Below are 144,179 nucleotides of genomic sequence, written 5' to 3' on the forward strand. Positions count from 1 at the left end.
GGATTCCTGTGCTGATACCAGTGTTGAGGGAAAACTGAGTTAATGCAGTGTTCAACATAGGACAATGCAGCAGTGCAGTCACGAGATGTGTCTGGACCATCAGTAGTTAGAAGTCAGCACTAATCTAGGGTCTTCCCAGATGGATCAAGAAATGTGTAACATATACTTTGAAGTTTTCTGTACATGAGATTAATGTTGGTGGATTGTTGTGCTGAAAAAGAGATGTGGAGGGATAAATGCAAAATCCTATCAGGAAACAATTCCCTCCCCTTCCTTTGTGGAGGAGCATAGCCTCTCCTGGCATGAAATCACAAGCAGAAATGGCCATACTAGGAGTTTTGAAAAATGAAAGGACAACTTCCCAAAGTGGCACTCCATGGCACAATGCGTCAACGTGTTGCCAAATGCTCTGGCGGTTCAGGAGTTCTCCGACATGGAGTGTGTTTATACAACACTCTGATTTAAACATCAAGGGGCAGATATTCGGAATATGCACTGGTGGCAGCACATGCCAGAAAATTGCACGCGCGGTGCGGGTGGTTTTCCGATTATGTATTACTGGCAGTCAAGGTTCCTGGCACTGGGTATGTATTTAGAAAATAACCACCCCATGCGTTCAAAAGGTCAGTATCTGAATTTCCCCTTTTCCTCATTTACTTCAGATTGCTCAATATTCAAGGGCCAAAAAATCCACAGCCTTTCCAGCCTTACTTAGGGTTGCTGACTCTACTAGGACATGTTCCTGGAGATTTTGTCATACGACTATCCTGCCTCCAGCTATTTGCCTGCCTGCCAGGCTCCTGCCATTGTCGCCCAATATGTCCATCCTCACAGCATGGACATGGTGATCTTCCTACCCAGTTGGAAAATGAACTGATTCTCCTTTACCCAATTGGATGATTTTTGACTATCAGCCAATCAGCCTTTTAGCCGATCTCCAAAATTTTTATAACAAATCAATGAAAGTGTTCAAAGAAAGTGAAAATAAAACATTTTTTAATACCCTAATAATTTTTCTTCAAGATTGCTGGAAGCAATGTCCAGGAGATTAATCTTTAATTCCTGGAGATTCCAGGATAATCCTGGAGGGTTTGCATCCCTAGTGTTGTTGCCTGCACCAGTCATCACATCCATTATGGGGTGTACGCTGACACTTGGGTTTTCCCTCAAGTCATAGGAACTAAAGGAAATTCCTATGATATTCTTTTTCAAGGACAAGACAAGCAATAATGCCAGAAGGGAATGTTGACAGGTGACAGCACCACAAACCTTCAAGCCCTATGAGGCTCAGCAACCCCTCAGAAGGCAGGGCATACACAGTGTCAGAATCAGGGAAGTAGGAGGACATGTGTTTGCTGAAGATCTGTGTTGAGTATCTGCTTCTGTTCTTTCTCATTCCATTGTACCCTGTATTAGCTATCAGCAACCCATATCATGAAAATCTCATGTCACCTCTTCTAGTGTAAGGTACTTGAGAACTCTCTTCATGTAGTTGCCAAATGTCCCTCTTTATTCACGGGTGGTCTTTCAGCTCCTGCTCATGTAGCTTGCAAGGGAGTCTGGAAAACAGCTCACATGGGGCTGAATAAAACTCCCTAGTAATCAACCAAACCATCCCCACCCCCACCTTCACTTGCTTAAAACCTGATTCTTTTCTATTCTTTGCCAATTCTGATGAAAGGTCGCAAATTTGAAATGTTAATTCTGCTTCTCTTTCCACAGGTGCTGCCTGACCTGCTGAGTATTTCCAGTACTTTCTGTTTTTATCCCCAGTAATCCGCTGGGTTTTGCCTCTCCTATATGTGTCGAAAGATCACAATTTCACCCATCCCCAAATCTACTGTTTTACAGGCCAGCATGCAAATAGCACAAATGTGGTTGGATACGGTCAATGTGTTTGCAATTCCACTGGGAAAAGCAAGCATTAATTCCAAAGTTTAATGAAACAATTATTAGAAATTAATATGCTGGATTGCCAACTAGACAGTTCTGGGAAGCAAACATTTCCCCTTCGCAATATTTCAATAAGACTGTTGGTCTAAAGACTGTAAATATTGCTTCTGACTTTGCAAAGACTGAGGCAAAAGTCAACAAGTAGGCAAATGCTGGGAAGTCATTGCATTCTTGCAAAGTTGGACACCATTGGACTGTCAAAAAGCTGAACAGAATTTCAGCATGATATCACATGCTTACTGAATAGTGAAAGGCTGCTTCTGCTTCAACACAAGGATGAAGGAAACTGTGGGTAAGCAAACACTGCTGAAAAACAGCACATTGCATCTTAGTGTTTGGGTCTCCATTACTGTACCTTACACACAAGTAGTTCATTAGGAAAATCTTTCCAAACATATGTTAAGACACATGCCAGCTGACTGCCTTTTACACAGTCAACAGCATTTGGTCATGACATGCAGGTACAGCAAGCAATTAGGAAGGCAAATGGATTGGAGTATAAGAGTAAGTCTTACTACAATTATACAGGGCATTGGTGAGGCCACACCTGGCACAATGTGTGCAGTTTTGGGCTCCGTACCTAAGGAAGGATGCACTTGCCCTAGAGGGAGTGCAACAAAGGTTCACTAGACTGGGTTTCTGGGATGAGGGGATTGTCCTATGAGGGGAAATTGAGTTGACTAGGCCTATATTCCCTGGAGTTTAGAACATGATCTAATTGAAACCTATAAAATTCTTAAGGGGCTTGACGGGGTAGATGCTGAGAAAATGTTTCCCTTGGGTGGGGACTCTAGAACATGGGGTCACAGAATAAAGGGGTCAACCAATTAAGACTGAGACGAGCAGAAATTTCTTCACTTAAAGGGTTGTGAGTCTTTGGAATTCTCTACCCCAGAGAGCTGTGGATGCTCAGTCGTTGTGTATATTCAAGACAGAGATCAATAGATTTTTGGGCATGAAGAAAATTAAGGGATATGGGGATAGTGCAGGAAGGTGGAGTTGAGGTAGAAGATCAATCATGATCTTGTTGAATGGTGGACGAGGCTCAAAGCGTGAAATGGCCAACTCCTGCTCCTATTTCTTAATTTCTTATGGTTTTCCCTGTTCATAAAGTGCCCTGTTCAGCACAAGATCCAGGATCAGCAGACAATGCAGACCACCCATCCTCTGCTCCCTGTCATCCCCTCCCATTAGTGGATAACGTATCAGAAAAGCCTGCTTCTCCTTTTCTCGTCTTTCCAGTGCTACCAGAAGCAGCAACTCTTATAAAAATGGCAGTCTCTGCTACCTGTATACAGAGCAGTCAATCCAGTGTATCAGCACTGGGACACACAAAGAGGACAAAGGGCTCTATCCAGTGCATTAGCCACCAGACTTTGATGAGTGAAGACAAAATTAAGTCTTCAGGTAGTTAGACAGTGCAGGATAATTGGACCAGGACATGCAGCATAATTCAGTCCCTGTTTTAAAGGTGTACGTTCTGTCTGTCATGAAAACCTTACATGCCAAATGGGAAATATTAATTTAATCGGTTAGAACCTTACCTGAGACTTTTACTGGAAATTCTTACAAATAACTGTTTTAAAAAGTAAACTGGCCACTGCAATTTACATTTGAAGCACCAAAAGATTTGACTGGAGACAACACGACTGACTCAACCTAGCCAGAACAACGGGGTGCTCTCTGAGTAAATTACCTGAAATGGCTTTATCAACACAATCGTCAGGGGCCATTGACACCCATTGACTTTGAAAGAGCCAACCCCCACCAAGTGTGACTGGACAGCTTGAAGGGTAGAGCCTTGAATCTCAGAGAAGATTCCAGAGGCACCTCATTAACACCACAAAGAGGTTTGGTAATGTCATGTGACTGCTCGCGCAGCTCTGCAAAGACTGTAAGCTTTGTCAGACAGAAAGCAGAAAAGAGTAACTGAAAAAGCCATCAAATAGGCAGCTCTCTCTCTCTCTCTCTCCCCCGTCAGACCACCACAGCCAGCAACTAGGGATCAAGGATCGAACCCCTCTTCTGCCTTCAGAAGCCCTGAGAAAAGCAAGCCCATCACTGTGCATGTGGCCCAGCGAGGATTTCAGGACTACAATTTCAACTGAAGACTCTGGGACTGATAGACTGATAAATTCCATTTATTCTGGACTCTACACCAACCACCAAAGCTGTTTCCCTCTGTAGTCTATTTGTGTGTGTGTGTGACTCTCGTGTGAATATGTGCATGAATGTGTAGCGTATTTTAGTAATTTTAACCAGTTTAGAGTGTTAAGAATAATAAGCTCACATCTTTCTTGTTTAAACTCAAGAAAACCTGTCTGATTGGTTATTTGGCAATTATATTCGAGGAACAGGAGCAAGCGCTCACTAAGTTGATATGTTAAATCACTGTGTAAAAAGGATAAACCCTGTTGTGGTCAAACCAGAGAAGGGGCGAAAGGGGGAGCCTGAGACCCCTTCTTCACCTGGCCGTAACATGTCCTATAATATTTTGACAAAACTTACAGAAATCTGGGAAGCAGAAAAATAGAGCTGGAGGTAAGATTTTAAATATACTACATAAAACCATTCCAGAGTAAATTATTTTTTGTCATTCATTCTGAATTACAGGGCACTTTGAAAATCTGGAAATTGCAATAATAAATAGTAAAAAAATCAAAATTTCCAAGGGTGGGAGACATGCCCCCAGGCTCCCTAAGAAATAAAATTTGCACCATTGGAGCTCATGTCCAATACCTCCATGTTAGCCTTTCTATTCTCTTCATCTGCTTCCCCTCCACATTTTCAATAACCGTATTGATTTTGTTTAATATTATTAGTTCTATATTTGCTGCATTCTTCTTGTTGTATGTCATACGTGAGGCTATTGGGTTTCAGTTTTCACAAAAAAACAACTAAATTGTTGTGTATTTAATCCCAAAATATTAATAAAAAATTTTTGAAATCAAATGTAATAAAAAAGGAATGTAAATTGAACCAGTGGCTTCAGTCACAGGCCTTGCTGCAATTTTTCAGTTGAACGTTGCTTTCTGAATTGTCAGTTGTTTTGAAGCTGTTTGTCAGATTTTCCAAGTTTTGTAAGTGAATGTGCTCATGTAGAAACCATTGTAGCCTCTCTTCCTCTTCTCAATGTTGCTAAGAACGTACAGTTCCCAGTACATCCAGCCCTGTCAGCACTTCAGAGCACAAGCACCAGAGCAGTGAGAGTTGGACAGTCAGCAAGAGGAAAGTGTACTTGGCTGATATGCAGAGCACGATTGAGCAGTTGGGAGCTGCTGTGATATGAGGACAAAGACATGGCTTGCCAAAGGTCAGTTTTTGTAGCCCGTCAGCTAACGTGTCTGAGGCTATGTATTCCACGAGTCCTACTTTAAACAGAACAGTGCTTGCAAAGCATCGGGCATTGGGATTGTGCCAGACTAGGTGCTGCAGGTGGTGGCTCAGCTGGAGGAGTCCACAGGACATTGGAGTGCAGTCCACTGTGGAGATTGTGGCAGTATGATTACATTCATCAATCAGACAATTGGGAAATCCAGGGTAGTTAGCCTGGGAAATCCAAGGTAGTTAGCCTGAACATAGGGAAGATGGAAGACAGCTTGATAATCAGGGACAGCCAAGACATTAGGATAGATCTGGCCTTTGTACGATCGTGTAAAATGGGTGACGGTGAGTCGGCAGCCTGTTTGACATCTCCCTAGATTTTAATTTCTGTTGATTTCAATGGAAATATAAATCGGGAGTGATGTAAAATGGGCTGCTGGCATGCTATTCCCCAGTTCACCCTATCCTACAAAGGCCGGATATACCCGAGTGAGTCTGAACATCGGGAGAGTGCGGATCATAAAGCAGCACATTGGGGAGAGCAGAAATAGATCTTAAAACAGTTTCAATGTTAATATTAAAATGGGAGTTTTATATTAAATGTATTGAGAGAATGAGAAAAAAGGAACACAGTAATGAAGTAAATGAAAGGCACCTAACAAAAATAAAGATAACAGGAAAATAAAGTGACAACATTAAAATAAATTTAGTGTAAGATTCTTTTCCAAAGGACTTATAATTCATATTATCATTAATTGGTTAAAATCATCAATGCAGCTTATTGAATGACACTTTATTTTTGAATAACCTACAAAGTTGACAACATCATGCATTAAAATATATTTCTGCCAATGTTTAGTTCCATCTGAAGGTTCAATATGGTCAGGACAGAAAAAAGCATAAATGTAGCTCCTGGTATCAGTAAAAATAATTGTATTCAGGCCTTCAATTTAATCCAACACAAAACAATTCTGTTATCGTAGGTAACAGCAATAGAAGACTGTTAGAGATTATTGATGAATGTGCATAGATACAATGGGCTGGATTTTGTTCACCCTCAGGCATCGGGTTCCCTGGTGGGGGTGGGGGGGCCTGAAGATGGCTCCGGATGAGGCCCGTCATGAACCTCGATGCTGTGAGGGCCGGGCCTGATCCTCTTGGCGGCGGCTAGACTCCAGTGGCGGATCCCCCCCCCACCCCCCCCAAGCACACCGCCGCTGGGCGACGGGACCACAATTAAAATATTCAAATCAATAAAATGAATGAATTAACATACACTTACCTGCGATCTTGAGGGCCTGCCGCAATCTTTGATGTGATGGCTAGCACTTCCGCGCCTTCAAATCCCCATCCAGGGAAAGGCAGTGCCACACCGGTGGGAAGGGAGCAGGAGGTAAGATTTTCAGTGCAGGTGCGGGGATGGAGTCAAATAAACGTAATGGGTGTAGGGGATGGTGGGAAGGGATGAACTGTAAACTTTGTGCAGTTTAGGGGGGGGTAAAGGTCGGATGTTAAAGGTAAATATTTTGGAGGTGAAGGGCAAATAGTTAATGTAATTGTTATTGAGGGGTGGGAAAGGGGCGTTAGAAATTTATTTATTTAATTTTGGGGGGGGGGGGTCAGTCTTTAAAAATTTCAATTAGGTGGCAGGGCTGGCTGCCCTTTAAAAATGGCACCAACGCCTGCTCACAGGTAGCTGACTCCATTGACGGAGAACAACAGCCCACCCCGTCCATGAGGTTGAGGGGGCGGGCTGTCCCGGCTATTTAAATGAGCTGCCTTGCTTAAGATCATGGCGGCTCTTTGGCGTGCGGCCTGTGCGAGGAGGCCGCTATTTTTTGAGATCGCCGCCGAGATTGGCAGCAAGCTCTTAAAATCCAGCTCAATGGGCTCAATTTTGTAAGGCCATCAAAGTCAGGCTATGGTGGCGAGGGCTGGCCTGCTCTTCATTTGAATGGGCTCCTTCTGAATAGGAAACATATAGGAAATACAACCTTAAAGCTGGTTGGTGGCTAGTCGCAAAATTGGACCAGCCAGCAGCTCTCAAAGAGAAGTTACAAGCATCATGTGTGTACAATAAGGGCAGCACAAAAAGCTCCCTCCTGCAGTAATGAGTCATTGAAAGTATTGGTGCAGGAAAGGTAGCAAAGAGTGCAGGCAGTGGGGGAGGGGGCATGGGGAGGTGACATGTTTGGTGCTGAGATGTGCAAATTGTACAGCTAGGGGTAGCTGACCAACTAAAGCCAGTCTCTCAGTTCTGCCATACTTGGGACCAAATGGGTAGAACAGCACTTGGGCTTGCGTGGCACCCTGATGTCCACATGCATTCCATCTATAATGCCCTAGACTCCTGCGAAGCTTGGCAGGTGTTAAACGGTCTCTGTTTTCGTCAATAGATTTCTTACTTCTACTCATGATAAAGTTGTTTAACCCTGATAAAACTCACACCAATCACTTGCTGTCTACACATACAAACTGCAGCTTGACATATGTAGAAGTTGTCCCATGTGGTGGCCTGCAAGGATCCTGTTACATGGAAGCTTATTGCTGAAGTCACCTTGATAATTATAAGAAGAGCTGTCCCAGTCCTCGATGATGTCTAAAATTCAGCCCACATCAGGTGGCGTAGCTCGGTCACTATCTCCTGCAGGGCAACCGAGGCAAGTTAAATCAGAAGATCGGACAGAATATAACAAAACAGCAAAGATTGACTAAAAGATTGATAAGGAAGGTCAAATTAGAGTACAAGAGAAAGCTAGCTAGAAATATAAAGACAGATAGTAAGAGTTTCTATAGATATTTTTAAAAAGAAAAGAGTTAAGAAAGTGAGCATTGGTCCTATTGAAAGTGAGTCTGGGGAATTAATAATGTATAATATGGAGATGGCAAATGAATTGAACAGATATTTTGAAATGGTCTTCACTATGGATGATACAAGTAACATCCTAGAATTAGCTGTAAAAATCAGGAAATGGAAGGGAGGGAGGAACTCAAGAAAATTACTGAACAAATTGTTGGAGCTGTGGGCTGACAAGTCCCTGGGTCCTGATGGACTTCATCCTAGGGTTTTTAAAGAAGTGGCTAGTGAGATAGTTAATTTTCCAAAATTCTCTAGATTCAAGGAAGGTTCTGCTAGACTGGAAAATAGCGAATGTAACTCCTTTATTTAAAAAGGGAGACAGAAAGCAGGAAACTACAGGCCAGTGAGCTTAACATCTGTCTTAGGGAAATGTTAGAAGCTATTATTAAAAACGTTATAGTAAGGCACTTAGAAAAATTGAAGGTAATCAGGCAGAGTCAACATGACCTTGTTAAAGGGAAATCATGTTTAACCAATTTATTGGAGTTCTTTGAGAGAGTTACAAGTGCTGTGGATGAAGGGGAACCAGTGGATGTATTGTACTTAGATTTCCAGAAGCATTTGATAAGGCGCCACATCAAAGGTTATTGCAAAAAATAAAAGCTCATGGTGTAGGGGGTAACATATTGATATGCTTAGAAGATTGGCTAGCGAACAGGAAACAGAGTAGGCATAAATGGGCCATTTTCTGGTCGGTAAGATGTAACAAGTGGTGTGCCATCGGGATCTATGCTGGGGCCTCAACTTTTACTATTTATATAAATGACTTAGATGAAGGGACCGAAGGTATGGTTGCTAAATTTGCTGATGACACAAAGATAGGTAGGAAAGTAGGTTGTAAAGAGGACATAAGGGGGCTACAAAGGGATATATAGGTTAAGTGAGTGGGCAAAAATCTGGCAAATGGAATATAATGTGGGAAAATGCGAAGTTGTCCACTTTGGCTGTAAGAATAACAAAGAAGCATATCATCTAAATGGTGAGAGATTGCAGAGCTCTGAGATGCAGAGGGATCTGGGTGTCCTCGTGCATGAATCGCAAAAGGTTAGTATGCAAGTACAGCACGTAATTAGGAAAGCTAATAGAATGTTATTGTTTATCTCAAGGGGAATTGAATACAAAAGTAGAGCGCAGTGGTTAGCACCGCAGCCTCACAGCTCCAGCGACCCGGGTTCAATTCTGGGTACTGCCTGTGTGGAGTTTGCAAGTTCTCCCTGTGTCTGCGTGGGTTTCCTCCGGGTGCTCCGGTTTCCTCCCACATGCCAAAGACTTGCAGGTTGATAGGTAAATTGGCCATTATAAATTGCCCCTAGTATAGGTAGGTGGTAGGGAAATATAGGGACAGATGGGGATGTGGTAGGAATATGGAATTAGTGTAGGATTAGTATAAATGGGTGGTTGATGGTCGGCACAGACTCGGTGGGCCGAAGGGCCTGTTTCAGTGCTGTATTTCTAAACTAAACTAAACTAGAGAGGTCATGCTTCAGCTATACAGGGTATTGGTGAGACCACATCTGGAGTACTGTGAACAGTATTAATCTCCTTATTTAAGCAAGGATGTAAATGCATTGGAAGCAGTTCAAATAAGGTTTACTAGACTGATACCTGGAATGGGCAGGCTATCTTATGAGTAAAGATTGGACAGGCTAGGCTTGTACCCACTGGAATTTAGAAGAGTAAGAGGCGACTTGATTGGAACATATAAGATCCTGGGGGGTCTTGACAGGGTGGATGTGGAAAGGATGTTTCCTCCTGTGGGAGAATCTAGAACTAGGGATCACTGTTTAAAAATAAGGGGTTGCCCATTTAAGACAGAGACGAGAAGAAATTTTTTCTCTCAGAGGGTCGTGAGTCTTTGGAATTCTGTTCCTCAAAAGGCAGTGGAAGCAGAGTCTTTGAATTTGTTTAAGGCAGAGGTAGATATATTCTTGATAAGCAAGGGGTTGGAAGGTTATCGTGGGTAGCTGGTAATGTGGAGAAATCAGTTCAGCCATGAACTTAGTGAATGGCGGAGCAGGCTCGAGGGGTGGAAAGGCCTACTCCTGCTCCTAATCAATCTGTTCGTATGTAGATCACCTCTGTCACATCCAAATAGGTTCAGGGAAAATCACACCAAACATCTTGCTTCTTCATGAACAGATCCAGATCATGCAGCAGTATGGGAACAGTTGATGGGATTCTCATCCTCCTACCTCTGCAATGACAATGGCCAATATTGCAGGAAAATGCTGTTTAGCAACATGAAGACTTCAGCTAAAAGGTATAAATACACAGGAGTAAATAAATTCTCAAAGCCAAAAATAAAAGGACACTTCAACGCCAACTGAAACACCAGCAACCTTGCTTTAAATATTGGGTTGAAGCACTCCAGGCCTATTCAGATGTCATGCAATCATTTTACCTGGGCAAGATACATCCTGGGGTCAGAACTCTCACCTGAAATTATGAAATTCCACTTGTGATTTAAATTGTTAAAATATTTTAATGTAGGTTTTGCTTGCCAGTTGTCATAGCTTCATATCTGTCTTGAGAACACTGCTTACAGAACTGGTCACATCACGAATTGTGATTTGAGGTCGGGGGCCCAATTTTCTAATGTGCTGTCACCACCAACAAAGCTCCACACCACTGGGGAGAGCCTCATAATGCCAGCCCTAAAATAACAATATAATTCAAAAATGCTGGAAATGCTCAGCAGGTCAGGCAGCATCTGTAGAAAGAGAAACAGAGTTAACAGGCTGGATTTTCCCAGCCCTGTGGCGATGGGGTTCGAGGCGGTGGGGCCGGGAAAATAGGGAGGAGAAGGGTCAGGATAGCTCCCTAACACTTTCCCACCTCTAGGGGACTTTCCCGAGGCAGACTGAGAACCAGGTCAGCTACCTGCTGCATGCAGGTGGTCAGCCAATTAGTCCAATTAAGGCCCCAATTAGGGGCCATTTTGTGATAGTGCCAGTATTTTACCACCATTGGAGCAGCCCCCTACCATGTGTAGAGGCCACCAGCTCAATCAAGGCAGCCTCCAGGCAGCAGGCCAAGGAACCATCAGAGCCAGAGGCTCCATGCCCCAATGACAGGGCAGTGGGAATGACCGGCCATAGCCCCATCAGTGCTAGTCCTGCGGAGGGGTTTCCCCTCCATCCTGCTAGCCCTACCGGCTTCGGGCCTCTTTATTTGAGCATTTCTATGCCAGCAATGTAAGTGTCACTATATTGAGGTGCCTTTGTACTCGCCTGCCTTGGGAGCACCACCTCTCCTGGTCATCAATATGAATAGCCTGGGAAATCCATCCACGGGAGCCCGCCCTTATTAGAATGAGAGCATGGAGACAGATAATTAAGAAACCACCTCCTGGAAGGTTGCGCCAACACTGATGACATGGGTGGGCTCAGGACCCCTGCATGGGCCCGCTCAGGACCCCTGCATGGGCCCAATGTCAGGGTCCCGATGCCTGCCGTAAAATCAAGCCCAACTTTTTTGGTCAATGACCTTTTGTCAAAACTCCAGTATAATTCACACATTCTGGTAGATAAATTTATTTCAAAGGAAGTGATTTAGAAATTGCTGAGAAATTCTTCTGGTGGGACAAGAAAAGGCAAAAAGCATTAAGGAGTAAATAATGCTCAAGAAGAATTTTTAAAGTCTGTTTCCTGTTCAAAGCTCCCCAATTTCAGTGCTTTGCCTTGGATTTTTTTATACGTGGCCTGTGGAGCTTTATGATGCACAGCTAAGTGACCCACAAAAGCAAAATGTTTGGATACCTCTTGCTTTAAATTGTCAGTGGGGCATGATTATAGGGAAGAGATGTAATGTAGCTGCATGAGAAAGCAAATTATCACACAAGTGTGACATTATGGTTTTACTCGTAAGTACAACCCAGTCCTAAATGTAGTGCTGTAAGTCAGGAATACTCTGAAGGAGCTTATTTCTGTGTCCACATCAGCAATATCTGAACTGTTAGTTCTGACAAGGAGGAGAGGTTGAGGAGCAATTGGGCCAGACCTTTTTACCAGAGCTGTCAACAATGGCCAAATAAAACAAAACAAAAATACTGCAGATTCTGGAAATCTGAAACAAAATCAGAAAACACTGGAAATGCTCAGCGGGTCAGGCAGCATTCTGTGGAGGGAGAAAATAAGTTAATGCTTCCGATACAGTACTTTGTCAGTACTGTTATGATGAACGATTGTACCTGAAATGTTAACTGTTTCCTTTCTCCACAGGTGCTACTTGACCCTGCTGAGTGTTTTTTTCTGCTTTTGTTTAAACTTGGACAAATTCTAGGTGAAATTTTCAGCCACAGAGTGTATATCTGAGGTAACTCCACCAGCCAACTACATAGGCACAGTTAAAAGCATCAAGCTGGTCTCCTCTTTCCTTATCCTCTCATTTTCTTTATTTGTCCATCTCTTATGAGGGTCTTTAAGGAGTAGGGAGGTGGAGAGGCTGAGGTGGTTTAGGAAGGAAATTCTAGAGTTTTGAGCCTAGGCATCTGAAAGCACAGCCACCAATGGTAGGGTGGAGAGGGGGCATGCATAAAATGCCAGTCTGAAGAGTTTGGGGAGGGGGTTGCAACTGATTGAGATAACAGAGATAGGGAACAATGAGGTCATGGAGGGATTTAAACAAGAGAATAAGAATTTTAAATGTGAGGCATTGGGGTCCTGACAGCCAATGCAGGTCAGTAAGGACATGAGAAGTAGGGCTTTAAGCAGGCAGCATAGTTTTAGATGAGCTGAAATTTACAAAGGATGGAAGATGGAAGTCCGGCCATCAGTGCATTGGAATCATCAAGTCTGAAGATTAGAAAAAGCACCAATGAGGGTTTCAAAATCAAATGGACTGGGTAATGGTACAGGCGCAAGTAATGTTTGGTTTAGTTTAGAGATACAGCACTGAAACAGGCCCTTCGGCCCACCGAGTCTGTGCCGACCAACAACCCCCCATTTATACTAATCCTACACTAATCCCATATTCCTACCACATCCCCACCTGTCCCTATATTTCCCTACCACCTACCTATACTAGGGGCAATTGCTAATGGCCAATTTACCTATCAACCTGCATGGTACAGAAGGGGAAGTAGAGGTGCTTTGTGATGGACAGGATTCAGGATATTTGGTCAGAAGGTCAGCTTGAGGTTGAATAGGACACTAAGGTTGCAAACAATTTCATTCAGCCTGCAACAATTGCCGAAGATAATAGCCAGGGAGGGAGATGATGTCATTGGCAAGAGTACAGAGTTTGTGGAAGGATTTCAGTCTTCCCTATGTTTCATGGAAAGAGATAGCAGCTTGTACAAGACTGGATATTGGACATGTAATCTGGCAGTACAGAGGCAGTTGAGAGTGTCAAGAGAGATAGTGGAGTGGTACAACTGGGTGCAGTCAGTGTACATGTGAAAGCTGACCCCATGTCTGCAGTTGATGCCAAGCAGGCAGCATGTAAATAAGGAAAAAGAGGGAGCCAAGGGTAGATCTTATGAGGGACTCTGGACATAACAGTGTAAGTGCTGGAAGAGAAACCATTCCTGGAAATATTCTGGCTACTATTGGAAAGATAACAGTGGAGCCAAATTAAGGTAGTGCCACCAAGCTGGAAAATGGAGAAAAATCATTGGAGGAGAATGCTGTGTGTGACGTGTCAAAGACTGCAGAGAGTTGAAGAGGATGATTAGCGATAATTTATTATGGATATAGTGTATGTCATTTTTGACTTTGATAGGTACGATGACTAGCATTTATATCCTGAGTTATTGCTGCATATTTTGGAAAGACCTACTTGTTTTGCAGTAGTGATACTTGTAGTTTGTATGGCTAAACTAATGCCATGAAAAAGGCATGGTATCAAAAGAGGGAATGAATCTCCACTCCAGATTAGCAAGAACAAAACTTGTATCTATTTAACACCCTTAACACGGTAAAACCTCCCAAGGCCCTTCACAAGAGTGTTGTCAAACAAAATTTGACACCAAGCCACATAAGCAAATATTAGGTCTTGATGATGGCCCAGATATGAGGTTAGAAGCTTATTTTGCGGTCAAGTACAAAACCCCCAAAGTTGCAAACAGTCTGGCCAGCTTTCAGAAAGTTGCCAGGGAAAGGGATGGTATCGGTGGCTAGGGAGCGGGGTTTGGAGTGGGGACGGAGACAATGGCTTTGGTCTTCCCAATATTTAGTTAGAGGAAATTTATGCTCATCAGTACTGGATGTCAGACGAGCAATCTGACAACTTAGAGACAGTGTAGGGGTTGAGAGAGGTGGTGGTGAGGTAGAGCTGGGTGTTATCAGCATACATGTGGAAACTGACACTGTTTTTAGATGATGTGGTCTCGGGACAGCAGGTAGATCAGAAACAGGGGAGCCACGGATAGGTCCTTGGGGGACACCAGAGAAGCCATTGCAGGTGATCCTCTGCTTTGGAACCAGGTGAGTGCAGTCGCACCCAACAGAACGACGGCGGAGAGACTTTGGAGGAAGATGATGTGATCAGCTGTGTCAATAGCTGCAGACAGGTCGAGGAGGGATAGTTCACCTTTGTCACAGTCATGTGGGATGTCACTTATGTCTTTGATAAGAGGCGTTTTGGTACAGTGGCCGGAACCTTATTAGAGGGATTCAAACATGAAGTTCCGGGAAAGATGCTTGGCATTTGGAAGGCTCAACGTGTTCAAGAACTTTGGAGATTAGCATCTTTATATTTTCAGTTCAGCAATGGTCTGATACCAGCTAAGCTGGAATTGCAGCCTCTAAATGGCAAAACCATCAAGTGACCACGAAGCTGGACTCAAAAAGCACATTTTTTTCAAGCAGACCAGAGACTGTGAGGTAATTTGGACTTTGAGTGACAGCATAAAAACTCTCACAGCCTGTTATACAACTCTCCCATTGGGAGGTTGATGTGATATCACCCGTTTTACCCTGTCACTCAAAGACAAAATTACCCATTGTGTTTTATTCACTTGCAAATTTTAGAGTGTACAGGGAAGTTGACTTTGAAAATACTTCCCCATGTAAAACTATTTCCCCTTTAAATAAAAATAAATTGCTCAAAAACTATTTTGAAGCGGGAGTTTCCCCTTTAAACACATCAGAATCCAAACCTTGTCTTCGGTGACTGGAAAACATAGTTTTCTATTTCATGATTTACTGATTTGCAAAATGGTACAAACCCTTGTGCCTGTTCTTTCCAGCTCAGTCCTTCGACATACCTATAAGGCTGAAAGACTATAAGAAAAGCACTATCTCCACCATCAGGCCAAATAAGGAATTTCAGTTTGCATGTCACCTGAAGCAAACCAAACAGAATGATATAGCAGACATTCGGCCCACTATGCCAGCTCTTTGAAAGAACTATCCAATAGTTCCAGTCCCCATAACCCTACAAATATTTCCCCTTCAAATATTTATCTAATTCCTTTTTGAAAGTTTTTTTTTATTGTATCTGCTTCCAACCCTTTCAGCCAGCGTGTTCCAGATCATAACAAGTTGTTGAGTAAAAAAATGTCTCGTCTGCCCTCTGGTTCATCTGCCAATTACCTTAACTCTGTTACCAACCCTTCTGCCACTGGAAACAGCTTGTCTTTATTTACTCTATCTAAATCCTCCGTGATTTTGAACACTTCTAATAAATCTCCCCTTAACTTTCTCTGCTCCAAGGAGAATAACCCCAGATGTGTGCAACTTCCAAATGTCCATTGCATCCTCTAATTTGCTTGTAAGATAAAGTTGCTTTCAGTGACGTGGTGGAGCCTTGACATCTATTTAGGGTAGGCGGTGGCGTAGTGGTACTATCACCGGACTAGTAACCCAGAGACCCAGGGTATTTCTCTGGGGACATGGATTCGAATCCCACCACAGCAGAAGGTGGAATTTGAATTTAATTAATAAATCTGGAATTAAAAGCTAGTCTAATGATGGCCATGAAACCATTGTCGATTGTTGTAAAAACCCATCTGGTTCACTAATGTCCTTTAGGGAAGGAAATCTGCTGTCCTTGCCTGGTCTGGCCAACATGTGACTCCAGACCCACAGCAATGTGGTTAACTCTTACATGCCCTCTGAAATGGCCTAGCAAGCCACTCAGTTGTACCTAACCACTACAAAGTCAATAAAAAGGAATGAAACCAGACGGACCACCCGGCATCGACCTAGGCACCGGAAACGACAACGGCAAACCCAGCCCTGTCGACCCTGCAAAGTCCTCCTTACTAACATCTGGGGGCTTGTGCCAAAGTTGGGAGAGCTGTCCCACAGACTAGTCAACCAACAGCCTGACATAGTCATACTCACGGAATCATACCTTACAGCCAATGTCCCAGACACTGCCATCACCATCCCCGGGTATGTCCTGTCCCACCGGCAGGGCAGACCCACCAGAGGTGGTGACACAGTGGTATACAGTAGGGAGGGAGTTGCCCTGGGAGTCCTCAACATTGACTCCGGACCCCATGAAGTCTCATGACATCAGGTCAAACATGGGCAAGGTAACCTCTTACAGATTACCACCTACCGCCCTCCCTCAGCTGATGACTCAGTACTCCTCCGTGTTGAACACCACATCAGTGCGTAAGATAAGGCATTTGCAACAATCTTCAGCCAGAAGTGCCGAGTTGATGATCCATCTCGGCCTCCTCCTGAAGTCCCCAACATCACAGATGCCAGACTTCAGCCAATTCGATTCACTCTGCGTGATATCAAGAAACGACTGAAGGCACTGGATACTGCAAAAGCTGCGGGCCCTGACAATATTCCGGCAATAGTACTGAAGACCTGTGCTCCAGAACTTGCCGCGCCCCTAGCCAAGCTGTTCCAGTACAGCTACAACACTGGCATCTACCTTGCAATGTGGAAAATTGCCCAGGTATGGGCAAGACAAGTCCAACCCGGCCAATTACCGCCCCATCAGCCTACTCTCAATCATCAGTAAAGTGATGGAAGGTGTCATCAACAGTGCCATCAAGCAGCACTTGCTTAGCAATAACCTGCTGAGTGATGCTCAGTTTGGGTTCCGCCAGGGCCACTCAGCTCCTGATCTCATTACAGCCTTGGTTCAAACATGGATAAAAGAGCTGAACTCAAGAGGTGAGGTGAGAGTGACTGCCCTTGACATCAAGGCAGCATTTGACCGAGTATGGCATCAAGGAGCCCTAGCAAAACTGAAGTCAATGGCAATCAGGGGGAAACCCTCCGCTGGTTGGAGTCATACCTAGCACAAAGGAAGATGGTTGTGGTTGTTGGAATTGAACTCCATGAGGGTGGCACGCATGGTGCACTTCACAAGTCTACTACTCAGCTGAACTCAGATTTCCAGTATCTGCAATATTTTGCTTTTCTACTACTTGGTTGAGTTTCTTAACTCATGGACTGGGGAAAATGCACAAGAACACAAGCTCCAGTCTTCAGAGACAGGAGCAGAGCTGTGCAGGGAAAATTCGCTGGGGCGTTGCTAACATGAAAAGGGGAATTTTATGCACAAATTTAGCACTTTTTAAAAAATGGTTACAATTTTTCTCTGGCTTTGTTAAATCATTAATGCTATTTATATGGCCATACATACAAACGTAGAAAATTACTAAAAGCTAGCCACCAACTCCAAAACGGCAAGAATTCAAGAACTGGACTGACATGACAATACGGGGGTTTAATTAAGTAATAGGTATGCACATCATTCCCTCACTTATATTGAAGGGGACTAAAAGCATAAATACATGAAAGATTGAAGAGGAAATCCAAATGTTGAAGGCAAAAAATTGGTGGTGCATTTCTAAGTTGCTGAGTGATCCTCTCTCTGAAAGATCTAAACTTTTACATTAAAAATGATGCATTCAGGTTCATTTTGAAAGTACTTCAGAATTAAACGATTTCTAACCTAAAATAGGGAAACTAAATCAACATTTGGATTTTCAACAGATTAAACACATTATCACTTCTTAAGAAGTTATGTCAACAGTCACTCTCCCACATCAATCCCACAGTTCACAAAGGGACTCTAGTCCCTGTGGATCTAGAGACACTGTACCTTCCCATTTAGCTCACCAGCCTTTCCAGGGTTATTCTCCTCTATGAGCATTGTATGAGTGCAGTGTGGACAGAGTGCACCAGAAGTGTGCTCTGCCAAAAGGTTAAACTTTGCACCCCAATTACCGGTAGGGGCTCATTTTCGTGATATCAGTGTGCAGTGGGCACACATTATTGAGCACATATCCAAAAGGGGAGGAAATCCAGGTGCCTGTAGATCGTTAGAGATTGTGGTTCAATTAAAGAGGCAGGTACATTAGGATCCCCAGGACAGAACTGGAATCATTTGGAGATTATTTTCTTGGGAATTCTTTGTACTTGGGATCAGCTATAACATTATTTTAGCTGTGACCGCATATTAAAGGTTGCTTGATTCTGGTGCTAGCTGCATGAAGCTTGACTATTTGCTATTAGGTGTTCTGCCTTGGCTCAGTGGTAGCACTCTCGTCTCTGAGAAGGTTGTGGATTCAAGCACATCAGATACTTCAACATGTGGTACTATTTAAGGAACAGTAGGTGAGTTTCCTCAAGCAACATCATTCATGCAGATTGTGACCATTTATCTTGTTGCTGTTTGCAGGGCCTTGTTGTGTACATTATAACAGTGAGTATACTTCAGAAGTACTTTCTTGGCTGTGAAGCACTTTGAGACATCCTGTGGCCATGAAAGGCTCTATATAAATGCAAGTTCTTTGCTCTGCATGTTCTTGTTGTTCTTTTCTTCCCTTTAATATGTTTCTACAAGGTTGAGGTGGCAACAGAATTTCAAGGAAAAAGCAGGACACCTAGTGTTGATGTTGACAGAATCAATCTGCTCTAATAGGCAATAAAACAGGACAGCCATGCTGTTTCCTGCAAGCAAAGGACAGTGACTGAAGCAGTGTGACAGCAGGTCACCTAGAATGTTACTTCAAGAAGCACTGTGGGCTGGATCCCTGAAGTACTATACATGCTGTCCCTCACAATCTCTTTTCTTTTGTACATGTCTACCAATCCTCCAGACATCACCCTTCATTATCTTCCTTGCACAGCTTTCCTCCCCCAGGACAAGCATGTCCACTGGTACACGCTGCTGAAAAATCTCACCTACATAATCCACATCTCCCTCTTCACAGTCCCCTTCTCACACGGGCAGGTTCTCTCCGCTGCTTCATGACTTACAGGAGAGAGTAGCACGAGATCAGAAGAAACTGACTGTGGTGGGAGGTGGGGAAGCTCAATGAGGAGAAGGCCCTCAACACTCAAGTGTCCACTGTCACAGGTGGCTGGAGATGCCGAGGTATCTCAAGAATCCTTCTTACACAATGCATTCTAACTTGCTAAGAAATGGCTGCACTATGCCATGTGCTTGCCTATTCCAGCATAGGAGTAATATCAATTCAATTCTTTATTACAACATTTTCACTTTTATCTCGTTGCAAGAATTTTTAAAGTCTCAAGAGCCAATCCCTTAAGCAAGGCTTACCATCAAGCAGCACCTTGGAAAGAGGTAACAACATCCTGTCATTGCAACTAACCCAGCAACTCACCAAAACAGGAAAGACTGAGATATTCAGCAGGAGGGCAGCACAAAGGGGGAAGAGGAGCAGGAATCCACTTGCTGGTGTTGGAGGTTGTCTCTTTCCTTAGTTGGTGAGCACAGAGATGCCTTCTGAGCACAGAGATGCCTTCTGAGCACAAGAGGTTGTTGGAGATTAGTAGGGGGTCTGCCGAGAAGCATCTGCGACATAGAGGCAGGAGCAGAGCAGTCCACAAGGCATGTGTGTAAGATGCCGAGTGGCGCCATGCAAGACGTATAGTTGACATTGAAGGTGTGGTAGTTCCAGGGCAGTCTGCATTGCAGATTCTCACCATGGCAATGATAACAGATCAAGGCCTTGGGCGGCACTCTCACCAAATCGTTGTGCAGAATAACGATATAGATTGCCCAACTGAGGAATGAGATTGGGACAGGCTTCTGAGATGTCAATCCTGCCATAGCATCCACTTACCTGCAGAGGCCACTGAAGATCCTAGCAGGGTCCAACAAGAGGTGGCAATGGTAGATGCTGCTCTATCTCAGGATAGCAGCATTTCCATATTACTCTACCCATATCCCCACCACAACCCCCATGACTAACCAAGACCCGGAAAACTCTGTCTGTGCCAAAGCGTCCCTACAGCAACACAAGATTCACAGCCTGTAATGGGGCAATTAGGGGTTCATGTTTGAAGTTATAAAGTGCCAAGAATATATCCCAGAGACACAGATAAGCCCACTTGCTCAGTCACCTGCAAGTGTGAATTCACTTCAAAGGAAAAGTAGGAAAGGTAGTTATGCAACAAAAAGACCACTTAAGAGAGGAAAGGACAACCCTGTGGTAATAAACATTCGGTGTTTGTACAGACACATATTCCCACACACATACATAATTGGGCATGAATAAAGAACTCTTAGGAATCAGAAACAACAGCATTTCAAGAGTAGAGGAGCAGGGTGAGCACATGTTATTCAGAAGAATGATGCTGTGGGAAATTGTGTTTGTTATTGTGGGGAATGTTTGGCTTTTCCTTTTCATGAAGATGAGGTAGAGTACTTGTTTTTTCAATATTGGGCAAGAGTATTTGCAGTTCAGGAGAAAGTGCCTTGTATCAAAGCAAGAGGAAGGGGACTTGTTGCTCCTTATCTGTCACAGGATCTTTGAGATAATCTCTCAGCTCATCTACTGTAGGAATTTCCTGATGAGTCTTAAATTGCAAACCTCTGTCCACTGTTGGATTGTCTAGACAGCAGTACACCATGATGATATGAATTACATCAGATGGAGAATACAGCATGGCACTCCTTGATGATTTAGGCAATGGGATTGTTGCTTCAGTATCCCTGTTCCATGTTCTATGATAGTCTTGGTAGATAAATCAACCCCATTATAGTTACTGGAACTGTCCAACAGATATAATGTTGGACAAGTGTATACTATATGGGCACACTAAGTAATACACTACTCTGACTTGTAGATTCATCCAGTTCAAACTGGCACACTTTCCTCTTCCTGCCCCACCGCCCAAGTTTTTGCTGAGACTCACTCCCCCAACTTGAAACTGACACTCTCCTTCCCAACTCCCTCTTAGTTATTGCTGGCACTCTGCTTCCTCCCCCATCACGACTAAGCACTGCTCCCATTTATGCTCCTTTCTTCTATTCTTTGCTACCTTCCATTCTAATGCCATGCAATTTGCCTCTTTCACTGCCATTCATTCTCGTTTCATTGTCACCATCCTTTCCACTGCAATTTCCTCCTTTTCCAATAATTCTGTCCCATTCAATGCCATCCAATTCTCTTTCCTTGCCATTTGTTTGCTCAGCTGCGCTCCTACCCGAATCTGGCTAATTATGCACAAGGGGCCAGTCCCTCTCTCAACCTTACCACCAGTGTTCCTGGTAGGGATTCTGGCTGCTATACACTGTCCTGCAACCTCTCTCTGGAAAAGTTATTGAAAGCTGCCCACCTAGTCTCACTTCCATGTGCTTTTTCCATATCATTTAATTTTTTTTTACCACTTTTCTTTAAAAGCTATCATTGATTCTGCTTCTACCAACAGGGAATTCAATGTGCTAACCTTGTTTGCCTCTCACTTTGTTTTTGTAATGATGATATTGAATTTATACCGTTTAGTTACTAACTTCAGAGAGAATAATTTCTCCTGATTTATTTTTAGTCAAATCCCCACCCCCATTAGTTTGAACACCTCTATCAGACTTTTCCTTAACCTTTACGCTAATTATAGTAAAAGTACCTTTCCATGTTGTCATTTGCATGGTCATTACTATTTGGTGACCAGTTGAAGGCTACGCACACACTGACCGATGGAAGGCCCGTGATGACGTCACCTCGGCGCGCGGTAAGGCGGCAATGACGCAACTTTCCTGCGCCGTTGCCGGGGGTCGTGGGTGGGGCGGCGATGACGTCTTTCCCCCCCCCCCCGCGCCGCAGCGTTAGTTCCCCAGCTAGAGGGAAGCGCCGGGCGGGAGCGGCCTGACTAGGAGTCTGGGTCTTAGAGCAGCGGGGATTGGCTGAGAAGCGGTACTTGGAGCCGGCGGACAGCGACCGGAGGTCGGTCCGGTGTTGGAGGGAGTGTCCTCCGTCTGTCACCATGACATCCCGAAGGTGAGAAGTACGGTCGGGCAGGGGAACGATGGCGGAGGGGCCGGAGTCGAGGCCGCATAGCTACCTGAGAAGGAGATAGGAAAAGGCGAGAAGCTTCCCCCTCCCCCCCCCCCCCTCCCCATATCCCTTCCCCTCAACCTCTCTCTCTGAGAGGGAGCACTGACATTCAGTGATAATCTAGCCTAAGGTCAGGAAGCCTGAGGGAGAGGGAAATATCAATAATGGGCCCTTCCAGGCACTGAGCAGAGAAACAGCAATAGGAGTGCAGTACCTGGGCACAAATCTTGCTGCCAGTCTTTCACTGACCTCGGGTATATCTACCTGTAACTGCACATTATCTGCCAAAGAAATATGTGCTGAGCTGAAGACAGGCACCCTACACTATTGGTGAATGTGTAGCTAAGAATGCACCCAGGACAGTAAAACTGAAGGTGGGTGACCATGTCCAATCACCTGGAAATGCTGATTTGGAAGCTGTTTTTGTCTGTTTTGTGCTTTCAGGCAAATACAGTTGTGCCCAAGGATGGGAGAGAATTCAAAGTCGTTCTGATATCCAGAGACAAAAAGAGATGTGAATTAGAGGAAGTGTGCTTGTTTGAGAGATAGTGAGACATGGCTTGAAAGCGTACTGGGGTTCTTCTTGTTCCAGGGCTTGACATTCACTAAGTTATGTGGAAGAAGATACTTTAACTTCCTGATATCAGCCATGTGATCAGGCAAGATTCATCACATTGAGGGATCTGGAGTTATCTGGCAAATTGAATTTAATGGCGCTAATGTAAAATAGTGCTTGATACAGGGAAATATGTTAAAATTCATGTGTAAATTACAGGGCTAATATAAGAGGATGATGATTTTTAGATGTGAATTTTGGAATTCAGTGAATGCATCCAATCATTGTGTGGCAATTATTTGGTTATAAAGTTATAGTGTGTACTCAAGGGTATTTTGTCAAGGCTGTGTAGTTTGTTTTGTCAATTCTTATTCTGAAAGCTGAAATGCCACCTTTTATAGGGCATTGGTTAGATCATTGTGTTCAGTTTTTGACCAAGTACATTGATTAACTGGATTGTAAGGAAGGAGAGCAAAAATTATTCCAGGGCTTAACTGGTGAGTTGAGATGAATGTAGTTAAACTTATCAGCAGAGAAAGGAAGGTTGAGGTGAGACATGATAAAGTTCTTTATAATACTTAGAGGCAGTGGATAGAATGGAGTGTGATTTCTTCTAGGACTAGAAGGCAAAAACAGAAAGTTAACAGGACTAGTGAGACCAGCAGTTTGAAGGAGTTTCCTTTCCTCCTGTACCCCAGCAGGTCAGTAGATATATACTGTAGACGCCAGGTGAAAGTCATCAGTACCATGTCACCTGAATTCCTGCCAACCCAGGCTGGATGAAGATTTGAGTCTGAAGAGTTATTGGAATAAGTAGAGACTAGGATAATTGTGCACTCTACAAATAAACTAAACTTCAGTCTATGCAAGTGCAGCCTACTGAGTGAAATCATTTTCCATTCAATTTTTGGATATTTTGCTCCATTGCCTCAGGCATCAGGATGAAATTTCAGTTTTTACTTCTTGGAAACATTGCCTGTGGTTATCTTGAACTGCCACAGGAACTTCAATTAGGCAGACCCTTGACGGCACAATTCGTGTGTGAGCGGAAGTTGTGGCGTTGATTCAGCTTTTTGCATTTGTACATTTCTGTAAATGTGCAAAGCAGACCTGCCCACATTTACTGAGATCTGATGCCCAGACGTTGCTAGGCAGAGGAAAGGACAGCACTGAAAGGAGATGACACTGCATGTTGTATGGAAAGAGACATGACTGAGCAGATGCAACATTTCTGTACTGTAAAGGGACAGTATTCAGCAAATCCTCCAAGAAGAAGAGAACCCTGAAGGGATGATGTAGAGGGGAAAGAGACAGCACTGAGCAGAAATAATCACGTTACTGTATAAATAACAAATTGTAATTTTAAAAGCACCTTTAACATAGTAAAGTGTCCTAAGGTGCTTCTCTCAATTGTTATCAAGCAAAATTTGACACCACACCATATAAGGAGATATTCATGTAGATGATCAAAAGCATGGTCAGAGGTAGAAAAGAGGCGGAGAGATTTAGGGAGGGAATTATGAGCTTAGGGCCTTAGCAACTGAAAGTACGGCCACCAATGGTGGAGTGATTAAAGTCGGGGGATGGTGGGGTTGGTGCTCATGAGGCAGAAGTTGGAGTAGTGCACTTATCTTGGAGAGTTGTATGGCTGGAGAAGGTTAGAGAGGAGAAAAGGCAAGGCAATGGAGGGATTTGAAAACAAGGATGAGTCTTTTAACAGGGAGCCAATGTAGGTCAGCGAGCACAGCGGTGATGGGTCACTGGGACAGTGTGAGTTACGACACAGGCAGCAGAGTTTTGGATGACCTCAAGTTTATGGAGGGTTAAATGCGAGGGAAGCTCGCCTTGGATACATTGGAATTGTTACCTTTAGAGGTAATAAAGGAATGGATGAGGGTTTCAGCAGCAGATGAACTGAAGGAGGAGCAGAGTTGGGCAAAGTTATGAAGGTGGAAATAAGCGGTATTAGTGATGATATGTTGTCGGAAGCTCATCTCGGGCTCAAATGCAACACCAAGGTTGCAAACAGTCTAGTTCTACCTCAGAGTTGCCAGGGAGAGGGATGGAGTCAGTGGCGAGGACGTGGAGTTTGTGATGGGAATCAAAGGCAATTACTTCAGTCTTTCCAATATTTAATTGGAGAAAATTTCTACAGAATACCAGTGTTACCATTTAGAAATAGTGGACAGTTGAAAGAATAGTTGAAAGCATTGATGGTAAAGTAGAGCTGTGTATTGTCAATGTATATGTGGAAACTGGCATCTGTTTTCGGATGATGTCATCAAAGGGTAGCGTGTAAATGAGAAATAGGGGGCCAAGGGTAGATCTTTGGTACGCACCAGAGGTAGTGGTGCAGGAATGGGAACAGGAGCCATTGCAGATGATTCTCTGGCTATGACTGGAGAGATAAGAATGGAACCAGGCGAGTTGAATGGAACCAGGCAGACCCACCCAGCTGGATTATGGTGGGGAGGTGTTGGAGGAGTTTGGTCTGGTTAATCGTGTCAAAGGCTGCAGACTGGTTGAGGAGAATGATGAAGGATAGTTTACCTTTGTCACAGTCACTTAGAATGTTATTTATGACTTGGATAAAAGCCACCTCAGTATTGTGTCAGGACGGAAAACCGATCAGAGGGATTCAACTGTTAAGTTTAGGGAAAGATGGGCACAAATTTGGGAGACAACAACACATTAAAGGGCTTTGGGGAGGAAAGGATATTAGATGTAGAGCGGTAGTTTGCAAGGACAGAGGGGTTAGGAATTTTTTTTTTTAGGGCGGAGCAGTGGTTAGCACTGCAGCCTCTCAGCTCCAGCAACCCGGGTTCGCTTCTGGGTACTGCCTGTGCGGAGTTTGCAAGTTTTCCCTGTGACCCCGTGGGTTTCCGCCGGGTGCTTTGGTTTCCTCCCTTAGCTAAAGACTTGCAGGTTGATAGGTAAATTGGCCATTGTAAATTGCCCCTAGTGTAGGTAGGTGGTAGGAGAATTGAGGGAAGGTGGGGATGTGGGAGGGAATATGGGATTAATGTAGGATTAGTATAAATGGGTGGTTGATGGTCGGCACAGACTCGGTGGGCCGAAGGGCCTGTTTCATTGCTGTATCTGTCTGTGACTCTATAACTCTGAGAGGGGTGGTGATGGCTGATTTGAAGGAGAGAACAGTATCTGAGAAGAAAGAACTTTTGGCAATATCAGCTAATATGGGAGTCGGGAAGAGAATTTGGGTGGTCTGCAGTTTAGTGGGAATAAGGTTGAGAGAGCTGGAGGTGAGTCTCATGGACAAGGTGAGTTCTGAGAGGACTTGAGAGGAGATGAGCGAAATTTGAGAATGGTGTGAGTTCAGAGCTTGGGCAAAAGGGGAAGCTTGACTGAGTGGGCTAGGGGAGGGAAACAGAAGCTGATTGGATGGTTTCGATCTTGGTGACAAAGAAGTCCATGAGCTCCTTGCACTTATTGTTGGAGGTGAGGATGGAGGAGACGGGGAGCAGGGTTCAAGACAGTTTGTAATAGAGAAAAGAAGCCTGGTTATCTTTGCATTCCAAGATGATCCTGGAATTGCAAGCAGTTCTAGAAGGCGAAAGTAGGACCCAATGGTGCTTCATATGGTCTAGCCAGATCTGGCGGTGAATGGCTAAACCAGTGTCCGCCATATCTATTCAAGTCTGTGTCCCTTGGACTTAAGGGAGCAGAGATGAGGACCATACTGGGGGAACGGCCAGAGTAAGAGAGAGTAATGGTTTTAATGCACACTAAGACATAAAAGGAGAAGGTGAGGGTATGGTTGAGCAAATTTGTAGCTGCAGAAGTGGCACTGTGAATGAAGGGCCAAAGGTTAGACCATTGGGATAAAGAGACGAGCAGCACTACCGTTGGGCAAAAACAATACTCGCACATCAATACGAGAGAGCTCAAATAGATATGGCAGCTTAGGTTACTATATAGAGAGCACAAGGACGTACACTGAGTTAATGAAACTTTTGTATGTTCCTGTAGAGAGAGAGCAAATGAGCAAGTTGAGCAGTGATGATGCCCAAGTGGTCTTTTTTCACGTGCATACTTTGACAGTGAATGTTGGGAAGATATTTGAAAGTGGGGCAGCATTACTGTCAAATACATCCAGGGGAAGTCACTGATAACAATGGCATTTGAACTCTACCAGATTTCAGCTTCCTTACCCAGGGATATTAAGGCCAATTTCATCAACCACTAATGTAGCTAAGATTAGTTAACTCTTTACCAAAGGCCAATCAGGTCTGGGACCTATTTGTGTAGGCTCGTTTCCACTCTGGATAAATTCACTGAGCCGCTGGAGTTCCTTCTCCTTTGTTTTAAGTGTTGCACAATAAATTGATAGAATGGAACTGGTGCTTACTGTGGAAAACTGTTGGATGAGGCATGATGCGGGGTTTTAACAGACCAAAATGGTTAGGTTAATGTAGATGTAAGCAGTTTATTTAAACTAAACAGTGATTAGCACAATAGCGAGCATGACAATAAAACTCGCTCCTGGAGCAAGACTGAAGATCTTTTGTCTTGTGAAGTAGACTCATACCAAAATGAGTATATATTGAAAGTCAGAAATGGTTTCCAAATGTCCCTTTTCTTTTCCCAGGTGGTTTCATCCCAATATCACTGGAGTGGAGGCAGAGAACTTGCTGCTAACTAGAGGTGTTGATGGGAGTTTCTTGGCCCGACCAAGTAAGAGCAATCCTGGTGACTTCACACTTTCAGTGAGGTAAGAGGGAGGTTGTTGATGTACAAAGCAGATTCTCTCGGTGGTGGTGGGGTAGACCTGACAGTGCATAAACTTGACCTTGCTGTATCGAATTACTTTCCTTTTTTGATGCAAGTTTTTCAGAATGTTTTTAAATACTGATTGCAAGGAAAGAAGGTTCTCATGTCAACAGTTGGCATTTGAATCAAAACCAGGTACTCAGCCAGTATCCCATCATTTCTTGTAGCAGAATTAAAATGCAGAATGAAACCCTGAAACTTATGTTTCCTGGTTTGGATGGAGAGTACAGGTAGTTGTCTGCTATTTGGCGAAGGCCAGTGTCACTGAATGCGTTTGCAGATGTATAAGCTTTGGCTGAAGTGATTCAAGAAAGCCACAAGAATGGTGCCAAATGGTTTTGGTTATGGTTTTGGCTATCTAAGTGATTATTGGTATGGTAGTGTGGTTTTGGACCAGCAACCTAGAGGTTGAGAGCTTCAATCCCATTGTGAAATTGAATTCAATAAACCTACTTATGTGTAGCTAACGCTGTTAGAATCAGGTGAGATGGGGCCGAAGGGCTCCCCTCTTGTCCCCCTCCTTGTTTGACCGCAAGAAGTTTATTTCTTTTTTTTTATAAAGTGGACATACTTGCCAATTCAGTGAGTATTTAATTATTTACATAGTATGATCATAAAAAGAACTAATCAGACAGGTTTTCTTGAGTTTAACAAAGAAAAAGGTTAGCTTTTTGTATTTAAACTGATCTAAGTAAAATAATAAACTATGCTGCAACTTTCTCTCTCAAACTCCAGGTTCACACATGCCAATAGGTTACAGATTGGGGAAGGATAGATTAGTCGAATTAGAGTCCCGAGAAATAAAAAGGGGTATACAATCTGTGGAGGTTGGTGACTTGGCTGGCTTCAGGCTGAATTTGATGGTCCTGAGGCTTCTGTTTTGAAGATGTGGACAGCTGATTCAGTGGTTCTCCTGGAGACAGCGGTGCAGATGATTTCCTTCTGGGGTCTCTCTGCAGCAGTGATATGCCTAGGTGGTTACGGCCAACAGGCAGGGTTCAAAGCTTGCAAGTTGGATTAGAGAAGGAGGAGGCACCCCACTTGGGGCTTCTCTTGTCAGTCTCTAGCTGCTTCTCTGTTTGCTGCAGAGAAAACACCAGCTTAAGCGTACAGATGGGTCTGTCAAATGGCCATCACCCAGTGATTCAACATGGTGGTTATCAATGTGTATTCCCTCTTGCAACTTAATCAATCCATGTCTAGGAATTCCCTTCTCTCAACCAGGGTCCCATTGTTCAAGTGATTAGGTTTGAGTGGTTTGTCTCCACCAGTTTAATGTTCCAGGTGATGGCCTTAATGTCTTGCTAATGGGAACACGATAGGTAGTTCACTCACCTTCCCCAGGTTATTGTTCTTCCTGGGAATGAGCAGACAACTCGTCTCCACCTCAATGTGTTGGAATGTGGAGTACAGTGATGCAAATCGGAGTGGCCATCTGAGCTGCGAGTAATCACCTTTTATCTGTTTCTTTTCCTTTTAAATTTAATTCAGGTTTCTTGCTGGTGGATTTAAAAAATCATCATTCGACGTTGCATGCTTTTGTGACAAATCCCAAGAAAAATAACTGTGAAAGCTGGTTCACTATTGTGCTTCAGTGATACGGTTGGGTGGGGGTTAGCGGAGGAAAATGTACTACCCCTGCCTAGTCAGTCCTTTGCGTGATTTTAAACTACACGGTTCGTAAAACCTTCTGCAATGGCAAGCTAGAACCCTAAACGTTTAACCTACCTCCCCAGCCCAGAAGAGCAGCCATTTGTTTACTCTGAGATAAGAATTGCACAGCTTCTTACTCTTGGCTGATTATTTCCCAGATCCTCCAAACTGTGGAACACCTGCCCTCCCTATTTTCCTACAACTTTATAGGATTTTAAAACCCAAGCTTGGTATCACCTGACTGCTGCTCCTGCTTTGCCTCATTTCATTCTCGTTTCAACTTTGGTCTTTATACTTTGTGGCTTTACCATGTTTTCCAACTTAAAAAATTGGAACACCGCCACTACTGCTGCCTGGCTGAGATCTGCCAATTGCATATTGACCGGGAGCCAAACCTGGGATGCCTCAGTACAATACTGATGATTCTGTTTCTAAATCTACGATATCCTTTTATAGCTTGTGGATCTACATTGATTGCTTGTAATCTGTTGCAATTTTTAATCCTTTCCATCTCATTGAGACTGAAGTGTGTATCGTGGAAAAGGTATGGAAGCAATATATCTGTAGGATCATGTGGACATTTCTGGTGATTTTCCCTTTTTTGCAACTTAAGACTAGTTTTCCATGATGTAGCTTACACTACCTGAAAGAAAGGTGGATTTATCCATAGGAACAGGAGTAGATCATATAGTCACTCAAGCCTGTTCTGCCTTTCAGTAGGATTATGGTTGATCTGTGACACAACTCCATATACCTGCCTTTGTCCCATATCTCTTAATACTTTTGGGTAACAAAAAACTATCAATCTCCAGTTTAAAATTAACAGTTGATCTAGCTCCAATTGCTGTTGCAGATGAGTGTTCCAAATTCCACCCTTTGTGTGTAGATATATTTCCTAATTTCACTCCTGAAAGGTCTGGCTCAAATTTTTAGACTACACCCTCTAGTCCTAGACTTCTCAACCAGAGGAAATAATTTCTCTCTATCCACCCTATCTGATCCCCTTAATATCTTAACTTCAATCAAACCTTCTACATTCCAAAGAATTTCTTTTCTTTCTTTTGGGCCTCCTTATCTCGAGAGACAATGGATACGCGCCTGGAGGTGGTCAGTGGTTTGTGAAGCAGCGCCTGGAGTGGCTATAAAGGCCAATTCTGGAGTGACAGGCTCTTCCACAGGTGCTGCAGATAAATTTGTTTGTCGGGGCTGTTGCACAGTTGGCTCTCCCCTTGCGCCTCTGTCTTTTTTCCTGCCAACTACTAAGTCTCTTCGACTCGCAACAATTTAGCCCTGTCTTTATGGCTGCCCGCCAGCTCTGGCGAATGCTGGCAACTGACTCCCACGACTTGTGATAAATGTCACACGATTTCATGTCGCGTTTGCAGACGTCTTTATAGCGGAGACATGGACGGCCGGTGGGTCTGATACCAGTGGCGAGCTCGCTGTACAATGTGTCTTTGGGGATCCTGCCATCTTCCATGCGGCTCACATGGCCAAGCCATCTCAAGCGCCACTGACTCAGTAGTGTGTATAAGCTGGGGGTGTTGGCCGCTTCAAGGACTTCTGTGTTGGAGATATAGTCCTGCCAGCTGATGCCAAGTATTCTCCGAAGGCAGCGAAGATGGAATGAATTGAGACGTCGCTCTTGGCTGACATACGTTGTCCAGGCCTCGCTGCCGTAGAGCAAGGTACTGAGGACACAGGCCTGATACACTCGGACTTTTGTGTTCCGTGTCAGTGCGCCATTTTCCCACACTCTCTTGGCCAGTCTGGACATAGCAGTGGAAGCCTTACCCATGCGCTTGTTGATTTCTGCATCTAGAGACAGGTTACTGGTGATAGTTGAGCCTAGGTAGGTGAACTCTTGAACCACTTCCAGAGCGTGGTCGCCAATATTGATGGATGGAGCATTTCTGATGTCCTGCCCCATGATGTTCGTTTTCTTGAGGCTGATGGTTCGGCCAAATTCATTGCAGGCAGCCGCAATCCTGTCGATGAGACTCTGCAGGCACTCTTCAGTGTGAGATGTTAAAGCAGCATCGTCAGCAAAGAGGAGTTCTCTGATGAGGACTTTCCGTACTTTGGACTTCGCTCTTAGACGGGCAAGGTTGAACAACCTGCCACCTGATCTTGTGTGGAGGAAAATTCCTTCTTCAGAGGATTTGAACACATGTGAAAGCAGCAGGGAGAAGAAAATCCCAAAAAGTGTGGGTGTGAGAACACAGCCCTGTTTCACACCACTCAGGATAGGAAAGGGCTCTGATGAGGAGCCACCATGTTGGATTGTGCCTTTCATATTGTCGTGGAATGAGGTGATGATACTTAGTAGCTTTGGTGGGCATCCAATCTTTTCTAATAGTCTGAAGAGACCACGTCTGCTGACGAGGTCAAAGGCTTTGGTGAGATCAATGAAAGCAATGTAGAGGGGCATCTGTTGTTCACGGCATTTCTCCTGTATCTGACGAAGGGAGAACAGCATGTCAATGGTCGATCTCTCTGCACGAAAGCCACACTGTGCCTCAGATTATACAGCTTGTATAATCTTGCCATGTAATTTAACCCTTGAAGTCCAGGTATCATTCTGGTAAATCTACACTGCACTCCCTCTCAGGATAATAAATTGTTTCTAAGGTGTGGCGGCAGAACTGGTTGCTGTATGCTAGGTGTGGTCTAATCAGGGCTTTGTATAGCTGAAGCATGACTTCTACCCCCTCATATTCGAATCTGCTGGATATAAAGGCCAGCATTTCATTAGACGTTTTGATTTTTTTTGCACCTGTTCATGACATTTTAATGATCCCTATACCTGGGCTCCCAAGGCTCTTTGGACCTCTGTTTCTAGCTTTTCACCATTTAGAAAGTACCCTGTTCTGTACTTGTTAGGTCCAAATTGGATGACCTCATATTTGCCTTTATTGAATTCCATTTGCTACAGTTTTGCCCATTCATTTAATTTATTAATATCTCATGTAATTTTCTACTTCCATCTACACTACTTACATTGCCATCTATCTGTGTCATCTGTAAAATTGGATTAGTGACTTTCTATCCCATCACCTAAGCCATTAATAAATATGGCAAATAGCTGAGGCCCCAACATAGTTTGTGCAGGAGACCGCTAATCGCATCCAACCAATACCTGCCCATTATCCCTACTCTCGGCCTCGTATCGCTCAGCCAGTTTCCTATCCAGATCAATGATTTGCCTTCAATTCCATGGGCTTCAACTTTAGCTGACAGTTTCTTATCAGGGACCTTGTCAAATGCCTTCTGGCAGTCCATATAAATAACATCCATAGTCATTCCCCAGTCCACTACTTTAGTCAGTGCTTCAAATAATAAAAGCAGATCTCAGCATGGAAAACAGTATTTCGGAATGTGCCTGCTAGTCAGGGAGTTCTAAATAGGTGCCCCTGAGCAATGCTGCTTTTGCTGTCCTTGGTTAGTTTAGCTTAAATGCTTTATCTCCAGTATTAAGTTATTGCGGAGTTCTCTGGTATATTTTAAGTGGGTTGACTCACATTCAGATACTTGCGTTGCTGATTGAGTTATGCATTCAGGGGAAACAGCAAATGTTTTACTGGAGGTTCATCTTTCTCCAACTTCACGTGCTTCACTAAAAGCAACAGAAAGGGAGGACCAGGAGTTAAGGAATTTGAGTGTGACTTGCTCCCAAGCCTGTTAGCGAGACAGAGGAGCCGTGTGATCTGGGACAACTCTCCTGGAGTATTTCTCTTCTGGTATCCTTCCCTCTGAGACTTGTGTGGCTGCTGCCTGGTGCCACCTTGCAGTGGCGAAGCTGACATCGTCGCAGTGGTAGACCGTGGTGTCCAATCTGTGCCCGTGTAATCCACATTGATGCTCCAGTACTCTTGCTGTCGTATTTGCACAATAAGACATAAATGCTTATCATTACTTCTAGAAACAATAACTCAGAAGCAAATTAATAGTCACATGGAGTGGGTTAATTAAGGAAGCCAGCATGGATTTAAGAGAAAATCATATTCAACTAATTTGCTGGAGTTTTTTGAAGAGGTAACAGAGAGGGTTGATGAGGGCAATGCTCTTGATGTGGTCTACATGGACTTGTACAGGCTTGTAAGTAAAATTATAGCTCATGGAATAAAAGGGACAGTAGCAATGTGGATACAAAATTGGCTGAGTGACAGGAAACAGACTAGTGGTTAATGGATGTTCTTCGGGCTGGAGGAAGGTTTGTAGTGGAGTTCCCCAGGTGTCAGTGTCGTGACCCTTGCTCTTCCTGATGTATATTAATGACCTAGACCTTGGTGTACAGGGCACAATTTCAACATTTGCAAATGAAACGACGCTTGGAACAGTTGTGAACTGTGAAGAAGATAGTGTAGAACTTCAAAAGGACATAGGTTGGTGGAATGGGCAGACAAGTGGCAGATGAAGATCAATGCGGAGAAATGTGAAGTCATTCATTTTGGTAGGAAGAACATGGAGAGCACATATAAAGGTACAACTCTAAAGGGGGTGCAAGAGCAGAGGGACCTGGGGGTATCTGTGCATAAGTCATTGAAGGTGGCAGGACAGGTTGTGAGAGCGATTAACAAAGCATACAGTATCCTGGGCTTTATTAATAGGGGCGTGGAGTACAAGAGCAAGGAGGTTCTGTTAAACTTGTATTAGACACTAGTTCTAGGTGCCGCACTTTAGGAAAGATGTGAAGACATTGGAGAGAGTACAGAAAAGATTCACGAGAATGGTTCCGGGGATGAGGAACTTCAGATATTGGAGAGGTTGGGACTGTTTCCTTGGAGAAGAGAAGGCTGAGAGGAGATTTGATTGAGGTATTGAAAATTGTGAGGGGTCTGGACAGAGTAGATATGGAAAAACTTCCCACTTGTGGAAGGATCGAGAAGAGAGGGCACAGATTGGCAAAAGCGACATGAGGAAAAACATTTTCACGCAGCAAGTGGTTAGGATCTGGATTGTGCTGTCTGAGAGTGGTGGAGGCAGGTTCAATCGAGGCATTCAAAAGGAAGAATGTGCAGGGTTATGAGGAGAAGGCGGAGGAATAGCATTCGGTGAATTGCTCATTCGGAACGCAGGTGCAGACACGATGGGCTGAATGCCCCCTCTCCTATGCTGTTACAATTCTCTGATTCTGTAATTATAGTGACTGAATAGCAATGTTGGAACAGAGTTTGAACAGGTTCCTACCTCAACAGTAACTTGTATTTATATAGCACCCTAAAAAAAATCCTAAGGTGCTTTTCAGGAGTGTTATCAAACAAAATTTGATACCAAGTCACAGAAGGTGATATTAGGACAGATGGCCAAAAGCTTAGTCAAAGAGGCAGGTTTTAGAGAGTGTCTTAAGGGAGAAAAAGGAGGTAGAGCAGCTTAAAGAGGGAGTTCCAGAGCTCATGGTCCAGGCAGCTGAAGGCACAGCCACCAAGGGTGGAGTGATTAAAATTGCAAGAGGCCAGAATTGAAAGAGCACAGAGATTTTGGAGGGTCGTGGGGCTGGAGGAGGTTACAGAAATAGGGAAGGGTAATGCCATGGAGGGATTTGAAAACAAGGAAAACATTTCATGTGGGGGGGAGGGGAGAAGAAAATTTAGTTTTTATATAACTGTGATGTACAGTAACCCATTTGTTTTGATCTCTGGTAGGCGAAATGGGGCAGTCACACACATTAAGATACAGAATACGGGTGATTACTACGATTTGTATGGAGGGGAGAAGTTTGCTACACTGGCAGAGCTGGTGCAATACTACATGGAGCACCATGGGCAGCTCAAGGAGAAGAATGGTGACGTCATTGAACTGAAATACCCGCTGAACTGTGCCGATCCTACATCTGAGAGGTAAGCCGGGTCTGACGCTGAACCTTGTATGAAACCAATTTTGTTGACAATGAAGACTGTTGAGCTACATTGAAGTGCTTTTGAAGTTTGGAGTTAAATCTTGCTTTGGCACCAGATGTGTTTGTCTGGAGTGCTTACTTGGATCCTTCTGTTCTTCATTGTGAAATCAGCTATTTCCCTCTTTTTGTATTGTATTTCAGGTATAAGGGAGTGAATTATGCTCTGCCACTAACTGTTTTAAGCCAAAAATAGTGCCCACACAAAATGGATGGTTATATCTGAAGGGGTTTCCCCTCAGCCCCATCACAGTCATTGATGTAGGTGATTGAATTAAACATTATATAATGTTACAACAATGAGATGGTCTCTTTTCTCACCCATCCCTAATCCACTAGAACACTGATCATCTTCCATTCCTGTTCTGGCTGCCAACTACTGCCATTTTCTGGATGGACAGCCAGGAGTAGGATTCCTCCTTGTTTGTTTCTCTCTGATTCTTCCCCATTTTTTTGAATTATCTGCTATTTGATGTCAGCCCAGTGTGATCATCGATAAGGTAACTGAATCAATGGGAACTCATTCTGGAGGGATGGGGGATTGAAAATGTTTTGATTTAGCGTTATTATTTTTTAGGCCATTTTCTTTTCTGTTTATGACCTTCATTTAAACAAACTGGAATGATTCTAGGAAAATGAAATGAGGCTTGCATTCACTTCAGGGGATTATTATATTGTATCTAGATGTGGGGAGTATGGAAAATACCATTGTTGTTTCATCCTTTTAATGCCTATGTTGAGGACGTGGTGGTGTAGTGGTAATGCTCTTTGACTAACAATACAGAGAATCTCAGTTCAAATCCCACCAAAGCAATTTAAGAATGATTTTTTTGGGGAAATATTCTGGAATAAAAGGCGGTATCATTAAAAGTGGCTATGAAGTTATTTGGTTGTCATAAAAACCCAACTTGTTGGTTAATATTCTTTAGGGAAGGAAACCTGCTGTCTTTACCTCGTCTGGCCTAAAGGTGACTCTTAACTTCCCTCTGAAGTGGCCTGGTTTGCTGGCGCACCACTTATTTCTACAAGGACGACTTGTGATGGGCAATAAATGTTGGCCACACATCTCAAAAATAAATTTTTAAAAAATGTTGCATCACTGGGGTCAGACAGTGCATCATTGAACTCGAATTCCAGTTGAGCATTGGGGGATCTCATCGCACATCCCCGTCAGGGAGTGCCTACCCTCAGCAGAATGACTGATGTCTGCCAAAGTTCAGCTAAGCGGGAGTGATGCTACATTTTTTTGGCAAAGAATATAATATACATGTGTGTTCTTCCCCATCTCACGTTAAGGTAAAAAATATGAGTGCTAGGAAATGTTGCCTCCCCATCCCGTCCACCAGGTTTCAACATCAAGCTCTCCTAGTTTAAGCATTGCACAGCCAATTGCAGATAGAGTGCTCCGCACAGCAATCCATCTTCCCAACCAACCTGCAAAGATGAACTCTACTGTAACAGTGTGGCTGTCCCATTTCCCACACCAGCCATCTTTATGGTCACTCTAGAATTGTTAACTGGCGGCAACTTTTCTTTGTAGGCTTGCATTGAGTTGAAACTATCCCAAGCTTAATTTGTGTAGGAGCCTTGCATCAAGCATATAGAGGAGACTTATCTCTTCAGTTTCAGCTGGGTTCAAACACAGGTCTGAGACATGAGAAGGAAAACAAGAAATAAACTTGCATTTATGTGGTATTTTTCACATCCTCAAAAAGCATTTGAAGTACTTTTGAAGTTTAGTCATTGTTGTAATGTAGGTAAACACAGCTGTCAATTTACACATAATAACCTGCTCCCTTAAACAGCAGTGAAATAAATGACCAGATCATTTGTTTTTAGTGATATTGGCTAGGACAATGAGAGCTCGCCTGGTCTTCTGGAAATAGTATCACAGGATCTTTTGGGCTCACCAAGTGAGGACAGACGGTGCCTCAGTTTAAAGCCTCATCTGAAGAACAGAGTAGTATGTAGTGGGGTCCCCCATTGGTTAGTATTAGGAGTACAAAACAAGAAATGCTGGAAATACTCAGCAGGTCTGGCAGCATCTGTGGAGGGAGAAGCAGAGTTAATGTTTCAGGTCAGTTAGTATTAGCAACACTGCTTTTCTTTTATATTTCAATGACCTGGACTTGGGTATCCGGAGTATAATTTTGAAGTTTGCAGGATACAAAACTTAGCCATGTAGTAAATAGTGAGCATGACAGTAACAGACATCAGGAGAATGTAGACATGAGAAGAAATGAGAAGGCATGTGGCAGATGCAATATAATGTGGATAAGAGTGAGGTGGTGTATTTTGGGAGCAACAATATGGAGAGGCAGTATAATTTAAATGCTACTGTTTTGAGGGGTGTGAGAACAGAGGGGCCTGGGGGTTGTTCTTCACAAATCCTTGAAGGTGGCAGGGCAAGTTGATAAGGCAGTTAAGAATGCATATGGGATTCTTGGCTTTTTAAATAGGGGCATTGAATACGAAAACAACAAGGTCATGCTAAACCTTTGCCTCAGCTGCAGTAGAGTTTTGGGCACATTTTAGGAAGGATGTCCGGGCCTGAAGAGGATGCAGGGGAAATTTACCAGTGTGATACCAGGGATGAAAGTGTTCAGTTGGGTGGAGAGATTTGAGAGGTTGTGCTTGTTCTCAGAGCAGAGTAGGTTAAGGGGAGACCTAATAAAGGTACTCAAAATTAACAGGGGTTTTGATAGGACAAGTAGGGAGAAATTGTTTCCTCTCGCAAGGTCCAAAATTTAAAATATTTGGAAAAAGAACTAGAGGGGAAATGAGAAATTTCTTCACACAGATGATTACGATCTGGAGCGCACTGCGTGAAAGTGCAGTGGAATCAAATAGGAACTTTTAAAAGGCAATTCGACATGTACTTGAAGGGGACTAATTTGAAGGGAAGAAGCTGGGGTGTAGAACTTAATTGAACAGTTCTTTTAAAGAGCAAGTGCGAATATGATGGGCCAAATGGCCTTCACTGCTGTAAGATTCTATGACAGCACCTCCGGACAGTGCAGCACTGAAGTGCTAGCCTAGTTGATGTTCTCTGGTCTCTAGAGTGGGACTTGAATTTTTTGACTCGGGTGAGAGTGCTACCTGAGGTGTGGCTGGGCAACTATCTTTCTCTTAGTGATCTGTCTATCTATTGTGACTAGTTACCATGAAATAAGCAATGACTCGTCCTCTGATTATTTTCCTTGTGCTGTGGAAAGTTACCTATCCTTCATGCATGCCAGGCTCCTCTGGCATTGCTTGGGATCAGCATCTCTGCGCACCCTTCAGTACCGTGGAATAACCTGCATTATCAGAAATTTGGATTGAAATGATTGTTTCTGAAATCAAGTTTCAAGAAGAGAGTATTTTTGAACTCAGAAGAATTGACTCTTGGATTGCTTTTAATATTGAGCTTTAATTGTTACTGAGGCTTGAACTTGCCACATTCATTGCTTAGTGTGTAGACTAATGTTGTTTCAATTGGTTTACTAACATCATATTTTTGGAAAAGGTGGTTCCATGGACACCTCTCAGGAAAAGAGGCGGAGAAGTTATTGACAGAGAAAGGAAAGCCGGGAAGTTTCCTTGTGCGAGAGAGTCAGAGCCACCCAGGAGACTTTGTTCTGTCTGTGAGGACTGGGGATGATAAAGGAGAAAGCAGTGAGGGGAAACCGAAAGTCACTCATGTAATGATCCGATGTCAGGTAGGTGGATTTTAGCAGGATCACTTCATACAACAAATGTTAATGTGGCTTTTTTGCCCTTGCAGTTATCTGGATATTACCTTGTACAATTGTGATTTGATGCAAGGAGAGGTACTTTTCTGCATCAAATGTGAAATTACTAAATGCTAAAAATTCTAATATCTTTGTCCATAGTGCAAAGTCCATTTTAACCTCCGTGTATACTTGAACAATTGCACAGTGTTGTGACTGTGGTATTAATGGAGTAAAAATTTTGACTGTAGATTATTTGCATGATGCTTGGAACTGCTAAATCTGTTGTATAAGTTCGATCTTTTTGGTGAGTTTAATTTAGGTTCTATGTATTATTTGCTCATGGTCATTAATGTTATTTGGCGCAGGTGGGTGCTGGCAAAAATGACCGTAATCTCTACTTAAAAAGTACTCTTTTGTTGAGGCTATTGATACTGAGATAGATGGCTGTAAATTCTGTAGCTAGCAAATACTTAACCAGATTTATGACTTGTAATCTCATTGTGGGATAATGGTTAAGAGTAATGAAACTACACAGAACAGGTTTGCTCTCTGTCTGATAGAATTTCAGAAGCACCCAGCTGCAAACCTTTACCAGTGCTTGCAGTATACAGCTTGGAAAGCTGCTCAGCTTTAATTGTATATTGTAATGGAAACACGGGGGAGGTGTTGCAGGGATGTAACAGCCTGGATTCCTAATCGAGAGGCTTGGATTGTTTATATGTAGGGAAAATGTAGCACTTTTCCAGATGCAGTCAGGATGTGCAGTGACTCCATAAACTCTGGGAGTGTACACTCTCCAAAAATGTATGTGATTGTACAAGTAAGTATAATATAGCAACATATATCTAATTTATACTCAATCATACAATAATTTCAAAATATGCTTGTATATATCAAAAATATTTGAGTTGAACTTGGGTATGCAGGGCCTAATTTCAACCTTGCAAATCACACACAACTCAAACATAGTAAGCAATGAGGAGGGTATTAACAGACTTCGGGAAGACATAGACAGACTGGTAAAATGGGCAGGCAGATGAAATTGTACAGAGAAGTGTGAGGTGCAGCATTTTGGAATGAGGAGAGCCAATATGAACTAAATGGTACACTTTTAAAGGGGGCACAGAAACAGAGAGCTGGGGTGTACATATGTCAATCCTTGAAGGTGGCAGGGCAAGTTGAGAAGGCTTTTTTTTTTTTGAAGCATCTGGGATCTTGGCTTTATTAATAGAGGAATAGAGTAAAAAAGCAAGGAAGTTCCAGTAAACCTATATAAAATACTAGTTAGGCCTCAACTGGAGTATTGTGGTTAATTCTGGGCACTACACATTTTAGTAAGAAAGCCTTGGTGAGCGTGCAGAAGAGATTTACTAGAATATTAGGGATGAGGGACTTAGACTATTTGGAGAAGTTGGCATTGTTCTCAGAGCAGAAAAGGCTGAGGTGATTTTATAGAGTTGTTCAAAATCATGAAGAAACTGTTTCCACAAGAGTCAGAAACACAGATTTAAGGTGATTGGGGGAAAAAAAACTAAAGGTGACATGAGGAAACTTTTTTTAAAACAGCGAGTAATTGTGATCAGGAAAGCCGTGCCTGAAAGGGTGGTAGAAACAGACAATAGTAACATTCAAAAGAGAATTGAATAAATACTTCAAAGGAAAAAAAGGGAAAGAGGACCATGAGTGGGATTAATTGGATAGCTCTACCGAAGAACTGGCACAGACACGATGGACTGAATGGCCGCCTCCTGTGCTATATTATTCTATGATTTATATACTAGTGCATATAATGGCTTCATAAAATGTCAATGTACTTTCTTGAGAACCTGATAGGATATTTTTTACACTATTCTTTTATCCAGTGCGGGTCCAACTCACATTGTTGTAGATGCAAAACAGTTTTAAAAGAAGAAAGGCAGTCATTAATCCAGAGGCTTAAATTTTCAAGTAATTCACCTCCACTACAGTTGCCTGGATTTCCACAAGGACTACTAAGAGCAGCAAAATTAAATGGACAGGACAAGTTAACAGCTAAAGGTCACATCTGTGTTCCAGACAATGACATGGGAGAGCCACTATTTTTTTTTAAATGTTGTCCGATTTAAATTGGAGCTTCCCAACATAGTTCTTGCTCTTTTATTGAAGCTGGCGGAGCTGGCCTTCATTGTTCTTGCTCTCAAAAATATAAATCTACCTTTGCTATACTTAGATCAGCAATGTGCTTTCTCTAGTTGCTTTAAATTGATTACCACAAGCAGTGGTATCTGTGTAATTATGTAGTTGAGTTGTAAAAATGTAATTGGAAGTGACAATGAGCAGGCAGTGTTACGGTATCTCTAGGTGCAGCTGTTGGTCACATTTAATAAACCCAGTTAGGTATAAATTGCAGATGTAGAGTGACCCTTCCCATCGATGAGTGCAGGACAGACCCGAATCCTGCTCATTAGCATTGCCCTTTTCAGGCTGATTGTCTATTGAAGCTTGGTATTATTCAGCTGCTCAATGGCATGTTCATAAAAATAAATTGATATTTAGTACTCGGATTATTGCCAGAACAGCAGGCAAACAAATTTGCTAATTTAACATGAAACATTTTTTTCCCCATGCAACAGTGCTCCCAGTTTCTGTAAGGACATGATCTGAATAAAATGCACATGCTCGCTGGTGCAAGTGTATTCCCTGAAGTGAAATACCTGTTCCACTGGTATCGTTGTAAAGCAGTGCGGGGAGCCTTGGCTCCAAACTACTAAACTCAACTTTTGTGCATGATTTTTAGTAGAAATGTGTATTTTAAGATATGAATAACACCATCACAAATTAATGCAAGGAAGCTCTGGGACATTTTATTTTAATAATTATCAATGGGTACCTGGTAATAGTGAACCTGTGATTAGGATTCAGGTAATATAACCTGAGAGCAAAACTCGATGTGAGATGCATTCCTTAAGTATTTTTTAACTTTAAAAAATGAAGAGACCAGTTTTGGGTGTTTTAGTTTAGTTTTAGTTTAGTTTAGTTTTTAGTTTAGAGATACAGCACTGAAACAGGCCCTTCGGCCCACCAAGTCTGTGCCGACCATCAACCACCCATTTATACTAATCCTACAAACGACTACTGGCAACACCTATGCAGTCATATTCAGCTGGCCTCAGACACCGGAAACATCAGAGGAATGTATGATGGCATTAAGAGAGCTCTTGGGCCAACCATCAAGAAGATCGCCCCCCCTCAAATCTAAATCGGGACATAATCACTGACCAACGCAAACAAATGGACCGCTGGGTGGAGGACTACCTAGAACTGTACTCCAGGGAGAACGTTGTCACTGAGACTGCCCTCAATGCAGCCCAGCCTCTACCAGTCATGGATGAGCTGGACATACAGCCAACCAAATCGGAACTCAGTGATACCATTGATTCTCTAGCCAGCAGAAAAGCCCCTGGGAAGGACAGCATTACCCCTGAAATAATCAAGAGTGCCAAGCCTGCTATACTCAGCACTACATGAACTGCTATGCCTGTGCTGGGACGAGGGAGCAGTACCCCAGGACATGCGCGATGCCAATATCATCACCCTCTATAAAAACAAAGGTGACCGCGGTGACTGCAACAACTACCGTGGAATCTCCCTGCTCAGCATAGTGGGGAAAGTCTTTGCTCGAGTCGCTCTAAACAGGCTCCAGAAGCTGGCCGAGCGTGTCTACCCTGAGGCACAGTGTGGCTTTCGTGCAGAGAGATCGACCATTGACATGCTGTTCTCCCTTCGTCAGATACAGGAGAAATGCCGTGAACAACAGATGCCCCTCTACATTGCTTTCATTGATCTCACCAAAGCCTTTGACCTCGTCAGCAGACGTGGTCTCTTCAGACTACTAGAAAAGATTGGATGCCCACCAAAGCTACTAAGTATCATCACCTCATTCCATGACAATATGAAAGGCACAATTCAACATGGTGCCTCCTCATCAGAGCCCTTTGCTATCCTGAGTGGTGTGAAACAGGGCTGTGTTCTCGCACCCACACTTTTTGGGATTTTCTTCTCCCTGCTGCTTTCACATGCGTTCAAGTCCTCTGAAGAAGGAATTTTCCTCCACACAAGATCGGGGCAGGTTGTTCAACCTTGTCCGTCTAAGAGCGAAGTCCTAAGTACGGAAAGTCCTCATCAGAGAACTCCTCTTTGCTGACGATGCTGCTTTAACATCTCACACTGAAGTGTGCCTGCAGAGTCTCATCGACAGGTTTGTGGCTGCCTGCAATGAATTTGGCCTAACCATCAGCCTCAAGAAAACTAACATCATGGGGCAGGAGGTCAGAAATGCTCCATCCATCAATATTGGCGACCACGCTCTGGAAGTGGTTCAAGAGTTCACCTACCGAGGCTCATCTATCACCAGTAACCTGTCTCTTGATGCAGAAATCAACAAGCGCATGGGAAAGGCTTCCACTGCTATGTCCAGACTGGCCAAGAGAGTGTGGGAAAATGGCGCACTGACATGGAACACAAAAGTCCGAGTGTATGAGGCCTGTGTCCTCAGTACCTTGCTCTATGGCAGCGAGGCCTGGACAACGTATGTCAGCCAAGAGCGACGTCTCAATTCATTCCATCTTCGCTGCCTCCGGAGAATACTTGGCATCAGGTGGCAGGACCGTATCTCCAACACAGAAGTCCTCGAGGCGGCCAACATCTCCAGCTTATACACACTACTGAGTCAGTGGCGCTTGAGATGGCTTGGCCATGTGAGCCGCATGGAAGATGGCAGGATCCCCAAAGACACATTGTACAGCGAGCTCGCCACTGGTATCAGACCCACCGGCCGTCCATGTCTCCGCTTTAAAGAGGTCTGCAAACGCGACATGAAATCCTGTGACATTGATCACAAGTCGTGGGAGTCAGTTGCCAGTGTTCGCCAGAGCTGGCGGGCAGCCATAAAGACGGGGCTAAAGTGTGGCGAGTCAAAGAGACTTAGTAGTTGGCAGGAAAAAAGACAGAGGCGCAAGGGAAGAGCCAACTGTAACAGCCCCAACAAACAAATTTCTCTGCAGCACCTGTGGAAGAGCCTATCACTCTAGAATTGGCCTTTATAGCCACTCCAGGCGCTGCTTCACAAACCACTGACCACCTCCTGGCGCTTATCCATTGTCTCTCGAGATAAGGAGGCCAAAGAATACACTAATTCCATATTCCTACCACATCCCCACCTGTCCCTATATTTCCCTACCAGCTACCTATACTAGGGGCAATTGCTAATGGCCAATTTACCTATCAACCTGCAAGTCATTGGCATGTGGGAGGAAACCGGAGCACCTGGAGGAAACCCACGCAGACACAGGGAGAACTTGCAAACTCCACAAAGGCAGTACCCAGAATTGAACCTGGGTCACTGGAGCTGTGAGGCTGCGGTGCTAACCACTGCGCCACTGTGCTGCCCCTTGATCAAAAAAAAACACAAAATGGAAGGGAGGTTACTGTGGGGCTAGCCATGCTATTTGGTTCTATTGTACTTTTAAGGGGCTAAACAATCCCTCATTAATGTTCTAAGTGTTTAACCTCTGCATCTGATTTAACCAGTTCGAAGTTGGTCTTGAGCCATAAAAAAACAGCTGATCGCATGAAATGTTCAGCGTCTTCCACAATGTGTTTATGCTCTCTCCTGCTTCATCCAGGATGGGAAATATGATGTTGGTGGAGGGGAAAAGTTTGATTCGTTGACGGACCTGGTGGAACACTACAAGAAGAATCCAATGGTGGAGACCCTGGGTACTGTCTTGCAGCTCAAACAGGTAATGAGGCATCCTGAGTAGGAGAAGGGCAAATGAGCTGCTCTGATTTGAAAAGGAAGTAGTATCTCACTGAGAAACATTGTGTATTTAGGAACAAGAGACTAAACTGCATTATTTGAGTAAAACAAGTGTACTGAGATCTGTTCAGCATTGCATGACTGCAGTGTTGGCACTAGAGGGCACTAATTGTACATATTAGAAACTTGCTCCAATAGTAAAGGCAGGTTTACTATATTAGTTGTACCAACAATGCAGTATGCTGCAGGATGGTGGGATGTAAGACTCCCATCCTAGCTTAATGCCGAATTCCTGATATGTAAACTCTCCTAAAGGGATAAGCATCTTAAACAGAGGCAATATCTTTTTGCTTTCCCAATGGAATATAGGGAGACCCGGAACAGTGGGCGCTGCATGCGCTGTCTCGCATGTTAGTGTTCAGCTGTGAGTATCATTGGCAGAGCTCGGAGCGAGCTGTCTGCATTCTCTCTCAGGAATAGCTTGTGACAGCAGGAGAGGGGAAAAAGCTGGGGAGTGAAGAGGGTGCTGCAACAAGATGAATTCCAAGTTGGTGTTAATTGCATTAGCAGACACTGGACACGTCATGCCCATCAACAAATAATGAGTCTATTGTTATTGTTTTTCTCATTGCATTCAATGTCTGATTGAATAGATGTATTCCACAGCCCACAGCACCAATGATTTCCAATTAAGGCTTAGATTTAGTAGAATGAGCATACTGCTTCAGGGACTTTATACAAATTGATTCCTAATAAGCCAGTCTGTGTCCTCACTGTGATTGGCTGTGATTTGAATTATACTCCGCTTGCATGTCCGATGCAGGGTTTATTAATGTCATGTTGTTCGAAACACAGGGATTAGTGCTGTACCCTCCCTGCAGTGCTGTGCCTTACCATATGTTTTTACATTTAAATTAAAATGTGGCTTGAGACTCGACCAGCACTGAATGGAATAATTATTAGTCTTGCAGCAAGAGGAATTTACACTGTGATAAATTATGGAAATCCATTCTAAATTGCCATAGATGTGGAAGAGAATGTGCTCCTAGGGCAATGACTGGGTTGTGCAACTTGGAAAGAGGCACATTTTCTGGCCCCCTCTCTTCCTTCCCCCTTAGGCCCAGTGTTCCTAAGCAGTCAGTAAATTCTTATCATTGTAGCATTGAACTGGTCCCTGGGTCAGGAAGCCATAGAAGATGGGAGGAGAGGTGCACATATCATGGAGCTGTAGAATACAGGAGGTGGAATGCTCTGTTTGCAAATGGATTTTGGTCTTTCTTTTTGCCTCTGCAGCCACTAAACACGACACGAATTAATGCAGCTGAGATTGAAAGCCGAGTGAGGGAACTGAGCAAACCAGCTGAGATGATGGACAAAGTGAAGCAGGGATTCTGGGAAGAGTTTGAGGTAAATATTTCTGTTCACTCTTGGGAGGTAGAAGATAAATTGGACTGGGAACGAGTGATTTATCAGATTAGCAGACTGCCCATTCATTTCTAGCACTTGTGTTTCAATCAGAAGAGTGAGGGCAGATCTCATAGAAACCTATAAACTTCTGACAGGACTTGACAGGATGGATGCAGTGAGGATGTTCCCGATGGTGGGGGAGTCCAGAACCAGGGGTCATAGTCTAAGGATACGGGGTAAACCTTTCAGGACTGAAATGAGGAGAAATTTCTTCACCCAGAGAGTGGTGAGCCTGTAGAACTCACTACCGCAGAAAGCAGTTGAGGCCAAAACATTGTACGTTTTCAAGAAGGAGTTAGATATGGCTCTTGGGTCTAAAGGAATCAAAGGGTATGGAGCGGGAACAGGCTACTGAGTTGGATGATCAGCCATGATCATAATGAATGGCGGAGCAGGCTCGAAGGGCCGAATGGCCTACTCCTGCTCCTATTTTCTATGTAATCTACTGCAGCTGATGGAATGGCAAGCTCTTCCCTAAGGATCAGGTGTGAATTAAAATTGAGACACTTTTGCTTGTTTATGAATTCTGGTGGGCGTTGTGATTGCTTTCAAAGATCAGTGTGTTAGAGAATTCTGACTATTTATCTGTGTTTTTACTTTCTTGTCTTTAAATGCTTAAATAATGTTCCCTGATGGATGGCTTCATCAGAGGAGCTGATCAGGAATCACTGAATTCATCGGTGTTGGGAAATGAATTGCCTGCTAAAACCACTCGCTGGTTTGAGATTGAGATTTTTGTCATTTTAATGTCTCTCATTAATTCAGCATCCATGACCTGTCAGGGTCAGTAAATCCTCCAAGTCAATCACTGATCTTTTCAGTCTCTCGATTTAAGATGGGGAAAAGAAAATCCTCTGAAAAAGACTAATGGAAAGAGAGAGGAAAATAGAATGTTAATTCGTTCTATCCAGTCCATTTTAAAATGAGCATTATCAAGTGATGAGGAAAAGCCCCCACATGAATAAGGGTCAGGTAACATTAAATACTTTCTGTTTCAATGTACAGTGTAGTTTATTTCCTAATCATTCACCAGCACACACATACTTATTCCTTCAGCTCCTATGACATTAAGACATTGAACATTAAGAAAAATTGCAATTCCTGGAAATCTGAAATAAAATAAATTGCTGAAATTGCACCTGCAAAGAGAAACGGCAGGCAAATATTTTTGGTGTAAGATCCTTCATAATTTAGTAAGGGCCTTTCACGCAATGTACCTGTTTTACAGGTGCTGGCTGACTACTGTGTGTTTCCAGTATTTTCTCTTGTTTAATGCACTGAGCAATGCTGTGTACACTTCTGATCCTATAATGCTGTGTGCATGTTTTTTTAAAGGTCAATTTTTTTAATATGCCTTTTGGATAACATTACAGAGAACGCAGATGTTTTGAGTTAAAGATCATCAATGTTCTGAGCATTCTGTCAGTTCAACAATCCCCGGAGTGACATGTGGATGACAGCCAGCTGTTATCCTCTGTCAAACTATTTGCGTTCCTGCCAGTCCATTTCCCTGTGTCTGATTGCTGTCAAACTTGCTGCCATTGTTAATGATTTTGTTGAATTGAGCTCCTGGTTTCTTAAACTCTCAAACCCTATAATCTTAAAACCCTAATGATTTTATGGTCTGATTTTTTTTTTCTTCTCCTCCTCCTCTGGGTGTGGTTCCATTGTTACTAGTTGTCATGCAATGCATCACACAGTTGAACATCTCTGTGCAATCCAATTTATGCAGAGAATCACAGTCATGTCTAAACTTGCCCCCATCTGGCATTCCAACATTTGCAGGATTCCTGTACAATGAATGGAAGCTGTGGCTGCTTTTCCAACTCCTGCACGCTGAAGGAGCTGAGGTCAATTGTAGTTCTGTTCTATAATTATTTAAATTTTCGGCTGTTCAACCCAAACCTGTTCTGTTGCAGACACTACAGCAGCAGGAGTGTAAGCTTCTCTACAGCCGAAAGGATGGACAGCGGCAAGAAAACAAAAACAAGAACCGCTACAAGAATATCCTGCCCTGTACGTATGGACTGACCTGCTACCTAACCCATCGTGTAGCTCTTTCTCCCCCACTACTTGTGCTAGTTGTCTTGGTGACTTATCTTGTGACTACTGACTTTGTCTACCATCGACTAGTTGCTAGCCCTAAACCAAGTGCCTTTCAGTTGTAAATTGTCTTTCTTGCAAATCCTGGCTAGTTATCTTTTCAGCTAACAGTTCGCGTAATGAGCTTTTCAGGAAACACCATATCTGAGCGAGGGAGCGTTATCTGCATTCTCTGAATAGGTCATGTCTGGAAGAATATGAATTCCTTTTTAATTCTCTCAGAAGAGGGAGTTGCCTAATCATTTCCCACGTTCCTTGTATTCAGAAGTTTGACTTCTAACGTCAATGATTTCTTCCTTCTAGTCGATCACACTCGAGTGGTCCTACATGATGGAGACGTGACTGAACCTGGTTCTGATTACATCAATGCCAACTTCATTACGGTAACTATTTAGTGCGGTGTACAACTCGGCATAGAATTTATGTGGAATATTAAAAAAGGGCAGGTAGAACCTCATTGGGATGAAGGGAGATAACTTCTTGCATCAATGTTTGCAAATGGCAGAAATGAGAATGTAGGTGCACCAAAGGAAGAGTTGGGGGTATTGTTACAGTTCACTGGTAAAGGATTTGATTTTGAAAAATTTGTGGAATTCAGATAAGTCACCAGGTCCTGATCATGTGCACCCTAGTTTATTGAATAAAGTCAGAAGCGATGAGAGGCTCTACCACTTTTTTTAAATCCTCCTTAAACATGCAAATAATGCTGGAGGGTAGTCAGTGTAACTGCTCTTTTCATGAAGGAAGACTAGGGTAAACGGCATAATATAAGCCAGTTAATCTACCACTAGTTGTGGACAAACTCTTAGAATACATAATTTGTGATCAAATTAGTGAATGGGACACACAGAATAATTGAGCAGTCAGCATGGAATTATTAACGATAAATCACATTTGATTTTGGACAGATATAAGAAATGCAGTAGATATAATATATTTGCATTATCAAAAGGCATTCAATATAATTATTTTTATTCATTCATGGGATGTAGGTGTCACTGGCAAGGCCAGCATTAATTGCCCCATCCCTAATTGCCTTTAAGAAGATGGTGTTGAGCCACCTTCTTGAACACCATTTGGTGTTGGTACACCCACAGTGCTACTAGGTAGGGAGTTCCAGGATTTTGCCCCAGCATTGATGAAGGAATGGTGATTTATCTTTAAGTCAGGATGCTTTGGGACATGGAGAGGAACTTGCAGGTAGTGATGTTCCGATGCACCTGCTGCCCTTCTCTGGTAGAGTTCATTGGTTTGGAAGGTGCTGTCGGCGAGATGGTGGCATAGTGATAACGTCACTGGACTAGTAATTCAGAGGCCCAGGCTAATACCCTGGGGACACGAGTTCAAATCCCACCACGGCATCTGGTGGAATTTAAATTCAATTAATAAATAAATGCAATTAATTAATAAACTCAATTGAAAGCTAGTCTCAGTAATGGTGCCATGAAACTATCATCGATTGTCGTAAAAGCCTGTCTGGTTCACCTAATGTCCTTTAGGGAAAGAAATCTGCCATCCTTACCTGTTCTAGCCTACATGTGACTCCAGACCCACAACAATGTGGTTAACTCTTAGCTGCCTGCTGAAATGGTGAAGCAAACCACTCAGTTGTCAAGGGCAATTCGGGATGGGCAGCAAATGCTGGCCTTGCCAGCGACACCCGCATCCCATGAAAATAAAAACAAATGCCTTGGCGAGTTTCTGCAATGCATCTTGTAGATGGTACACAGTGTAGCCACAATGCGCCAGTGGTGGATGGAGCGAATGTTTAATTTGCTGGATGGGGTGCTGATCACGTGGGTTGTTTTGTGCTAGATGGCATTGAGTTTCTTGAGTGGTATTGGAGCAGTAGTCATCTAGGCAAGTGGAGAGTATTCCATCACATACCTGACTTAAATGGTGGAACGGCTTTGGGGAGTCGAAGTGAGTAACTCACCGCAGAATACCAAATCTCTGACCTGCTCTTGTAGCCACAGTATTTATTTGGATGACCCAGTTAAGCTTCTGGTCAATGGTGATCCCCAGGATATTGATGGTGAGGTATTCAACGATGATATGCTATTGAATGTCAAAGGGAAGTGGTTAGACTCTCTTGTTTGAGATGGCTGTTGCCTGGCGAATGTTACTTGCCGCTCATCAGCTCAGCCTGAATGTTGTTCAGCTGTTGCTATATGCGAGTACGGACTTCTTCAGTATCTGAGGAACTGAGGATGGAACTGAATGCTACAAACATCAGTGAACAGTGATGGAGGGAAGGTCATTGATGAAGCAGCTGAAGATGCATGGGCCTAGGACACTATCCTGAGGAACTGCTGCAGGGATGTCCTGGGGTTGAGATGATTGGCCTCCAGCAACCACAACCATCTTCCTTTGTGCTAGGTATGATTCCAGCCAGTGGAGAATTTTCCCCTGATTCCTGTTTACTTCAATTTTACTAGGGATCCTTGATGCCAGACACAGTCAAATGCTGCCTTGATATCAAGGGCAGTTGTTAGTGGAGACTTGTTAGAAAATTCATATGTTTGGGATATGAGGCAATGTAGCACAGATAGAATGATGGTTGATGGAAAGGAAACCGTATTAGGATTAATAGTTGTTTACATTGAAGAAGGGCTGGAAAATGGTGTACCCCATGGGTCGCTGGTGGTCTGCTTTAATTTTCCATTATACAACTGCAAGCCTAAAAATTCTAACACCTTTAATGCAGGAAAATGTCCCCAGACACTTAATAGTGATATAAGGAAAATGGTTGCCGAGCCAAAGTAAGAGAGATTGAGCAATGGTTAAAAGCTTGGTCAAAGGGGTGGGTTTGAAGGAGCGAGGTGGAGAGGCAGAGGTGTTTAAAGAGGGTAGTCCAGAGTGTGAGACCTATGTAGCTGAAGACACAGCTTTCAATGGTGGGCAGAAGTGGGGGGGTGGCGGAGGGGACGAGATGCACAAGGAGCCAGAGTGCAGTGAGTTTTTTCGGGGGGGAGCACATGGGGGGGGGATTATTTTTAGCTGGAGGAGTTTAGAAATGAAGAATGAGACTGTAAGGATTTGAAGACCAGATCAAGAATTTTAAATTTGGGTGATTTCCAGTTTTCCCAATGTAAGTCAGTGAGGACGGGTGTGATGGGCAAGCAGGACTTGGTGTGGAATACGATATGACAGCATGGAGGATGGGAGGCTGGCTGGGAGAGTATTGGAATAATTGAACCTGGAGATGACAATGGCATGAATGAGGATTTCAGTGATTCATGACTGAGGTGGGGATGGAGGCAAGTGGTGGTATGGAAGTTGTTAGGCTTTGTGCTGGAGAGGATATGAGGCTGGGAGCTTTCTCAGGGTTGCGCAGAGGCTGCGAACAACCGAACTCAGCCTGGGGCAGGGAGGGTGAAGTCAGTGGTGAGTTTGTTGCTGGAGCTGACATGATCACTTTGGCCATGTTGATCAGATGAAAGATGGTACAGTGTATCCAAGACTGGATGGCTGTCAAGTAATCTGATAACACAGGCATTCGGCATCAGGAGGTATGGGAGGTAGATTTGGATCTGCGTATGGAAGTTGACACCATACTTGGATGTTGTTACCAAGGGAAGTATGCAGACGAAGTAATAGATGGGACCGAGGATGAATCCTTGGTGAACTCCAAAGGTGGTGATGCTAGGCTGTGAAGAAAAGCTATTACTAGAAGTACTCTATGAATATGTAAGACTGCAACTAAACAAGGGCAGTATCATGGAGCTGGACATCAATGAGATGTTGGAGAAGATTTCTACGATTGAAACTTTCTGAGCTGCAGAGAGAGTGTGTCAAGACAAATGGGGTAATGCACAATGGTCACGGTCACAGAGAATGTTACTCGTGGCTTTGGTTAGGGTGGATTTGGTGCAGTGGGAGGGGTGGAACCTGATTGGCGAGAATCGAACTGGGAGTTGCAGAGGGATGGATGCTGCTCTGCAAAGTGACAACACATTCAAAGACCTTGCAGAGGAAAGGGAGGTTGAAGATTGGATGGTAGATATGAGAACAGTAGGGTTGAGGCTGGCCTTTTGAGGAGACGGTGATGCTGATAGTTTTGAAAGATAGGCAGAGAGTGCCTGAAAGAGGAATATGTGCATTATCTGCTAAAATGTGGGTGAGAAAGGGCAGTTGGTGATCACAGAATCGTTACAGTGCAGAAGGAGGCCATTCGGCCCATCATGTCCGCACTGGCTCTCTGAAAGAACAACTCCCTCAGTTCCATTCCCCTGCCTTCTCCCCTTAACCCTGCACATTCTTTCTTTTCATATAACAGTCTAATTCCCTTTTGAATGCTTCATTTGAGCCTTCCACCACGTTCTCAGGCAGCGCATTCCAGACCTTAACCACTTGCTGCGTGAAAAACTTTTTCCTCGTGTCATTTTTGCTTCTCTTACCAAATATTTTAAATCTGTGCCCTCTCGTTCTCGATCCTTTCACAAGTGGGAACAGTTTCTCTCTATCTGCTCTGTCCAGACCCTTCATGATTTTGAATACCTATATCACATCACGTCTCAGCCTTTTCTTCTCCAAGGGAAACAGTCCTAACTTCTCCAATCTATCTTCAGAACTGAAGTTCCTCATCCCTGGAACCATTCTCGTGAATCTTTTCTGTACTCTCTCCAATGTCCTCGCGTCTTTCCTAAAGTGCGGCGCCCAGAACTGGACGCAATACTCCAGCTGAGTATACAAGTATAGCGTCTTATACAAGTTCAACATAACTTCCTTGCTCTTGTACTCTGCCCCTATTAATAAAGCCTAGGCTACTGTATGCTTTATTAACCGCTCTCTCAACCTGTCCTGCCACCTTCAATGACTTAAGCACATCTACAACTATGTCCCTCTGCTCCTGTACCCCCTTTAGAATTGTACCCTTTATTCTATATTGTCTCTCCATGTTCTTCCTACAAAATGAATCTCTCCACATTTCTCTGCATTGAACTTTAACTGCCAGCTTGTCTGTCGTTTTGAAGTTCTACACTATCCTCACAGTTCTCAATGCTTGCAAGTTTCAGATCATCTGCAAATTTTGAAATTGTGTCCTGCGCACCATGGTCTAGGTCATTAATTTATATCAGGAAAAGCAAGGGCCCCAACACTGATCCCTGGGGAACTCCACTACAAACCTTCCTCCAACCCGAAATGCATCCGTTAACCACTACTCTTTGTTTACTGTCACTCAGCCAATTTTGTATCCATGTTGCTACTGTCCCTTTTATTCCATGAACTACAAGTTTGCTCAAGTCTGCTGTGTGGCACTATATCAAACGTCTTTTGAAAGACCATGTACACCACATCAACAGCATTGCCCTCATCAACCCTCTCTGTTACCTCTTCAAAAAACTCCAGCAAGTTAGTTAAACACGATTTTCCCTTAAGAAATCCATCCTGGCTTTCCTCAATTAACTCTCATTTGTCCATGTGACTATGATTTTTTTTTCCCGAATTATTTTTACCAGAAGTTTTCCCACCACCGAAGTTAAACTGACTGGCCTGTAGTTGCTGGGCTTATCTTTACACCCTTTTGTGAACAAGAGAGTTAGTGGGAGCGCGATCATGGGATGAAGATGTACATCTTGATGAGATGAGCTTGGCAAGGATGGTGGTGGAGGAAGATGGAGGAGAGAAGAGGATTGTCATTAGGAGGGGATGAGGAGAAAGTTGACTTTGGAGGAATAAAGAGCAGTAGTTGAACAGATGAGCTCTGTCTTGGAGATGAAGAAACCCATGAGCTTTTACTTGTTCGAAATGAGGGTCAAGGGGTTTTAGGGGATTGTCAGTAATAGAGAAAAGGAGCTTTGCATCATCTTTGCTCTTCAGGGTGAATCTAGAGCAGTGAGCCATTTTGAAAAAGGAGAGTGAGGCCTGATAGAGCTTACATGGCAAAACTAAAGTCTGGTGGTGGATGATTAGGCCAGTTGTACACTCAAGTTGGTCCCTTGGCACTTGGAGATCGAGGATAGGGGCATAGGAAAGGGCAGAACTGGGATGGAAGAAGGTGAAGGGTGAACCTGCTCTTTCTGCCATCTGTAAGACTCCTAAGTGAAATGAGTTTGAACAGTTTCAACCCACTTAGCACTGATTGGATATAAGCTGAATGTACCAAATTGTCCATAATTCGACAGTACGGTGGCGATTTCTATCAAACCGTAAGGATGGATGATTTGGGAAATGAAATCTCACAGCAGTGTGGTAAGTGGTGTTGAGATTTGTGCTTTCACAATTTGGGAATTAAATGTGGAAGAGATTTACTCTGCATCTAATCTATGCTAAACCTTACCTGGAAATGAATCAATCTGACAGTGGGTGCAAAAGGTAGACTTAAGTTCCATTTCCCTTGTCTTGATGAACACCAAAACTATGCAATAACTCCCACTCTCAATATAGTGGCATTTTAACAAATCTAACTTCGTAGATAACCGTGGGCTCTCTGAAAGCTCAGCAGATTTAATCAGTGAGTGGCTGAGTTGTACAGACCAGGGAAGTTCCAGGTAAAATTGCTGGTCTGTAGTAAATTAGATGAAGTCAGCTGGACAACAGTAGAGGCAGTACAGTTGACCTCGGCACCCAGGATTAGGAAACAGAATGTCCTGCACCTGAATGATGCTGTAAGTATGTATATGTATGTCTAATGAGAAGAGTAGGATTATCATTCAACCGTGGTTCCTTCCATGATGAAATGGAATACTTACATTCACTGTCTACATAATGAGCATTTGATTGAGTTACTGGGAGGGTTTCGGTGTCCATGGAACTTTATCCCAGTAAGGTATCAACATCTCAGAGAAGAGCTAAATTGCTGATCTTGTTTTGTTTTTTTGTTTTGTTTAGGAGTCCGTTTGACTTGGTTAGTAGCATTCTTGCCTTGAGTCAGGTTGTGGGTTCAATCTCAATAGCAGGACTTAAGCATATAATCTTGGCTGTCACTCTTGGGGAGTACATACATTTTAAACCAGAGCCCAGACTGCCAGTTCAGTGGATGTGAAAGACCTCATGGCACTGGTGTCCTGCCCAGTATGCCCAATGCTGCAACAATAGATTCGCTGATCATTTATCTCATTGGCTGTGGTATTTGGGGGAATAACTTGACATTTGCTTACATAAATGACTGCACTTCTAAACTAACTCATTAACTTGAAGCATTTTGGGACATCCTAAGAATATAAGGAACTATATAAATGAGATTTATTTAAAGCGTATGTTAAACATTAATCCTCTTCCATCCACACATGACAATGGTGACAATTGTAGTTGCGTTTTGCATAGGTAAAATATTTAATGCATTGATCATTGGATCTTTTCCATTTGCAATGAAAGTGATTTCTTATTCTCGTTCCCCAGTTGCTGTAGTTGGGTATGGATTGGCATTATCTGAAAGACTCTGAAGTAAGATTGCTGCCTTCTCAAGTGGAGATGCGCAACATAGAAACCCATTAAACAAAATCTTAATTTTGTAACTGATCTTCAAAAATAATAGAATCTTGCTGGTGACTCTTGCTCTTTAATCAAACAGAGCTGTAAATCAGGACTGACTCGTTAATACATCGTATTCATCTGTTTAACTCAGCATGACATTGAAAGCAATCGAACCACCACAAAGCCCAAGAAGAGTTACATTGCTACGCAGGGCTGTTTGCAGAACACGGTGAATGACTTCTGGAGGATGGTTTTTCAAGAAAACTCGAGTGTAATTGTCATGACTACAAAAGAAGTGGAACGAGGAAAAGTAAGTCTTACTGAACATGAATTGTAGAGATTGACTTTGGGTAACCTGTCGATCCTGGGGACTAGATTAATGAGTGAGGAGTTGGAAACCTGTTAATCACCATTTGATGTGTGCTCGTTCCTGGCAGGGCTAGCCATACTAGTCTGTCTCAAATGCCGCTGAGTTGTGTTCTTTTGTATGTTTCAAAAGTCTCCATGAGCATTTCCATTTGAAGACTGGGACCTCAGTAGTGTTAATACAGTTCCAAAGCAGCAGGGTCCCAGAAAGCCCCATTGTCTCTGTCGCATGATTACTCCTCTTTGAATGCAATGTTTCAAAGTACGTGTTTAGATTATAACTCCCAGGATGCAGTTAAGTTCAAAATGCACCGTCTGATTGGGAAAGCTAATACATTTGTCCCACATACCATCTTTGAGAATTTTTTCTCCCTGGATCTAATTTTCAAACCGTTCTTATCAAAGTTCACCACATTCTCAATGCTATTAAACTGGTGAGTTAACTTCTCCTGAGGTCCAGAGCTCTTAATTTTAAAATTCTATGCTTTCCAAACTGCCATGTTCTCCCCCCACCCCACCCCCATTTACTTCTGTATTTCCTGGTCCCATGCATCATTAGCCAGACTTCTGCCATTCCCCATCTCCACTCCGTGCACCACCACTGCACTTCCTTGGTCATCCTCATCCAGTGTGCTATAGTCCCTTCCCTACTCCATCCTTTCCAATCAATCTCTCTCTTGCATTCCCTTTCTCTTCATCCAATGCTCTGCTACAATTATTTCCCCTCCTTTTTCTCTTCCCCACTGCTCCAAGTCCACCTTCTCTCTGCTGTTTGTTGCTTCTTGGTCCCTTTCCCACTGTGCCCCAATCCCTGGCTCAGCATAAGCCATCTTAAACGTCACAAGTACGCCCCACCTCAGACTACACATTGACAATGGCATAAAAGATCACCCAGTCTGAAATGCAGACTGAGAATGCTGTAAATATATAGCAGGTCAGTCAGTATTTGAGAAAAATTGATATTTCAGATGGTTTGCCTTGCGAGGCCCCACCCAAAATATAAACTATCAGATGTTCATTTTTTTTTTTAAAGAGATACAGCACTGAAACAGGCCCTTCGGCCCACAGAGTCTGTGCCGACTAACAACCACCCATTTATACTAACCCTACAGTAATCCCATATTCCCTACCACCTACCTACACTAGGGACAATTTACAACGGCCAATTTACCTATCACCTGCAAGTCGTTGGCTGTGGGAGGAAACCGGAGCACCCGGCAAAAACCCACGCGGTCACAGGGAGAACTTGCAAACTCCACACAGGCAGTAGCCAGAATCGAACCTGGGTCCCTGGAGCTGTGAGGCTGCGGTGCTAACCACTGCGCCACTGTGCCGCCCCTTGTTGTGCAATTCCAGAGTTTTCTGTTAGTGTAAGCTAAGAAACCTCCAGCTAAATGTACAACTTTACACCGAAGGTTAACTTTATTGACATTTGGTTTTGGATTGCTCTGGCACAAGCATGATGGGCTGAATGGTAAACTGCTGTGCTAGATGATGTTGTAAATCATGTGAATTATGAGAGACTTGAAATGTAGGGACTATATGCTTCACTGACCTTTTGTTTTATTATGCCTCTGTGAAGCACATTGATGTTTTCTAAATTTAACATGTTCTATAAGTGCATTTTGTTTCCACTGGAGCAGAGAAGACTAAAGAGATTTAAGAGGTTTATCGAAAGTTTGGATAGTGAAAAGGAAAAGACTATTGTCTCTAGGAAGTGAGTGATGAAGAATCATCAAATTAGATGCATCACTGAGAATAAGAGGAGAAAGTAGGAGCAATGCCTTTGCACAAAGGGTTGTTGGAGCATGAAATCCTTTGCACCAGGGACTGGTTGACGCAGAGACTATTGCTTTTAAAGGAAAATTGGATAAATATTTAAAGCAGGGAAAAATACAAGACTATGGCAGTAAAGGTATACAGGCTATGGTGTACCATAGGGACTTGTAAATGGACTGAGGCCTGGATATGAATCTGAACTTGGGAGTGAAGTTGGCTGAATGTTTTGTCTAACAGAACAGGCCTTCCTCACATATTCTTCTCAATGACACTTGCTGAGTTTATATATCCTAATGTTTGAAGTAAGCTTCTTTATGCTAATGCATCTGTTTCAGAGCAAATGTGTGAAATACTGGCCAGACGAAATGTCTTTGAAGGAATATGGTGGTATGCGTGTTAGGAATGTTCGAGAGAACCCAGCCCACGATTATATCTTGAGGGAGCTCAAACTCTCTAAAGTAGGACAGGTAAGACTGGTTGTAAGAATTGCTCTTGGGTGGGGTGGGTGCGTGTGTATTCCTGCCTCCTAGATTTGTTCATTTTTCATTATTGGAGGGGTGAGAGTAGAGGCCTGCTTTAGGTCGGGAAAAAGAACCCGACCCAAACCTGACCCGGCCCGAGTCCCTCCGATGTTGTCCTGAGCCCGACCCAACTCGAACCCGCCACTACTCGGCCCGGCCCGACCATCCGTTTACTTACCTTCCTGACATCGAACCTGAAAGAAGCTGCAGTGCATGTGCGAGACGTCACTCGCTCGCTGCGCAGACTCCATTTCATCCCGGACTCCCAGCTCAGGTAAGTTTTTTTTTTTTTAATTTCTAATGCATGCCAGCAGAGCTACCAGTCTGTGTCTGGCCCGACCCAACCCGAACCCAATATATGTCGTTGGGTTCGGGTCGGGTAGCAGGCCTCTAGGTGAGAGTATTTCTCAGTGTCTGACTTGAATATAAATCTCTGTTTTAGGGGAGCACTGAAAGGACTGTGTGGCAATATCACTTCAAAACGTGGCCAGATCATGGTGTTCCCAGTGATCCAGGTGGTGTCCTGGATTTCCTTGAAGAAGTCAATATCAAACAAGAGAACATCCCAGAAACGGGGCCGATCGTTGTTCACTGCAGGTACAGAAAAAGATTGGGTTTGGAGGAAAGAATTTAATTTCAATAATGTGAGAGTCATGTTCCTTTTGACAACAGTCCTGTCTGAAACTGCACCAATAGTCTAATACAAGAACAGTCTAATACTGTTACTTAACTGTGTTTTGAAAAGGAATTGGTATAATAGTTATTGCTGATTACCTGTGATGTACACCAAGCAAAGTACTGGTTTCCTATGGAAATTAGGTCATTCAGTGGATTAGGGTGCAGTCTTTTCACCAGTGGATGGCATGAAACACTGTTCTTTTCTGTTATTTGTAAGGGTTGGCAGGAAATAAGGAAGGTGCAACTCCATTTATAGTGTGTGTGAATCCACAGACATCTTTTTGGCACTAAATTGGCTGTCTTTTATTGGAGAGGCCACACACTAGGGTGACTGATTTAAGAAATTAATGTGCCTCATCTTTTGCCATAAAATAGGTAGTGAGGTTTGGCTTATAGATTGGTGAAGTGGAGGAAGCTTTACTCTGTCTCTAACTGGAGACTGACACTGGAAAGGGAAAAATTGGTTGTCCACTTCCCAACATGAGAGATCCTGCAATTAGAAAGCTTGATGTGCATATCTCCTCATTGAAGCTGTTTACTTGAATCTGTATTTTACTCTTGGCCCTCTGCAACCCCACCTCAGGATGTTAACTGCTCGCTAGATACAATCCCACAGGTACCTGTTGCCTCCTGTCCATCACCAAGTGGCTGCTGTTCATGTGGGAGCCTCAACACTGAAGCAACGCTATTTCACTTGATCAGAGCTGAGCCCAACCTTACCCTCATGCAAGTGTCCACATGTGCTCAACATTCAAGAGCTGAAATTTTCCACTATCACTGAAGCCAGATGGAACGCTTCTACTGTCACTCCAGCTAATTCAGCACAAATCAGAACAAACCTTCCTGGTTCTGTCCTGAGGGGTTATTCTGGCCAACAGGAGGACTGTGGATAAGCAATGGTCTAGTATGGTGAGAAAATGGATGTGGAAGATTGCATACCATTACTGTGGTGTAGTGTGCATTTTATTTTTAAGTTGCAGTTCCTGCCCTGTGAGCTAATTGTGTCCTCACTCTCAAAATCCATAACAATCCTTTTTTCAAAATTTTGTTTTAATGTTGAAAAACATGCATGTCAAATTAACCGCTACAACAATAAGAATATTTCCATATAATTGAACAAGTCAGTGAATACAAACTTGAGGGCTTTTAGTGTTGTTTCAACCCCTCAGTTGGACCTTTGCCATGGATTCCACTGCTTAAGCTTAATGGACTAGCTAGGGAGAGGCAGGAGGAGATCTGGGAGTGATAATAAACCCAACACTTGCTATGTCCAATTGTTGCAAAGTAGCAGTCAGAAAAACAAACAATGCTGAGTTGTATTGCCAAATCTGTGTAAATCTGATGCTGTTGTGTTGAAGCTGTATAACATGCGCAGGTTGCACTTTTGCTTCAGTTTTGGCCACTAAAGCACGACAGAAACATTCAAGCCCTGAGAGTAGTACAGTGAAGAGCCACAAGACTGATCTCTGTTGTTGGAGCCAAGCGTAATTGGAAAAGGTTGGGACAATTTGGACTCTTTAACCACCTTTTACTGGTGTATAGGATACTAACTGGAATATAACTGGTTAATCCAGAGCACTATTTTAAATTGCATGACTACAAGACAAGGGGATGAATCTGCAAATTGGATAAGGCAAGTTCAGAATTGATGCCAGGAAGCACTACTTCACTCTGATTAATGCCCAGGATGGTCTTGCGGAGTAAGTAGTTTGGATAGAAACTCTGGAATCATTCTAGAGATAAGATGCTGTGAGGGAATGTGGAAGCCTGAGCTGAATGGTCTCCCTGTTTTATGCTTATGTTTATGTTTAGAGATACAGCACTGAAACAGGTCCTTCGATCCACCGAGGCTGTGCCGACCATCAACCACCCATTTATACTAATCCTACACTAATCCCATATTCCTACCACATCCCCACCTGTCCCTATATTTTCCTACCACCTACCTATACTAGGGGCAATTGCTAATGGCCAATTTACCTATCAACCTGGAAGTCTTTGGCATGTGGGAGGAAACCGGAGCACCCGGAGGAAACCCACGCAGACACAGGGAGAACTTGCAAACTCCACACTGGCAGTACCCAGAATTGAACGCGGGTCACTGGAGCAGTGAGGCTGTGGCGTTAACCACTGTGCCGCTTTATCAGAACATCTTGTTATATTTCATGTACAGGTGCTTTATATTCTTTTGTCTATCAAGAGAATGACGACATTTTTATATTACTCACTGTTTACCTGATTGGTCTGAAATGACTCCTAACCTTAATAATGTGCTTTACTGAAACTGGCCTTGTACTCCTTTTCTTCTGTTCCTGTGCTCCTCAATAGAGAGAGTAACCAGTCTGCTAATTTAACTCTGTTGCTAATGTGTGAGTACTTTAAACCCTAATGGAGCAGACAAGTGCTGAATCACATGCCAGTCTTGAGCCAATTCAGATCACTCCACGTGATTATCAAGAAATGGCTGAGCGCACAGGATACGGCAAAGGCTACAGCTGTAGTGCTGAAGACTTGTGCTCCAAAACTAGTTGTTGCATGCCAAGCTGTTCCAGTACAGCTACATCACTGGCATCTACCAGACAAAGTGGAAAATTGTCCAGGTATGTCCTGGCCACAAAAAAAAATGGCTGGGCAAATCCAATCTGGCCAGTTACTGGCCACTTCCATCAGGAAAGTGATGGGTTGTGATGTTGATAGCGCTATTAAACGTCACTTACCAATAACCTGCTGGCTAATGCCCAGTTTGGGTTCTGCCAGGATCACTCAGCTCCAGACCTCATTACATCCTTGGTCCAAACCATAAACAAAAGAGCTGAATTCCAGGGGTGAGGTGGGAGTGGCTGTCCTTGACATCAAGGCACCATTTGACCGTGTGGCATCAAGGAACACTAGCAAAATTTACATCAGTGGGAATCAAGGGAAAACTCTTCACTGGCTAGAGGCATATCTAGCACAAAGGAAGATTATTGTCATTTTTGGAGGCCAATCATAAAAAGTTAGCATGCAGATACAGCAAATAATTAGGAAGGCAAATGGAATGTTAGTCTTTATTGCAAGGAGGATGGAGCTTAAAATTGGGAAATTCTGCTGCAACTATACAGGGCATTGGTGAAAGCTAGAGTACTATGTACAGTTTTGGTCTCCTTACTTAAGGACGGATATACTTGCATTGGAAACAGTTGAGAAGATTCAGTAGACTGATTCCTGAGATGAAGGGGTTGTCTTATGAGGAAAGGTTGGGTCTGTTGTCATTGGAGTTTAGAAGAATGAGAGGTGATCTTATTGAAATATAAGATTCTGAGGGGACTTGACAGGGTAGCTGCTGAGATGATGTTTACGCTGGTCGGGGAATCCGGAACTAGTGGGCACAATATTGCATCTCCCTTTTAAGACAGAGATGAGGAGGAATTTCTTCTGAGGGTTGTTAATCTTTGGAATTCTCTTCCCCAGAGAAGAGTGTAGGCTGGGTCATTGAATATATTCAAGGTTGAGCTGGACATATTTTTAATCTACGAGGGAGTGGAGGGTTATGGGAGACAGGCAGGAAAGTGGAGTTAAGGTCGCAAGCAGATCAGCTGTGATCTTATTGAATGACAGAGCAGGCTCGAGGGCCCGAAAGGCATACTCCTGCTCTTATTTCTTATCTTATGAACCCCTAGACATCGATGCAGAAGTTCCTCTGTGCAGTGTCTTAGGCCCAACCATCTTCATCTGCTTCATCAGTGACCTTCCCTCCATCATAAGGTCAAATGTGGGGATGTTTGCTGATGATTATACAATGTTCAGTTCCATTCCTCAGATACTTAAGCAAGCTGTGCCCACAGGCAGCAAGACCTGTACAACATCCGGGCTTGGGCTGATGAGTGGCAAGTAACATTCGCACCACACATGTGCCAGACAACGACTGTTTCCAACAAGAAAGTCTAACCATCTCCCCTTGACATTCAGTGACAATACCATCGCCAAATCCCCCAACAACATCCTGACGATCACCGTTGATCAGAAAACTAGCTGGACTAGCCTTAATAATACTGCACTGCAAGAGCAGGTCAAGGGCTGGCTATTCTGCGGTGAGTGACTTGCCTTCTGAGTCCACTGTCAACTGTTTACAAGGCACAAGTCAGGAGTGTATTGGAATGCTTACCACTTGCCTGGATGAGTGAAGCTCCAATGGCACTCGAAGCTTGATACCATCCAGGACAAAGAACCCGTTTGCACCCCAGCTACCACCTTAAACATTCACTACTTCCACCCTGACACGATGTGGCTGCAGTATGTATCATCTACAAGTTGCAGTGCTGGAACTCGCCAAGTCGCCTTCGAGAGCATTTACCACCGAGAAGGACAAGAGAAGCTGCCACATGGGAACATCACCACCTCCAAGTCACTCCTTTATCGTTGCTGTTTCAAAATTGTGGATCTCCCCACTTAACTCAAGAGGTGAGGTGAGAGTGACTGCCCTTGACTTTAAGGCATTTGACTGAGGTGTAGCATCAAGGAGCCCAAGCAAAATGAGAGTCAGTGGGGAACTCTCCACTGGTTGGAGTCATACCTAGCACAAAGGAAGATGCTTGTGGTTGTTGGAGTCCCAGGAGGATATCACTGCAGGAATTTCTGAGGGTAGTGTCCTCGGCCCAACCATCTTCAGCTGCTACATCAATGACCTTCCCTCCATGTGGTCAGAAGTGGGATATTCGCTGATGATTGCACAATGTTCACCATTCACGACTCCTCCAATACTAAAGCAGTCCGTGTCCACATGCAACAAGACCTGGACAACATCCAGGCTTGGGCTAATAAGTGGCAAGTTGTGTTTGCACTGCACAAGTGCCAGGCTATGACCATCTCCAGCAAGAGAGTCCAACCATCTCCCCATAACATTCAATGGCATTGCCATTGCTGAATCCCCCACAATCAACATTCTGGGAGTTACTTTTGACCAGTAACTGAACTGGACCAGCCATATAAGTACTGTAGCTACTAGAGCAGGTCCGAGGTTAGAACTTCTGTGGTGAGTAACTCGCCTCCTGACTCCCCAGTGCCTGCCCACCATCTACAAGGCACAAGTCAGGGGTGTGATGGGATACTCTGCACTTGTCTGGATGAGTGCAGCTCCAACAACACTCAAGAAGCTCGATACCATCCAGGTCAAAGCAGCCCGCTTGATTGGCACCCCATCCACCAGCTTCAACATTCACTCCCTCCACCACCAATGCACAGTGGCAGTAGTGTGTACCATCTACAAGATGCACTGCAGCAACTCACCATGGCTCCTTCGACAGCACTTTTCCAAACCCGCAACCTCTACCACCTTGAGGGACAAGGGTAGCAGATGCATGGGAACACCACCACCTGCATGTTGCCCTCCAAGCCACACACCATCCTGACTTGGAACTATATCACCGTTCCTTCACTGTCGCTGGGTCAAAATCCTGGAACTCCCTTGCTAACAGCACTGTTGGTATACCTACACGTGGACTGCAGCGGTTCAAGCCGACAGCTCACCACCACCTTCTTATGTTCAATTAGGGATGGGCAATAAATGCTGGCCTGGCCAGCAACGCCCACATACTGTGAAAGAATGGAAAAAAGCCTCTGTGGGAATATCTTCACCACACGGTCTGCAGCAGTTCAAGGAGGCATCTTTTCAAGAGCAGCTAGCAATTAGAGTCAGGGACCCGCTCCTGCAGATGGGCAACGGGAACACGCCATAACCTGCTTCCTGTCCCGAGAAGTTGACCCAAGCCAGTAGCACCTTGAGAGAGTCTCTACGCACATACACAACTTTTTCTTTCACCCTGCCATGTCCATTTGTGGCATGCTAAAATTTATTGTAGAGACATGCAAAGCATACTGACCATGTACTGTGACAATGTGAAAGTGCATCAAGTAAACCAGAATAATCGATTAAAATTCATTTTAAAAAAAAAATGATTTAGCTGTTTCCTGATTTGATTTGTAATTTTGTGATTTTATATCAAGCCCATATTACAAAGGTTAGCAGAGCAGCTATTCTAAAATTTGGCTACAGTTAATTGGCTTGAAGTTTCAGTGGCTCCAGTGTGAAGTAGATGGCTGCTTTATGACAGAATATCCCAGTAGTTGTTCCATTGCTGCCTAATTTGCAAATCTTAAGTTGGAGTATCCTGGAGCATGGTTTACAAAACTCCTATATCACCTGCCAATTCATTATGTTTAAAATAATATGATCTACGTGTTGCAAGTGTCATGGTACTGTTGTCAGAAGGGTGCAGAACTCAGCCCTGCATCTTGAACTTCCTCAGTGAGACAGCAGCAGAGCAAGATATGTCTGCCCACAGCCTACTCGTTCCCAAATCCACCAAGCTGTAATTGCACATTTTTAGCAGCCAGCTTACAAAGTATCTCTGCTAAAGAGCTGGGAGCAGGTTAACCTTTCCTGTCTTGACTGGCCATTCATGTGAAATGTTTCTTTTTATTCACAAATATTTGGGATTTGTTTTTGAGGAATGCAAGGTGAGTGGTGTTTTCTGTTGTAATTGCTTTATTTATTTCCCCTCAGCTATCCTGTCGTAAAGTTGGGGAGTCCAGCAGCTCACCAAAGTGCTATTTTTTTTTTAATGTGCTATTCAACTGAAGAAATCATAGCTGTTCCTATCCTCACCCAGTATCCACATCAGTTTCCAGTTGGTGGCCCCAGAATTTGCCAAAACTGAGACTAATGTTGCTCCCCTAATGTCAGCAGAGCAGAGATTAGTCAACCCAACACAGACCAGGGATGGAATCTGGTAACACCCTAATTTATATGACTTTAATTCACTTCCAATGGAGAGTTGGTCATAGTTAGAATTTCTGTTGTGGATGAAAAAGTGAAATTTGATCCTTTGTCAAAAGCCTGTCACTGGGCCATGCTTGAGGCTGGTGCAGTGCAGTCACTAAGTGGGTTTTTGAATGCAAACAGCAAATTAAAAATACTGACAACAATCCTTTTGGGGACAGTGAAAACAGCTTTTATCTTCAAATCAGCTAATAAGGGAAAACAAAAACTTAGTGACAAGACTGATGTGGAGTTAATCATCACGTGCTCTCTCCCCTCCCCCCGCCCCCAGTTCGAAAGTGTGGGCTGTCCCACGTGCACGTGCGCTTTCTGTTTCTTCCCACCCCCCCTCTCAAATTCCCTTTTGGCCCTTCCTCTTCCCTCCCTCCTTGCTCATTAAACGTAGGCAAGTTGGCCACCGGGAAATAGAGCAGTTCCTACTTTTTACATTCATTGTCAGCTCAAGCACTCCTATGTCAGTTGTTGCACATTAAGAGTAAAGCTCGTCCTTGCATTACCCCTGTAATAGTCCTTAGTTCTGGTACCAGCAGAATTCCCCCCTATCAAAGCACATTTACATGTCTACGTTTGGTCTCTGAAATCCAAATGGTGGAAGTTTTAACTAATCCTTATGTAAAATACTGAAAATCAAGTCTTTTCTTCCAACAGTGCTGGGATTGGGCGCACGGGGACCTTTATAGTGATTGACATTCTGATCGATATCATCAGAGAGAAAGGTGGGTATGCACCTGCGAACTGGCTGTTCATTCACAGCAGACCTCCGCTTCCTTAAAAAAACAAAAGGGGATTCCTTTCCTATTGTAGCGAACCAGGCATTTTAAGTAAAATTTAAATCCCAAGAGGCTGGGCCATTGAACATTCTGTCTTATTTGCTGTTCTTGTGTGCAGTCTGCATCTTGAATGCAAAAGCAGGCCTGGTGTGTCAATCATTTTAAATTAAACACTTCCAAATTTCTCTTGTTCGCTGGGTGAGTATAAATTCCTGTGTGGGTGGTTGGATTAACCTTTTTTTTTTGGCGTGTATTTAGAGCTGTGTGTGAGACAGCTCTTAAATGTGGTTGTGTGGGGGTCATGGTTGATGGTTTGCGTAAATTTTGAACTGGGGTCTGTTGTATTATACTTTGTAAATTGTGTTTTGGGGAGTGGCTTGATCCATAAATCCTTCAATGGGGATGTGATGTGTGATGTGGCATTCTGCACTGTAGGTGTGGATTGTGACATTGATGTTCCAAAGAGTATCCAGATGGTGCGGTCACAGCGTTCTGGGATGGTTCAAACAGAGGCTCAGTACCGATTCATTTACATGGCTGTTCAGCACTACATCGAAACACTGCAGCGTCGACTCGAGGAGGAGCAGGTACAACATGTTCAGTGAGCAGAAATGTTAATGCTCGTTATATTAAAAATGTTCTAGTCTACAAACAATTGGCGTTTCACTGTCCTGTTTAAAGTTGGTTGTTCGTTGCAATAACAGATTAGGTTGATTCAGGCCAATATATTACTTCTGTCAATGGGAAAGGGCCATCCTATCCAACTTGTGCTTAGGAAAGGAGATTGCGTAGGTAATAAGTTTTGATCTTGCTCCTCGTTAAAAGTATGAAAAAATTACATATGGTGCTTTCATAGTAGAAAGGTACTGACTGTTAGCAGCAGTTGAGAAACCTTTGCTATCATGCCAATTAACAATGCTAATGATTTGTACAATTTTACTGGATACAAAAAAAAATCTCCATGAACAGCTCACCCCCACTACTGTTAGTGGATGCGTATCTCAATTTGGAACTGAACCAAATACACCATAATATTCTGGGTTAAAGCCCCCAAGTTCGCTGATCTCTGTTGTGATGTCCGAAGGAATATTACAATTTTTTCAGCATTCATAATAAACATAACTTAAATAGGAGCAGGAATAGGCCATACAATGAGGAAAGTTCAGCCAGGGTTTCTGTTACCGATTGCTCTCCAATGACTCCTGCTGAGAAGTGTGCATATATGGATGTGTGGTGAGGAAACTTATTGGTCCTGCTCACTCTTGATAGGGTAGACACTGGGAGGATGTTTCCCCTGGCTGGAGAATCTAGAACATTGACCATTTAGGACTGAGATGAGAAATTTCTTCACTCAAAGGGCTGAAGATCTTCATAATTCTTTACCCCAGAGAGCTGTGGATGCTCAGTTGTTAAATATGTCCCAAGAGCGAGATCAATAGATTTTTGGATGCTAAGGGATATGGGGATAATGCAGGAAGATGCAGTTTAAGTAGAAGATCATATTGAATGGCGGAACAGGCTTGAAGGGGCAAATGGCCTATTCCTATTTCTTATGTTCGTATAGCTGAATAATTGTCACTTGGGTGAGGTAGCTACAAAGCTGTATCCCAACAAAATTCAGTGTTTTTAGAAGAAGAGGAAGTTTTTGGGGAAAAAAACAAATTCATATTCAGTTTTAGAGAGAAGTTGTCTCCAGTATATATATTGAATTAGTTTATAGGGTGCAAACAAATTTAATGGACTCAGTTTGGCACAGCCACATCACAAAAGACCAGGGCCCCCTTAAACTAAAATCACTGAACCCTGGAGAGGGAAGGTGCCGCTAACATCTGACATAGAGGAAATAGCTGTCTTTATTTTTCATCTCTCACTTGTAAACATCGGTGGGTGCAGTCATATAAGGCCCTCAGCAGAGAAATGAATCTCTCTAAATATTTGTTACAATTTTGTAGATCAAATAGTTAAACTGATGGAACCATTTTATATAGACAGTAGCATCTGGAGTGATGGACAGGTAGCTCAGTAAATGCTGTCTTCCTGTGTGCATTGGATTGTCAGCCGGGTATATTGGACTGCCCTACTAAACAGAAAAGTTGCAATATCTCCTTATACCTTGCTCATCTTTATAATTTCCATAGATCTAAATTATTTGTCAACCACGTACAGAGCAGTTTGTGTGCTGGAATTCTGAAAGACTAGGTAGTTAACTTTTTTTTAGTGAATGCAAGGTTCTCTGGTATTAGGCCTCCACAGGGATGCTTTCCAGAGTCAAGGCTCAAGGGCTATATTTATTAATGACTTGGATAATGGGATAGAAAGCCACATAGCCAAGTTTGTTGATAACACAAAGGTAGGTGACATTGTAAGCAGTGTAAGTGGAAGCATAACATTTCAAAGAGTTATTAATAGATTAGATGAATGGGCAAAACTGTGGCAAATGTAGGCAATTGAGGTTATCCACTTTGGACCTAAAAAGTATAGAACACGGTACTTTCTAAATGGCGAAAAGCTAGAAACAGTGAAGTTCCATAGCAATCTGCAGGCTCAGGTACATGCATTAAAATGTTATAAACAGGTACAGAAAATTATCAAAACGTTGAATGAAATGCTGGCCTTTATATCGAGAGGACTAGAATACAAGGGGGTAGAAGTCATGCTTCAGTTATACAAAGCCCTGGTTAGACCACACTTTAGGAAGTATATATTGGTCTTGGAGGGAGTGCAGCGTAGATTTGCCAGAATACTATCTGGATTCCAAGGGTGCAATAACAAGTGCACATTACACAAACTAGGGTTGTATTCTCTGGAACTTAGAAAGTTAAGGGGTGATTTGATCAGTCTTTGAGATAAGGGAACAGATAGGGTGGATGGAGACAAACCATTTCCGTTGGTTGGGACTAGAGGGCATAGTCTAAAAATTAGAGCCAAATCTTTCAGGAGTGAAATTAGGAAACACCTCCAAACTTCTATCCTCCTTTGTGTATGGAACACTCTTCCACAATCGGCAATTAATACTAGATCAATTAATTTTAAATCTGAGATTGATAGATTTATGTTAACCAAAGATGTTAAGGGATTTGGAACAAAGGAATTAGGTCACAGATCAGCCATGATCTCATTGAATTGCGGAACAGGGGCTACTCCTGTTCCTAAGGGGGGGTGTGGTTAATGTGGGGTGCTCCGCTCCATAATTGTGTGGCAGGGAGGGTGTAGGGTACAGTATGGGTTTTGTGAGCAAGGGGAGGATAGGCCTGTTTTGTCTTTTTTAAAAGGAGAAAGATCAGAATTGTATTTTTTCCCAAAATAACTCTGCCTGTGTTGGAACAAATTCTTGTGTAAGCATTCTAAGAAGAACCCTGACTCTTCCAGAAAAGCAAGATAAAAGGCCGTGAATACACAAACATCAAGTATTCTTTATCAGACCTGACAAGTGCAGGAGATCAGAGTCCTTTCCCACCCTGCACACCCAATCCAGCATGTACAGAGTAAGTACAATCCATTCGCCTTGATTTTACAATATTCCCATTATTGCTATAATGCTGTAATTCATTCATGCATGTCTGAAATCTTTGCCCACACAAGTTATATAAGATTGACTAGCCGTTGAAGTGGATGGTTATTTTAACTCTGACTTCAGCTTGAGTGCAGCCCAGACTAAAGAGACTAAAATGTCTCCTCTCCGCTGGCTGCAGCGGCCGAAAGGTGGCCTCAACTCATTGTAGTAGATACAAATGCATAGTATGAAGCTGCTCCAAATTAAATTGGTACTGATCATGGTCACAAAACCAGAATGAAGGTTAGAGAAATATAATGGCCTGTGATGCAGTATGAGGTGCTCTTCTGAAATTGAAATAAAATAGAAGGAGCTTTACTCTGTCTAGTTACCGATACTGAATGCCCTCTACTCAGGCCCATGTATCATCTAGATAAGCAAGCATAAACCCAATCAGTTTAAACTATGGTATTAAAACCCTCCTGGGTGGAGACCCTCTGCAAATGTTGGCACAATCCTAGCTTCCAAAGACCATCATAGTTGCCCAAACTGCTTTCATGGCTGAGTGTGGATTGTCTGATTACAGACAAAAATCCCCTAACTTTATGGATGCATTCATAGTGCCCTCCCACCAACCACACCCCAGCTCCCGAGTTTGATAGCCTGTGGTATGAACATAAAGAACACATATTTCAAAGGAATACAATGCACTGCCTGTGTCCAGTGAAGGGCTCTCTTTTGAGGGGCAAGTTCAGTTCAAGTCTCCACTAAAGTAATTGTATGTCATAGTTATACAGCACAGAAGCAAGCCCTTCGGCCCATTGTGTCTGTGCCGGCCATCAAGCACCTAACTATTCTAATCCCATTTTCCAGCACTTGGCCCATAGCCTTGTATGCTATGGCGTTTCAAGTGCTCATCTAAATATTTCTTAAATGTCGTGAGTGTTCCTGCCTCTACCACCTCTTCAGGCAGTGCGTTCCATATTCCAACCACCCTCTGGGTAAAAAATTGTTTCCTCAAATCCCCTCTAAACCTCCTTCCCCTTAGCTTAAGTCTATGCCCCCTGGTTATTGACCCCTCCGCTAAGGGGAAATGTTTCTTCCTATCTAACCTGTCAATGCCCCTCATAATTTTGTATACCTCAATCAGGTCTCCCCTCCGCCTTCTCTGCTCTAAGGAAAACAACCCTAGCCTTTTCAGTCTTGCTTCATAGCTGAAATGCTCCAGCCCAGGCAACATCCTGGTGAATCTCCTCTGCACCCTCTCCAGTGCAATCACATCCTTCCTATAGTGTGGTGACCAGAACTGTACACAGTACTCCACCTGTGGCCTAATTAGCATTTTATGCAGCTCCATCATAACCTCCCTGCTCTTATATTCTGTGCCTTGGCTAATAAAGGCAAGTATCCCATATGCCTTCCTAACCACCTTATCTACCTGTGCTGCTGCCTTCAGTGAACTATGGACAAGTACACCAAGGTCCCTCTGACCCTCTATACTTCCGAGGGTCCTACCATCCATTGTATATTCCCTTGCCTTGTTAGTCCTCCCAAAATGCATCACCTCCTACTTCTCAGGATTAAATTCCATTTGCCACTGCTCCACCCATCTTACCAGCCTATTTATATTGTCCTGTAATCTCAGGCTTTCCTCCTCACTATTTACGACACCACCAATTTTCGTGTCATCTGCGAACTTACTGATCATACCTCCTATATTCACGTCTAAATCATTAATGTGCAAACAGCAAGGGTCCCACCACCGATCCCTGCGATACACCACTGGTCGCAGGCTTCCACTCGCAAAAACAACCCTTGACCATCACCCTCTGCCTCCTTCCACTAAGCCAATTTGGGATCCAATTTTCCAAATTGCCCTGGATCCCATGGGCTCTTACCACTTTAACCAATCTCCCATGCGGGACCTTATCAAAAGCCTTACTGAAGTCCATGTCGACTACATCAACTGCTTTACCCTCATCTACATGTCTAGTCAGCACCTCGAAAAATTCAATCAAATTATTTAGACACGATCTCCCCCTGATAAAGCCACGCTGACTATCCCTGATTAAGTCGAAGTGGAGATTAATCCTGTCCCCCAGAATCTTTTCCAATAGTTTCCCAACCACTGATGTTTGCCTGTAATTACCTGGTTTATCCCTGCTACCCTTCTTAAATAATGGTACCACATTCGCTGTCCTCCAATCCTCTGGTACCTCTCCTGTGGCCAGAGAGGATTTGTAAATTTGTGTCAAGCCCCTGCTATCTCCTCCTTTGCCTCACATAACAGCCTGGGATACATCTCATCTGGGCTACATTAGTGGGATTATAGACTGGGGAAAGGAAGGAGAAATGCTTAAATAAAGTAACAGACACATGAAACATTGATCTGTAAAAGGCAAGAAAGGTGCAGTAAATGAGAAGATGGTTGGATGATGGAATATATAGAGGGCACAAAGTATAATGGAAGGTGAATGATTTTGGATTGAAGTGATCTTTCCTGTAGTGTTTGATTGAGAAGACCAAAAGCCCAAGATGCTGTCAATGGATTTATCTATTTCTGGAAAATAGCTTTATGCTGAACTGAATTTATAGATTGAGAACAAGACACCAATATCTTCATGTAGGAAGAGCTGGAGAATTTCATTTGTTCATCACAATATATGTAAACAAAAGCCATCGGTGCTGTAGGTGGGGGATACCTGTAATTATTTCATTTAAGTAATGTTAGCAAACAAGATTTGCAAACCAGCGCTGTGTAGAATTAGTTTCCACAGCTGAGAAACCCACGTATTAATGTGCACTTGTCACTACTTGGCTGCATATCACTGGTTTCCGTATCTGCCCTTTTTCGAGATTGTAAGTGTGTGTGGGTTTCCCTGAACCCAACCAGGTCATGTCTGACTACAACCGTCTTATTATTTAATGGGGATTAAACACTGGGGACCTTTTGGTTAAAAGTGTGCCTACCCAGTCATATCTCCCAGCCAAACAGCAAAGCTACCGGTGCTCCCTGTTATTTGAGTAAATGGTACAGGAACTACAGACAAGGAGAAGACACACAGTTAAATGTGAATATCTAAAAGTTGCTGCTGAGTTGCACTGCTCCACTGTTAGCTTTACGAAAGCAGCATCTTGCTCGCAGATTTTTTTCAGAAACTTGCTTTATTTGCCCATTAAACTCACAGCAGAAAGTTAAGTCTGTCATTATAAGTGTAAATACCCTTTTTAATGATGTGATGAGTATTAATGACTGCCAAGCAACATCTTTGGCTCTAAAAATGAACTATTACAAGTGTGGTGTCTCATTCCTTCAAGTTTTGAATTTTTGGGAAAGATTTTAAACGTATTTTTTTTTTTCATTTGTCTTTTCTCACATCCTATCTTACTTTCCCTCTCTTTATTTCTCTTTCTGTACCTGATTTAACATTGAATTCCCTCCCTCCCCCTTAATTCACCATCCTTCTCATTCCTTCCTGTGTTTATTTCCAATCCTTAAATCTCATCAGTTAAGGAGATACCTTGTTGGTAACCCTGTTGATTTCAGCTCCCAGATTCCCTACTTCCTTTGCTGTGTCATTATCAGCTCACACTTCCATTAACTTTGTGGGCAAAAATGTTTTGAGCTGAATGGTGCAGGGGCAAATCTGACTTACAGACTCCAGTGAGACCAAGTTCTGGCCCTTTATAATCTTGGCATGTATTGAAAGTGAAATTGATTTAGGTTTGCTTAAGTTTTAAAATCGTTACCTGCACTGAAAGTGAACGTGGTGCAGGGGGTGAGTAATGATGCTGCAGCACATGTAATTTAGTGGAGCTCTCAAATAAGTATCACTAGAGTACTGTATCACTTGAGGTGGGATCATTTTTGTATGATTACTTTAGGTCTCCTGTCTGTACTTGTTTTAAATGCTTTATTTAGGTTGATTTTCTGTAGCATGTAGGTGAAAGTTTGTATTTAGTTCAAACATGCAAATGGTCTTGTGACTGCGCCGGGAGTGCAACTAATTCCATTGTTCATAATGGGAGTTCTCATAGGCTGAGAAATTTCATCATACAAACAGCAGTTTCCTGCTGATAGACTCTCATTAATGTGAGTTGAGGTAAAGACAGTGTAAAGTAGCGAATTGTGGTACAAAATGCATTTGCTGAAAAGTAATCTCTCAATGATCAATTTAGGGAGTACATTGGGAGTGAAATTGGGTTCTTTTTTAATGAAAATGTTTGGCACATGATTTCATTTTCCAGTGCTGCAATATTGTTTGTGTATTATTGGAAATGATACCTGGTTGTGTTTTCTTTCCAGCAACTTGCTGTAGTTAAAAAAAAAAAAAAAAAATTGATCCCACACTGTAGTACTGGTAAAATGAGTTAAAACATTGAGGGCGGCGCAGTGGTTAGTACCGCAGCCTCAAAGCTCCAGCGACCCGGGTTCGGTTCTGGGTACTGCTTGTGCGGAGTTTGCAAGATCACCCTGTGACCGCGTGGGTTTCCGCCGGGTGCTCTGGTTTCCTCCCACATGCCAAAGACTTGCGGGTTGATAGGTAAATTGGCCATTGTAAAAATTGCCCCTAGTGTAGGTAGATGGTAGGAGAATTGAGGGAAGGTGGGGATGTGAGAGGGAAAATTGGGATTAATGTAGGATTAGTATAAATGGGTGGTTGATGGTCGGCGTGGGCCGAAGGGCCTGTTTTGGTGCTGTATCTCTCTCTGACTCTATTGCTGCTATGAGAACTGTGCAAATGATAACACCTGTACAAAGTCAATACTAGAGCTCTAATTATTCAGTGCCATAATGTTAATTTGGCTACTTTTCAATATTAGTGTGCAGAATGACATTTCATTGAATACCATCGGAGTATGGAATGAACATTAATATCACTGGTGGTCAGGACTGCATTAATGTGGATTATCTTGTGATCTGGTGGTTATGTGTTAGCCTTCCAGTTTGTAACCACATGGTGAAGTTGAATGAGGAATTTCCCAACATATGGTGTAGTGAAAGAAGCAATTAAGTTGTTAACTACTCGTGTGACATCCCTCTTTTAAATTCCCCTCCCACCCACATACGTGTGCACAGTTTTCTCTGAGGACTATTGCACGGTTACATGTCTGCCGTATGTGATGACTGTACGATGCTATGTTCCCTGAGTCTTTGTAATTGTTTTCTTTGGAGTAAAGTGCTGTTTCTGCATGAAGTGCAGGTACCAGCCACAAGTACAATTAGTCTGTTGCTACCAATCCTGGCAAAGATGGAGTTGAGAGAAATAATTATTTTACTATTGGGATGTGCAGTAGGTGAGAATAGCATTTGTGGGGGGGAGTGGGGGCGGTGGTACAGTGAATCCTCTGTTTAGGGGGTGATGGATCGGAAATGTTTCAGTGGAGCAGCAAAGACTAGTAACTGGTTATAGTAGTGATGTGTACACATTGTAGCGAACACATTAGCTCAACACTGTCTTTCGACACAGGTTGAAAGATGAGGGTGGCCGGATCTATGAAAATGTTGGCTTGATGCAGCAGCAAAAGGGCCATAGATGAGAGAATGCCAGTGTTCAGAACGGAATAGAAAGGTAAGATTTGTTGCTTGCACTTTTTATCTTTCTGTCAAATAAAGAATGATGTATGTTGGCTTGTCTTTCAAACATTCTGGAGTGGGTGTCCCTGGCCTCTTCTCAATGTTCTGATGAGAGGTGGGGTAAGGGGTACAACGGTCATATGAAACCTTCAATTTTTGCATTGTAACAATGTTTTCCCCTCCCCTCTTCAGAAGGTACTGATTCTTGACTGGGCTACAGATCCTCAGGCAGGGTGAGCCACTCGTCACCTCACCCAAGCTCCCATGGTGTGGGACATCACATCCAACCCCAATCCTATGCTCATCTGATGTCCACATGTGAGCACTTTCTATCTAGTATCACTGAATACTAATGTGGAGCAGGAACCTTGTCTGTTTTCTCCCTCACTGATCCAGGGATCAATTATAGAGCTTTATTCACTGTTTAGCTGAGAGCAGCTAATTTAGCAAAGACTAAACCCAGTCATCGTCCTGTTCTATAGGTTTCAGTACCAGGCCATGGAATACAGTTATGTACTAAACCAACGGGGAGTCACAAAGAATGTTTAAATCTTGTTTGCATTGCACACTAGCACACTGCAGTTACTGGTATGTTTTCATTAACATGGTGGAGATTTGAAGCAAGAAAGTTGGAGTTTCCTCGTATGCTTATAATCAGAGCTGATGGTATCTGGTGACTGCATATAGAGTGATTGAGCTGGGCTGCTCTTATGTATCTCCAGCTACTGACTAGCAAGGGAAATTTTCAGGGAACTGGGAGCAAAACTCCAGCTCGGCTTTGTCGGGGGGTGTATGGGTGCAGGGTTGTGGGGTGGGTGAGAAGAGTGATGCTTGGTGCGAGGAGATCTGACCAGGGAGGGCCGGTAATTGACAAAATAAACAGGATCATTACAGTCTCACTGTTTTCTAGCCATAGGGATGATTCTTCTCAGCAATTTCACAAATTACGATTGTTTTCTAAAGATACTAGAGTGCAGCAAGAACTGCTTGATAGGCACTCAGACTGTTTGAACTTCAAATTCAATTATTAATTGAATTATAATTGAAATCTGGAATAAAAAGCTAGAATCAGTAATGGTGACCATGAAACTATTTATCTGGTTCACTAATGCCCTTTAGGGAAGGGAATCTGATGTCCTTACCTGTTCTGGCCTACATGTGACTCCAGACCCACAGCAATGTGGTTGACTTTAATTGCCCTCCGGAATGGCCTAGCAAGCCACTTGGTTGTATTCAGGAAAGCTGCTCACCACCACCTTCTCAAGGGCAGTTAGGGGCAGGCAGTAAATGCTGGCCCTGCTAATGATGCCCACGTGCTCTGAATGAATGAAATAAATAAGTTGGTCCTCAAAAAAAAAAAAAAAAAATTTGCCTTTTCTCATTAAATCCATATACACTTTCCAGGTGAATCTAAGTATAACATTACTCAGTGTTCATTTCAGTCAAGGTCTTTGTTAAAAATGTAGGATAAACAGATGATTCTGTTGTTTGAATACAATGGCCACAGATTGAACCACACACTTTCTCTCTCTCTCCAACTGTATTCAGTCATCGGGTATATACTTAAGTGATCTCAGTTCCATTTTTCCAATACGTCAAGAACTTTTCTAAATGTATTTTTAAATTGATTTTTTTTTTACCCCCTTCAGGAACAAGTTGTGGTGGCTGTGAAAAGCAGAGGAGAAATGAAAACACTTCAGGTGTCAGTGGAATGAAAAATGACCGTCGAAGACTTAGTTCAGAGTATCATGGAATTTGTTTTCTTTCTCCCCTTTTTCAGTTAAACACTAAAAGTGAACAGTAACCACCCTCATTCTTTCAGAACATTCTCTGTGCTAGAAAGTGAAGCATCACCCATACGTTATCCATCCGTTGCATCGCTTTTCAGTATTTTACTGACGTGAAACCCAAGTGCCTTTTTACAGTCATAGCTCTCTGCAGTCATTTTTACTTCACGTAATTCTTCAAGAACTTGAACTCATTTTAATTCTCTTTGTTTAAATACAGAATAGTTAAACACCCAGTGAGGTTGAGTAGAAAATTGTACATTAATGTGGATCTTTAAAGAATAGTTTACTTTTAGCAACATGTTCAGTAACATTAACGTAGACCATGAGAGTGTTACATGTTGTACATTTGGCTTTCATTGTTTTTATTAACAGCTTAAAAAGAGAGTGTTGGAATTTGCACATGGGATGTCCCCTCTCTTTCCTCCTCCTCCTTGTTAAGTTGCTGGAAGTATTGAGGCTTTTTAAAACTTTAAAATCTCATCTTTGTAAGAAAGTGATTCACTGACCATAGCCTTGCTGTTAGGGTTGATACTGTGTTGGAGATTAGATATGTGCTACCCCACACAATGTGTATTGTTTCATATCAGACATTTTTAAATTAATTTTCATTCTGTGCCAACAAGATTGTTCTCCCTGGTAATGATGAGAGAATTCTGCAGTCTTAGTCCAGTTGAACTCAACGTAGGACCTGCTCACAGGGAACTTGGCACTCGGATAGGTTTTAGGGTTCCGTTTGTATTCTTTTAAGTCACAGCTATAGATGACCAGTTTGCTTGAGTTTGCCCTGTAACAGTTCACTCTTTTAGTACTCTGTACACCACGAATGAGGTAAGCTGTTATGTCTGGGATAGTCAGAGGTGTGCCAATCTCATTTAAGAGATCTCAAGCCAGAAACGTGATCTTCCTCCACTGTGCCTATAAAATTTGATGTCTGCCTACATGCTCCCCACCTCCAACCCTCCCCTCAATTGTGTCTTCCTTAGATTTTCTCCATTTGGCATTGATCACAATATGTGCATGTTCCATATGAGAGATGAGTCATAAAAGGCTTGTATACTGCTTTGGTTTAAACATTTTGTATGTAAATTTGAATGTTATTTTCTTTATACTTTTGTATGAAATAATTTACTTTTAAATCCTCTGTGGGGCACAAAGTAACACTACATTCAACAGCAGGTTGAATTCCTCGTGTTCAGAGATAATGAATTAGGTAGATGTACTTTGGAAACTAAGTTCCTTGAGCACGACACCATCCTTACTTGGCAATTTCTTAACTTGGGGAAAGACAAGAGGCAGCTTCTCTAGGATGTCCCTCTCTGGTAGCTTGTGGTGCTAGAGTCACATAAGAGGTTCACCAGAATTTAGCCTGAATTTCAAATACAAGAACAATTTTCAAGACACCATTTTGTCCCACCTCATTTCAGGAAAGATGAGGTGAAAACCGCAGCAAGAAAGACCTTTCCAAACCAAATGCAGTTGGAATCAGAGAGGAGTAGGCCATCATCCTGGGCCTCTGAATGTCCATTCCTGATAACAGTGGCCTATATCCCAAGTTACAAATATGTAACACATTTGGATTCCCCACAAAAGCTATCCTGGATCTGCTGTAACCATGTTTGGGCAGAACTGGTGCTGCCTTCCTCTCTTTCCCTGATGCCCCTTCCCTCCCCTCCCTACCAGACCTTTCATCTAGAACCATATGCATGTGTAGGACAGTACCAATAAGCCATATCCCAGACAAAACAGAAGCTTCTGAAGCAGATTTAAGGATCCAGGGTGAATGGAAAGATGTTCGAGGAGTCACCTGTTTGATTAGACAATATTAAATCTGATATGTCTCAAGTAACCTCATGGGAGCAGATGATGCCTTGTAAAAGAGCATTTGGAATTCCTCCACTTTGTGAGAAAGGATTGAGTGGGCATTGAGTAAACTGCTGTGTCCACTAGAACAGAGACATCTAGCATCATTGGTGGATCTCCACTGTCGATAAACCACTACAGAAACTGTTGGGTTAAAATGTGGATCAGGAAGAGGATCAGGCACATGATTAAGTAGTGTCTTCAGAGAGTGAAGTACGTAAGCAGAATTTTCCAATGTGCAAACAATACTTTTGAACCACAGTACAAGTGTTTTAGTCTATGTGCCAAATTTATTGGGTAAATATAATCTGACAGCGCAAGAGCTCGGTTCCACCTGTCCTGCCCTCTGGTAGCGTACTGCAGGTAGCTAGCCTGCAGTGATGCCTGTGATTTGAATAATCTTCCTGTAAGGCTGCTGAATCAGCCTGCAACTAAGTATGTTGAGGATATCAAAAAAAAATGTAAAACTTGAAATGGAAATCTAAATGTTAACACTTTGCAGTAAACTCAACTGAGTAAATTCTCCCGAAAGCAGTTTGTGAAACTATTTAGATGTCTAAAATGTGATCATGGATTCTATTGTATTTACTGACCAGAGTTGTTTGGATGATTTTATGCTTGAATCAAGATTTTGTAAGGTTATGAATCCTTTGTTTCCTCCTACCCTCCAAGCCACTTGTGACTGATCGTCCTGAGGATGCAATGTGACCTACTCCTAGTCCTCTGAGAAGCCACAAGAGAGCATCCCAGGGATGAATATCTTTCCTCAGTATGGCTTTTGCTTTGTGCCCTCTTGTCTGCGTGGAGGATCTTGGCCTCTGCTCAGTTTCTTTACGCTAATACATTAAAGATCAGGAACTCCTGGGCTAGAAATGAACTCTCGTTGCCTTCTGATCCACATAGAGGCTCTAATGCATGCTACTGTTACACAGCTAATTCAAGTTTTGTGGTTAAGCATTAATTGGGGAGTCTTTATTAGTTTGAAATTCTGCACATGGTTCATGAATGCGTTTATCTGGAGCAGACTGTCTTGCTAACCAGCTTTCAACTTCACAACACTTAAACTCCATACTTAATATAAAAGGAATTTGTGGGGGGGGGGTGGTGGGGGAAGAATTAACTTTAGAAAGTCCTGGATGTAACCAGTTGGCCTTTTAATGTGAATTGAATTGCTCTAATGCTTCAGATTATTACATGGGCTGTTTGTTCACCTGCAAAATCACAAATTGAATAACCCATTGTAGATAAGAATAATGGTGCAATGACTATAAATGACATCTGCTTTTTATTATCCATTCTGTAATTTCACATTTTGTCAAGCTACATACCATTCAGATGTCTAGTTTATGTACAGACATAGTAAATGATTTTCCTATATTTATAAAAGTATATATGGGTGGTAGTCGATTTCTTTTTTTGCTAGTCATGCTGTGATTTTAAAGCTACGTAAGCTGATATCAGAGTATAGATGTATTTGTAATGTATCAGATCTAAAATTAGGAATAAAGTCATTTTATATAAGCTGAGTATCTGTATCATCTTTTCTCTCCCCTTTGCTTCTGGAGTTGCAGTCCAGTAAGTACAGACCTCTGGGATGATTTGTATTTTGACATATCTCACAGGATACTGTTATCCTGTGAGATTCACTGAAATGAATAACCATGTAAGTTTGAACTTCGATTGGCACAGAACTGCCAGCTGCCTCCAGCAAACAAAAAAATTTCACCAAACCCAGTAATGCCCGTCCAGCTGTATATAAATAATGAACAATGCAGATTGAAGTGCATTTCAAAGGAATAAGATTTTCCTCCCATTCATAATGATAATTGAGGGTCATTGCAGACTCTCCTACTCATTCTCTCCCAGAACTTAGTGTAAAACTGCTTCCCTCCTCAGCCATTTCCTCCTACAAGCATTTGAAAGCAAAACTTGGCATCGCCTAACCACTTTTTTTTCATAGATATCTCTGTTGAAGGATCTCCTTGGGTGATAATCCACGTAAATTGTTTGATATCCTAGCCCTGAGGACATGGTAGATTCTTGAGAATTGTTAACAGGGCTATGTTTATTACAAATAAACTATTTCCTCGGGTCATTCAATTGAGGGAAAGTAAATTTCTTTTCAATTCCAGGTAAATTGAGATGTTCACTGATTTATCCTCAGGTCCTCTGCATTTGAATTTTTGCATTGGGTATTTAAGTTAGAAAGGAACAGGACTTTCAAACCAGTAAGATTTACAGGGTGTTAATAAATACTTAAACATTCTGAATAACTACAATTTTTCATTTCCTGAGATTAATGAATAAATATGCTGGTGTGGAACTGATTCATGCAGACATAAGGTAGCAGTCTCAATGCCTGATCTCTCTGCTCCTGTGGTCGGGGAAATCACTGCACCTGATCATCTAGTGATTTACTGAAAGTGTGAATGTGAACCATACGCAAATACAGGATCGGGCTCAATTGTGTATTAATGAGTACATACACTGCCAACACTCATGAATGGTACTTGGGCAGATTACCAAATCCTGCTGGTGCTCATTGACTATTATGAAACAGCTCAATGTCTTCAGGAGAGAGAAGAAATTAATCTAACCAATCTAATTTCTGTCTCATTACAGTACAGGTGGTGGCAACTGTCTTCATTCATTTTCTATCACCTAATTTTTTTAGAAAGCAGCAATTTTTGCTTTGCGTTTTTAAAACCTTTGTTTTACATGACAGTCAACTTACTCTCCCCAATGCTCAGCTCACCAATTTCCATGTGATCATATCACAGTTGCTGTGAGTTTGAAAGCAATTGGCAGATTTCTCTGGAAGATGATTCCATGGAAAGTAAAGCCATTTGCATATATTAATGGACCATTTAGCCTCTCAAACCTGTTTTATCATTCAAATTAGGTCAAGGCTCATCTGTACTTCAGCTCCATTTAACTCCCTACCTCTTGAAACCCTTGCCTAACAACAATCTGTCGCACAGTCTTGAAGATTTCAATTGACCCAGCATCTAAGCCTTTAGGGGAAGAATGTTCCAGATTTCCACTACTACTTGTATGAGAAAGTGCTTCCTGAATTTTAACTAGGGATCTTTTCTTTTGACTAATTTAGGAATGGTTTATTAAATAACTCATGAGTACCTGTAAATATTTGCCCATTTGATCATTGTATAGAAAGCCTAAAGGGGAGGTGCTAATTTGTCTGATTCATACAGGTAGCATAGGTGTTCCCTGCATGGTTGCTGCACAAGTGTCTTGGCTCACTCAGGGACACAAGAATCTTTAAATAGGATGTCATTTTAATAGCCTCACAAAATAGCTTTTTTAATGGAAATCAAATACTTTGGTGAGGAAAGGTGCTGCCCGAAAATATAGATATTTCAATCAGAAGAATAACTTGCACTCCAGCAGTGACTAGAGGTTTGCTTAAATAGAATCTGGGTCTCTTTCATTAATGCACTAGAGGCAAAGTTAAGATGTGTGAGGGAGGGGGAAATATATTACAGCTGAAACTTCATGTGATTGTTTTGTGTAGTGATGTGCCTGAGATGGCACACAAAAGGTGAGTGGTGACAAGACCTTACAGGAGTGAAATGAGCAAACACTTCTATACATAAAGGGGATAGATGTTTGGAACTCTCCCATAAAGAACAATTGATACTAGATCGATTGTTTATTTTAAATCTGAGATTGATAAATTTTTATGATCCAAAGGTATGAAGGAATGTGGGGCAAGGGGTATATGGCGTTAGATGGCAGATCAGCCATAATATTAAATGATCGAACAGACTCAAAGGGTGGAATGGCCTCCTTCTGTTCCTATGAAATGTTCATTCCTCTGCCACTGTAGGCATGTCTGTAGCTAATAAAATAGCTTAAATTAAATATGCTTTGGATCAATTTGATCTGTGTAACTTGTGCATATATACTACAATTAACTTTCCCTCCATGTTCTTTGTTGTCCTTTTGTAGCATCCCTCAGATTATCAGCTTTCCCATAGCTCCACTGTCACTCCTGAATGTAATTTGCTCCACTGTTGCTTTACAATCTCTGCTTGGTCACTCCGCATTTTTATACTGTCTTCACATTCCCAGACATTTCCTCCATGTTTCATGTCCCTACTCCTTCATTCTTCTTCCACCTATGATTCTTGAACCTCTGTTTTCTGAGCCCTCTGATGCATCCCAAATAAAGCATGTTTAAAGGGGATTAAAAAAATTAATGGTCAGTTGCAGCCCCCAAGGAAAGCAGCCAGTTAATCCTGTGTCCATGGAAACTACCTAGTTTCATTTTGCTTTCCTTGTATCATGCACCATTGGGGTAGGGACAGGGGTTTCTCTTTTAATGCATACAAAACACTAAGATTTAAAAAAAAAAAAACACAACCCTCCAGAAGGCGCACATTCAGTGGAATTTTACTGGTCCAGTGGTGCTGAGGAGGCTGGTACGATGGATGGGGTCAAAGTGGAACCCTGTTTTCTACCCGCCACCGGGCAAATTTCCCAGGGCGGTTGGGCAGTAGGACTGGGAATGTGCAGGCAGGCGGACAGGCAATTGTGACTGCAAAGCAGAAAATTAACAGTGATTTTTGAACTGGATTTTAAATTTTCCCTGTGCACCTGGATTCCACAGAGTGCCAGTGGCTCACCTCAGTGGCAGGTGAGTGGTGGCTGTACGTGGCAGCCATTGAGTACAGCTGCGTTGTCAACCAGGCAGGCTGAGGATCAGTTAAAGAATTGAAAAGTTGGAGGGATTGCACAGTGTGAGCCCACATTGGAAGGCACTTTTGGAAGGGTGTCTCTTAGGTCCAATTCAACTAGTGCAGGTAGCACTAGGGGGTTGAGAGGCTTTGAGCCTTGAGCAATCCCATTCTCAGTGAGTGGTAAGCACTCTGAGTTTGACTCTCCCACTTGCCTCACTAGACCAGAGAGAGACAGGTTCAGCCACATGGACCTGAGCTGCAACATCCAGAGGAGCACAGCCGCAGGAGGATGTGAGGGGTTGCAGTTGAGAAGGACGCATAGAGCCAATAATGCAGGCTAATGTTCGCAGAAGGCACTAACCAGCTGAAAGGGTATAAAGACAGAGGCTTAACTTTATGGAGATGTCAGAGCACCAGTGCCTCCGAAGATTGAGTCAGTCCAGGCAGGTGGTAGCGGAGCTGTGCGAAATGCTGGAGGAGGAGTTGAGGTCACTGTGATGTGGTGGCCACCCATTGCTTGTGGTGGCAAAGGTAACCGCGGCCCTCAATCTTTACTCATGCTTGTCCCAGGGATTGGCTGGAGTCATTTATGGGATTTCTCAGCAGCCCATCACGGCATCAAATGGGTGACAGATGCCAGAGAGCAGAGCAAACATCAGGTATCCCACTGATCAGGTGGGCAATAGGACTCCAGGCCATTGCTGGATTCCCTCTGGTTCGGGGGTAATCGACTGCATGCATGTGGCCATCCAGGCTCCTGCAGAGCTGCTCAGAGCTTTAGTGAACAGGAATGGGTTCCACTTGCTCAATGTCAATTAGTCTGCAGTCGTCACAAAAGGATCCTCCACGTACTTCCACGGTTTCTGGGAAACTGCCACAACTCGTCCATCCTTAGACATTTCCAGGTGCCTCAGTTCATAGGTCACCTGAAAGCATTTATGGATGGATACTGGGTGACAAGCAGTACACATTAAAGCCAAGGCTGCTTACACCTGTGTGGTGAGGACACCTACAACCGCTGCCATGCAACGACAAGGGTCACCATTGTACAGGCCATAGGCCTTCTGAAATTGAGGTTCAGATCCCTGGATAGATCTGGGTGAGCCTTGCAATCTGCCCCTTCAAGGGGGTCTCATATCATGGTTATATGCTGTGCTCTGCATAACCTAATGCTGCAGAGGGGAGTAGCTTTGGATTCTGGCGACCACATTTAGCGTGGCACCACCTCCTCCCACTCCGCCATTCAATAAGTTCATGGCTGAACTGATTAATCCACATTTCCACCTACCCCAGATAACCTTCCACCCCCTTGCTTATCAAGAATCTATCTACCTCTGCCTTAAAAATATTCAAAATTAGAGGCAGTTCGAGGAGGAAATGTACCCATGAGTCTGATGTCGATGGGCATTGATATGTGTGCCAGGGAGACATGCGACTCACTCATAAGCCCACGTTAAACGCCGCTGGAAATGAATCAGTCTTCTCCCTGAAGTAGCCTTAGTGACCTTTCATTAATCGCCCTTACCATCTCAGTAGTCCTGTCATCATTCCAAAGGCTACATTTACCATTGCTCTCATTCCATGACTTTTTCATGATTTCCGTCTCAAGTGCTCACCATCTGGTAGCAGCCCACTGGTGCAGAAATGAACAGATAAACACTTAACGAGTGCATTACAAGATCGCCAATATTCCACACACATCTAATGTTTGGGCAAGCACTATCACCCAGTGAGAGACCACAAGTGATTCTGGGTGCTCCTACATTGTGCTCTTCCAGCGCCTGCAGTTGATGTGGAGGTAGACTGCTGCCTTTTCTGCTCTGGTGCATAAGATGGCTGAACCCTAGGAGGGCTCAGCACATGTGCAGGAGCCTCTATCATTGGGACTTCATGCAGAGATGGTGTCATCATCAAAGCGGCCGAGGATCTGCCATCAATGCAAGGAGCACCCTAAAAAGAGCCCTCATAGCCTCCAGGCAGCTGCTCCTCGACCCTTTCAAGGCCCACTTGCCTTTACTTGCTTACCTGGAGTCATTGAACACCTAGCAATGGGTCCAGGTGTCTCAGGGCATCTCGCCTACCCATCGCTCAGCACAGCTCATAGATGAGGCCATACTGGGGAGGTTGGTGCACATCTCCTGCGTCCACTCTGTGCTCTGCCACATGTGGCTTTCCATGAGGGTCACCACTTTCTCAATGAAGGAGGCCATGCGCTGATATGCCAGAGACATGGCACCACTCATGACATTGATGGACTCCTCCATCGTCAGCGCATGAGAGCGAACAGCCTCTGGGAGCTCTGACAGATGTCCACATATTTCATGATGCTGCTCTAGAATCAGTCGCATCGCTGATGACCCCGTGGCTCGGCATCTGTGTGGCGCTGACCATTGCTGGGTCTGTCCTCTATCCTCCGATGGGGACTGGACACAGCTGTCACTTCCTCCACTACCTGCGTGTAGTGTCTGTGCTGTGGTGTCACCCTTTCTAACCATGCGTCAATGCCTATCAATGTGAGAGTATCTGTGCTGGTGGAGGGTGTGCTAGACCGATGTGATGCTGTCTCCTCAGATGGCCAATCCTCCTATGAGGTCTCATGTAGCCCTGGAGCTGTTGACAGTCCTTCATCTGCTATTGGACCTATGGGAGAGACAAGAGTAATATTAACCAGTTGTGTTTTCAATCAACTCCTGCTGCCTATCCTTGACTTGGAGCTTCCTGTGTTCATCAAGGCCCATAGAGGTGCTATAGCTAGTATACGTCAGAGGGTTTGATGCCTGCATCCATCATGTTACTCTCAATGGCCTCCACACCTGCCTCACCCTCTGCAATAGGCTGCCCTGCTGCAGCCCATCCTATATCCATTGCCTCCTGCTCCAAGCGAGTCACCATAGCTATGAATGGCACACTGCCCCCAGTTCTTCTCCACCCCCTAGCAATGTGAGCGCACTTCTCCTGCAAACACATATATATATAGTGTCACTCTTGTTCCATAGGCCAGCTGTGCTCAGCAGCCTGTGTCACTTTCCATGTCCATCATTGTGCCACTTGGAGGCCTGCTGCAAGTGGCCATTTAGTCCTGTCAATGCAGCGATCAACTCTGACTGACCATGGGCCTTTGGTATGAGTCAGCTCTGCATCTCACCATGGACGCTGGTCCCTGGTCATGTCCGATGCACAAGTCGGCCACCTCGCCTCCCATCTCATGGGCACCATTCAATGCATGCAGGGCTGCGAGATTGCTATTATAAGTGCTACTACCTTGCCAGATTGTACCAGGTTATTGAAACGCTTCCAGCACTGCACCCATGTTTGTGTCACCTTGGCCATCTCCAGCCATGCCTTTATCATGAGGCTTGCTGAACTCATGTTCCCATCCACTATGAAGAGCACCTCTCTCCATTCCCTCACCGCCTGCAGGAGCAGCTGCAGGGAGGCATCACTGAACTATGGAGCCACCCTTCCTCTAACTCCAGCCATTCCTCCTCAGCCTCCCTTATTCAGCATCCCTTCCAATGCCCTCTGTGTGCAGTCTGTATGACAGCTGCTGACTGCCCTTTAAATATGACACCTTCCTTTGACATGCCAGAACTTTCATCCGTCTGCCACCCGTTATTGGCCAGCTCCCCCATCTGACAAACGTTAATTGACTGCAGATTGAAAGTCCCTGAGGATGTCCCACCACCTGCCCGTGCAACCATGCAACCCGAATTTGACTCCGGTGTCAGGACTTCCTCAAATTGGGAAAATCCTGCCCATTGTGTCTTGTGTTCATTTAGACCACATGAACCTGACACATACACATACACAAATACCGTTTGCTTGAGTCAGCTTTTTCTTGTCTGATGTCCAGACTGTTTGGCTATTCAATTTTCCAGAAAGTAAAATAGTAAAAATACTTTCTTTTTGCTTCCATCTGTAAGAATTTCTTAATAATTTTCCAAACAAGGAGAGTCATTGGCTAAATGTGCCACAGGGTTTCTGGTGGTGATCAGCAGGGACCTGTCACTCAGTGAGCATGCTCACAGCTGTGTGCATTCTCACACAATAAGAACTCCTTGAGGGGGGAATAAAACGCCAGAGAGAATCGCCAGCCTATCGGCTGCTGAAGCAGAGACTGGGGGCACAAGAAGCTGTTAACAGACTTGACACTGAACCATCCTGTGTGGGGAAGGTAGGAGCAGCAAAAGAAAAACTGTGTAATTTCTGTAAAATGCTGAAAAACCCTTGGTTTATTATTGTGGGGTGGGGAAGGTAGCAAGTATTAACTTAGCACAAAAGGTACTTTACCTAACAAACCTATAAGGGAAATGAAGAATACTTGTAATTGCACTTTGATGTAAAAATGTTCAGCAGCAAAATGTTAAAATGATTCATTGTGCTAGTTAAGCATTAGTTAAATTGATGTTCTAGGCTGTGCTTTACTACTTGTGCTAGTAACTACAGACCTCAAATGAGTGATAACTAGAACAAGCCTCCTCATATCCCTCTCGCTGGTCTGTAGTTTAGAGCCTTGCAGTTTAGGACCGCAAGAGTGAGCATTAATAATAGATTCAAGTTTCATTCGTGCAATCCTGGATTCAGAGATGGAGAGTGATGCTGTACAATGTGAGTCTGTATCTGAAAGCTGTGTGTTTTTTTATTTGTTACTGAAAAACCTAGACTCCCAAGAGAGAGGTTGAGTTGAGACTCCCACCACGATCCCTCTTATCTGTGTTTTCAGTCTGAAAAAGTGACAGCACAAAGTATGAATCTAAGTCGTGTCGTTTCTGAGAGAATATTCTTGGCTTAGTGTTTTTGTGTGTGTGTGTGACTGTGAGGAGTGAAAGTCAGCGGTGACAAGAGACTGCAGTTGTCTGCATTTTTAAGCTGCATGACAGCTACTTGCAAATAATGCCGATCACCTGTGTACACATACATGTTATAAAGCAATTTTCTGGATTTTTTTTTTCTCTCTCCTGGATCCAATTTTCACGATCCAGTCAATGAATGTCTCTCCATTAGGAAGCCAGTCAATCCTGCTCCTTCAGTATCTTGTGTGGAGATATACATGAACAGACTTCTCCTCGGTCATTTTCCTTCTCCTCAGTCATTTTCCTTCTCCTCCGGATGTCCCACCAGCCTGGTGTAAGTACAGAACCTTACAGACCAGAACAGTTCGCTGCTCAATGCTGAGATCACTAATTTCAGCTGGACGGCAGCAGGGGTAGTACAGTGCCCTAGGAAGAGCTAGAGAGGGGATTACTATCCTTTGACCATTACTAGCAAGTGCAGAAGTACAGAGGTTGGAGGCAGACAGAAGTCGCCTGTGACCTTGGCTGTCTCGACACATCCATGAAAGAATATCCACTTGAAGCAGCGAAGGACAATGGATCCATATCCAGCAGCTTCAAGAGAAAAGGCGTGGCAATAATAGAATGAGGGATGTAATGGCATGCAGATCTCAAAATCGGAACATGGCAAAAACAAATTAATTACATCCTGATGTTTGAGGTGTGTGCATTAAAGGCCCGCTCAGGTCATAAAAAGGAAAACCTGACCCGAACCCAACAGAACTACATCGGACCCGAGCCCGACCCGGCCCGAGTCCCTCCATGTTTTCCCGAGCCCGACCTGACCACCGGAATGTTCCTTTTACCTACCTTGCGACTCCCAATCTGCAGGAAACTGCAGCATGAGAACGATGATGTCTTAGAGACGCTCACTCGCTCACTGCGCAGACTCGGAGTTTCCCTACTTGACGTCCCAGACTCCCAGCTCAGGTAGGTTTTTACTTTTAACACTTCCCAGCAGAACAAAATGCAATTCTTGCTCTGTGTGTCCGACCCGGACCCGGCCCAACCGAGACCCGAACCCGACAGCCGGACCCGAAGAACGACCTGACCCGACCCAAACCCGACACATGTCGTCGGGACCCATCGGGTTTGGGTTGAGTAGCAGGCCTTTGGTGTGCATCATTCTCTGGGTGAGAGATCAGGGTGCCAGCCTATACCTAGGCCTCTGCCAGTACCGGCTGGTAGGAGATACACATGAGTGTATCCTAGGGTGTACTCAGTACCCAGTTTCCCCCTCCCTCACCAGGAAATGAAATGAAGGTGTTGTGTACAGTCACACAATACATAAACTACTTGTCCTTGCTGTGGTGTAGTGTGCTGCTCACTTTGCCACTTAATCTGAGTCATATTTCACCACTATTCCTGTGATGCCACCCCAGAACAGCCTTCCATTATGTACAGTGTTGTTTCCCTGAAACCTCTGCAGATTATATTCCGCTCATTTTGCACTGATACCATCACAAATGAACACGTGGGTCATCTTGGCCTTCAATATTAATTGTGATGCTCGAAGGAAGTTGGAAAAGGCCAGGGAGTTGGCAGCTTGAAAGTGCAATTGCAAACGTCTAGGGGTGTTATTTCCAGGGGCAGTTGCTGAAGGATGTGAGGTTTGAAGGTGCTGGGGGATGTGGGTGGTGAGGGATACAGGAGGTGCTCGGCGATGGCCTTCTCAGTGATTGAGATGACCGTTGAATAAGCTGTCAGTATTCCCTGTCTTGACTCACCCATGAAGAATGGTCACAATGGGGGAGGTACCAGAGGACTGCTGGAGCCCTGCAACTGTACTACAGCAAGAGGCGAAGTCCTTGAGAGAGGGGAAGAAATGTTAGGGGAATGAGAGGAAAAAGATTTAAACAACTCCTTTGTTGTGAACAGCACAACTGACATATATCTGCTGAAATATGGAAAGAAAGCAATGAAAATAATCTCTTGAGTTCATAGGACAATAAATCATAGAGGTTCAGTCCATTGTTTCTTGAATCATCTCAGTTATTCTTTTTGTAATCCCCTGATTTCCAATTTGTTTTAAGATAATAGTTTTGGAATTCTGTACCCCAGGGAGCTGTGGCTGCTCAGTCATTGAGTGTATTAGATTTTTGGACACTAAGGGAATCAAGGGATATGGCAATAGGGCGGGAAGGTGGAGGTGAGGTGGAAGATCAGCCATAATCTTATTGAATGATGGAATAGGCTCACTCTGCCGAATGGCCAACTCTTGCTCCTATTTCTTATGTTCTTTATGTCTTAAAAACAAGTTGAGGCCTCCATAGACTCAAGCTGGTGTCAGTCCCTGGTGGGTGTTGCCTTGTTTATGGAAAATTTTTTAGGGCCTCCGGGATTGCTCTAGAAGGTTCAGCTTGTTGCTTCTCTTATCGTTCAGGTGATGCACTCAGTCCCCTTAGCTTCCCATCCAAAGCAAGGGCAATAATTCCTATTCTGCTGAACCTCAATTTGCCAGCAGATTCCATTGCCTCTCCAGTGAATAATGAAAGGTAATGGAAAATCTCTAGAGTTGCCACATCTCCTTTTACCAGGTGTTTAAAATGAGCTTCTCTTTCGTTTTAAAATTTACATTGTTTTAAATAAAAGCTGGCCGCCCTGATTCCCACCGGGATTTCATCTGAAGCCTATACTCCAGCACCTTTTTGAGATTTGTTTCTCCAATCGGCCAGTTTCAGATTACCACTCACAGATGGCAGAAGGTAACCCTCTTTGCTAAGGGGAGCAGGGAAAAGAACTCAAAGAATGCAGAAAAAGAAAACAAGGAAAAGAAAACTTGCTCGAGTGACGGTTCCATTAAACAGCAGCCATCCCTTGATGAGATGTTCTGTGTGAGGCTGCCAACTTAGTGCCAATTAGTATGAGTTATGGGACTTGGTGTCAGCTCATGCCCATGTAGAACTGGCACTGGGTTAAGCTTGCCAAAACAGAATTTGCAAGTTTTAGTTATGAATTTCAATGAGATTCCTGAAATCCCCAAACTACCTGTCCGTCCCAATCTCAATCTAGCCAGAATCAGATGTAAAAATTGTGGAGTGGGGGGAGGGATGCAGGGGTGTGGGGGGGGGGGGGGGGGGATTTGCAAAACACTGTTAAATTCTTAAATGATCTTTGAAATGCAAAGTTACAATACAAGTACAAATACTAGTTCCGAAAAAGATCATTTTATCACCTATGTTTTTTTTCCTCTCACCTCAGTGAAATGTTGACTATTTTGGTCAGATATTACAGATTTTTGAGAGCAGTTTTAAAATCTTCTTGCAGATTAACAAACAGATGGGCAAGATCTTCCCCCAAATTCATTTCATTTCAGGCCATTATAGGCAGTACAGGGAGGAGACTTTTATCCCATCAGTCTGGATTCAGATCCAGATAACAGAGGTGAAAGGACAATTAGATTAGAGATACAGCACTGAAACAGGCCCTTCGGCCCACCGAGTCTGTGCCGAACATCAACCACCCATTTATACTAATCCTACATTCCTGCCAAACATCCCCACCTGTCTCTATATTTCCCTACCACCTACCTATACTAGTGACAATTTATAATGGCCAATTTACCTATCAACCTGCAAGTCTTTTGGCTTGTGGGAGGAAACCGGAGCTCCCGGAGAAAACCCACGCAGACACAGGGAGAACTTGCAAACTCCACACAGGCAGTACCCGGAATCGAACCCGGGTCCCTGGAGCTGTGAGGCTGCGGTGCTAACCACTGCGCCACTGTGCCGCCCACTTTTTTTAAAATTTCCCTGTGTCCGTTATTAGATTAGACAATGTTCGACCCTTGCAGCACACACTGCCCAAGGGGAAAGGACATTCTCCAACTCATTCCACCCAGACCCATAGGTAAAAGGATGAGTCTAACCGATATATCACCCAGTTCCAGAAGTAAACTGATAATATCCAATGCGCAAATCACCCAGTCTCGTAAGTGAGGGTTGGTGTCTAACTCATACATCACCCAGCCACAGTGATGAAGGATACTGTCTAAAGCACAGATCACTGAGTTCCATCTTTTGCCCACATACCATCCAGTCGCAGTGGTGAAAGGCTGATGTCTTGCCCGCACATTGCCCAATGCCAGTAGTGAAAGGCTGGTGTCTAACCCACATACCTACCATTGTGTAGGGCCAGAAATATAGCAGGTTTCTCAACTCACATCTAGTTGTATAGTAGCAGTAGTGATATAGAGGGGAAAATTTTCAGGGCAATGGTAAAGAGAAAGGAGTGGGGCTAATTGGATAGCTCTTTCCGAGAGCTGGCACAGGCACAATGGGCTGAGTGTCCTCCTGTGCTGTTATCATTCTCTGATTAAATGAGATTACATTATAACATTAGATTACTGCTTAATGATGGATGGAAAATAGTGCTAAAATATTCCTTTCCTCAGTACATCCACCAAGCATAAAGAGAAAATGCTGGAAGTATTTGTGTCTTGGTCCCATCCAAAACATCACCCTCTCTTTTCTCATCTAGAGATTTGCTGTGGACTTTTGGTTTGATTTCCTGCATTTGTGGTTTTATTTTTATTTTTATCACGCTGTGTCTGTAGGTAACAGCCATTTAAGCACAGCGATGGGTAAATTGTATATATTACATATAATAAGATGGGGTTTGCAAAGCTTGAATTCATTTATCACTAGATATACATTGCCATAAGTAATGACTTCCCTACACCAGAAGTGTAACATTAGGCTCTGTATTGTAGTGGAGTTAATTTACATTTGTGAATTAGGTTTGATTAGCATAAAACTTCACTCTGTCTCTTCCTCCTCTCCTAGTCCCAATTATAATCTCTAAACTTCACAGAGACCTCTTTCAGCTTTGAGTGGAAAAACTCTTCTCTACTGCATTTGTATAAATAAATTAGACCAAATTAGCATAACTTAATAATTTATTATCCCTAAAAGAATGCAGGCTTTTCAAGTTGACTTTCATAAAGCTATTTGGTGAGTTATAAGGGGAAAATTTGTGTTAGAACTTGCCTAATTTGCATACATTAATACGGTCAGATTGCCATAATTTAGCAATACGTTATCCTGAACAGAATTAACTATTGACAGGTAGAGAAGTTAGTTTTTGAGTTAAGCTGGAGAGACTATAAGCAATTGTTTTTTTCCATGTAAATGAACTCAAATTAACATAATTGAGCAAATGTTATACCAAATAACTTAATGAGTAAACCTTTTCTGAGTTTTGTTGCATTTACTTGGCAGGTTGCAATGCAAAAAGATTTGTGACAAGTTCCAGGATGCCATGCTCTCGTCCTGCATTGTCACATTATACGTGGATAGAGTCAAATTGAGATGATAAAAGAAACACCTGGATTGCTGAAAATCTTAAACAAACTAGAAAATTCTGTAAATGCACAGCAGGTCTATCAGTATCTGAAAGAAAAAGGGCAGGCTACAATTTAAACTCTGGAGAAAGCCCTTTTAAAGATTGACAAGGTCAAGTAAAGACACGGCCAAGAAAAACCAGAAGGATCACAGGGCGTAAAGTTCAAATCTACTAATTACTTTCACAGTGAGACAGTTATTGGATTTAAAATGTATTAAGATATTTAAAATGTTGGAATGAAGCGTACTACATGAAGATTATATCAAATGGGCCAAGTGTTTGAAAGATAGAGACAGGAGCGGCGGGAAAAACTGCAGCCTTTGATCCAAAATGGTGGGAAAGACGAGACTGACTGGGAAATTCCAGTCAGGAATATGGGAAAAGACTAAATTCATTGTTCACACCCCCGCATTGAAGCATGGCCAGGATGAAGGAAAGATATTGTAGCTAAAGCTGTTTTTCCTCTTTTGAATTCTGATTGACCTGATGAATATTAATGTGTATTTTAAACGTTTCTGCTTTTATTTAGCTTTCTGAGCATCTGCAATTTTTCATTTTCTATTTCTAGTGTTCTTGCAGTTTGTGTTGAGCTTGGTTAATGCAGCGTTGGAAGCTAAAGATGAATAAATCCTGAGTGGTGGGTGGGGGGGAGGGGTTTCGAGCAGCTAGGCACACAGATGTCAGATACTGTGGACATACTGGAATCCTTTCCCTTGCTCTGAGTGCTGTGTACCTCTGCACTGTGTACCTCACTCTGTGCTGTGTACCTCTGCACTGTGTACCTCACTCTGTGCTGTATGCCTCTGCACTGTGTACCTCTGCACTGTGTACCTCACTCTGCACTGTGTATCTCTGCACTGTGTACCTCTGCACTGTGTACCTCACTCTGTGCTGTGTACCTCTGTGCTGTGTACCTCTGCACTGTGTACCTCACTCTGTGCTGTATACCTCTGCACTGTGTACCTCTGCACTGTGTACCTCACTCTGTGCTGTGTACCTCTGCACTGTGTACCTCACTCTGTGCTGTATACCTCTGCACTGTGTACCTCTGCACTGTGTACCTCACTCTGTGCTGTGTACCTCTGCGCTGTGGACCTCACTCTGTGCTGTTTACCTCTGCACTGTGTACCTCACTCTGTGCTGTATACCTCTGCACTGTGTACCTCACTCTGTGCTGTGTACCTCTGCACTGTGTACCTCACTCTGTGCTGTATACCTCTGCACTGTGTACCTCTGCACTGTGTACCTCACTCTGTGCTGTGTACTTCTGCACTGTGTACCTCACTCTGTGCTGTGTACCTCTGCACTGTGTACCTCACTCTGTGCTGTTTACCTCTGCACTGTGTACCTCACTCTGTGCTGTTTACCTCTGCACTGTGTACCTCACTCTGTGCTGTGTTATTTTATATTCATTCATGGGATGTGGACGTCGGTCAGTGGCAAGGCCATTATTTATTACCTATCCCTTGAGAAGGTGGTGGTGAGCCACCTTCTTGAACTATTGCAGTCTGTGATGCAGGTACACCCACAGTGCTGGTGGAAGGGAGTTCCAGCATTTTCACCCAGCAACGGTGAAGGAATGGTGATATAGTTCCAAGTCAGAATGGTCTGTGATTTGGAGGGGAATTTTTAGGTGCTGATTTTATTAGGGTTCCTGGATGCCACACGTGATCAATTGCTGCCTTGATGGCAAGGGCAGTCACTCTCACCTCACCTCTCGAATTCAGCTCTTTTGTCCATGTTTTGACCAAGACTGTAATGAACCTTGTGTTCCTGGCGGAATCCGAACTGAGTATCTGTGAGCAGGTTATTGCTGAGTAAATGCCACTTGATAGCGCTGTCGACGACACCTTCCATCACTTTGCTAATGACTGACAGTACGATTGAGGGGGTGGTAATTGGCCAGATTGGATTTGTCCTGCTTTTTGTGGACAGGACATTCCTGGGCAATTTTCCACATTGTCGGTTGATGCCAGTGTTGTAGCTGTACTGGAACAGCTTGGCTAGGGGAGCGGCTTGATCTGGAGCACAGGTCTTCAGCACTACAGCTCGGATGTTGGCAGCACCCATAGTCTTCGCTGTATCCAGTGTGCTGAGCTATTTCTTTGATATCACGTGGAGTGAATCAGATTGGCTGAAGCCTGGCATCTGTGATGTTGGAGACCTCAGGAAGAGACTAAGATGGATCATCCACTTGACACTTCTGGCTGGAGATGGTTGCAAACACTTCAGCCTTGCCTTTAGTACTGATGTTTTGGGCTCCCCCCTTATTGAGGATGTGGTTGTTTATGGAGCCTCCTCCTCCTGTTAGTTGTTTAATTGTCCACCGCATTCAAGACTGGATGTGGCAGAACTGCAGAGCTTTTATCTGATTCATTGGTTGTGGGATTGCTTAGCTCTGTCTGCAACAATGTACTTCTGCTGTTTAGCATGCATGTAGTCCTATGTTTTAGCTTCAGGTTAGCACCTCATTTTTCAGTTTACCTGGTGCTGCTCCTGGCATGCTCTCTGACACTCATCATTAAACTGGGATTGCTCCCCTGGCTTGATGGTACCTCTGGTACCCTGCACTGTGTACCTCATCCTGCGCTGTTCCTGTTGTAACTGAAACTTGCTGATTTTGTGTCAAGCTTGATGAGCTCTCAGTGACTGACGGAGAATTAACAGTAGGAATGTTGTTCCTGATGTGTGCTGCAGTCTGCTAGTTACTGAAGCAATCCTACTGGACCCAGGAGCAGCCACTGTTGGTGAACACTGGTTACAGCTGACCTGTGCAGCTCGCCCCTCCCTGCTGCTGCTGCAGTCTGTAACTGACTGCAGGAGATGGTGCACAGGGCAGTAGGAGATTGCAGTTCCTGTCTTTTTTCCAAATGGTGATTTTTGTGGCTAGGAGCTAATTTACCCGACAACAGTAAGGGTATAAATTTCACACAATTGACAAATCACTGAAATGTTGTCAGTGTTTAGACCACCGATCAATGCAATACGCAGTGAAGTGTTTCACCTGATACAGAATCACATGGACATACATGGAAGTTAAATGTACAATTAATAGAAATTGCTTTGACTTTCAAAGCTGTGGGAATTGTTGGGAGTGAATCTTGATGTATTTTGGTTTAGAAATTTAAAAGCACCCTGTCTGTTTGATACCATTGCCAGTGTAATCATTTGATTCTGGGTATCGTACTCTTGAGTTCTGATTTGCAAACTGTTTATCGATTCCCTTCTGTCCAGTCATTTTCTGCGGCCAATAGTTTTTGCTGATGGCAAGGATATTGGCCTATAAGAGGCCACATATTTCACTTTACCTTTTTGGAGGCTTGTTACGATCAGGTGAAGAGGGGTCACAAGGCTGCCCTCTTGTCCTTCTTGTTTGACCTCAACAGGGTTTATTTCTTTTTAAATAGTGGATTTGCTTACCAATTCAGTGAGTGTTTAATCCTTTACCTTGGTTGTGATCATAAAAGAGCCAATTGGACATGGTTTCTTGAGTTTAAACAGGAAAGAGGTTAGTTTATTGTACTTAATATCTAAACCCGATCTAAGTAAAATAATAAAATAACACACACAGACACACACACACACACAGACACACAATAGTTTGTGTTGTATTAGAGTCCAGAACAAATAAAAATAATATACAGTCGGTGGCATCTGGTAATTCAGTTGTCTTCCGGCTGAAGTTGTGGTTCCGAACTCTCTGGCTGGTAGGAGTTCACTTTGCAGCTAGCCCATCAGGTTCAGGTTTTTCGTGGATACAGTGATGTAGGTGACTTTCCTCCCTGTGGTCTCTGCCTGTAGCAATGATAGTCTTGGATGTTCTGCAGGCAGACAGAATTCAAACTTGCGATGTTATCTGGAGAGAGAGAAAGACACACAAACACAGCCCTACTGGGGTCCTGTCTAGTTAGCACTTGAAGCTTGTCCGTTGTGTGTAACAAAACTCCAAGTTTTACACAGACTGGGGAGACTGTCACATGGTTCTCTCAATACCTTTTTTTAAAAAATGAGGTCCAAAGTCTAAAACCCAAATCTCTCTCCGGTTGTACTGTCAGTGTTTACCCCTGGAGGTACGTCTCCAATAGTGAATGCTTCGGGATAGCTTTGAATATCCTGCTAACAGGGCTAATACTGGATAATCTACTTGGCTATCCAAGCCATTGTCCTGGATGGGAGCCTTTTTAGACAGGCATCTCCAATTTGATGTTCTGGAATGTGAGGTATTTCAATGCAAATTGTGGTGGCCATCTTGGTTCCCAGTTTATTTTAAAGTTAAATGTAGGATCCCAGCTTTCCTTTTTAATGTAGGTTTCCAACCGATGAATTAAAAAGTCCTCGTTCAGCATAGCATGTTTTCTTGACAAGGCTGTTGAATTGCTTTTTCTCCCTTCTTCTCTTGAAGGCGTGTACTCTCATGCTGGGGTAGAATTCCAGTAGACCTCCACTTCGTTGCCCATCCCATCACCTTTTGTATTGTAGCAAGAGCCGGCGGGTCCATTGACTGGGGGCACAAGGTCGGGCATCATCTGATCTTTGTATATGTGCATTTTCCAGCCAGAATGACTGGAGTGGAAACCCTAGGTGATTTTGTCCTCCTGCTCTTCCCCAGCTGAGGTACACTAGGGCAAATATAATGACCCAACTACCGCCCCAGTTAAGATCAGCTAACTCGGCATAAACCAGGGCTTTGAATCTGGGTCCTTATTCATTGGAGTCATAGAGTCATAACAGAAGGAGACCATTCGGCCATGCTGGCTTCATGTAGAGCAGTCCAGTCAGTCCCATTCCTCCGTTCGATCCCTGTAGCCCTGCAAGGTTAGTTCCCTCAAGTGCCCAAACAATTTCTTTCAAAAATTATTGATCGTCTCCGTTTCCACCACCCTTGTAGGCAGCGAGTTCCAACTCGTTTCCACTCATTATGTAAAAAAATTCTTCCTCATATGTCCTGTGCATCTCTTGCCCAAAACCTAAATCTGTGTCCCCTAGTCCTTGTGCCATCAGATAATGGGAACAGCTTTTGTTTGTCTATCTTATCTAAAGCTGTTATAATCTTGTACACCTCTATCAAATCTCCCTTCAATCTTCTTTGTCCCAAAGAGAACAACCCCAACTTCTCCAACCTAACTTTGTAGCTAAAATCCCTCATCCCTGGAACCATTCTGGTAAATCTCCTCTGCACCCTCTCGAGGACCTTCACATCCTTCCTTAAGTGTGGTGAGCAGAATTGGATGCAATATTCTAGTTGTGGCCTAACCAGAGCTTTATAAAAGTTCAACATAACTTCCCTGCTTTTGTACTATGTGCCTCTATTTATCAAGCCCAATATCCTATATGCTTTGCTAACCATTCTCACTCTCTCAGTACATTCTGCCTCCTTCAAAGATCGATGCACATGCACCCCCCAGGTCCATCTGTCCCTGCACACTCTTTACCATTGTGCCATTACGTTTTTATTGCCTCTCCCTATTCCTTCTTCCAAAATGCATCACCTCATTCTTCTCTGTATTAAATTCCATCTGCCACTTGTCTTGTATGTTTTGCTTCCACACTGGGTACAGCATTTGCCAACTGCACCATTGGGGAATGGGATTGATATCTGCGGGCTGGTGTTGGGACGATAGAGCACTAAGCACCCCGTCTATCCTATTATTTCCCTACATAATGAGTTTCCAGTCTGAGGTAGTTAAGGAACTCCTGCCATAGAGAAAGAGCGTGGGATTGACTACCTTTGCAGGGTCACAGGACCGAGGTCAGGAGTGCGACACTGACTGATTTGTATCCAGCTTCCTAGATTGGGGCCTACGACCAATGGTAGCTCACTTACTACCACCTTGGTTGAGATCAACTAACTTAGTACAGACTAGAGGTTCAGTGTGGGACCTCCCTGGTCTGTACAACTCCTGTATAGTGGTGAACTTGTATACAGTATTGAGTACAATCTTAGCCACTGGGTACAAAGAAGAAAAATTAAACTGATATAAGGAACTAAAACACTTGGGTGACGAGGAGAGATTCAGGAAACTGGAAATGGTTACACAGGAGAAAAGAAAGTTTAGGGGAGACCTTATCAGTTTTCTAAATTCTAAATAGATAAAATGCACACCAGTAAATTGTTTGTTAATCAGGCTCTGTAAACAGGGCAGGCAGACAGACTTGGGAAAGGGAAGATAAACAGAGCTCGCACTTAGCGGCTTTGCGCCAATTCTGCTGAATTGGAGACAGTGGAGCAGGGGAGTGTCAGCACATTCACATGGGAGTCTGATAGTTAGAGGAGCTGGTATTGGGAGCAGCAATTCACATTTCCGATCCTTTAGATATAAAATGTGCCAGATGAAATTGCCATTGCAGGTAAAAAGATTTCCCTGGAGTGGGGAGTATTTCCATAGAAAATGGGTGCAGGAAACTGTTAAACATCAGAGGGTTTATTTTCATATTAGTGCTGCATGTTTTTGTGCTGTAGTTAAGCAGCCATTATCCAATTTGAAATAAATTTATTCACACCTGCTTAAAAATAGTTCCCAGAAAAATGTAGGACAGATATGTTAAAATTCATATGTGATCTTTTCTGATGGACAATAAAGCTCAGGGTTTAATTAACTTGTAGCCTCAATGGCTGATTCAGCAGCTTCCCTAAAGCTCTGTGCAGCCATCAAAGCCCCCAGGGTTCCTACTCCTGGTCCAGTGACTCTTGATGGTAACTGTGCATCTGATGACATCGGTTTAGACTTGATTGAGCCAGCAGAGGCACCAGCTCCTGTGGAACCAAAGCTTTCAGCAAAGTGAATTGAGGAGGGGTCAGTGGAAACATTGCAAATGTTTGTTCTATGATAGAGAATCAGCTGCAGGGTGAGCTTAGCCTGAGAACAGGTCCAGGATCTGAGTTTGCAGCATGAGCGAATATGGTCATTTCAGGAAATTCACTGGGGGGCAAATGTAACCTAATTCACTGGGTGGGAACCCCACAGGATCGGGTGGAAATGCCAGTTTTCCAGTCCGTCCAATATTATTCTCTATTAACTTCAACCAGGGGATAAAATTGGTCGGGGTGTAAGATCCGTGTTCACCCTGATCCCATCTTCATTTACCGAATCACAGAAATGTTACAGTGCAGAAGGAGGCCATTCGGCCCATCGTGTCCACACTGGCTCTCCAATGGAGCAATTCTCTCAGTTCCATTCCCCCACCTTCGCCCCGTAACCCTGCACATTCTTCCTTTTTCATATAACAGTCTAATTCCCTTTTGAATGCTTCAATTGATCCTGCCTCCACCACACTCTCAGGCAGTGCATTCCAGATCTTAACCACTCGCTGCGTGAAAAAGTTTTTCCTCGTGTCACTTTTGCTTCTCTTACCAAATATTTTAAATCTGTGCCCCCTCGTTCTCGATCCTTTCACGAGTGGGAACAATTTCTCCCTATCAGCTCTGTCCAGATCCCTCATGATTTTGAATACCTCTATCAAATCACCTCTCAGCCTTCTTTTCTCCAAGGAAAACAGCCCTAACTTCTCCAATCTATCTTCATAACTGAAGTTCTTCATCCCCGGAACCATTCTCGGAAATCTTTTCTGTACTCTCTCCAATGCCCTCACGCCTTTCCAAAAGTGCGGTGCCCAGAACTGGACGCAATACTCCAGCTGAGGCCGAACTAGTGTCTTCTAGAAGTTCAACCTAACTTCCTTGCTCTTGTACTCTATGCCCCTATTAAATAAAGCCCAGTATACTGTATGCTTTATTAACCACACTCTCAACCTGTCCTGCCACCTGCAATGACTTATGCACATCTATACTGTCATGCAGGCCCACACCTGCAAAAATGAGGCACATTGGTTTTGTCATATGAACATTGATTTGAACTATTGTTGGAGCAAGGAAATGACTTGTTGTACAGATCAACCGTGACTGGAAAAAACATTTGCATACTAACAGATGGTGCTTGTGTAGAAAAAAGACCATTCCCTGACACATTCAACCCACAATAGACGTTGATCACCGGACAGTCGCGGGGTGTGGGGGGGAGCGCATCCCAGGGCCTGCTGGAGTGATGCAATCCACAGGGGCCAGGACTGGTTGGACCAGCTGGTCACATGACTAACTGGATGTTCCAGAGTTTTTTGAACTAGCCACAGAGAGTTAGAGGAGAAAGACTGTTTGCTCCTGGACTGAGAAGATCTCTCCTGCAGCTCCCATCTCTTTCTCACAAGCCTCTGAATCCACTGAAGACACATGAACCACAAGAGAGAAAAGTCTCCTACAGCGAACAAGGTTTAAAAAGAATACTGGGCCCCAACGAAAAGCAAGCTCTACCTACAATCAAGGACTTTACAGTGAGCTCGAAGAACCGTAACAAGAAGTCTTCAGATATTGCCTCAAACTTTTCCACTTTATTTTTTGTCTGCTCTTTTCTGTCTCTCTATTTGCATGTGTGTTTCGCGTATGCATGCTAGCATGGGCGTGTCGTGTATCCGTAGGCATCAAACCTTATTGAGTTTTTCGAGAAGGTGACCAAACAGGTGGATGAGGGTAAAGCAGTGGATGTGGTGTATATGGATTTCAGTAAGGCGTTTGATAAGGTACCCCACGGTAGGCTATTGCAGAAAATACGGAAGTATGGGGTTGAAGGTGATTTAGAGCTTTGGATCAGAAATTGGCTAGCTGAAAGAAGACAGAGGGTGGTGGTTGATGGCAAATGTTCATCCTGGAGTTTAGTTACTAGTGGTGTACCGCAAGGATCTGTTTTGGGGCCACTGCTGTTTGTCATTTTTATAAATGACCTGGAAGAGGGTGTAGAAGGGTGGGTTAGTAAATTTGCGGATGACACGAAGGTCGGTGGAGTTGTGGATAGTGCCGAAGGATGTTGTAGGGTACAGAGGGACATAGATAGGCTGCAGAGCTAGGCTGAGAGATGGCAAATGGAGTTTAATGCGGAAAAGTGTGAGGTGATTCACTTTGGAAGGAGTAACAGGAATGCAGAGTACTGGGCTAATGGGAAGATTCTTGGTAGTGTAGATGAGCAGAGAGATCTTGGTGTCCAGGTACATAAATCCCTGAAAGTTGCTACCCAGGTTAATAGGGCTGTTAAGAAGGCATATGGTGTGTTAGCTTTTATTAGTAGGGGGATCGAGTTTCGGAGCCACGAGGTCATGCTGCAGCTGTACAAAACCCTGGTGAGGCCGCACCTGGAGTATTGTGTGCAGTTCTGGTCACCGCATTATAGGAAGGATGTGGAAGCTTTGGAAAGGGTGCAGAGGAAATTTACTAGGATGTTGCCTGGTATGGAGGGAAGGTCTTACGAGGAAAGGCTGAGGGACTTGAGGTTGTTTTCGTTGGAGAGAAGGAGGAGGAGAGGTGACTTAATAGAGACATATAAGATAATCAGAGGGTTAGATAGGGTGGATAGTGAGAGTCTTTTTCCTCGGATGGTGATGGCAAACACGAGGGGACATAGCTTTAAGTTGAGGGGAGATAGATATAGGACAGATGTCAGAGGTAGTTTCTTTACTCAGAGAGTAGTAGGGGCGTGGAACGCCCTGCCTGCAACAGTAGTAGACTCGCCAACTTTAAGGGCATTTAAGTGGTCATTGGATAGACATATGGATGAAAATGGAATAGTGTAGGTCAGATGGTTTCACAGGTCGGCGCAACATCGAGGGCCGAAGGGCCTGTACTGCACTGTAATGTTCTAATGTTCTAACCGAATTAGAGTTTAAGTTCAAGTTTAATAAATTTCAACTTTTCTTCTTTAAACCGAAGAAAACCTGTTTGTACTGGTTTCTTTGCCTTATAATTGAAAAGCGGTGAACAAGGATTCACCAGGGGGGAACTAAAAACACGGTGTGTTTAATATTAAATCCTGTTATGGTAAGACTGATTGAAGGCTGAGAGGGACCGCTAGACACCTTTCTCACCTGGTCATAACAACACCCAGGTCCCACTACTCCTGCACCCACTTGAGAATTGTACCCTTTATTCTATATTGTCTCTCCATTTTCTTCCTACCAAAATGAATCACTTCACATTTCTCTGCATTGAACTTCGTCTGCCACCTGTCTACCCATTCCACCAACTTGTCTGTCTTTTGGAGTTCTACACTATCCTCCTCACAGTTCACAATGCTTCCAAGCTTTGTATCATCTGCAAATTTTGAAATTGTGCCCTCTACACCAAGGTCTCGGTCATTAATATAGATCAGGAAAAGCAAGGGCCCCAACATTGACCCTAACACTAAATTAAAATGATCACCCTGCTTGTCCAGACGCACAATAACAAATAATTGTTGCCCTGTAAAGGGTTAATAGCTAATGAGTTAAGTGGGCTCTTGCACTCATGACTTGAGGGAGTTAGAATGTTTGACACTGATTTGGTCACATTAACCAGGGGCAGAAGGAGGTTCTCGACGTGTTCATAATGCCGTAAGGAAATCAAACCCAGCCTCTCCTCTGTGATAAACACCACAAAGAGATGGAGATAGAGAATAAAATGGGAGTTCAAGTGTCGAAACCTGACCCTGGAAGAATATACTTACACAGGGGGTTTGCCTGTGGAATCTAAATCGACAAGTAGTTTTCATCATACTGGGTTTATAAAAGCATCTTAGGTTGTCTCATTTGGAGTTAGGACTGACCCAGAATGTAATTATCAAAGGCAATGATTTCCAGGGAGAGGGAGAGAGAGCGAGCAGGGAATAGAGTGAGAGAGAAAGAATGGGATGGGGTATCTCTGAGGTGGGACAAGCTGAAGCTGTTTGAGTGTGAAACCTCCTCGTGAGTACTGTTTCCCTGAATGGGAAATGGAGAGACCAGGATAGGGGCTGGAGGAGCACCCCTGTGGGAGAAAGTCTGCAGCAATGTGCTTGAGCCAGAGATGTGATTCGAGGGGAGCTAACAACCTCTCCTCTGGGAGTATTGTAACCTTTTCAAAAATATTCAAGAGCACAGCTTTTCTGAAATATTAGAGAAACTTTGAAGTATCTGATCCTGAAGGACTTGTGTTTCATGTGCGAGTAATTCTTTTTAATTTTTATTAACCCACCACGATGGTTCACTGGGTAAATGCAGTGCCAGGCTGTACAGAACAGGAGGTTTTGACTTCAATTATCTGGAGAAAAAACTTGCAGAGCTATGGAGAAATAGCAGGGGAATAGGACTCGGTGAATTGCTCTTGCGGAGAGCCAGCACCGACACGATGGGCTGAATGGCCTCCTTCTGTGCTGCAACCATTCTATGATTCTTTGAACTCCAGGCTTGTGTTGAATTAGCTGGTTTTGGGTAAGGCAGTAATTGCAGTGATTGATTGGACATTACATCTTTAGTCTGTCTCACAAGAGGGGATTTTGGAGGTGATGGGGGGTGGGGATGCACCTCTTCATCAAAATTAGGAAGACATCTGCTCAGAGACAGTGAAGTAAGTGTTTTTTTGAATATTCCTGGAAAATAAATTTAGCTTCCCTTACCCAAAGCAGACAGAATGCAGCAACTAGAAGAATGGTACAATCCTTCAAAACATTGTCACTTATATGAAATAAATTTGCTCTCCTCAACAACCAGAGATACAAATAAATCTAAGCACGTCCAAGGAGTGAGTAGCTTTTTATCTTCAATATCAGGCCTGTCTGTTTAGCCTGCTGCTTTTTTTTATAGTGAGGGCCAAGAAATCTTAAGAAAAGGTTAATTTGTACCTTTTTCCTTTTCCAGCAATATCTCTGAAGTGGGACACTGTGTTACTAAAATGTTATGCTTTAATAAACATGTTTAACTTTAGTACATTTGTTTGGAGTCTCACTACAGACTTGCAATACAGTTCTTCCAGATATTGTCATCGATAAACATCTTTTTTTGAATGTATAGCATTTTCTTTCAAACACATAAAAGAAATAAAACAATGGAAATCATGGTCAATTATATATTGAACAATACATTTTTAAAAAAAAACAAACAGTAAGATTCCAAAGTGCAAACTGTCATTTGTTGCTCGCTTAATGCATTGTATTCGCTGTTTGGTTTCTACATTGGGACTTTGCCTTTCATCTAGGTTTTTCATAGTGCAGGGTTCCACCAATAGGAGGCGATACAGTAGCCATTGTGGTGGTGATTGCGCACTGTTCAACATCATTCACGACTCCTCAGATACTGAAACAGTCCATATTCACGTGTAGCAAGACCGGAACAATGTTCAGGCTTGGGCTGATAAGTGGCAGGTGACATTCATTTGGACAAGCACCAGGCAATAACCATTGCCAACAAGAGAGATTCTAACCATCTCTCTTTGACATTCAACAGCATTACCATTGCTGAATCCCCCACCATCAATATCCTAGGAGTTACCACTGGTAACGGAACTGGACCAGCCATATAAATACTGTGGCTACAAGAGCAGGTCAGAGGCTGGGACTTCTGCAGTGAGTAACTCACTTCCTGACTCTCCAAAGCCTTTTCACCATCGACAAGGCACCAGTCAGGAGTGTGATGGAATACTCTCCACTTGCCTGGATGGGTGCAGCTTCAACAACACTCAAGAAGCTCGACACCATCCAGGACAAAGCAGCCTCACTTGATCAGCGCCCCATCCACCAAATTAAACATTCATTCCCTTCACCAAGCCTCCTTCCACAGCACCTTCCAAGCCCGCGACCTCTACCGCCTAGAAGGACAAGGGCAGCAGATGCATGGGAACACCACCACCTGCAAGTTCCCCTCCAAGTCACACACCATCCTGACTTGGAATTACATCACCGTCACTTCACTGTCACTGGGTCAAAATCCTGGAACTCCCTTCCTAACAGCACTGTGGGTGTACCTACACCATATGGACTGCAGCGGTTCAAGAAGGCAGCTCACCACCACTTTCTCAAGGGCAGTTAGGGATGGGCAATAAATGCTGGCCTGGCCAGCGATGCATTCAATGAACGAATAATTTTTTAAAAACTGAGAGCTGTCCAAATTTTGGTAGAAGTTCCCTGATAGTGAAAAGGGTTTTGCAGGGTAGACTGGGCTGGTTGTGCCTTTTTTGTATCCGATGCTGAGTGATCCGTCTGGTTTTATTGATCTTGTGCTTTTTATTTTGTAGCAGTTTGCTACAACTGAGTGGCTTGCTAAGCCATTTCTGAGGGCAGTTAAGAGTCAACCACATTGTTGTGGGTCTGGAGTCACATGTAGGCCAGACCGAGTTAAGACAGCAGATTTCCTTCCCTACAGGACATTAGCAAACATTGTAGAAACCAACTACACTGCAGTTTGGGACTCTGCCAATTAATCACTGCACCATGGAATCATAAAGGCAGAATAATCAGTGAAGCCACTGAAAAAGAAAACATCAAGGATAAAGAGAAAAGATGCTTAAAGGATTAAAATTGTATCAAATACACCAACACTCTCTCTTCCAGCACCTCATTGATAGCACTTTTCAGTAATTTACTGCATCTCCGTTGCGGTGTACATTTCAGTGCTATCCACTTGTAAGTAACTAATCAGTCTTTTTGAAGAGATTCTTCACAGAATATTCTCACAAATGAGATCTAACAATCTGAGGAAAATCTGATGAGGGTGAAGACTGAACAAACTGGAGAAATTTACTTAGGATTCAGGGAATGCTCCAGAAACTTGGTGCAGTCTCTTCAAATACTGCGTTTGGTGCACAACACACCAGTCAGCTGATAGTAAGATATGTGTATATTAAAAAAAAACTGCAGCAGAAAAGTGAGTGAGCTTGGTCAGAGATGGTGTCAAGGGATGGCTGAGCAGATTACACTTCCAGCATGCAAGGAGAAATAGCAGTGCCCCACTAATGTTACAGCACCACTTCTCCAATCTGGTGGGGCACACGATATTCCGAGTTCAGCCTGTTTGCAGTGTGGGATGATCATGCCATGGCTTTACATTTGTGGCTGTGGACTTTCCCTGGTGTTTGTAAGAAGGTTGTGAGTTAGCAATTTGAAACCATAGAACTGAACTGTAATCAAGTTATCCAGAGCCAGGGCAAATTATTTGCTTCTAGCAACTTGTTTCCAGAACCAAGAAGGGCAACCTGGCAAGTGGGTACAGTGTTTCCCTCGAGTCATTACTGTAGTGTAAATGGGGGAAAAGATTTCCTACTGGAATTTGTACAACTGGAGATTAACAAGGTCCCAATGTTTGTAGCACTTCTCCACTTGTTATTAATTATTCCTTCCCACCTATTTCCTTTTCTCTCCTTCCTCCTTCGCTATATTCCAGCACAAGTATTTTCCTTTCTGTTTAAAAGAGATTGGGTTTAATCTTTTCTTTAGTGGTTGACTAATTTCGTTCTGGTTTCCTAGTCTATTCCATGCTCTCCCACACTGGCCCCCCACACTTTGCTATACCAACATCCTGAAAACTTTGCTTTATGGAAGACGGATTACTTATCAGGGAGAGGGGGTTATTCCTGTCAAGATAAACGTACCACATGCAATGACTGATAGACTGCATTGGACACTAATGTGCTATACAGGGAACTTGTAAGTGAGTAAAGTGGCCTGTGATTTGTGCTCAGTTATTTCGGCTCAGTCAAGCTATAATTTGAGTTCTGCAGTTAGCCCAACTTTCCCTGACTGGGGAGAGGAGAATCCATAAGAAAGTGAGGAACAGGAGTAGGCCATTCAGCCCCTCATGCTTGCTCTGGCCCACAATTAGATCATGGCTATCCTGTATCATAAGTCTTTTAGACCAGATAGAGATCCTGCTCCTAATCACTCTGCAGTGAGCCCTGTTGGAATTTGTTGTGCAATGTTGGGTGAGAACAGGAGCAGGCTTATCTATGACACCCCATGATAAATAAAAGCCTCCCTACACTCACGAACAAGGCTCATACATGAAATATGGCTACTTGAGAAAGGTATGCTAAAGGACTATAGGAAATTGCAGAATCACACAAAGTGATTGAGCAACTCCAGGAAAGCAGAGGAAGTTAGGAGTGGGCAGTGGATGATAAAACCTGAATGAGAATTTTCCTTATTGGTATTTGCTGGATAGGTGTTGGAGTAGATTTGTGGGTGTTGCTGCAGGCTTTAAGGAGGTGATGGTGTTAATCCTAATTGAATCAACTGTAGGAAGATTAATCCATTGCTATCAAAAACCCACTGTACTAAAAATGTAATAAATCATTGCCAACCTCGGCTCCACAGAAAGCATTCCTTGATTTATGCCTTTATACGTCAAGCTTAATATTTAATTGATAAATTGTCCAAAACATTTAGCGTCCCTGTCTCTGAACACAAAACTTTCCCAAGGATCAAGGATTTCATTTCATTCCAGGACTAATAGCAATTAAAGTCTAGGCAACTCGACTGGCTGAGCATTGTGCAGTATAGACTATGCCATATACACCAGGAAGGACCAGGTTCAACCAGATTCCTCCTCGTCCTCGTCATCGTCTTCTCACTCTATTGGGAGATGCTGACACATAGTTAGGATTGAGCACTGAGTGGAAGTGGAGCAACTCTTCATGCACTAACTTTCCTTGGACCCCCCACCCTGTAGTTTTAACCCACTTCTCCCATTGACACCACTTTAATATTCAGCACACTGTAACCCCTCTTCCATATCACTGCTTTAATATTTAGCACACTGTACCCCACTACTCCCATTAACACAGCATTAATATTCACACTTTGTCCTTCCAAGCACTGGCTGTTGCTATGCAAAAAATGTTTTTCCAGCCAAGAGCCTGATGATTTTATAACAAGTCCTTTCTTCACTTCAACAATTTGAAATTTAAAATCCATTTGGTGAAATTATTATGCCTCATTTTTGGCCAGTTAGGGTCTAGCATGACAATATAAATTTAGAATCATAAATCCAGACAGAACATTAATCATTTTTGAATTATTTTGGTGAGATTTCCTCAAGCTGTAAGCTTTGTCCCTGTGGAGTATTTGTCAGAGATATATTAAGGATGCTCACACTCAGTTCTGGCTGTTACATTAATGAGTTCACTTAAAGAAAAAACCTTGCATTTATATAACACCTTTCACCCCCTCGGACAACCCTAAGTATTTTGCAGCCAATTTTTTTTTTTTTGGAACTGTCATCAATGTGGTATCGACAAATCAGCAATGAGATAAATGACCAGTTAGCCAGTATTGATCTGAGTTCTGATGAAAGGTCATCGACCTGAAACGTTAACTCTGTTTCTGCTTCCACAGATGCTGCCAGACCTACTGAATATTTGCAGCACTTTTCATAACTGATTATACCTGAAAGATTAACAGTGTTGTCAACAGCACTGTTTTTGCTTCAGATTTCTGGAAACTGCGGTATTTTATTTTTGTAGTTCTCCCTGTGGCCTGGCCAACATTCATCCCTCTAGTAACACAACCAAAAACAGTTATGATGAATGGTTATACCTGACACTGGAAAATCTACCTGCTCCTCTTTGAAATGGTGCAGTGGGGAGACAAGCACTTCAGTGCAAAAGACAAGGCTGAAGCATTTGCATCCATCTTCAGCCAGATGTGCCAAGTTGATGATCCATCTGGGCCTCCTCCTGAGGTCCCCAGCATCACAGATGCCAGTCTTCAGCCAATTCGATTCACTCTGCGTGATATCAAGAAATGACTGAAGGCACTGGATACTGCAAAGGCTATGGGCCCTGACAACATTCCGGCAATAGTACTGAAGACCTGTGCTCCAGAACTAGCCGCGCCCCTAGCCAAGCTGTTCCAGTACATTTACAACACTGACATCTACCCTGCAATGTGGAAAATTGCCCAAGTATGTCCTCTACACAAAAAGCAGGACAAGTCCAACCCGGCCAATTACCGTCCCATCAGTCCACTCTCGATCATCAGTAAAGTGATAGAAGGTGTCATCAACAATGCTATCAAGTGGCACTTGCTTAGCAATAACCTGCTCGCTGACGCTTAGTTTGGGTTCTGCCAGGGCCACTCAGCTGCTGACCTCATTACAGCCTTGGTTCAAACATGAACAAAAGAGCTAAACTCAAGAGGTGAGGTGAGGGTGACGGCCCTTGACATCAAGGCAGCATTTGACCGAGTATGGCATCAAGGAGCCTTAGCAAAACTGCAGTCAATGGGAATTAGGGGGTAAATTCTCCATTGGTTGGAGTCATACCTAGCACAAAGGAAGATGGTTGTGGTTGTTGAAGATCAATCATCTGAGCTCCAGGACAGCACTGCAGGAGTTCCTCAGGTTAGTGTCCTAGGCACAACTATCTTCAGCTGCTTCATCAATGACCTTCCCTCCAATGACCTTCCCTAAGGTCAGGTGGGGATGTTCGCTGATGATTGCACAATGTTCAGCACCATTCGCGACTCCTCAGATACTGAAGCAATCCGTGTAGAAATGCAGCAAGGCCTGGACAATATCCAGGCTTGGGCTGATAAGTGGCAAGTTACATTTGAGCCACACAAGTGCCAGGCAATGACCATCGCCAACAAGAGAGAATCTAATCATCACCCCTTGACATTCAATGGCATTATGATCGCTGAATCCCCCACTATCAACATCCTAGGGGCTACCATTGACCAGAAACTGAACTGAAGTAGCCATATAAATACCGTGGCTACAAGAGCAGGTCAGAGGCTAGGAATCCTGTGGCGAATAATGCACCTCCTGACTCCCCAAAGCCTGTCCACCATCTACAAGGCACAAGTCAGGAGTGTGATGGAATACTCTCCACTTGCCTGGATGGGTGCAGCTCCAACAGCACTCAAGAAGCTCGACACCATCCAAGACAAAGCAGCCCTTTTGATTGGCACCCCATCTGCAAACATTCACTCCCTCCACCATCGATGCACAGTGGCAGCAGTGTGTACCATTTACAAGATGCACTGCAGCAACGCACCAATTTCCTTAGACAGCAGCACTTTCCAAACCCGCGTCCTCTACCAACTAGAAGAGCAGCAGATGCATGGGAACATCACCACCTGCAAGTTCCCCTCCAAGTCACACACCATCCTGACTTGGAACTATATCGCCGTTCCTTCACTGTCGCTGAGTCAAAATCCTGGAACTCCCTTCCTAACAGCACTGTGGATGTACCTACCTCACATGGACTGCAGCGGTTCATGAAGGCAGCTCACCACCACTTTCTCAAGGGCAATTAGGGATGGGCAATAAATGCTGGCTTCGCCAGTGACGCCCACATCCCATGAACAAATAATATAAAAAACGTGGGATCTTTTACATACAGCTGAACCGGCAGATGAGGTCTTAGATAGGATATTAAACTAAATGACAATATGTATTACAACATAACACTCCCTCAGTACTGCGCCAAGTGTTAGCCAAGATTATATGCTTAAATCCTGGCTTGGAGCTTGAACCCATGATCTCCTGACTCTACAGCAGGTGCACTCCCACTGAGCCAAGCTGGCATACATGAGTTTGGCAATGAAGTGCAGCACCTTGCATCCTGTTGAGTTCCTTGCTTACAAGAGTAAGACTCTACTGACCAGTATCGTAACTAGGCAACAGCTTCAGTGTTTACCATTGGGGCAGGTTTTTATTTTGCCTACAAGGAACGTCTGACCAGTATTGAAAAGTCAGATGCAACATCAGAGCTATCACATGTGCATGAACTATGTACCTATGCACGTCAGCAGTATAAATGGGGCAAATCTGCTACCTAGACTGTACTGCAGTAAGATTTCACTAGGAGTAGGTTTGCAAATTAAGTGAGAGGGTGCCTTTCTAAATCAGCAGCACTCTCTCCCCACCTGTAAAGACATCTGGACCTTTGGGATTAACCGAAAAGTCCAACATTGATCCATTAGCCCAGAGGCACCAGAAAGGATCAGATTTTCACCAAGTGCTCACTGTTACAGTAACAAAATGCCATAAATCATTCTACAGGCAGACATATGAGTTGTGTGCAAAAAAAAAAGATAGCTCATTATCAAATGGGGCCTGACTCAGGATTACGATGTTCTTTTAATTAGTGGCTCATTTTGTAAAGCCTTTTCTTTTTCTGCTGCGCAATAGGAAATAGGCTGGTGATGGAGTGTTTATGGAGGGCAATTTTACAAGTGCTGCATATCGCATGTGGATTTGCTCAAGCAATTCTTTAAAGATCTCACTAAATCGGAGTAGTTGATAGTTTAATAGATTCACAGTCAAACAGATCCTTCAGGTCTTAACCGAGTGTTATAGTCTCTGCATCTTGCCTGCTGCTAGCACTGATACAGCCAGACTGCCCCTTGCTAGTGATCATTACATTGTGTAAACACCAAGGGATTCAACTCTCCACTATTGAATTCTTTTATTTCTGTGGGCTAAGGTGAAACATGTAAACTCATGAGGCACAAATCATTAACTCGGTGTGCAGACTTAGCAGCTCAGTGTGGTAACTTAGCTGTGGGGCATGTTTTCCTAGATGTTTAATACTCTCAAATGCACGCATGCAGACACTGAGCTCCTGATCTTAACTGGTCCATCAAGGAACCTGTGCAGAACAGAGATGGAGGTGGCTGCTGAGAGGGAGGGAGAATGAGAAGGTCAGTCTTGAATGTCCTCTGGGTCAGGGGAAAGTGTGCAATGGGGGATATAAAAAATGATACAAGTGTGTGAAATTGCAAAGAGAATTCTGTGGCAAAAATAATGTTGAAATATTCATTGACACTAATGTGAGTTGCTGTCATCAGCCCCTGTGGGGCTCAGGTCCTAATCATAGCTGTGCTGCTGTCTGGAGACACCAGGCAAGAGAAACCCAGGAGTTCTGATTGAGGCCTCAGAGCTGAGCTGGTCACTGCCCCTCTCAATGGCATAATGTGCATCATCCCAGAAACCAAGGAGTTAAATGGAAACACTGATGAAGCATTTTCATAGAATCATAGAATGGCTACAGCACAGAAGGGGGCTATTCAGCCCATCACGTCCATGCCAGCTCACTGCAAGAGCAACTCAGCTAGTCCCACTCCCCCACCTTTTTCCCACAGCCCTACAAATTTATCTCTTCAGGCGCTTGTCCAATTCCCTTTTGAAAGCCACGATTGACTCTGCCTCCACCACACACTCAGCTTTTGATGCTTTTCAGTAGATTGAGGCAGGAGATGGAGGAATACTCCCAGGTGCTTTTGCACATCTGAACATTGGCAGTGGTGTAAAGAAGCTAGCTGAGGGTCCCCATGTCCTAGTGTGATGGACAGTAGGATGAAGGGACATGGATTCAAAATTAGTTGAGAGAAGATGGTACATAGTTAGTGGATATGGGGCTGAGTTTCTGACCGGGGCATGCAGCAGAAAATAAACTTTGTGTGGATGTTAAGTGTGTTCTATATGTGGGTCAACCACAAAGCAACCCGCTCCCTCTCCCACACACAGTTATGCAAGTGCTGCACAGAGATCCCAACTGAGAAAGAGAATACTGTCTGTGGAAGGACATGAGGAGGGGAGCAAGGTGAGTAGGAGATGCTAGATACCCTCTATCCCAAGCTCACAGCACAGAGCACAGAAGGAGGGACATTTCCAGTGAGCAGGTAAGCATCCAACAGGGGGAAATGTGGTGAAACCCAGGGGTGTCCAACCTGCGACCTCTGAACCCTAGCATTCTGGTGCTTGATGCCCGGGCAACTCCCTCCTACTTGAGCTTATTTTCCACTTCATTCTGTTTAAATTGTGTGGGATGTAGTGGTTTGGAAAGGGCTATTTTAAGCTCTGATGTCTCATTGATGGATGAATCCTTAATCAGGTCGCCAAGAGCTGTCAGTATCAGCAATTTGAGAAATAGACCAATTAATGGAAGCATGGACTTGAAGTTTATATGTGGCCCCAAGGCTTCATGGTACACACATATATAGCCCACAACGACAAACAATTGGCTGCTCCTGCCCTATAGGAGAGAGGCACTGGTCAGAGCAGAGGGTCAGGGTGAAAGGTTAGAAGCTGCAGGTTCCCCCACCATTCAACACCTGTGACTGGGATTTTTCTGAGATAACCACCCATGTTGATGCTGCTGCATGCAGTCTGGCAGGTTTTAGGGGGTGGAGAGGTTTTCCTTTCCTAAAATCGGCCACTGCAATTTCAGCCCATGACCAGGCCTTGACCCTGTGTGCTGTGCCACATTGCAGGAGGAGGTGTAGCCAATCCCCCTTCCCCCAATAATCACCACCCCCAGCCCCACCCACACCAACAGCCTTCCTTAGTTTTCCCACCATAAAATCACCTCCATTCACTGGAGGGATTTATTACTGACCCCACCCCCAGGGGAAACTGTGTATGTTTGTAAGGGGGTGGGGGGTGTGGGGGTGCAGGGTGCAGTTAAAATAAAGGCACTGACCCAGGATTGCATTGCCTTCTGTGGGATGGGATTTTAACCTGCCTTTTACAGCTGGCACGCACGGCCCAGCTTTAAATACGGAAACGAGGGCCTGCAAGGTTAGCCTGAGCGGGTGAGCAGTGATGCCTTTTCTGCCAGGCCAAACATGGTGGGAGCTGCGTCAGGGCAGCAGAGGCCCAATGAGAAGTTGTTTTTAAAACAACTGTAGGATTCCTTGTAGGCCAGGAAGAGCAGGCTTGCTCCTCTGGGCCTCAGAATGAAACCTTGAGCTTCAACTGGCAACTCCCCTCCTCACTCCCCCCCTATTGTGATCGCCTGCCGACCACCACATGCCTTCCCCCCCACCCCCCCCACCCCAATCAAATGATTATTGCCTCAGGTGCAGGTTGCCATTGATGCTACCCATGTGTTTATAAACACCCGGTCTGAAAGCCACATTAACTTCATTACATCATATTAACAGCATGGAAACACCATTTGGCTCAGCAGGACTATACTGGTGTTTATACTTCACACATGTCTGTTCCCATTTTACTCCACCTCGCCCTATCAGCATATTCGTCCATTCCTTTCTTCCTCATGTACTTATCCAGCTCCCCCTTAAATGCACATTGAACAGGAAGGAATTTCATTCCGTGACAGCCCAGATGGTGAGTTTTGCTTTCCACCTCATTCTGCAGGCCACCGTGTGCTACCTCAGGAGGAGCCACAATTTGTCTATTCGCAGTCTCTCAATCTAGGAAGCCTGCACTGTGCAGCCAGAGCAGTGTGACAAGCAATACAATAATCCCTTTGTGATGCCTTGCCATGCTCTTAGACATTCGTTCAGCAAATCTGGAATATCTTGAACATCCTGTCTGGGAAAGACAGTTACAAATGTTAATCACCATTTAAAAGAGATAACCGGAGGGCTGCCTAGAAACTGTATGCAAACACATCAGCCCTGATTTTACCCAGTGAGAACAGGGTGGGCAGGGCTTTAAAACGGGGCAGAGTATTTACCCTCCTCCCCCCATTTGCAGCAGACTTCTGCCTGCTGCTACTTTAACTCCTGGGTTTAGGGATGTGTATGACAAGTGATCAAGAGCCTCCTAAATATTCAAACATTTGGGTACAATGACATTATTCAAACCCTGTCCTGATTTTAACCCCAGGCTATGTGAGTCGCACAGTGTGGACTGGGTAGGGGAAAGCTGAGGCCGCATGGTTCCAAGGCCAGAAAGAATATTCGAGAGGGTCCAGTGGCTGTGGAATTGTGGCCCCGCAAGAAATCACTTTGAAGTCAAGGAGGAGGAACCAGAGAGAGAACTGGTAGAAAAGGAAAAAACAATGAAATTGGAAAAGAAGATTTGGTAAAGCCTTTCTTCATAATGATCATATCCCTTTACAGGAAATTTGAGAATTAAAAATATGCCAAAATAAAAATTTGAACAGGTTCAGGGTGAGAGCCAGCAGAGGTGTGACCTCAACAGACTGGCGTGACGTTCCTGCCTGTCTTTGCCATGGAGGTGACTGCCCCTTTAAATTGGGGAAATCTGGAGCTGCATAAGCACAATAACTGCATCTTTTAAGCTGCCTGCATATATACGGGCACATGAGAGAGTTGACCATTTCCAAATCCTGTAATAAGGGTCAGAGAGATTTCTCTGCATTGCTGTGCAGCACACTGTCATTCTGCTGCATTTAGGGAGCAGGCAGCCACTTCGTCCACGTTCATTGATTGATGCAGGGGAGAAACGAACGACTCTGCACACATCAGTAGGAAACAGCCGAGTAGCTATTCATGACTGCCCCAGCTGCAGATAAAGCTTTACACAGGGGCTGTGTAATGTTTGGAGAACCTCAAATAGTCCAACCTGCTGAGTCAGGGCCAATTTGCTTAAGCTCATTGACTACTGCAGGGATTGATGGAGTTTTTAAAAAAAAAACAAATTAGTTCCATTGAAAATCACAGAATCAGCAGGAGCTTATATCAGAGAACACAGATCCTGGTATGCTCAGTAAGAAATTTAAAAGAAAAGAAATCAAATTGAAACTGTTCTTATAAAATGTTCTTTAAGAATTCCTGGATATTTTTGAAGATTGTCCAACATTCCCCAAAATCAGAAACACCATATCATTCTCTGAGGTTCGGATGTACACAAGAAACTCCTACATTTTTATTTTCTCTCCAATTTCCTCCCTACGTAACCTTCCTTGAAGCTGTTAATTCGCCTGCAGGGAAACAACCTATGTGAACGGCTACCCTTTGATACCTCACCCAAGTGGATAGCCTTCTTGTGTGACCGGATGCAATGAATGTCAACAGGCTAGTCAATACTGGAGAACGTCCGAGCCCAGCCCAGCTGATTCTTTACCCAACGTATGGACGTGGTTTTTTGACAATGACTCACTGGCTAGTAATCGAGAACCCTCACTCAGAGGGCTGAGGCCAATTAACACGCCGCAACTACTGCCCTAACTGAGATCAGCAAACTCCGTGCAGGTCAGCAATTGAACTCAAACTAAATGAGAAAGTTGCACGTGCACATTCTGAGAATTCAAGAGCATCGGGATAAAGGCTCACAAGAAACACACCCGAGAACCCCCAAAACGCTAAGGGGTTCCGCTGAAGACTTGTCAACCTGTTTGTTATTAGCAGAGACTGCAAAATATCCAGTGGGATTTCAAGTTCCAGGAGAGGACGGGGGCATGACCCTGAGAAATGTGAGATTAGCAACAATAACAGAAAAAAAGCGGGGTACTAGTTGCAAATGAACTAACTTGCAATCACCCAGCAAGACAGAGGTGATACACGAGCGAACATGGGTGCAATAAAAAGATGAAATGCACAACAAATGTCTTTATTATTGAGGATGTGACTGTCCTGGTGGATGAATGTAGATGGCTCTTCCTGTTCGGAGAGTATTTAGTAAGCTTTATCAGAGTTATAGTCAAAACAAAGGCTCCAGTTGAGTAGGGAATTAGCTTGATGAAAGAGGAACAGAAGCTGGTGCAAGTGGCAATTGTTTGATGCTTGTGCAGCATTGACTAGTAGAGTCCCCACAGGAACCTGTTCTGGGACTTTTGCTATCCATAAGGTTTATTAATAACCTCAGCATGATGATAATGAGCTCCCTGCAACATGAGGATTAATTTTGTAAGACATCTATCCTGGTTTGCCAAACTAATAAGAACATAAGAAATAGGAGCAGGAGGAGGCCATTCGGCCCCTCAGGCCTGCTCTGCATTCATTAGATGAGGCAGATCTTCTGCTTCAATTCCACTTTCCCACCCTATCCTCATAAATCTCTTGATTCCTTCAGTGTCTAAAAATCTGTCAATCTCAGTCTTGAATAGACTCAACGACTGATAATCCACAGCTCTTAGGTAGAGAATTCCAAAGATTCACAACCCTCAGAGAAGAAATTTCTCCGCATCTCAGTCCAAAATGGCCAAACCCTTATTCTGAGACTGTTGTTGTTGGTTGGCATCCTTCTATCTACAAAAGATGATGGACATGCAGCAAACAATCCATTTAGGTGGGGTGTTTTCTTTTGGTGCACCTTTGCTGATGGCTGTGAAGGGCAATCCTTGAGAGGCAGGTTCTGCCACAAGTGCTGCACGTGAAGCTGCCAAGTGACTGAGAGTTGATGTTTTTGATGTTGGTGCCTGTTGCCAAGCTGCTGTAGCCACTGGTCATTGTGGTAGTACCCACCAGTACACAGGATGTGTTGCTATTTCCCTCTTTCACCAGCTAGTGACTCCCAGTTGCAATAGTTCACATTTAGGGCCTTCATGTCATGCTTGCAAGCATCCTTGAAGCGGAGCTTTGGGTGCCTCACTGGTCGTCTGGCTCTGGCTACCTCACCAAACAGAAGGTCCTTGGTTATTCGCCTGTCTTCCCATCCTGTTGACGTGTCCGATCCACCGAAGCCACCTCTGCTTGTTTAGTGGCAACACACTTGGGAGCTCTGCCTTTGAGAGGACTGCCACATTTGTGATATCCTACCAGGATATACCCAAAATGCACTGGAGACAGTGAAGATGGAAATTATCGAGCTCATTTTCCTGGTAGTTGTAAGTTGCCCATGTTTCACAGCCATACAGCAAGGTGCTGAGAACACAGGCCTTATAAACCACCAGCTTGGCCCTAAGGGTCAGCTTGGTGTTATCCCATGTGTGTTTCACAAGTTGGCCAAAGGTGGTAGCTGCTTTCCCTAAGGTATATTGAGCTCTGCATCAAGGGACAGATTGTCTCTCACTGTGGACCCAAGGTAGCAGAATTTACTAACCACTTCCAGTGGGATGTTATTTAGTGTGATCAGGGCCGAGATGCAAAACCTTGTCCCATGACCACGGTTTTCTTGACGCTTATAGTCAAGAAGAACAAGTTACAGCATGGGAGAGACAGTCCATTAGTCTTTAATAGCTGAGTTTCTGTGTGAGTGACTAGTGCAGCATCATCAGTGCAGAGGAGTTCGCTGATCAGGACGCGACGTGTTTTTGTCTTCGCTTTCAGTCTTGATGGATTGTGTCTGACCTAGTGTGCAGGTGAAGGTCAGGCGCTTGGAGAAGATGATACCAAACAGAGTGGGGGCTAGGACACAACCCTGTTTCAGTTCATTCTTCACTCCGAAACTGGAGTGGAGCCATCAAACTGTACAGTGCAGGGCTTGTTGTCGTCGAAGGAGTGGATGAGACTGAGGAGCTTCGGTGGACAGCCAATTTTTCCGAAAATCATGTAGAGATTCTCTGAGTGAAGAAACTTCTTCTCATCTCAGTCCTAAATGGCCGAACCCTTATTCTGAGACTGTGACTGCTAGTTCTAGACTCTCCAGCCGGAGGAAACAGCCTCTCAGCATCACAATAAAATGAGAGAGTGTGGTACAATTGTCCCAGAATAAATTATGGGAGGGATGAAATCACACAAGACTCCTGAAAGGCTGTTGATTGCTGCTGGAAAGGTTCATTTGTATATGCTGGTTGAGGACAGGATCAAGCATGACTTGCAGCACCCTCCACAGTTCCGTAGCCTACCGACACTCAGGATATAAGTTTGCACATGAAAAGAAATGCCACTTTGGGGCCAGCTGGCACGCTTAGCAGTGTATTTCAGCAAGAGTCAAAGGCCCTGAAATTCTGCTCTTCTGACAGAAGAGAGGGGAAGTGGACCTTAAGCCTACATGAGAGGACAGACCCAGATCTACCCCAAATTATGGGGACAGTGCCATTCGAATAGACAGGATAGTGCATGATGTGAGTATGGGTGCTTCAGTGATGCTTGGCAGCCAGAATATCCGAGCGGCACCATAGGACTCAGCTTGCGAGTTCCACTGAGGGCTCTCAAGAAAACCTAAGCACTTTCCCAGACATATATCCGTCACATGGGGTGGGGGAGGTGGGTGGGAGATTCCAGAAGATGTTTCTGTCTAAAATTGAGGCAGAACCCCGAGAGAACCCAATTCTCCTGCTTTCATCATCTAGATGTTTCACCAGAATCTTGCCTTAGCCCTGATTGTAAGCCTTTGGCCTGACTGGACACTGCCATGTCTCCAGCACACCAGCAACGTCTAGGAGTGCATAAGGTTTCAGACTGACCTGCTGTAAGAAGGGCATTTAAAAGGCCCACACATTTTCAAAGTAAATGCATTAAGTTGCTCTTAGATCTTTTGGCCAAGTGTTTTGATTCCATTGGTCACTTAGGCTGTGATGAGGCATAGTGACAGGTGCAGTTATTTATTTATTTAGCCCCAGACTCCCTTGCTATTGGCACTAAAGGGTTTGCCACCCGGAATCCTTTGCAGTGACATGTTCAGAGGAATAAAGGGACCAGCAGAAAGATACCAGGCAGGTCAGGGCATTCAAGAGATGCTGTGGGTCCTGCTGCCCACGTAGGAACAATAAGAGGCCATTCATCCCCTTGAAACTGTTGCTCCATCCATGTCTGCTCTGTACCTCCTGCCTTTACCCGCCTTTGATCCACATCCTTTGCTATCTAATACAATAAAATAAAAATCTGTTGATCTCCGTCTTGAAGGCTCCAATTGACTCCCAGCATCCTCAGCCCCCTGGGGGAGGGGATTCCAGATTTCTGCTACCTTTATGTCTGAAGAAGTGCCCATGCCTTTACCACACAACATCTACAGAGAGAGGTGCCCCATTTTGACAGACTCTGTTAGTGGAGTCTTCCTAATGATGGTATATGCCAGCAGACTTCCCAGTGCATCACAGTGAAATGTGATGCCCGTCTAAGCCCTATGGGAGGCTTCTGAAGAACCTTCCAACAATCACAACTTGTCCTGCTTTATATATTAAGGAAGGCGAGCTTGGGTGAACACGAAGCCAACGCTGTATTTTTGGCCTCACCTGTCGAGATGTTACTAACCATTTCTGCAGCACCTGGCAAATCTACCTGGGAATGACACTGGGGATCTGTCTTCTCAAAGTCCGGATCAGCAGAGGAGAAGCTGGCCATCACTTGTGAATCAAGCATGCTGAAAAACACATTAAGCAAAGAGAAATTCATTATCTGTTGCCACGCAGTATAATTTTGCCAGGCTTTTCTGTGCTTCATGCAACATCAGGAGCAATTTTTAAAGACATCTACCCTGGTTTACCAAATTAATAAGAACATACACAGGAGTAGAAGTAGGTAGTTTGGCACCTCGAAGCTGTTCCACCATTCAATATGGTCAAACTGATCAGTGACACCGAGGAAAACCCTCATCCTCACAAGCATTTGATGCAGCAGCCATCAAGGGGTGATTGCCTGCACCGTCACTTGTCTCCAGTCTGCACCTACAAGGACCCATCTCTTCCTCCTGTCCTTCTGTTTATTTATCCCATGCCTCTTCAGCCTTGGCAAAGGCTGCTGATGAATTGAGATATCTTTTAAATGCTTTCCAGAAGCTTTCTAAATTTTTGTCCCACTCCTTGTGACACTCCCCTTTAATTGTCCCCATCCCTTTAAATTTCACTTGCACGCAATATTCATCTCCTACCAGTGTAGAACTAACAGAGTTTGCACCTGGAATTGTCGGTCACTGTTGTGTGGGATTCTGCTGGGTCTTAAAGCTGTGCAAACTAGTATAAAACTGTTTTACACCTAAAGGCAAAAATGAGCCTCACATCTATGAATAAAGCAAAACATAAAACTAATAAATAAATAGGCCTGGTTTCTCGGGTGTTAGCTGGCCTAGCAAGCTGAAACTAAGGCGGGTAGGTGTGATGCTCCCGACTCCATGTTTTAAGAATGTGGGTCACTAATTTCCCCCACCCCACCCCCCAATCCTGATTCCAATCGCCTTGTAACCCAGCTTCTGATTTTCCCCTCCAATCTTCTGACTCGGCCCTCCAATCCTGCTCCCTAGCCTCTATTTCCCTGTGCCACTTTCCATCACCCAGCCTTCCCTACCGGCCTCTGATTCCTGAAATGGCCTTTGTTTCCTCCTCCCTGGCATCTGTTTCTGCCCCACACCTGAGCCAGGCTCCTTTTTTTTTTTCTCCCCATCATCTGTTTCCTCTCCCAGCCCCTAATCCTGTCCTTCCTTGATGTGTCAGCTGTGGTTCAAGGAGTAAGACCCCTTGCCACTGAGTCAGAAGGTTGTGGATTCGAGTCCCACTCCAGAGACTTGAGCACAAGAATCTAGGCTGATACTCCAGTGAAGTAGTGATGCAGTGTTAAAGTGAGACCCCATCTGCCCTCTTAGGTGATGTAAAAGCTCCCATGGCACTGTTTTGAAGAGAAGGGGAATTAATGCAGTGTCTTAGCGAATATTCATCCTTCAATTAAGAACAGAAAAGGAGCAGGAGTGGACAATATGGCCCCTCGAGCCTGCTCCGCCATTCAATACTGTCATGATCTTCTGCCTGAACTCCACTTTCCCGCCTGCTCCCTATATCCCTTGATTAACATCACTAAAACAGATTATCTGGTCATTATCACATTGCTGTTTGTGGGAGCTTGCTATTCACAAATTGTTTGCTGTGTTTCATACATTACGACAGTGTCTATGCTTTAAAAACAAAGTACGTCATTACGTCATAAAGCACTTTGGTATGTCCTGAGGTTGTGAAAGGTACTATGGAAATGCAAACCTTTCAAAGCCTTTCTTTACCTGAGGGTCACTGCGATGCAAGCACTGGCCTGATCTTCATATTCCCTACACTGGCTGGTTATTCACACAATGCCAACTTGATGTTAATAAGGCCTGAGATGTAATATTGATATTACACCGTGCTTGAATCTCTACCCATAATTTTTGTAATATTTGTAAATCAATATTGAACTACATGAATGTACATTATATAAAAGATTATTAGGACAATTCGAAGTATTGAAAGACCATTGGACTGGAGGCTATATGGAATTCATCAAGAACCCCAACCTTCAGTCTTACTTCAGGGTAATGCTAAGTAATTTTGACAAGGTAATTAATCACTTCCATGTGTCAGCAGAATATCTGGTCTGAATTCACAAATGTGAATTCACTGCCTGAAAGGGTGGTGGAAGCAGATTCAACAGTAACTTCAAAAGGGAATTAAATACTTGGAAAGAGAAAATATTGCAGGGCTATGGGGTAAGCGCAGGGAAGTGGGACTAATTTGGATGTGTCTTTGAACAAGCCAGCACAGCCAAAATGGACCGAGCAGCCTCCTTCTATGCTGTAGGATTCTATTCCAGAGGGCAAAGGGTGAATGTTGTGGCTGAAAGCTTGCTGAACTCATTGGTTAGCTGGGTAATATCACCGGAATGCAAATGACACGATACAATTTTATTCTTCAGCTTCGGCGCTGAGGCATGACTGCAGTGAATGTGAGCTGGGGCGCAGTAGAACACAGCCATCTGTTATAATTAAAGTAATTTAGAATCATCTCGCAAGACAGACACCAATAAACATAAGGTAGTGTAGGTTCAATAAAAGGAAGTCAGCCATAAGAAAATCACTTGTGTTTTGAGGGTGTAAATGGCTTAATGGACGAAGCTCTTTTTTCATACTCCATACAGGACATTCCTGGAACATTTCATTTTCTTTCTGCCCTAGTTAGGACATTTTCCATTTGTTTAATTTTTTTTTTCTTTCCCTCTATTTTATTTCTCTTCTCTCCTGTAGGCATGTTTATTGCTGAGGTTTGGACTTCTTGATACTAATACCTCACCCAGGTCATTGTCCTTCATGTGTGTGTATGGTTGCCAACCCTCCAGGATTGTCCTGGAATCTCCAGGAATTAAAGATAAATGTCCTGGTCACTGCTGAAAGTAAGCCATGGGAAAAATCATAGGGGGATCTAAAATAAAATGGTGTGTTTTTTAAAAAAAGTTCTTTTAACACTTTTGCTTATCTATTTTAAAAATATTGGAGATTGTGGGGTGGGAAAAGGGCTGTGTGACTGGGTGGAGCAGTTGGAGACAAGCGGTTATATGATGAAACCTCCAGGAATACGTCTCGCTAGAGTTGGCAACCCTATTGAATGAGAGATTAGGTTATGTGCTTGCCAGTACCTGAATTGCTGAGTGCTTTGGGCAGTAGAGCTTGTATTATTGAGGGGGTGGCGTCTTTAGGACTGCTCTGCATCTGATGTGCTGAGTGAAGAGCAGTGTTGGTAGGGTACACACCATCTGCGTGCAATGGTCATTCAGGCTCCATTCACAAGGTTGCTCCTCACATCGGGGCTGGAGAACAGTTCAGGAGGGCTGACAACCATACTTGCACAAGAACATAAAAAAATAAGAGAAGAGTAGGCCATTTAGCCCTTTGAACCTGCTCCGCTATTCAATAAGATCATGGCTGATCTTCTACCTCAACTCCACCTTCCTGCACGACCCTCCTATCCATTAATATCCAAAAATCAATTTTAAATATACTCAATGATTAAACATCCACAGCTCTGTGGGGTAGAGAATTCCAAGGATTCACAACCCTCTGAGTGAAGACATTTTTCCTCATCTCAGATGGTGGTGTAGTGGTAATGTCACTGCACCAGTAATACAAAGGCCCAGGCTAAAGTCCTGGGGACATGGGTTCATGGCAGCTGGTGGAATTTAAATTCAATTAATTATAAAAATCTAGACTTGAAAGCTTGTCTCAGTAATGGTGCCATGAAACTGCCATCGATTGTTGTAAAAACCCATCTGGTTCACTAATGTTCTTTTAGGGAACAAAATCTGCTGTTCTTACCCAGTCTGGTCTACATGTGACTCCAGACCCACAGCAATGTGTTAACTCTTAACTGCCCTCTGAAATGGCCTGGCAAGCCACTCAGTTGTCAAGGGCAATGAGGGACAGGCAAAAAATGCTGGTCTTGCCAGTGGTGCCCACATCCCATGGAAGAATTTGTTAGAAGTCCTAAATGGCTGACCCCTTATTCTGAGACTGTAACGCCGTGTTCTAGAGTCTCCAGCAAGAGGAAGCATTTTCTCAGCTCATGAAAAATAGTGACCAGGATCCAAAATCTTCTCATTTTTGAGCATGTAAGGAACTAAAGAGCAGCAATCCTAGAAGCTCTGTGCTGGGACAGCATTGTTGGCCTCAGTCCGTATCTGCAGACTATTCAAACATGTTGGTATTGCAACCACGCTCAATCCTCTCTCTCACCCAATACTAGCTACTGATCAAGGGCAGGAACCCTGGCTGATTTCATCCCTCCCACTTAGCTCAGGGATGCTAATGCACAATGTAGCATCTCTATTGTTCCCTGCAGCTAAAATCAGCTAATCCCACTCAGAAAGAGATTCTCTTTGTAGTCTATTTGATTGGACTAGCTGTTCTTTAATAGACTGGTACAAGTACAAGGAAGATGCTTTGCTATGTGACTGTTGTACCAATGCCTTCCTTTTTTATAAAAAAAAACTCACTTTCTATTGAAAATAGAAAATTCTAATCATGTATTTTTCATTCACTGCAGATGCTGTACTGCAGTCCTCAGCTCATTCAGCGGAACGAGCTCCCCTCACAAGTAAAACTTCAAACATCCGGAGGTGGTGTTACATTGAGTCTGTGAGCAGGAAAATAAAGGCCAGTTCAAACGCCTCCTCCTTTCTCTGCCTATTGCATAGTTCGTTTTATTTTGTATTCTTTTGAGGAATGAAGCATTTTTTCATTTAGTTATTATTACTATTTTCTACTCGTTTATTTAACTCTGCTCCTCTCCCTACCTCCCCCACATCACCTTGTGCTAGACATCATCCTGTTGCATTTTACTGGATGCCAGGAGCTGCCAGGAATTGATTGCCCAAAGGAGGTAATTGTATCATCTTGTTCCTTTCCCTCATCTGTGTATGATGTGCCAGGGCTGTACTTGGTACCCATCATCCATTCAACTTGTCTTTTCCATTCCCCCGAACCCAGGGACAGTGGTATGTGTTATTAATGGGTTTCAGGCAGGGGAGGGAGGAAATCAAGTGTGCAAACTGTATCATACCAGTGTGTGCTGTGTATATGCACTGTAACAAGCAATATTGTTTAATTCATTAGGTGGCAGTAGCTAACTCCAGATCTCTGATCTGGTGTATTTTTGACTTTTGCTGTGACCCTGAAAGAACTTCTAACAAATATCAAAGAACCATTTTACTCAGGGATAGGGAGCTGTTATACAGAAATTATAATTCATCATTCCACCACTGGTGGCCATGCTTTCAGCTGCCTAGGCCCTAAGATCTGAAATTCCTTCCTTAAACTTCTCCACTTCTTTACCCCTCTCTTTCCTTTTTAAGATGCTCCTTAAAGCCTACTTCTTTAACCTGTGCTACTTTTTAAGCGCCTTGGTGTCAAATTATGTTTGATAATCTCTCATGTGAAGTACCTTTTGGATGTTTCACAATGCAAGTTATTGTTGTAATACAAGAAAGAGAGAGCGTATTGGGAGGGAGTGAGCAATTATACAGAGTAATGAGAGAGTGGGATTATACAAAGTAATATGGGGACTATAGGGAAAATGATATGGAGATGATTCTAGCTGAGTTGCTCTTGCAGCATGGTCACGACTGGTCAAATGGCCTCCTTCTGTGCTGTAACCATTCTATGATTCTATGATAAGGGAGGCAGTGTAATGAGAGGAAACCATTACACAGAGTAAGGAAAGGTGAAGAATAATCATACAGAGTAATGAGAGAGGGCACCATTATACAGTGTAATGGCTGGGAAGAAGAGTTACAAAGAGTAATGGGAGGAAAGGAGCAACTATATAAAGAGTAATTGGAATGAGGGTGTGATCACACTGAATGAGGGAGCAATTGGAGAGAGTGTGGGTTGATTATAGAGAGCAATGGGAGTGACTGAACAATTGCACAAAATCGGGGAGTGATTAGAGTGAAGGAATGATTGCACAGATAGCAATGGGAGTGGGGAATGATTACACAGGAAATGAGAGTGATTTCTCAGAGTAAGAATAATAAGAATGAGGGAATGTGCGGGAGCAATTAGACAGCGTAATTGGAGTGAAGAAGTGATTACAAGAAGAGTGAGGGAATGATTACATAGGTTACAGTTCCCAGGTGAGGTGATGTAGTTGGCTCCTCATCATGTCCCAGAGATTCAGAAGACATCATAAGCTTTGGGAAGAAAATTACAGCAATTTATTTTATCTAAATGCTGAAATGTATGTTGCACAAGGTGCTTTGCTATATTTCTAAATATTAGAGAGTCATTATACAGTAGAGCTACAATAGATGGTGTCTAGGCTTATTTTTGCTTCAAATTCTATTTTTTTTTAAAGTTTCACCAGCTTTTCATCACCCCTTCTAATCTGTCCTTCTTTGGCTGGCCATCTGTTATTCCTCACTCCTCCATGAACGACCTTGAAGCATTATTCGATGTTAAAAGTGTTACATAAAGGCTGGGGTTGGTGTTGTTGAAACGTAGAGATTGTAACAATCTGCCTCATGGAAAACAAGATGCTTTGATCCACCTGTACAACTCCTGAAATATTGCAGTTTGGCATCTTCATTATAAGTATATTAAGGACAAAAGGATAACCAGGGAAAGAGTAGGGACCAAAGTGGCAATCTGTGTGTGGAGCCAGAGGACATATGTGTTCACTATGGAGAAGGACGATGTAGGTGTAGAGATCAGGGAGGGGGATTGTGATATACTTGAACAAATTAACATTGAAAGGGAAGAAATATTAGCTATTTTAGTGGGCTTAAAAGTGTATAAATCCCCAGGCCCAGATGAGATGTATCCCAGGCTGTTATGTGAGGCAAGGGAGGAGATAGCAGGGGCTCTGACTACAAATTTTCAAATCCTCTCTGGCCACAGGAGAGGTACCAGAGGATTGGAGGACAGCGAATGTGGTACCATTATTCAAGGGTAGCAGGGATAAACCAGGTAATTACAGGCCAGTGAGTCTAACATCAGTGGTAGGGAAACTTTTGGAAAAAATTCTGAGTGACAGGATTAATCTCCACTTGGAGAGGCAGGGATTAATCAGGTTTAGCCGGCATGGCTTTGTCAGGGGGAGATCATGTCTAACAAACTTGATTGAATTTTTCGAGGAGGTGACTAGATGTGTCGATGAGGGTAAGACTGTTGATGTAGTCGACATGGACTTCAGTAAGGCTTTTGATAAGGTCCTGCATGGGAGATTGGTCAAGAAGGTAAGAGCCCATGGGTTCCAGGGTAATTTGGCAAATTGGATCCAAAATTGGCTTTGTGGCAGGAGGCAGAGGGCGATGGTCGAGGGTTGTTTTTGCAATTGGAAGCTTGTGACCAGTGGTGTATGACAGGGATCGATGCTGGGACCCTTGCTGTTTGTAGTGTACATTAATGATTTAGACATGAATATAGGAGGTATGATCAGTAGGTTCGCAGATGACACGAAAATTGATGGTGTTGTAAATAGTGAGGAGGAAAGCCTGAGATTACAGGATGATTTAGATGGACAAGTAAGATGGACAGAGCAGTGGCAAATGGAATTTAATCCTGAGAAGTGTGAGGTGATACATTTTGGGAGGACTAACAAGGCAAGGGAATATACAATGGATGGTAGGACCCTAGGAAGTACAGAAGGTCAGAGGGAACTTGATGTACTTGTCCATAGATCACTGAAGGCAGCAGCACAGGTAGATAAGGTGGTTAGGAAGGCATATGAGATACTTGCCTTTATTAGCCGAGGCATAGAATGTAAGAGCAGGGAGGTTATGATGGAACTGTATAAAATGCTAGTTAGGCCACAGCTGGAATACTGTGTACAGTTCTGGTTGCCACACGATAGGAAGGATGTGATTGCACTGGAGAGGGTGCAGAGGAGATTCACCAGGATGTTGCCTGGGCTGGAGCATTTCAGCTATGAAGAGAGACTGGATAGGCTAGGGTTGTTTTCCTTAGAGCAGAGAAGGCTGAGGGGGGACCTGATTGAGGTATACAAAATTATGAGGGTCATTGATAGGATAGATGGAAGGAAACTGTTTCCCTTAGCGGAGGGGTCAATAACCAGGGGGCATAGATTTACAGGGGCAGGAGGTTTAGAGGGGATTTCACCCAGAGGGTGATTGGAATCTGGAACGTACTGCCTGAATGGGTGGTAGAGGCAGGAACCCTCACAACATTTAAGAAGTATTTAGATGAGCACTTGAAATGCCATAGCACACAAGGCTACAGGCCAAGTGCTGGAAAATAGGATTAGAATAGATAGATGCTTGATGGCCAGCACAGACATGATGGGCCGAAGGGCCTGTGTCCGTGCTGTATAACTCTATGACTCTAATGCTTATTGTGTAGAAACAGGAATGGAGCAGATTTGGTGGCTAAATCCTGCTATGTTTTGTTGACTTCTGTCAAGTCAAATAACAATTTTAGAGAATGTTTGTCTATCAGAGCTTCACAGATTCTGAGTGCTCAGATATTAAATTGGTGGATTAGATGCCTTCACATATGGAGACAGCGTTTCGATGATGCTGATACCCTTGTAGGTATGTCAGGGTCTCAAATCTCAATGACAAGCAATCTCACCTTCCAACAGATCAGGTATAATTTGCTTAATCATGTTCTCATCTCAACTTAACTAATGTCCTAGAGGAAGTGAGCAGTGGTGAAAACACTATGGGATCTCCCAAATATTATCCTCCTACTCATAGGAGTATTGATATTTACCATTTTAACCTTTTCATGATTTGTAGGGAACAAAATTCTTCTGAACCATGGTTTTAACAACAACAATCCAAGCAATCCAATGTTGTACCTTTCCATTTGAAATAACCAACAGGAAGATTTTCGGTCCATTGTGTTGAAAACAGGAATGCGCTGTGTAAACTGTGCTACCATGGTAACACAGGCTGAGGATATTTACGGATGAATTTCTCATTTGGCAGCAAATTGAGTGGGAGCATTCTGACGTTTGGCGATGTCAGATAATGAGACCGGGGTAATACCCCAGGGAGTTCAACCCTTCGCCTTGGTTTACACCTACCCCCCCACCCACCCCCCCCCCCCACCCCCAATGTTATTTGAAAACGAAAAGAAACGATTGCAAGTTTCTCCCCTTTCCTTTGAGTTTGCATTTCTCTCTCATTGGCTAGTTAAGCAGCAACACAGGAGAGACCATAATGAAGGCTTTGTGTCCAGGCATGTTGAGAATCTCAGGTTCTGATTTTATTGCTCTCCCTGTGTCACCCCGCCACTGAGACACTCCCAACACTGGGAACTTGCCACACAAGGGGCACACTTGACAATAAATGCACGGGACGGGTAGGCAGCGTTTTAAAGAACCGTGGTGAAAAATCCCACCAGACACTTGAACATTAATTTCACTCTCACGTCGAACGACTTTGCGGTGAATTTTTGGGAGTTTAGTTCCAATTTCCAAATGTGCATCCTCCACTCCTCTCTTTAGAAATATTGAGTTTGATTATAGCTCGGGAGCCCTGTCAGTCCGACCCTCTGGTACATGTCAGGAGGAATTGTTTTAAAACGAGCCGTGTCCTGGGCTCGGTGCAACCTCAGTGCGAGTCCAGTGATCTTTCGGTCAGAATTAAAGAGTCTAATGAATAGGCGGAGGGTCGGGAGTCAGCATAGGGCCAGAGAGGTCCGCACTGCTGTCTCTGGGCTTTAGCATTGATCGCCTCCAACAATTTCCCTGTTTCGCTTGGGCTCCCCTTCCTGTCACACACAGGAAAGGACTTGCCTTTCTTTATTTTAAATTCTCACTTTGCATGAAATGGTGTTGACTGGCAGCATCATATGTCACGGAGCATTGGCTGGCAGGGTGGAACATCCGACAGCAGAGAAAGAATCTGGGGGGGGGGCGGGGGGTAGAATACTGACTGCAATTAAGCTGTTGGCAGCAGAATTGATCTCAGTGCACGCACACAGAGAGAGAGAGAGAGCGCAGACAGGACAGGAGAGGGCTGACTGCACCACAGGACCTGTTCCCATTTTCAGGTAGTATTTCTGTTTGTCTTTGATTATTAATATAGCGCACCCCCAAAACTGCTTTTTAACCCATCACCTCGACTATTCAGGTTTGCGAGTGCGAGTTGCGAAAGCAAAGTGGTTTGATGTTCATCTCACTTTCCCGGGACATCAGTGAACCAGGCGTATTAGGGGAACGAGTTAGTGTTTTATTTGTGTGCCCGGCTATGAGAGAGTCAGCCTGGGTTGAGCACACGGGGATGAGAGTGTTACAGAACATGTCTGGTTCCCGGGCACTGTGTATGTGGAGGTGCACTGGCGCTGACCACAGCCGGTGGTGCTGAATGCAGGAGCAGAGTGCAGGACTGACACCCTCTTCCCTCTCCCCTTTCCACATACACACTAATTTAGGGTTTTTCTGTGTGTGACGCTAAATGAGAAGACTGATGCTTTGTGTTGGAGTTGTTACATAGCTGGAGCTGTGTGAGATTCGCGGGAAATGAGCGAAGGCTCTGTGTTGTACCGCAACTGCATTGGAGCTGTTTACAGGCTGGTAGCCGGAGCTGAGCCTTTCCGGCTCTCCTGGGGACTCAGCCCGTGAGCGAGGCTGAACTGTCGCTTTTCTGTGTCCAGTTTCCATTAACGAACGGGGTGGGAGAGGAGAGTGGGGCTGATTGAGTGGATTTAGCCTCGGATACCAATAGGGCTGAACTCTGACCTTAAATGGAAACATTTGTCCCTAACATGTAATGTACCAGGGCTGATGATTTTGACGGTCCTACTGTTTGGAACATGGTAAACTCCATTGCATGTCATTAAAAGATAAAGATTTGCGCTTTCCAAGGAGAGTCTAATTGTGGCGCCCTATCCAGTTCTGAAAATGTGAACTGAATTCACAAAATGATCCCGCTTCAATTTTATTGGGAGCCGGGCTAGTGCAGTGAGTGAGAATGTTCCCTTTGAATCTCTCAGACCTGTATCTGAAATTCAGCCCGGAATCATCAGATGAGAGACTGCTGCTGCCTCTGAAGTTCAGTGGGGTTTTGGGTCAGTTTGAACCCAGCTCCTATTGCACTGGGATCACAGCACAAAGCAGTCAGTGTAGGAGCGGGGATCACATTGGCAAATGCGCCTGGGGTAGGAAATACTGCAGCCGGGCTCTTTAAAATTACGTTGTTGGGGAGGGAGCTTTACTCTGCATCTTAACGCCTGCTCTTCGGAGTGTGGGGCGCTGCCATTGGCGGGGTGGGGGGGGGGGGGAATTTCCCACTCCCAACGCAGAGTAGACCAGGAATGAAGGGAAAATTGAACAGGTTGTGTCATGGCAGTGCGATCCTTAACGCCCAATATACCGGTAAAACGACTGAAAACATCACAGAATCGTTACAGCACAGAAGGAGACCATTCGGCCCGCCGAGTTCGCGCTGGCCCTCTGAAAGAGCAATTTACCAAGCCACTCCCCTGCCTTCCCCCCAACCACCCCCCCCCCCATATTTATATAGAGCCTTTAACATCATAAAACATTCACTTCACAGGAGCATTACCATACAACATCTGACACTGAGCCACAAAAGGTGATATCAGTTCAGATAACCAAAAACTTGGTCAAAGAGGTAGGTTTTAAGGAGTGTCTTAAAGGAGGAAAGTAAGGCAAGAGAGGTGTAGGGAGGGTATTCCAGAGCTTGGGACCTGGGCAACTGAAGGCAGGGCCACCAATGGTGGAGTGATTAAAATCAGGGATACACAAGAGGCCAGAATTAGAGGAGCGCAGATATCGCAGAGGCTTGTGAGACTGAAGGAGATTACAGAGATAGACATTGCTGGCAGTTGCTGCTCTGCATCAGGAGTATAACAGCATAATGCCAACAGAATTAGATCCATTCCCAAGCTTGGCCTGATGGACACAAATGCAGCTTTCAAATTCTGTGCCCCACCCACTACCCCCTTCACTTATTTATATTGGTTCTACCTGGCTTGGGATATGTTGACACATTTGACCTTTTTATTCATTTGGGGGATGTGGGCGTCGCTGGCTATGCCAACATTTATTGCCCATCCCTAATTGCCCTTGAGAAGGTGGTGGTGAGCTGCCTTCTTGAACCGCTACTGTCCATGTGTGGTAGATACACCCACACTGCTGTTAGGAAGAGGGTTCCAGGATTTTGACCCAGCGACAGTGAAGGAACGGCGATATAGTTCCAAGTCAGGATGGTGTGTGGCTTGGTGGGCAACTTGCAGGTGGTGGTGTTCCCATGCATCTGCTGCCCTTGTCTTTCTAGGTAGTAGAGGTCGTGGGTTTGGAAGGCACTGTCAAAGGAGCCTTCGTGAGTTGCTGCAGTGCATCTTGTATATGGTACACACTGCTGCCACTGTGCGTCGATGGTGGAGGGAATGAGTGTTGAAGGTGGTGGATGAGGTGCCAATCAAGTGGACTGCTTTGTCCTGGATGGTGTTGAGCTTCTTGAGTGTTGTTGGAGCTGCACCCATCCAGGCAAGTGGAGAGTATTCCATCACACTCCTGACTTGTGCCCTGTAGATGGTGGACATGCTTTGGGGAGTCAGAAAGTGAGTTACTCACCACAGAATTCCCAGCCTCTGACCTGCTCTTGTAGCCATAGCATTTATGTGGCCGGTCCAGTTCAGTTTCTGGTCAATGGTGACCCCCAGGATGTTGATGGTAGGGGATTCAGCGATGGTAATGCCATTGAACATCAAGGGGAGATGGTTAAATTCTCTCTTGTTTGAGATGGTCATTGCCTGGCACTTGTGTGGCATGAATGTTACTTGCCACATAACAGCTCAAGCCTGAATGTTGTTCAGGTCTTGCTGCATATGGACATGGGTTGCTGCAGTATCTGAGGAGTCACAAATGGTGCTGAACATTGTACAATCATCAGCGAACATCCCTACTTCTGACTTTATGATGGAACTGCAGTTGTTATTTGGGCTGATTTTAACCTAGAGCAGGGCTTGGGTGGCTGGGAATCTGGGGATGGCTACAATACACATTGGCTGGTCTAAGATTCAGGGATGTTTTATCTGCCGGTTCTCATTTTAAACTGTTCCACATCCCACATAGTTTAGGTGAGAAGAGGGAGCAGAGTGGCTGCTAGCAGCGGAAGATCAGGTGGCTTCCAGGTGTGTAGCAGGGCAGGAAGTCTCTTGCAGAAGGGAAAGGGAGAGACATCCTTTTTCATGCATTCTGGAGAAGCACTCCGGCTCCTTCTGGCTTCACAAACAAAATATTTTAACTTCCATGGAGGATCTTTGTCCTTTCCACCAGCCATTGACCTGTTACAGCTTTCCCACTCAGACCTGGGTTGAATTTCATTGCAATCCTATTGACATAATAGAACCCCAAGTCGCATAAATGCGTGGGCTTCTGCCTGCTTTAGCGTGAAAGGTGCTATATATATGCAAGTCTTTTTTACAGTCGGAAGATTTTGGCATCTTTAGCCATCCCTGAATTTCTGGGGTAATCATAATTATTTCCCAAATTGTCCTAAATCCCAAACTGGTCTACTTTGTATTTAAAAAAAATTAACAGTCACTTGGATAAGTGTGGACTAATTAAGGAAAGCCAGCACGGCTTTGTTAAAGGCAAATTGTATTTACCTAACTTGATTGAGGTTTTTGATTAGGTAACAGAGAGGGTTGATGAAGGTAATGCAGTTAATGTAGTGTATATGAAAGGTGTTTGATAAAGTGCCACATAATAGGCTGAATGGCCTCCTTCAGTGCTGTGACCACTCCATGATTCTGATCAAATGATGTGCTTTAAAAAGTAATGAATATCAATTCAAAGTATAATCTGAGAGGGATATTCCTCTATAATTCAGCTAACTGGAGAAAGTGCAGTGACTGGTCTAGTAGCTATATCTAGCTCTCAGAATTGGAAGGAAGATCTGGGAATTTTTATTTCAAACATTTTTCAAAGAATCATCCATTGAGGATGGGGGAGTGACACTCTACCAAGCACCTGTAAATAATGTAAGATACTTTCAGAAAGGTCTTGTATATTTCATCTAAATTCAGATTGTCAGCTTGTGACATTCGGAGTTCCCACCTCCCCAACCACCAATCCCTAAGTTGTATATTTTAAGCACTGTACAAAGTTTCATTTTATTGTTGCATGTGCCATGCAGTTGATCAGATGACGGGTTATTTTTGGGGAAAGGGGCATACTTTTTAACATGCCATGAGTTTGCTGGTATCTCTGAGTCTTGTCCTGTTCAAATGGAAATCTACCCATGGTATCAGAATACATTAGATTTCTCTTTGTGATTGGCATCCAAAAGTATTCGGAAACCCTTTCTATGTACGTTGCACCCTGTCCACTGAGGCAACTCTTGTCAACGCTAAGACAATGCCCAACAGATCCACTTTGGTCTCTGTTGCGGTTGCTGTAGGGAATGTGAAGATTCTTGACATTGCTGGTTCGATGGAACTGTCCAATCAATGAAGGCCTACAATATATAGTAAGGTTGACAGATATTATGGATCTTGCTTAAGGATTTTTGTAGAACCTTGTCTCCATAAATGGCTTGGATAGAGTTCCTGATGGAGTAAATTGTACATGGTCTGAGGAAGGTCTGAAGAGTGAAAAGGCCTTTTCTCATTATGCTCTTTCACAAAGATATGCTCTGGGAGAGGGGGAGGGGGTTGATAGCTGTGGCTTCATGACCTTGATCTAAGTATCAGATTAGTACTTGGTATTACATGGCCCTCTTTCCGTTGCCCTAATATTGTCTGTCCCCCACACTTGGGTTTAGTTTATTCCAAGCAATACTGAGAGAAGGATTTGGCCATTATTGAGTAGGGCTAAGGAGAGATGAAACCAATATCTCAATGTTGCTTAAAGCCATGGTGTCCCATTTGTAGCCACGGAGCTGCATGTGGGCAAACCCAGCCTTGTCAATGCAATCCTCAAAGCTAAGAATCTCAGTCTTATATGGCCTTTTAAAAAAATATTAATCCTTGGGGTGTGAGTGTCACTAGCAAGGGCAGCATTTATTATCCATCTTTATTTACCCTTGAGCTGCCTACAACTGAGTGACTTACTGGGCCATTCCAGAGGGCAGTTAAGAGTCAACCACCTTGCAGTGGGTCTGGAGTCACATGTAGGCCAGAATGGGTAAGGATGGCATATAGCCTTCCCTAAAGGACATTAGTGATCCAGATTTTTTTTTTACAACGTTCCAGTCATTTCATGATCATTAGTATTAATGAGACTAGCATTTTATTCCATATTAATTAATTGAATTTAAATTCTCCCATCTGCCATTTGAACTCATGTCTCGAGAGCATTAATCCAGACTTCTGAATTATTACTCTATTAACATTACCACTATGCTACCCTCCCCCTTATTTGCTGGTTTTGTTCTATTTGAATATTGTGGGTTTTGAAGTTTTGAAAAGGCAATTCTTCGCATTGTTCCCTTGTTGGTGAATAAATACTTATTGAACCCTGGGCTCCATGGTGCACATTCATGGATCTTATCAAGACAAAGGCTTGACTACCTCCTCTAACACCAGCAAGGATGACCATTAAACAAAGTTACATCCCACAATAAGACAGCATCAGAAGCCCTAGTGAGAAAACCTTTTCAATCCATGGGCATGGCAGTGAGGAGAAGGGGTTACTATTTACAAAAAAAAAGAGCCCCTCCATTCCGTTCCTTTAAAAAAAAATCTTTAACTCGACATAGAAACACAGAAACAGACCATTTAGTCCAACTGGTCCTTGCTGGTGTTTATGCTTCACACTAGCACTGCATTAGCTTCAATCTTAAGTAAAGTCTTGGGTGTGAGTGGCTCAATAATCAAAGGCGAATTGGGAATGTTTGGGTATTTGACTGCAGCACGTAGAAACAAGAACAAATAGAATGACAATTGGAAATTCAGCCCAATGGGTCTGTTCTGATAGTTGGTGATTTACATTTCCACACATTCTAATCGATTTCATTTTGTGCAGGGGCGGTGAATGGCCACAGGTTTATCATCCCCTCCATGTACTAGCCCCATGCTCAGCCGGTTGTATAACGGAGTGGATTGCAGGCTGTTACCAGCTGCAATGCTGTGTCCATCAGGTGTCCCTGGCATGTCAGGCTGCTGCAGAATACTAAGGAGCTGACTGCTGCTGAACCATCACTGGCACGAGGCTGCTTACTGCAGGGATCCTCTGCTCTCTGCAGCTTTCCAGTGCAGAAATAAAAGCAGGATTAACAGAAGCAGTTGGGAGAAGAAGATCTCTCTTGGAAGTTTTTTTAAATCTAATCTGCCATCTGAGGAGGCCAGTGGTAATGACCTGAGTTCGGAAGCTTTTAGGAAACGTTCTGACTGGAAAGATTTCCATATATATTAACAATTTTTGTGACTGCTTATTCTTATGATTTTAATTTTTAGCATGGTCAGGAGGAAGCTGGTGCGATAATGTAAATGTATCTTCCTATTGATGTTCAAAGCGCCAGACTTAAGTGGTGTTTTATTTATTATTGTGGTTGTCTCGCATAGATATTGACCTTTTGCAGTGGGAATTTAGCCTGCATAATTCAAGTAGAAAGTAATTATGGTTGCCTCATTTATTTTGTTGTTCGAGGTGGGGCTGTGCTTCTGCTTTTTGGTCATTTGAAATGGTGTGACTACACCACCTGAAGGATTGATGCTGTCCATAGTAATGTAAGGGAGCTGCTTAAAGCAGCTTACACCAAAGTGAGGGTTGATATTTGCAGCACGCTGAGGCTTACTTTAAGATGGAGATGAGGTCTCGTACTGATAGGGAGTGGAGGGAGTGGTCCTTGTACTGATGGGGAGAGCGGGGGGGGGGGTGTCTCGTACTGATGGGGAGAGCTGGGGCGGGTCTCGTACTGATGGGGAGAGCTGGGGGGGTCTCGTACTGATGGGGAGAGCTGGGGGGGTCTCGTACTGATGGGGAGAGCTGGTGGGGGGGGGGGGGTCTCGTACTGATAGGGAGTGGAGCGGGTGGTACTGATGGGGAGAGCTGGGGCGGGTTTCGTACTGATGGGGAGAGCCGGGGGGGGGGTGAGGGGGGTCTCATACTGATGGGGAGTTTTGTGGTGGGGGTTGTGTTCTGATGGGGAGAGCTGGGGATGATGTCTTGTTCTGATGGAGTGTACTGGGTGGGGTCGGGGAGGTGTCTTGTTCTGAATGAAGAGCTGATGTTACTCAAATCAGAAGAGTTGGAGGTCTGGCTCCAAGCAGGATGATGGATTTCTTGTTCTGAATGGGTCGGTTTGAGGGTGGAGTTGGGGAATGGGGAATGGGTGATCTTAATCTGAATGCTAGAAGTCTGGTTGCACTGATTCCATTTTTATTTGTGGGCCGTGAAGTGTGCTGTCAATAGTGGGACAGAAAATCTAAATATAGCTGTCATAAATGGTAATCCTTTTTCAAATTGCAACAGCTGGTGCATTTAGTATGGACTGTGTGTTCTGAGGATTTTATTCCAGTTTGGAGATGAGAGAAGGTGCCAATAAACAGAGAACAAATGTGACATTCATAGACCAGCACAAAATTGTCGACTGTTGTCTATAGAGAGAGTTTGCCAGTAAGGTTCTGAAAATGTACAGTTAATTGGTCAGTATCTACTGCTTCAGGTGGGACTGAATCACAACGTGAGGATCAGCCTCACCCGAAGTGTGAACCTCTCATTCTCTTTCAGGCTTTGTGTGTATTTCCAGCATTTAATGTTTGTATTTATGCTTCATCTTTAAATGTTGCAATTGTGGAATGTTTCTGCTTTAATGCACATCACTGAGAGTTTTATGATCCTTTAAATAAATGATATCTTTTATTGATGTGCTTATGTAGGTCTCCCTGGGGCCCCATTTCATTTCCCAGATAAAAGGGTGATATGGATCCAGTTGCAAGAGGAAGGAATGTGTGAGTGGTTTGGAAGCAAGGACTCTCTTATTTATTTTATTCCTCTCCTTTGCTTGGCCTGAATTTAATGTCTCCCCTATCAGGAAGCAGCGGCCAGGAAACTGGTAACCAGAGAATTGTGATAGCAATTCCATATCCAAGGCATCACTGATGCAGCTTGTTGGAGCGTCACTGTGTTGTGCTGCCACACTGCTCACTTTAAATGATTAAATAGGCTCTGCTCACCACATTGTGGTGAAGCTTGACGATAACGAGCCCTCAGGATTTGGGTTGGCACACCGTGACTCCCCCTCTGAAGACCAGGGTTTGAATCCAGCTCAGACTGATGGGATGAAAGTCTCTTCTGTCATCTATAAAGGTCCAAAATGAAATGAGCCCAACGAACTCTCAACCCATCTTGCATGAACTCACACCATAAAATGGTCTGTAATTGTCACTAAATTGGGAGTCTTATCGAAATAAGTCACAAGGGTGGAATGGTGCAGAATCCAAGCCTGAGCAAATACTGCCTTGCTACAATACTCTTGCTACGATTGTACATGGTTTTGGTGAGACCACACCTGGAGTACTGTGCGCAGTTTTGGTCTCCACATTAAGAAAGGATACACTTGCATTGGAGGTGGTACAGCAAAGGTTCACTAAATTGGTCCCTGGGATGATGGGGTTGTCCTATGATGAGAGACTGAGTAAATTGGGCCTATACTCTCTGGAGTTAAGAAGAACGAGAGGTGATCTCATTGAAACATACAAGATTCTGAAGGGGCTGGATAGGGTAGACACTGAGAGATTGTTTCTGCTGGTCGAGGAATCTAAAACACGGGGCACATTCTCAGGATAAGAGGTTGATCATTCAGGACTGAGATGAGGAGAAATTACTTCACTCAAAGTGTTGTGAATCTTTGGAATTCTCTATCCCAGAGGGTTGTGGATGCTCCATCATTGAATACATTTAAAGCTGGGATAGACAGATTTTTGGTCTCAGGGAATCCAGGGATATGGTGAGTGGGAAAGCAGAATTGAAGCCTAAGTTCAACCATGATTGCATTGAAGGACGGAGCAGGCTCGATGGGCCATATAGTCTACTCCTGCTCCTATTTCTCGTGTTCTTGTGCCTTAACATGAATGGTCTAAATGCACTTTGTAATAAAGTAGGGCTGATGGCAGATGAAGCTGTCTAAAATGACGACAGGTATTGGTAAAGAAAAAGTGGTTAGGCAACTTGGAGGGTTGCTTGGTTAGCACATTGAAATTTCATTTTTGTAATCTGTAATCTAATCCAGTTTGTATAGGTTGCAAGTCTGTTCTCTCTGTGCTGGCTCTATAGCTTCTATATGCATTAAGTTTCGGCAACCTCAACCCAGTTCCGTGTGAGTATTTACCCACCATTCAAAACTCCTAACTGCCACAAAGTGACAGCCTTGATCAGACAAGCCATAGGATGACAGCTGTGAGAATGGAAACATCTACAGGGGTGTAGTTATGTGGTTCTCTTCTGTGATTGTGTAGGGGTACATTGTGGAGCAGAGTAAAGGAAGCTTAACTCTGCAACTGGCTTCGCTGATGCTGAGGCCAGGTGACAAAACTGCAAAATGTCTTTCGCTTTGATAAGCACAAAAATGTGAAGACGAATTTTTCTACTTTTCAATTGGTTATGGTGAAAGAATTCAACATTAGAGGTGATCTAAAGTGTTAGAGTGGATGATTCATTACACCATGGATTTGAAAGATGTGATATTTCTGCCCAAAAGCCATGAACGTTTGCCTTTTTTGATGGGAGAAGGAGGAAGGTAACAGTTACCAAGCACATCTAGTCATTCATTGACACTTCATGAGGACAGAGTCTTGGGTGGGGGTTGAGGAGAAGGAATTGGTCAGCTGCTCAAGCTCTCTGAGGGGAAGTGGCACATGATGCAAGACATCCAGCGAGGATGGGAGGGGAGGTTCAGGGAAAGTGATGGGGAAAGGAAATTGTGAGCTCAGAATGTGCTGTAATTTTGGTGATGGCATTTATTAATATCACAGCAAGCTCCCTTCAGCAATGCCATCGCCACATGTGCATGAGCCAACAAATCTCCATTACACAAGTGTAGACCCATAAATTGTTGGCTTTCCATTATCTTTATCCCCCTGGTTTTTCAGTTTGCTCAGTTTTATCTGTCCCCTCAGTATTGAAGGTGGGCAGTCCAGTCTGGACTCTGTCACTGTTCCTGCTGTAGCAGAGTGATCAAATCGATCACTTCAGGGATAATCTCTGATTACTTGATCATTTCTTTCCCTTTTGTTCCTTCAGTGAAGAGATAGAGAACTCGCTCTTGACAGGAGTTGTATCCAGTGCCCTGGTCTTAAATCAAAACCCTGATTGAGCTTATGTCACCTCATTGCAGGCCCGTATGTCCCAGGGCTGTTCAATCTGTTCATTTTACTTTATTTCCGCTGGCTGCACTTGATTAAGGAACAAATCAGCATCCAATAAAATTATAACAACTCGTTATGCCTTGAAAAGCAATGAATTATTATAATTTATAACAATCTACACGTATTCTACCCCAAGCCAAAACAAACTAATAGGCTGTTGACTTGGTTTATGTTGGCATATGCCATAATGTTGACAACTTGAAAAAGACAGGAAGCTTAACACTAAAGTTCACAAATGAAAACCTTTACAATTATTTACTGACTCATTTCCCTTTTCCTCTCTTTTGTCCTCTCCAGAAGGCACTGGTTCTTGATCCGATACAGTTTTTTGGCTGCTGGCAGTTCTCCCAAGTTACCATTGTGAACCAAGGTAGTGAGTGCCAATGGAAAAATCACAGCTGCGTATTACCCTTCTGTTCGTCCAATACCCACGCAAGCATTTTCTAACAGGAGGTCAGCGGACAGCAATGGGGAGCAGCACCTGTGCCCCAACTGCTGACGTTGGTTGACTGAGCAGAAATCAGTGATCTGATGTGTTGGCTAACTGACCTGATCGGCTCATTGCCACTTTTTAATTTTATTTAGAGATACAGCACTGAAACAGGCCCTTCGGCCCACCGAGTCTGTGCTGACCAACAATCACCCATTTATACTAACCCCACAGTAATCCCATATTCCCTACCACCTACCTACACTAGGGGCAATTTACAATGGCCAATTTACCTATCACCTGCAATTCTTTGGCTGTGGGAGGAAACCGGAGCATCCGGCGAAAACCCACGCGGTCACAGGGAGAACTTGCAAACTCCTCACAGGCAGTACCCAGAATTGAACCCAGGTCCCTGGAGCTGTGAGGCTGCAGTGCTAACCACTGCGCCACTGTGCCACCCACATTTACCCACTGAGCCATCGGCAGCACTCTTTTTTTGTTTTGTCAGTAAACCTTCAATGACTAATTTGGCAACTCATCTTGCAGCTTACATGATGATTAGATCACCATCTGCTACTGCATCCTACAGTCCTGCCAACGAGTTACCCAAACAGCAGAACCAGCTAACAGCAGAGTTTTCTCACTGCAAAATGATTTTGTGTAAATAGAGGTGATGAGATAGAATCACATGTTTCCCCTCCTTGCTACATTGTGATTCTAAAGACCCAATTTTAGCTTGGGCCGGCGATGGGAGCATCATGTTTGCCCCAGGCTAATTGACCTGAGTCCCAGAGCATTTTAACTCCTGGCCCTTAAATATATATCAGGCCTGACTTCTGTTCAAACATGGCAACCATGACATGAGGCCGTCGGGTGAGAGTCAGGCAAGTCAGGCAGAAGGCCGTGACTTAGGCCCCACAGAAGCAGTCTGGTAAATTGTGGGGTGGGCCGAAGGGGATTGTGGTCAATGGAGGGAGGAAGCCTCATGTAGGGGAGGCCTATGGTTTCTTTGTGAGGCCTCAGTCCTCTTCAGGGCCTGCTCCCCGAATACTACACGCCATCCTCAAGAAGCGTAGTATAAATAGCGTCATGGTCTGATTGAGGTCTCAAGACTCCTACTCTTGAGTCTCAATGAGGCCTTCACCTGTCTGGGGCAAAGACCTCACACGCTGTCCAAAACAAGCCTATTAAAATATCCCACAGTGTGTGTATACTGCGGATATGGTGAACGCCATGCAGCAAATTTCATAATCCCGTCGCACGACCCTTTCTCATTGGGCTTAAAATTGGCACTAGAAAGTGATCCCAAGTGATATGCAAACAAGTTTGTCGTTTCAACATCACAATAATTGATAGAGTGTAAGAGCAGTTGTCAAGCTGCTGAGAGATCCTATTCTTAATGGAAGTGCTTGATAGCACAAATGTTAAGCAGTGCACTACATTGCTTTGACTGCCTGAAATATGATCCATGGCCCATGACTTACAATACCATTAGTGTTCCAAGTAATTACCCTCTTCATCTTTTTACTGCTAAAATGTCAAGATGGCAAGAGTTTTTCTTCATTTTGTGC

General features: G+C 43.7%; 1 protein-coding gene and 1 long non-coding RNA gene across 4 annotated transcripts; one reads left to right on the forward strand and one right to left on the reverse strand.

Moving 5' to 3' along the window:
• Window positions 1-5,191: 5,191 nt before the first annotated feature.
• Window positions 5,192-80,929, forward strand: ptpn11a (protein tyrosine phosphatase non-receptor type 11a). Of its 3 annotated transcripts, XR_010977226.1 has the most exons (17): window positions 22,100-22,301; window positions 27,524-27,646; window positions 35,004-35,198; window positions 38,763-38,955; window positions 44,634-44,750; window positions 46,061-46,174; window positions 48,154-48,250; window positions 48,641-48,720; window positions 55,908-56,066; window positions 58,237-58,368; window positions 58,865-59,019; window positions 66,566-66,633; window positions 67,123-67,274; window positions 70,057-70,172; window positions 75,652-75,753; window positions 75,951-76,076; window positions 77,408-80,929. XR_010977226.1 is itself a non-coding variant. In XM_068054788.1 (16 exons), the coding sequence occupies exons 1-15, from the start codon at window positions 5,253-5,255 to the stop codon at window positions 75,719-75,721; spliced, it is 1,785 nt and encodes a 594-aa protein (XP_067910889.1). In that variant the 5' UTR covers window positions 5,192-5,252; the 3' UTR covers window positions 75,722-75,753; window positions 77,408-80,929. The 3 variants fall into 3 exon arrangements, 2 of the variants coding, with proteins under 2 accessions (XP_067910889.1, XP_067910888.1); XM_068054788.1 differs by lacking the exons at window positions 22,100-22,301; window positions 75,951-76,076 and adding an exon at window positions 5,192-5,266; XM_068054787.1 differs by lacking the exon at window positions 75,951-76,076.
• On the reverse strand, window positions 6,165-22,019 carry LOC137382972 (uncharacterized). The gene is made up of 3 exons (XR_010977315.1): window positions 21,931-22,019; window positions 10,214-10,390; window positions 6,165-7,921 (listed from the first exon to the last, which is right to left on the reverse strand). It is a non-coding gene; the product is annotated as an uncharacterized lncRNA (long non-coding RNA).
• Window positions 80,930-144,179: the final 63,250 nt, after the last annotated feature.

Source organism: Heterodontus francisci, chromosome 23, assembly GCF_036365525.1.
Source record: "Heterodontus francisci isolate sHetFra1 chromosome 23, sHetFra1.hap1, whole genome shotgun sequence".
Classification (NCBI taxonomy): domain Eukaryota; kingdom Metazoa; phylum Chordata; class Chondrichthyes; order Heterodontiformes; family Heterodontidae; genus Heterodontus; species Heterodontus francisci.

Excerpts from the sequence above, each read along its gene's own strand:
- ptpn11a (XM_068054788.1), top strand. Across the intron at positions 38,956-44,633 it reads ATGTAATGATCCGATGTCAG|GATGGGAAATATGATGTTGG; the intron begins GTAGGTGGATTT and ends TGCTTCATCCAG. Across the intron at positions 48,251-48,640 it reads CTACAAGAATATCCTGCCCT|TCGATCACACTCGAGTGGTC; the intron begins GTACGTATGGAC and ends TCTTCCTTCTAG.